General features: G+C 40.5%; 1 protein-coding gene across 1 annotated transcript; it reads right to left on the bottom strand.

The window, feature by feature from the left end:
- Positions 1 to 227: 227 nt before the first annotated feature.
- Positions 228 to 86,815, bottom strand: AATF (apoptosis antagonizing transcription factor). Its single transcript, XM_072137151.1, has 12 exons — positions 86,635 to 86,815; positions 77,634 to 77,825; positions 76,601 to 76,864; positions 73,049 to 73,186; positions 41,304 to 41,418; positions 38,172 to 38,373; positions 37,915 to 38,082; positions 37,735 to 37,818; positions 26,111 to 26,178; positions 22,894 to 22,974; positions 19,397 to 19,468; positions 228 to 429 (listed from the first exon to the last, which is right to left on the bottom strand). Exons 1-12 carry the CDS (start codon positions 86,717 to 86,719, stop codon positions 357 to 359), a joined length of 1,542 nt encoding a protein of 513 aa, XP_071993252.1. The 5' UTR covers positions 86,720 to 86,815; the 3' UTR covers positions 228 to 356.
- Between the last annotated feature and the right edge of the window lie 35,081 nt (positions 86,816 to 121,896).

Below are 121,896 nucleotides of genomic sequence, written 5' to 3'. Positions count from 1 at the left end.
AAACAATGTGCCCAACAGCTTCTGCCTCCATTCAAGCAGATTCAAAACATAATGAGCTGTATGGGTGGCCAGGGGCCACACCCAACAGCTTGCGGTCCCCCATACCACCCATATTATAATCCGCCATTGGATAGCATATAGAGAAAAACAGCATATGATTGCATGAAGCCTTAAAAAAAAAAAGATCACAGAGTTTGCAAACTGTGGAGAAACCGTGTGAGACAAGATCCTGTTATATCAATTTACTTTTCACAGTCAAATTATTATTTTACAGCAATGCTTGGGGAAGGGATTATTATAAAACAGTCTGTTGTGGCATGTGTCCTTTTAGGTTGCAATACTCCAATGATTATCTTCTATACATGTTCCGAATTCTCATAGTTTTCAGAGGGCTTTATTTGTCCAAATAACGACTGGTACAGTTCAGTCCTGTAAAAAGCAAAACAAATACATTTTTAAAAAATCATAGTTTGAAGGTAGAGAAAGTTGAATAAAGATGCAGCTCCAAATCTAAATAATAATCTTTTAGGTGTGATGCACTAGGTAATACTGTGTGTGTGGTGTGTGTGTGTGGTGTGTGTGTGGTGTGTGTGTGGTGTGTGTGTGTGGTGTGTGTGTGTGTGTGGTGTGTGTGTGTGTTGTGTGTGTGTATGTCCGATTTATGTTCTGCTTAGAAAACAAGATACATTAGCTATCAGATAATAAATCCACTAATAAGTATAATAGTTGTACTATTCGCCCTCGATTCAGTATTATAAATTATAGTCATAAATTGGTTTTAAATGCCCAGTTAATAAGACTGACATGGAAAAGGATGGTAGTAACACGTGAGGCAGAGATCATGGAATGCCTGCGATTGGATTCCTTTGCTCAGGATTTCTGCGGCAAAGCTAAAACCAGGCGTGGATTGAAAAACTATACACTTGTATGATCCATACACTGCTTTTGATGTGTATTTTATTTTGCTTCATTGTGCTTGGTGAGAACTGTGTGGCTTAAACTGCAACTGTAAAGTTACTAAACAAAAAATTGTTTTAGCACAGCTGGAGGTAGCCTTTAACCACATTTCCAACAATACCTTTAGCATGCTTCTAGCAAGTGCCGGCACATATATATATATATATATATATAGCCAGTGCCTGCACTCCCCCATATATAGGGGGAATAAAGGTGATTTGAGTGCCTTTGAACGTGGCATGGTTGTTGGTGCCAGAAGGGCTGGTCTGAGTATTTCAGAAACTGCTGATCTACTGGGATTTTCACGCACAACCATCTCTAGGGTTTACAGAGAATGGTCCGAAAAAGAAAAAACATCCAGTGAGCGGCAGTTCTGTGGGCAGAAATGCCTTGTTGATGCCAGAGGTCAGAGGAGAATGGGCAGACTGGTTTGAGCTGATAGAAAGGCAACAGTGACTCAAATCGCCACCCGTTACAACCAAGGTAGGCAGAAGAGCATCTCTGAACGCACAGTAGGTCAAACTTTGAGGCAGATGGGCTACAGCAGCAGAAGACCACACCGGTGCCACTCCTTTCAGCTAAGAACAGGAAACTGAGGCTGCAATTTACACAAGCTCATCGAAATTGGACAGTAGAAGATTGGAAAAACGTTGCCTGGTCTGATGAGTCTCGATTTCTGCTGCAACATTCGGATGGTAGGGTCAGAATTTGGCGACATCAACATGAAAGCATGGATCCATCCTGCCTTGTATCAATGGTTCAGGCTCGTGGTGGGGGTGTCATGGTGTGGGGAATATTTTCTTGGCACTCTTTGGGCCCCTTGGTACCAATTAAGCATCGTTACAACGCCACAGCCTACGTGAGTATTGTTGCTGACCATGTCCATCCCTTTATGACCACAATGTACCCAACATCTGATGGCTACTTTCAGCAGGATAATGCGCCATGTCATAAAGCTGGAATCATCTCAGACTGGTTTCTTGAACATGAAAATGAGTTCACTGTACTCAAATGGCCTCCACAGTCACCAGATCTCAATCCAATAGAGCTTCTTTGGGATGTGGTGGAACGGGAGATTCGCATCATGGATGTGCAGCCGACAAATCTGCGGCAACTGTGTGATGCCATCATGTCAATATGGACCAAAATCTCTGAGGAATGCTTCCAGCACCATGTTGAATCTATGCCACGAAGAATTGAGGCAGTTCTGAAGGCAAAAGGGGGTCCAACCCGTTACTAGAATGGTGTACCTAATAAAGTGGCCGGTGCAGGCACTGGATATATATATATATATATAGCCAGTGCCTGCACTCCCCCCTGTATATATATATAGCCAGTGCCTGCACTCCCCCCTGTATATATATATATAGCCAGTGCCTGCACTCCCCCCTGTATATATATAGCCAGTGCCTGCACTCCCCCCTGTATATATATATATAGCCAGTGCCTGCACTCCCCCCTGTATATATATATAGCCAGTGCCTGCACTCCCCCCTGTATATATATAGCCAGTGCCTGCACTCCCCCCTGTATATATATAGCCAGTGCCTGCACTCCCCCCTGTATATATATAGCCAGTGCCTGCACTCCCCCCTGTATATATATATATAGCCAGTGCCTGCACTCCCCCCTGTATATATATATATAGCCAGTGCCTGCACTCCCCCCTGTATATATATATATATAGCCAGTGCCTGCACTCCCCCCTGTATATATATAGCCAGTGCCTGCACTCCCCCCTGTATATATATAGCCAGTGCCTGCACTCCCCCCCTGTATATATATAGCCAGTGCCTGCACTCCCCCCCTGTATATATATAGCCAGTGCCTGCACTCCCCCCTGTATATATATATAGCCAGTGCCTGCACTCCCCCCTGTATATATATATATAGCCAGTGCCTGCACTCCCCCTGTATATATATAGCCAGTGCCTGCACTCCCCCCTGTATATATATAGCCAGTGCCTGCACTCCCCCCTGTATATATATAGCCAGTGCCTGCACTCCCCCCTGTATATATATATATAGCCAGTGCCTGCACTCCCCCCTGTATATATATATATAGCCAGTGCCTGCACTCCCCCCTTTATATATAGCCAGTGCCTGCACTCCCCACTGTATAAAGCCAGTGCCTGCACTCCCCACTGTATATAGCCAGTGCCTGCACTCCCCACTGTATATAGCCAGTGCCTGCACTCCCCACTGTATATAGCCAGTGCCTGCACTCCCCACTGTATATAGCCAGTGCCTGCACTCCCCACTGTATATAGCCAGTGCCTGCACTCCCCACTGTATATAGCCAGTGCCTGCACTCCCCACTGTATATAGCCAGTGCCTGCACTCCCCACTGTATATAGCCAGTGCCTGCACTCCCCACTGTATATAGCCAGTGCCTGCACTCCCCACTGTATATAGCCAGTGCCTGCACTCCCCACTGTATATAGCCAGTGCCTGCACCCCCGTATATATAGACAGTGCCTCCCCCGCCGTATATATAGACAGTGCCTGCACCCCCCGTATATATAGACAGTGCCTGCACCCCCCGTATATTTAGACAGTGCCTGCACCCCCCGTATATAGCCAGTGTGTTCCCTTCGACCCCGTATATAGCCAGCAGCCTCCCCAGCCTGAAAAAAACCCCAAAAAACTCTGTACTTTTCCGACGCCCCGCATGTCCTCTAGTCTTCCGCTCTGGCTCTGTGTATGGCTCCCTGCGTGATCCCGTCACATACAACAAGACGTCAGCCGCTTGCAGACACCATAGTGTGTGCTCTGCCATCGTCACACACTATGATGTCGGCAAGCGGCTGAAGACGAAGACGGAGCCAGACGGAGCACCTTTTTTTATGCTGAAACACTTGTCTCATACTTGAGTATATATGGTAGTTAATTTATACAGTCAATGCCTTAAAATTGTGTGTGTGCGTGCGCAACTATATATTTAATCTTCCAATACAGTTTATGCTTTTTAAGGAAACATGTCCTTCACTACAGTCCTGGCTCTCATTCCACTATTCTATAGTCTTTTCCACCATCTCCCACTCATGTCCAATATGGATTAAACAGTCATAAGAGGAACAATTAGAGGTTGGGGAATATGTCCTTTCACAGCCCTTAGGACCCTCTACTTCTGGTCTGTGAATCTTACTTTCAGGCAAAAGTTCGCCTTGCAATGCAATGCCAAGTGTAATTCCTAGGCTGCAAGTACCACTTACTGTTCCCAGCAGGGTTCACATGTCAGCAACAGCTGCTGAAACCAGTCTTTTCATAGAGCATCATTTCACACACAGGTGGGTAAGGCTGATGAACATGCAGTTTCTCTCATGTCAAGCCACACTGGGAGGCTGACTACATTCCAGCCCATAGAACTGCACTGGTGAGTGTGAATACAGTATCATGAAAGGCAAAACGATTTGGTTTATACATTATGAGGAATATAAAAGATGCTCACACAACAATGCAAAACTCACTACACTTATATAATAGGAATAATAATTAGCAATTATTAAATGTAAATTATTTTTAAAAACAAACAAAAAGTAAACCATAACATCTGTGCCCTGTTCTAAATTCTCAATTCATGGTGGCAATGACCCCAGCCTCATCACTCACCATAAGTGCAATCATTATTGATCATTTTAGAGCTAAGTCAATAAAAATCTCAGATCCCATGCAAGACTAACTCGGATAAAGTTGCTACAGTAACGATAAATATTTACCAGTGTAATGCTATGTCCTAGTATTTCTTTTTCTCTTTTACAACAGATTCTGGATGTTCCTCTAGACGCCACAGGAGAAAAGTCACTTCAGCCAGACATTCCTAACCATAAAATGGCTGCAGATGGAGGGTCATGTGATCTCTATCTGTCCATGAACAATCGCCAGGACCTTGATCTTATATCCATGAATTCCATCATAAGGTGCCAAGAAGGCGATAGCAGTTTATGCTTCCTATCCACACCCCTTTATAGCTATACCCCTGCCATGTGTTTAGTTTATAGCTGACAGTTTCCATTTCATTATTTATCCAAAGTGCTGGAACCAGATATAGCTGTAGTGGTTATGACCAGTTTTCTCCTGGTCTTCAAGTCAGGGATTAAAATAAGAGCATATAAATGCCAATGACATATGAAAAAAGTAAAACCTTTCTAATACGAAAAAAATATAAACAGCCATAATTGAGGCGCTAATACTACAGAGAAAAGATACAATGTTATGTAAAGTCTCCCTTCTGTATTTTGGACCCAACAATTATAATGGTTTGTTAAGCAGTAAGAACACAACACAAATTAGCTACATCTCAGTTCGGTTCTAGAGTAACACACTAAAAACAGATTTAATTTTTGCAAGGTAGTCACAAGGTGGCACTGCAACATTCATTTCCAGAAGGGTTAGAAAACTATGTTTGCAACTTAAGGCCATAAATTACACAGTAAGCCAGCCATCATCATCACCATCATCCAAGCGCTTGGATAAGATTCAGAAAGGTCTGCTTCAATTCCCTCTCTTTTGGTCAGGTCAGGATTGGGTACTTTAAGCCTGTGCAAATGCTTTTAGCCCTGCGGCTTTAAATTACAAAAGATGACATGTGACCTGTGCCTTGCCTCTCATGAGATCAGCTGGAAGATTTATAAATATTTAAGGAGGTCAGAAATGGCCTAAACAACAGGACACACTGAAAGAATGATGGCCGGTAAAAGAGAAGCTAAAACTCTAGCTTTAAGACTCAAGAAAACCCAAAACATTAATAAGAACAGCAAGGTGACCCCCGCCCCAATAACAAGTAGTAAAATACTAAACTTTTTTTTTTTTTTAAGGTAACGCTGAATCTTAAGAAATCTGTTCACTGGGGAAATACATATGAAATAGGTCCAATGTTAACTGTACCCTAGTATTCTCACAAAACATTAAACCGGCAAAATAAAATATGTTAATTTACTAGCCAAATACAGGAGTGGATACAGGAGGAAACATCCCTTGAGTTGGATAAAAACAGTTTTGGCTAAAAGTTGGCTGAAAGATAGATAGGCATTCCAACCACCACACAAGTAAATATGTTTAAGACTAAGTTAACCTTTTATTAGAAGGTTTCCACGTCAATGCTCAGGCTCTAGGTTGTACTACCACCTTTTCCTTTTATAATATTTTTCTTTCCTGTCTAGCAATGAACGCTGTAATTTAACATATTTTTCCATTTTTTCCACTTTTTCGGTTTTGGGTCTTCATTCTTCACTCCCCACCTTTAAAATTTTTTTTTTTTTTCAATGTAAAGAGCTGCGTGAGGGCTTGTTTTCTGTGTAATAAATTGCAATTCATAGTTATGGTACTTAAAGGGAAACTACCACCACGATTCTACCTATAAAGGTAGATTGGGTGGTAGGTGGATGAATGGGCTAATCCTCACGTCCCGGCAATCTTTTAGTAAACTTTAATCTGCAGATATGTAAATTTTCTTAAGCGGCTAGTGGGGTGTGGATTAGCCGGACATGAAGCTACACATCGAGGCTACTCCACGCCCCAGTAGCCTCTTTTCTCCGCCTACCATTTCATCTTCCGTGCGCGTCCAAGTCCCCGGCATGACGCCGCAGATGCCGAGGACTTGGACGAGGCCTCGTAGCTGCGCGCCAAAGAGATGAAATGGTAGGCGGAGAAAAGAGGCTACTGGGGCGTGGAGTAGCCGCGATGTGTAGCTTCATGTCCGGCTAATCCACGCCCCAGTAGCCTCTTTAAAAAAATTACATATCCGCGGATTAAAGTTTACCAAAGGGGCTAATCCTCATGTTCCATTCATCCACCTACCACCTGATCTACTTTTATAGGTAGAATCGTGGTGGTAGGTTCCCTTTAATATTTCATGCTGTGTACTGGGAAAAAAAAATTCAGAATGCGGTGAAATTGTTGAAAAAACACATTTGCATTGTTTTCATGTGGGTTTGGATTTTACAGTTTAAACTGTGCGCCCCAAATGACATGTCTACTTTATTTTTTAGGTCAGTGTGATCACGGGGAAACCGAATTTATATAGGTTTTATAATGTTTTCATACATTTACAAAAATGAAAACCTCCTGTCCAAAAAAAAAAATTCTTAATTTTGCCATCTTCTATCGCTAATAATTTTTTCATACTTCAGTGTACGGAGCTGTGGGTGGTGTAATTTTTTGCGACTTTTGATGACGTTTTCAAAACTAGCAGTTTAAGGACTATATGCCCTTTTGATCACTTTTTATTGATTGAATTTTTTAAAATAGCAAAAATGTGGTATTTTTCGACTTTGGGCGCAATTTTCCGATACAGTGTTAAATGTGTAGAATAACCACTATAATATTTTGATAGATTGGACATTCTGGAAAGCGGCTATACCGATATACTTGTTTATGATTTTTACTTTATATTTATATCAATTCTAGGGAAATTAAAATTGATTAAAATTTTTAGTTTTTTTTTAAATTTTATTTAATTTTAAAACTTCAATTATTTTCTTTACTATTTTTCAGACCACCTAGAGTACAGGTAGTCCCCGGGTTATGTACAAGATAGGTTTCATAGGTTTGTTCTTAAGTTGAATTTGTATGGAAGTCGAAAATGTATATTTTATAATTGTAGATCCAGACCAAATTTTTTTTCCCCAGTGACAATTGTAGTAAAAACTATTTTTTTCTGTAATTGGACCAAGGATTATCAATAAAGCTTCATTACAGACACTTTACAGCCGGCCATTGCAGTCTGGAACTATAGTAAAGCATCCAGAGATATTCACCAGAGGTCACAGTAGGCTGAGGGGTCCGTCTGTAACTGTGGGTTGTCTGTAAGTAGGGTGTCCTTAAGTAGGTGACTGCCTGTACTTTAACCCTAAGTTGTCTCATTGATCCTACCATATACTACCATGCTACAGTATGGCGTTATATGCAGATTTACCACATGATTTACTACAATGTGCAAATCGTACATTGTAAGAAATGTGTTAAATCAAGGCAGGCTCGGTTCATGGCAACAGATCACTGCTCCCCAATGACATTACTGGAATCGATGATCCAAGCCAATATGGTGACGCCCATGCGCCATTGGCTTTGCCAGCCAACGAGGGGTTAACACACACGATTGGTGGCCCACAGCAACTATTAGGTCGGCAAGGGGTTAAAAGCTTTGCGAAAAGTTGTACTTCTCGTTGGTATTCATTTGGTGACTGAATGAGAGAGAAATATATATACATATATCAGCCATATATAAAAGTACAATTTTACTTTTTAACTTTTAAGGTCTATGCCTTATGGTTTTATCTGCTTTTATTATATAATATAAAAGCAGATAAAACCATAAGATATAGACCTTAAAAGTTAAAAAGTAAAATTTTTGCCACTGAAATAAGGGTACAGTATAAACAACAGTTATTGGGGATGTGGGTTATAACAAGCTCCGAACCTGTGTAAAATCAGCATGAATCGGTTTCTATCAACAGGAGGTAAACAATGAAGATTCCTGTTTAACAACAGCAAGCAGAGATCTAGAAAACTGAGGAATTGATACAGAAAGTATCTGGGAAGATTCTATAACTTCTTTTAGCAAACAATTAATATTGTTTGTGTAATAACTAAATAACATTACTAATTTTCTGAGGATATAATTAAAGTGGGGGGGAATCACAGTCCCCTTAAAGGGGTATTCCCACAAAAATAAAAAAAATAAGATTCTTAAATATAATCAGGATAATAAAATAACACATTATCTTACTCACTGTTATTAACAAAAATACAACATTTCACAGATATAATTCCAACCGGTCTCTATCAGTCCTGGCATATACAATTTCAGTTGCCCTGGGATCCGACCGGAAATATTCTGACTATGGTCAGGCACCGCAGATTCTTCTCATGAATAGCTACTCCTGTCTGCACGATGCAGTGTTCTCTGCCTCCTGCTCCTTCTCCCTCCATTAAAAGACAAGTTTGTACGCTGCTTGCTGGCAGGGTGTAGAGTTTACTCTAAAAGCTACAGATAAGATTTTTATTCAGGGAAGAGAGGCACTCAGTGTTGTAACTGAGATGTAGCAGGGCTGAAGTGTGTCATTATGGGTTATATCCATCTCATGTATCTCTCATCTCTCTTTTTCTGTGTGTGAGATACTAGTAGAATCCTCAGAAGCTAAATGAAAGCTTAGATAAACCTTGGACCCAGATAATCTAAACACATTGACAGCACATAGCATCTCATAGCACTAGAGGGAACATAAATTATTGTTGCCATGACAGCATCGGTTATTTGTCAAGCCAGTGGCTCATTGTAATGAATAATATGTAAAAACACCATGGTAGGAACAATTAGACCATCCATGGTTACAGTATCGTAGAGAAGTGGTTACAAACCTATGGCATGGGTGCCAGAGGTGGCACCCAGAGCGCTCTCTATGGGCATGTCTCAAGTCAAGATTTACCAATCTCCGTGCCATTTTAACTTTTTAATCACCAAGGACGCATCTCATATGTCCTCACTGGGTGGCCCCACATTGGCCAAGCATGCATGAGATTCGTCCTGGATTATAGGAGCCTTAACTTTGGATCCCTGGCACCTAGAATGTTTTGGCTGAGTGGGGGAGAAGGAAAAGTCTGAAGGCGTGGAGAGGACCGGATTATCTTTGAAGGTCCTCTGCTGCCCCCACAACTCTTCCTGTACAGTGGGACCCTCGAGAGAAGCTACAGTGAGTCCGAATTTGCCCTCCTGCTTTCAATTGTATAGGTGTCTTCAGGAGGGAGGCATGATTAAATGTTATGGGAGAACAAATACTGTATATACTGGCGTATAAGACTACTTTTTAACCCCTTAAAATAATGGCTACAGTGGGGGGTCGTCTTATACGCCGGATATACGGGGGCCGCACTGTGTGAGGTGTTTTTTTTCCCCGGCAGCGCGCAGAGAGCCTCTTCCTGGGACCGCCGCGCATGCGCGGCAGTCCGCCTCTCACAGTCATTAGAAGAGGCTTAGTACGCGCTGACGGGGCGGCGCGCTGTATGCTAATGCAGCCGCCCTGTCACAGCGGTCGGCGTCACAGAGCTGGGGGTCACAGGCGGCACTTACAGAAGCATGTCGGATCTTCATTAATATCGCAGCTTACAGTTATGATCACCAGGCACTTGCTCTCTTGTTTGTTTTGCAAAGTTTTAAGCAGACTTTTTTTCATTTGGGAGAGGGGTAGTCTTATACAGTGAGTATATACCAAATTCTATATTTTTAGGGCAGAAGTTGGGGGTCGTCTTATACGCCCAGTCGTCTTATACGCCGGCATATACGGTAAATAAATTACTGCTTATATTACTGCCTAGAGTGTCTAAGAAATAGTGAAATAAAAATGAAATCACCCTTCTTTCCCTAGAACTGATATAAAATTAAATAAACAGTAAACATCATAAAACATGTTAGGTATCGCCACATCCAAAAAAAAAAGGCCCGATCAAAATATAAAACCGGTTTTTACCAGCGGTGAACCACATCATGGAAAATAGCGCCTTAATCTCTGAAACACGACTTTTACACTGATTAACATAACATAAAAATGATCAAAAAGGTTGCACAGTCCTCAAAAAAGTAGCAATGAAAACATCAGCTCATCTCGCACAAATTGACATCGTTTTAATTTGTGAAAATATATTAAGACACAATAAAATCTATATAAATTTTGTATCACGTGATCGTACGAACCAAAGAATAAAATGATCATTTGGAGCGCACAGTGAAAGTCGTAAAAACTAAGCCTACAAGAACGTGATGCAAATGCATGCTTTCACCAATTTCACCATATTTGGAATTTTCCTTGTATACGGCATAGACTAAATGTCACGGATGTGAAATTACGCAGAAAATAAGCCCTCACATAACTCTCTACACAAAAAAAAGGAAATGAAAAAAAAGTTATAGATTTTTGAAGGTGGGGAGCGAAAAATTAGCAAAAAAACCCTTAAGGAAGCTGCAGAACTAAGAGTGGAAAGAAGGGACCCCCTTATTGTAATGGCCAATAATTTTTATACAGAACGGGGCTCATGGCCGTCTTAATCCAACCCTGGTTAGCAATGCATCAGACCCATCTCCGGTGCTCTCCACACCTACACAGTAACTGATTGAAGCAGGAGTAGTACACCCTAGCTTCATTGCGGAAGTACTGTACTCACGGGACATGCGCTGTGAAGTGTAGTACATCTTGTAACCGTGCAGGCATCAGAAGCTGCAGACAAAGGTTTTTCCATGGCAAAGGAAAAAACTAAAAGGACAATTTGGGATCATCAGAGGATCAAAATTCACAGTCATATTCTGCATAAAAGTAGCTGAAGTATTTTAAAATAAAGGCAAGGCCGATAAGATCACCACAATATAAGAAGATTTAACTGGAATATCTCAGATCAACCAACATGTAGATTCCCAGTGAGTTCAGCATTCAACATGGACATTTACAGTGAAAACTGTAAAACATGATGCCCTGGATGGGACTGGATACATTTTTCATTTATTGTTAAAGAAGTGAACTCCCTCAATAATCCAAGTAGAAGGAAGCTCTCCTGCCAGAGTTTTGCATAACATCTTTAATGATGATATATGGCGGTCCTTTTCTACAGCTTAACTGAAAGGAGGTGTAGGGGGTCAAACATGTGACAGTGCTAGGCTGGGTATCAACAATCGAATTATAAACTGTGTCAATCTGAGTTAATGCAAAGCTGTAATCCTCTTTAACAAGAGATCAAATCAGTGCCATGAGTTATGTTCAGTCTGTAATCAGATAAGAAACAGAGCAAGGCTCTAATAAAAGAGTAATGAGAGGCCTTAATGATGCTGTTAAAAGGTATCCCAAGCTAAAATATTGCTCTTGTTCTAACCGATTAAATCAGTGTTGAATATTTGCAGTCGTGTCTTACCCGTCAGACAAACCTGTGACTTTAGAAGATAACACTCCTTGATGCTTCTACAAACTTAACCAGTTCATCCCAGAAAAGGTGAATGTTGAAAAGAATGCACGTTGACCTATTTAGTTTCACATTGTAAATCTGTACAGCAGGGTTAGCATGGAGCACATTATAAGTAAGGGCATTATTTATATTTGTGAGTGGCAAGTTCTCCATAAAACACAGGACCAATATGGTGCAAGCAGGGCGATGGCAGATTTTAAGACCAAAGTAAAATGCTCCAGAAACCATTCGGAACTGCTCTTTTGTGAGAAGTAGTGACTCTATGCATCACATGTTGTCGCTTCTTGAGTTACATTCACTAGCTCATCCTCTGCATTTTGATGGGCCCATAAAATACGGTCAGCGCATGGTCTGCGATTCACGGACCGTCTGCAGTCACGTGCCTCTTACCTTAGTGGAGGCTGTGGACAGTCAGAATCCCATCTGCTACCATGGTGGAGATTCACCACTGTGTCTACGCCAGTTTTCTGGCATACAGGCATTGAAATTATTATAAATTATTGTGCAGTATGAGAGTTTGTGACTAATTGTACGCCACCCCCACGCCAGGAGCGGAATGGCTGGTGGAGGGGCAATCCCACCCTGTGCCTGCGTTCTTTTGAAAACCCTACCAACTTTCATTTGCTGTTTTTTACGAAAATTTTTGCCAGAAACAACCCAGCGTAGTTTAGCCCGGCGTCCGTCTGCCAGATACATCGAGAGGATTTAACTGGCTGGAAGTGGAAGGGGGTCGTGGAGTGCCAGCTTATGATACATATCCCCTATGTATTTATACTTGTGCAGAGTTTTGCACAGACTTGCATGAACAGGAGTGGAATATTCACTATGAAAATAGATATCAGTGTTCAAACCACACAAACTGACTCTCTCAAAACTAAATGGCAAGCTCATTGGAGAATCTCCCACAGTGCAAAAAAGAAGGGAAAACTCCTAAGACACAATACAGCTGCAGGTGCAGAAACTGTATGCTTCAGTCACGGCCGATATGGAAGTTAGAGGGATGGGGTGATAGGCTCATCATGCCCATATAGGTTTGTATTACAGAAGGGCGTGATTAATCCCAAATGTGTAGAATATATGTATTTAACACAATGTACCATGCACTCATGAGATGCTGTTTAATTAGAAGCCTTAAAATCTTTATAAAGTGGACAAATATGTTATTGAAATTATTTGCGGATTATCTTTAATTAACCACTGACAAAAAGTAGTATTATGAACCAAAAAGTAACATTCTGTACTAAATGTAATCTGCAAACATGTCCTAGTAATCCAATATGAATACTTCCACAAGTGTTGAAATTTACACATGACTGCCTGCCCACTGTAAATTACTTGAACACTGGGTTAAAGTGCCGTATTTCATAAAAACTTCCTGTTCCCCTAGGTTTTGATCTTGGTCCAAAAATACAACTTGGGATATTTCCAGATACATTACAACAAAGGAAAGGGAGAGAAATTAACTTGGATAATGCTGACAGCTGCAATAAGCATTTGTACTGGGCTCTGGAAATTGGAATCATTTAGGGATGTAGAAGCTTGATGGAAGGAGCTAAGGACGTACGGCAGTATAATAGAGTTATGTCTTGATAAGGGGAACAAAAAAGTACTCGGACAACTGATCTAAAGTTTTCTTTTTGTTCCTCAACACATATGCAATACAATTAATGTTTAGTGACCAAGAATTTGAAGAGAATAGCATATATGATAGATGAAAAATAGCATATATGGCAGATAAAATTCTACCAGTATTTATTAGTTTGAGAGTCATTGGCTAATATTATAATTGTACTAATTGTACTGCAAAGACTGAATAGTTTGTTTTATGAAGTTTTTTTTTGTACAGAACATTTATTTATATAAATTGTATAAAGAAAACATATCTTAATTACGTTGTCCACAGTACATGTCCACAAGTCCTTGTTCCACTATTTTCTTGATAAACGTGGTTTATCAAGAAAAAGAAAGCTTTTTAATTTATCAGTTGCATGAGGGCTTAAAGGGGTTTTCCCATGAAAGAAAGTTCTCAAATCTCAACCCACTAGTGAAGTTAACACAATAAAGATAATTTTTAACCCTTTGCTTCACAATTTTACTCAGTGTTATTGCTGTTTTAGCTCCTATCATTCAGTAATGGTCAGTGTAAGAATTCAGAGTGTGAATTCTCTCTAAGCAGGCACATTATGATCCATCTAGTTCTGTGAGCTGACAATGTGGTTCAATTATCAGGGTCCAGCTTTATGTACACTTTCATTTACCTTCTTAACATTCACTAGTATCTGAAGCATAGCGAGAGAGATGAGACCGATCAGAGATTATGAGATCCATGAAATGCGTATTACACAAAATGACAGTGTCAGCTCTCCTCCATTCTGCACAACACAGTAGATCTGCTATATCTCCCTAGATAAAGAGCTTATATGTCTGTAACTTGTAGTTCTCCTCCTTCTGCGGGCAGGATGTCAGTGTCTGTGTATCAGTGTGAGCTTCGTCTGCTTGGACTGCAGGAGAACGCGGCTAGAGTGCAGGGAGCAGAGAGAAAGAACTCAGCACCATGGCTGTCTCAAAGAAATCCAAGATGGCTTCCCCGACTCCAAGTCAGAAGTTACAGGGTCGTGTTTGGGGGCAACTGAAATTGTGTACACCAGGACTGATAGAGACAGGCTGGAATTAGATCTCTGAAATTCTGAATTTTTGTTAATAACAGTGAATTAGAGAATATGCTATTTTGTTATCCTTGGAACATTTAAGAAACTTGTCTTCGTGGGAATACCCCATAAAGGGGGAGTAGAAGAGTATAAATAAAGTGAATAAAAGTGAAACAATGGAGGTGCTACTGCTAAAAAATGAAACTATTAGTACTCAGTATGAAACATGCATTACATGTTACATTCCACCACTCCAATAATAAAAATGATGTTTATAATTGATATGAACGATTTATTGCATGCCTTCCTCATGATGTTGGTGAATGACCAGCACTCTGCTGTCTACAATAGGTGGTGTGGGTGTGTAGAAACTGGGAATTATGATCAGTGGACAAACTCCACAATCATACAGATAGACAGGCATAAAGATGTAAGGCAAGCACAAAACAAGAATCAAGTGCAACGGTAAAACAGGTGATCCCAAGTCCTATAGAGTGACTCTCACCTTATGATAGAAGCATGAGCATATCGTACTATAATTTTGTCCTGAGTGAAGAACACCGATACTGCTGGCCATGAGACGACAGCCCGCTGGCCCAGAATGGCGGACTTCCGAGGATATGTGTCACACGTGTAGAATTCTCATGTTTCGGCGCTGCGTCTGACAAAAGTAGTTAAGCGTGTTCGTCCGGTAAATGAATAATTTATTGGGTACACAAAAGGCCTAAACTTCTGTCCTCTTACAGCAGCTGCTTTGATAAGCTCAGCGTGTTAGGCGGGGCTTCCCCCTTCGTTCTGATGCTGGTACAGTGCAGGATGAAGAGAGGGGTGGCTGCACTGTACCAGCATAAGAACGGTGGGGGAAGCCCTGCCTCACACGCTGAGCTTATCAAAGCAGCTGCTGTAAAAGGACAGAAGTTTAGGCCTTTTGTGTAAATTATTCATTCACCGGACGAACGCAATTGACTACTTTGTCAGATACAGTGCCGAAACATGTGTTGACACAAACAATTGGTGGTGGTTAGAATGATGTGAATCAATCCTGTATCTGGAAACTTAAATTAAAAAGCTTAAAGGGGTATTCCGGGAATATGAACGTCTGACACAAAAATCCATGATGATATAACTAAATGAATATAACAATACTCAATGTCATTAGTCACAAAACGGAGCTTAAATAGTTTGATTTTATGATTTACAAAGTTTATGGCCTATCTAAAGTAGGTGGAGTTATCACTAAGATGGCCGCCACTGGAAACTACAAGTTCCATGATCCTTTAGTTCTCAGTAACTCATCCTACCACTTAAGCTCTGCTAACAGTGATGATATAACAGACTGTGCTGCTCTGTTACCATAGTAATGATGTGTAACTGCCATCACCACAACACTGTCCATACTGGATGCACTGCAACCAACCGACTACAGCCAAACATAGTGCTGATCACATGACCTGCCCAGGCAGCTACAGGACATGTGATGTGGACATGTGACCAGCAGCCATCTTCTGTCCTGCAACGGACCGCACAGAGGAAATTGACGGACTGATTAAAGGGCCAGTAGCATTTTAATTCTTCATTACAGTCTATGTCAGCAGCATTTTCTGCTATGGGGAGCAAAATTTTAAACAACTAATTACATATTAGCTTATATTTTGAGTGTACATTTGTATATGAATTATGCTGATTCCTCGAATACCCCTTTAATAATGAGTCAATGTATTCTATATACAAGTTTGACTAAAGGAAAAAGAAACACACACAGTCTCAATGAACTGATAGGTGCATCTATTTAGTTTATGCAATGATGAGGTAAAATGTATTAGAAAAACACTTGCTTTCGGTATAGATGATCTTATTACTATGTGTCCATAAGTTCCTATAATAGGGACAGGACTGTAGAAGTGTTTGCCCAGGTAATGTACATTTGCACGTCTTATCTTTACTTTCTCATTTCCATCTCCAATACCTTGGTGAGAGCTGTCACATAAGAGACAGCGGTGTCTCCCTGACTGTATAATGATTGTAGCTCCCGGGTGAGTGAGAAGGCTGAACGCAGCTATAAAGAACGGAGATCATTAGCACCTCTGTTACTCTCCATACTGTAGAGAAATGCTGACAACATGGGAAAAAGCATTGGCCCATTTGTGGTAAATTACTAAAATCATTCAAAGAAGGAGCTGCTCTAACAAAGCAAGAGAAAATATTTTGCATGAACTGTGCGGTAGAAAAACATATGGTTTCACATACAATAGGTAGAGATATCTGCTCTATATTTATGTTTACACATAAGTGAGCAAATGCTTATAGTACAACATTGATTTCTACAGAAAGGAGGTTGTGGGCATCAGCCAACAAACTAACACATTAAATTAATGATGGAGAAGGTAAAAGCATCAACTGGTTCACAGGAACGTAGAGTGGATAAGGTTGAAAACAAACAGGTTTTTTAAGTCCCACCTACACACACAACAGTGTTGATCCAGAGAAAGGGTATTGTTAAAATAAATAAAAATAATAATATGCATCAACATCCCATTAATAAAACTTCGATCCCTTAACTAAATATATAAATTTGCTTTCATGAAAAGCATTCAGGCTCTAAACAGTTACAATGTATTAGTCATCACAACATTGAAACAAGTTTCAGTGACATTTTTCACTGTCTGGGCTAGACAACACGGGTCTAGACAGCGAACCAGCCGCTGCATCTACAGTGGTGGCCGAATGTATTGGCATCCCTGCAATTCTGTCAGATAATACTTGTTTTCTTCCAGAAAACGATTGCAATCACAAATTCTTTGGTATTAATATCTTCATTTATTGTGCTGGCAATGAAAAAAATACAAAATAGAATGAAAAAAAAAAGTCAAATCATTGATCATTTTACAAAAAACTCCAAAAACAGGCCGGATAAAAGTGTTGGCACCCTCAGCCTAATACTCGGTAGCACAACCTTTAGACAAAATAACTACGAACAACCGCTTCCGGTAAGCATCAATGAATTTCTTACAATGCTCTGCTGGAATATTAGACCATTCTTCTTTGGTAAACTGCTCCAGGTCCATGAGATTTGAAGGTGCCTTCTCCAAACTGCCATTGTGAGATCTCTCCACAGCTGTTCTATGGGATTCAGGTCTGGACTCATTGCTGACCACTTTAGAAGTCTCCAGTGCTTTCTCTCAAACCATTTTCTAATGCTGTTTGAAGTGTGTTTTGGTTCATTGTCCTGCTGGAAGACCCATGACCTCCCCCATGAGGGGGACCCAGCTTTCTCACACTGGGCCCTACATTATGCAGCAAACATTTGTTGGTGGTCTTCAGACTTCATAATGCCATGCACACGGTCCAGTGCCAGAGGCAGCAGAGCAACCCCAAAACATCAGGGAACCTCTGCCATGTTTGACTGTAGGGACCGTGTTCTTTTCTTTGAAGGCCTCCCCCCCCCCCCTGTAAACGCTATGTTGATTCCTTTTCCCAAAAAGCTCTACTTTTGTCTCACATGGTCAGAGAACATTCTCCCAAAACATTTTAGGCTTTCTCAGGTAAGTTTTGGCAAACTCCAGCCTGGCTTTTTTATGTTTCTGTGTAAGAAGTGGGGTCTTCCTGGGTATCATACCATACAGTTCCTTTTCATTCAGACGCCAACGGATAGTACGGGTTGACACCCTCGAACTGCAGGGCAGCTTGAAATTGTTTGGATTTCGAGGTTCTTTATCCACCCTCTGCACAATCTTGCGTTGAAATCCCTCGTCAATTTCTCTTTTCCATCCACATCTAGGGAGGTCAGCCACAGAACCATGGGCTTTAAACTTCTTGATGACACTGCGCACGGTAGACACAGGAACATTCAGGTCTTTGGAGATATACTTGTAGCCTTGAGATTGCTCATGCTTCCTCACAATTTTGATTCTCAAGTCCTCGGACAGGTCTTTGGTCTGTCACACACAAGGACACAGGACAGAGGTTGAGTCAACTTTAAATCACACTTGCAGCCATTTTAAATGGATAAGTTATTGCCACCACCTGTTAGGTGCCACAGGTAAGTTACAGGTGCTGTTAATTACACAAATTACAAAAGTATCACATGATTTTTCAAACCGTGCCAATACTTTTGTCCACTCCCTTTTTTATGTTTGGTGTGGAATTATATCCAATTTGGCTTTTTGACAATTCTTTTTGTGTTTTTCCATTGAAGACAATAATTTTTTTGAAAAAACGTAGTATTATCTCACAGAATTGCAGGGGAACCAATACTATTGGCCACCACTGTACTCTTAAATCAAGAAAAAAAAAAAAAGACAAAAGCGGTAAGTGACAATTTTATCGCCTCCCTAAGGATTCCACTGCAGCCGGGGGACACAACATTCAGATGCCTGAATGCATCCATGGAAGTACAACATGGGTGACAATATTTTGAGATTGCAATTATCAAAGTTTAAGCATAGGTCTTCAGTAACCTAGTTGTGGAAGATGCAGTGTAGCCAAGATCAAAAACAACCGAATGGAGCAAATTTCGCCAACATAGATCAGAATATGTAATTCTATCTTGTTGCATAGACACATTAGAACGAAAAACAGATTATGAAAATTAGTTGTCAGCTTTTTTTTATGGTTTTAGGTTAAATGTAAACTTGTGAAGATGTTGCAGGTTTGAGGCAGTACATTTTATTATGAGAATATTAACTGGACAAGCAGACCACGGCTGGTGTACAGACAATGTCTTGCTATGACAGTTGTGACAAATGTTGAACCGATAAGAAAAAAACAGGAGAGCAGAATGAAGAACAAGTCAATGTCACGCTGTCATGGAGCCATTTGATAAACATTATTAGTCTATTACTCACCTGGCCTCATCATTCATTGTGCTGTGGCCAATAGGAGCCATGAAACTCACCAACTTGCTATGTACGTGATACCTGCAAAGTGGGATGAAAACAAAATCCAAATATATTACAATATTACAATGTGCAATATGATATATCTCTAATAATATATTTTAAGAGTGTTACCTAAACCCAACAATGCGAAAACTTTTAATAAATCCAACTCCAGAAGAACCTTCAGGAGTTGGAAATCAGTTTCCGGAGGGATCTGTTTCTGAGCAACACACTTGGCGTTGCAACTTGGAAGACTCTGTTGTAATTGAAGCCAGTGAAATTCTCTACCCTCTTGATTTTCTACTCTGAATTATCATATATAATTGTGAAGCTACTTTGGGCTCCCTTACCATAATGTATTGTTTATATAACTGGTGCATATGGGGAATAGAGGCCTTAAGCAAATAATTGATATTGTTTGTGTAAGGAAAAAGTTATACAATATATTTACTCCAATATACTTGCTGTATCAATTCCTCACCGTTTTCTATATCTCTGCTTGCTTTGCTTCTATAGAAAGCTTCTAATTTTACATCCAGTGGATATAATCTGTCCATGTTTCCTTCTGTCCAAGCTTTCAATAGAAGTACAGCAAGCAGAGTTCTAGGAAGTGATACTGAAAGTATATTGAAAATTTGTATAACTTTTCATTCAAAAAAACCATATCAATTATTTACTGAAATTGGCCAACCCCTTTAACTTAAAGAACACCTGTTATCAGGTCTCTAATTCTGTCAAAACTAACTGTCTGAGCATCTCACAGCCCTTATACAGTTAATTCATACAATAATTATTCTAAAATCATTTTTATTATGTAAATGGTCTGGGCACACGTAGAAATAAAGTGATGTCACTCCGGTTACCCCTCCCCTTCCCATGCCTGTGTGTGATGTATAGTAAAACATTGCTAGTGCTTGTATAAGAGACACAGACATCAGCTACACTAGTAGTGTATAAAAGTAACAGCATGTCAAGCTAACTGCTGCAGTCTGTCAGTCATGTGTATAGGAATATCTCATACACACACTGGCTGCAGGAACCAGAAGCACACAGAGGCAGCCAGCACCAGGAGTGTCACATTATTATACGGGCAGTCAGTCAAGTACTGGATGGAATAGCTGTGACTCACACTCAGCTGGACAGCTGAATATGATAATAACTCATTGTACTCATCAGGTCTTCGCATACTGCTTTTGGAGCTGATAGTTTGAGTTTACAAGCATGTAGAGGGACAATGTAGGGATAGGGGCAATGCTTTCTAATGGCAGTTTATGAAAATATATTTAGTTTTGGGGGTTTCATTTGCCTGACGGGTTCTCTTTAAGGGACCTTAACGGGGTATTCTCATTTGGGTATTCCCAATTAAATTAAATTTATCAGATATATATTTTATATATATACATGTATGGTGGCCATACATGCGCTACTGAAGCTTCTGGACCAACTCGCTTGAGCACTTATTACCACAGGACAGCTGTGTGACATGTAGTAACTCCTAGATATTTTATATGCAAAAACTATTAGTTTCTTTGTGCAATCACTCCAGAAGAGATGGTCGCACCCAAGGACAGCGGTCTTTATTTTCTAAGGTACCACATGACTATGTTTAAAGGAAATTATCTTCACATAGGTGCTTTTTTTTTTTTAATAACATCCAATTTCAGAAATGTATATATGGCAGATTAATTAAATGTGAATGCTGAGATGGGAAACCCCATTTGAGGTCAATGCCAATCTACCATGCTCAGTTGAATACCAGACCAATTACAGTTGGGTGCTTTCTTCCAACAGAAAGCATGAATTCCTTAAATCATACTCATCAATACAAAGAGAAAATTGTTGCATGTCATTCCTAGACAGGTCTCACCCATTGTCCATTCAAATGTGTAGCTCCATGTACAAGACACACAATGGCTATAACATCAGGTTCCCTATTTCCCTTTTGCTTTTTTCCACAATGCTAATCATTCCAGCAACCACTTCAGTTGCAGTTCTGCCTCCATATGTCACAGCCAATAATCAAGACTGGAATTTACCACTGAGGTCTGCTAGTTGCGAAACAATAAAAACATTTGTTTTGCGGTTTTAGATATCCCACTGCTTGTACACTAAAATTTTTCACAGAAAGAAATTTTATGTATATAGGCCACAGGATGAGATCTGTAAATCCATGACATTCTCTCTGCAAATCCTTTATTTGCATTTTTCTGGCTATAAAGTAAAACATGCTTAAACTTTTCACAGAGGAAGGATGTTTCGCTCAAATTGTAATTGAACATTTTGTTCACCTCTCTGCTACTGATGATCTGGCCCAGACTGTTCAATTGTTATCTGGAGCTGGGTAATAAGATTGCCATGGTAGGGCCTTGATCTCATGGTGAATGAGTACAGTCCATGTCGCACACACTGAAATGGTCTGCATTATTTCAAAGGCTTTGAGAGTGTGACTCAGTTGTGTGATGTTGTCAGCGGCTTTTGACTGAATCATGAATACATCCAATTATGTGTGATGCTGACAGAAAAGAATATTGATAGCCAATAATTACAGGCTTCTCAGGCCAACAAAGCAGCTCTTTCCTCTTTTAATAAATTATCCAAGAACATCAATCTTAAAAATTACTATGCCACAACTGACCCAGACTGACTTGCATGACTTTCTATCTGATGTGTTTGCAACCAAGGATGATCATAGACATATTCAAGCTTTTTTTATTATGGCTTCTATAGGAAAGAGCCTATAAATAGTGTTCAATGCAAATTCAACTCTCACAATACAGTATAGAATACACTCTGTTGATTTATTCACTGAATTTCTATTTGGCCACTAAGCGTTGACACTGTGTTATAGTTCCATACAGTAACATTAAGAGGCAGGACTACACAGAGTTCAAGAGAAGTGCGGCAGCGTCTAGGAAAATTTATTAGTAAAACTGGCTGCCGACACATCAGAGAAAACTGCCCTCATGCAGACCAAAATCTAAGGAAAGGGCTATGCTAAAAAGCCTCAGTCTGAATGAGCTGTAGAGACTTTGACATTGCCTGTCATCATTTTTATCAGAAAGACACATTTCCATGATTAGTGTTACTTGAAGGCTGTCTGGACACTGCACAAGACGTGTTCAGATATTTCAGTTGCACATTAATTATCACTTCTGTTCCCAAATTAAGAAATACAAAAATGTATATATTATAATATATATTATATATGTGTGTATATATTACATATATAATGGCTCTACCTTACGCCGACTATGGCAACTTCACAGTGTAAAGTATTTGGTTGTAATTAAGAATTACCTATTCCATATTATATATTGTCAGATATCTGAACATTGAAACCCTGAATCAACAACCCAACACCACACTTTCAGCATAATGCTCAGCCATCGGTGTTTGGCAAGATACCCTGCTAAGTACTTGAATTATTTGCAGAAAACTTCTCAGCACCGTCAGGTTAGGCTTACCTCACTTTCCTGCCTTTGCTTGCTCTGGTGTCCACTTTCCTCTTAATCTTGCTTCTCAACTTCTGAATGGCAAGCCACTGCCTAGAAGACCATGGAGGAGATGTAATCTTAACAAATACTGGAAAGCTTTTGTCTAGTTAGAGAATTTCAATATTGCATCAAAAACTACGGTCCAAATACACATTTGCTCACTTTCTACATGCTATGTAATACTACAAGAACAAAACATTTTTAGAAAAAGGCTATGCAAAATGACTGCAATATAAACACAATTATACTGTATTATGAATCAGTCTACTAACATGACCGTGTCAAATGTTAGAACCAAATACTGAAATTTCATGGAACTGAAATTACTATTGGAAATCCATGTATTTCTAAATATTTTGAACCCCATTGTGCCAAGTAGAGTAAATTAGAGGTTTCTTTTTTGCAGAAATGTAAAATTGAAGTCACCCTAAACAAGTGGTCTTTATATCAGCAAAAGTCAAATGTCATCCAAGCTGTGCTATTGAAACTAGGGAGTTAAATAATTATGGAGATGATCAATGGTTAATCAATAAAGGGTATAGCTACCTGCCCTGATAAAGAGCAAGAGGTTCTAAATGCTACTCCAACATCTGAACCAAACACTATTATGAATAGATATTTTAACTGAGGTAGTAGAGTAGATTAAAATAGAAAAAAACAAGTATTGAAAATCGATTTTCCACAATTCAGTCAATTCTAGCTTTTGCTACAAAGTTCATGTATCAACATTTTTTAAGATATTATTAAAACATAATGACTTCAGCTCACAACATACAGGAAATATACAGGAGTCTAAATATCTAAGCATCGATAAATAGTTCACACAGAATATTTTTGGTAGATTGTGCACCTTTTCTTATAGGACACATTCCCTACATACTTTGGGTCACGACTACAGAGATAATGGATCTAAAAAACATTGTAATATTTGTATAAAAAGTAATTCTGTCTTATAGCTATATTCTGATGCCTTATAGTTTAGGAGAGGATCTGACGTTTTTATTGATACCAATTAGGTATCAATCACTGTACAACCTTTTGATCACTTTTTGTTAAATTATGTGTAACATTTTATTAATAATTTTACTTAAAGGAAACCTACCACTTTCCAATAGTAATTCTGATCAGCAAATACCGTGCACCAAAGTACTATTGGAAAGTGGTAGGTTTCCTTTAAAGGAAACCTACCACTTGTAGTGGCAGGTTTCCGATGGCAATATCGGGCACCAGCTCAGGGTGAGCTGGTGCCGGAGCTTATTTTAGTTAGTGTTTTAAACCGCGGTATCGTGGTTTCAAACACTTTTTAAACGTTGTAGCCGGCGCAGGCAGGTACGCGCTCGGCGCTTACCGTGCACGCGGCTCTCATTCACTTCCTATGTAGCCGCGTGCACGGTAAGCGCCGAGCGCGTACCTGCCTGCGCCGGCTACAACGTTTAAAAAGTGTTTTAAACCGCGATACCGCGGTTTAAAACACTAACTAAAATAAGCTCCGGCACCAGCTCACCCTGAGCTGGTGCCCGATATTGCCATCGGAAACCTGCCACTACAAGTGGTAGGTTTCCTTTAAAAGTAGAGATTCTAACATTCAGACATTTATATCCCTTATGGTACTCACTGCATGGCATAATAATTTTAATATTTTGCTCGATCAGGAATTTGGTACAAGGGGATACACGTTTATGATGTTTGTTTATATTTCTGTTCTAGGGAAATTAAAATGAAACATGACTTATAATGTTTGCAGATTGAATACTGACCTATTGATTCCTATTGGTCTGTTCACACATCTGGGTTTTTTACATGAACGTGAGAAAATAAATTGCAGCATGCACTATTTGTCTCTCACATGCGGACTACATACCTCCACAGTAAAAGAATAAGAAGTAAGATAAAACGGACGGCACACAGATGACATCTGTCTGTATGCAGTCTGTTTTTTTTCTCAAATGTTGCTAGGTAACAAACTAAGCAGGGCGAATAGTAGCTTAGAAGGCCATCTGTTTTTGTTTTTTTTGTGGATGTGAAAAAAGTGGATGGAATACGAACTTGAAAGAAAAGCATGCGGATACAATACGGACAAAAAATTTATGCATATTCAAAGGATGCACAACGGTGCTCGTCTGAATGAGCCCTAAGGTTCATTTTGGGGGCAAATGTATTATTTTAAAGGAAGCAGTTTGCATTTCAGACATTATTTAAACTTAGGAGCTTTGTTATCAGAGCATGACAGGTCACAAGCTCACCTGGTAATAGAGTAGAAAACTAGATATGACTAAAAGCCCCATACAAAATGCATATATACTGGTATATGAAGATACATCAACATACCTCCATATATCAGTATTTTGTGCCTGTAATGAAGATTGTTATTGAGGTTCCACAGGCTGAACACTATCTAAATAGTTTCCATTGAAGACGACTTCTTATATCTCCCTTCATACTGTTGTGAATGCAAATTAATTAATAAATTTAATACGTTTATGTGAACACAATTATTGCCTTGTGAAGGCTGTCTTAGGTCATTGACCTCTGACAAGAATAGACAACTTTGTAAATGACATCTATAGCTGGACTCTGCAAGGACACTGCTACCTCACTAAAGACTATTTATATTTCGTTGCACATTTGAGCTTTATCATCAGCTTTATGTAAAGGACATATATGGCATCATGCGTTCTCTTATGTCATCAGTCACATGTTTATGTAGATTGTGAGGGGCAGTCCCAGGATTTCACTATAAATAATAAAGCTTATTTGAATGCTCTGGGGGGGGGGGGGGGGGGTGGATGGAGCACTAAGCAACAACGTGTCACCTGTGTCTCTGTCCCTACTCCCTACCCCCACCATCTCCCATGGGGGGATGACTCTGTTCTCTCTGTATGTCTGTCAGTCTGTCTGTCTCACTCTCACACCCATAGATGACTTGCTGTAAGCCGTTGCAATGACACTGTATATCAGCACTACATAACTGCAAGGTGGGAAGAGGGGCAAAGCAATTATTGCGCACTAAACACGGGGCTGAATTCTGTGATATTATTGGAAAATTCTTCTTGTCAAGAAGAAAGGTTGTATGTAGTCTTTACGGCTCATAATATTGTGCTCGACCTTAGAGCTTTCCTGCCTTGTTTCTGTTTAAAAGACAGCTCTTATGGAAACATCTAATAGATTGTTAATTTCTTGCACTTACCTGCCCATGGCCACTTGATCATTGGGATCCAGAGAAGTTGTCTTACGCTCTATCAATTCCCGCAGTAGCTGAAAAGATTGAAATACTAAATAATAAATCACAAATAAATACACTTTTCACTCATAAAATCTAAAAGTTTAGAAAATCCACAGCATACCAACGCCCCAAAAAACACCAAGCATCCATTACTATAAACATGACAATCACCCAACTAAAAAAAAAAAAGCAGGAAAATAACTTCCTCTCTGATATTGTTTTACTTTCAACAAGTTTTCTTTATAAAAATTATAAAGAAACCACTTATTATTCACAAATCACATTAACGCCTCTACAAGCGTCTGACATTTGCAGAGGAAGCGTTACTCCTCCTAAAAAGTTATCCAGTTATGCTCCCAACAGAAAGTCATGTGACCTGAGCGCAGCTACTTACTGGAGGCTGCCGAGGCTCCGGACATGTGTGTGCTAGAGGTCACTCCTATTTACCAGTGCAGGAGCTTTGTTTACATTTCTATACAGAGTGCACAGAGAGTCTGCACACAGCAATAAATCAATCATCAGGGATGATGAGGGAATGAAATGGTGAGCATTCAGAGATTATTATTATTAAGGCAGTAAAGGCAACTTATTTTCAAGAGTGGCCATCCCTTTAACCCCTTAACAACCAGGTATTTTTCAGTTTTCATTTTTCACTCCTAACCCTTCAAAAATCAGTAACTTTTATTTCTCCATGTATTGCCACGTGTGAGGGCTTGTTTTCTGCGTCACAAAATGCATAGTGACGGTATTTAATATTTCATGCAGTGTACAGGGAAGCGGGAGAAAAAATGTAAATATAGTGAAATTAGCAAAAAAAAAAATGCATTTACGCCATTTTCTGGGCTTGGTTTTTACTATGCACTCCAAATTACATGTCTCCTTCATTCTTTGGGCAATGTGATCACAGGTATACTAAATCTATTTGGGTTTTATTGTGTCTTCATGCATTTACAAAAATTAATACCTCCTGAACAAAAAAAAAAAAAAAATCTTCATTTTGTCATCATTAGGTGCTAATAACTTTTTCAGTGTACGGGGCTGTCATTTTTTGTGAAATGAGCTGACATTTTTAATGCTTCCATTTTGAGGACTATACGGCCATTTGTTCTCTTTTTATAACTTTTTTTTTTATATGTTGCAAAATGGCAAAAACTGGCATTTTTGGCTTTGGGCACTGTTTACTGCTACGGGGTTAAACATGCAGAATAACCGTTATTATATTTTATATATCTAACACATTTATGATTTTCACAGTTTTTTATGTTTATTAGTTCTAGGGAAAGAGATGCGATTTGAATTTGTTGATTTTTTTTTTACCGTTTTTCAGGTGTCCTAGCATACTTTAACCCTAGGTTGTCTTATTAATCCTACGATATACTCCCACACTACAGTGTGACAGTATATGGGGATTTTGCACATCATCTATTACAATGTGCAAATCCCACTTTGTAATACATAGGCTAAAACTTTTATGACTTAAGGCTGTCATGGTTACAGATCGCCGCTCCAAAATGTCGTCACAGGGGCTATCTAAGCCAACAGGGAGGACATGTGCCGCCGGCTTTCTACCACCACCAGCTGTGATTGGAGCACTGATCGTGGGTGTTTGCTGGAATATGCAACACCCACCATGTATGAAGAGGCCTCAGCCAGTGAGCTAGTTATTTGTATGACTGAAAATTTTATACAACTCCTTGGCTAAATATACTCCTCAAAAATGGTAAAAGGAGTACTATTACCCTTCTAGAAAAAATGTTTCAAAAAAACTTGTTATTACAAAGAAATTTAAAACTTTTATAACCCTTTTGCAGCAAGGGGGTTTGGGACATTAAGGATTGCCAGGGTGATTTTTCCCATTTTTGAACTGCAGATATAAAATTAAAACAGACAATATAAGATATCATACCCATACTACCAAATACTTATTGAAAGCAGACAATGTTCACCTTCTCAAAACTCCACTCCACACCTCTTTCTAAGGCTACTTTTACATCGCATTTAGTTCATGCGCTCTGTGTATATAGAAGGAAAACTCACAGTGTATATGCTGAATATATCTATAAACATGTGGATATAGATATACAGGCGGTCCCCTACTTAAGAACACCTGACTTACATACGACCCCTACTTACAAACAGACCTCTGGATTTTGGTCCCCCTGACCGCGGCATTTAACGGGTTAAGCACCCGCGATCAGAGCCCGCTCCGATCGCGGGTGTTACACTGGGGTGCCGGCCATCAGTCACAGCCGGCACTTTGTGTTTCCCGATGCCGGTTCGACTCAGATATATCGGACGCTGAGCGTTAAGGGGTTGAGAAAAAGGGACTCTTGTCTTGCAGCTGCGTGAGCGGTGATTCCGCGACATTCGAAGAGCCCCCACCAACCCACTACGGTGGAGTGAATAGAAGAGCTCTGACTTATACAAAGAATGGCGGAGCTGGTGGCAGATGATTCCCCAGATCTGAGTAAAACAAAAACAAACCAGGTTTGGGCCCCTTGGGGGCAGTACCAGTTGACTCCTTCCTTTCAGGATATCTTCCTCTAGAGCCCCTTTTGTCTGTTCTTTGACCGATAATCTGAGCACCAGAACGCGCAGCAGTCTAACTAAGGTCATGTTCTACTAAGTATTCTTTTGAGCATCAAAATGTTGCATCTATGTCCATCCTATGGGCATCCTTGGGCATTCTAGGTTTGTATGTTGGATTATTTTAATTCCTTTAATAAACTTGGATTAAAACATAAAAAAAGTCACAAATCCACTAATACCACATTTGTCACATATATCAAGGTGTCTAAGTAAGATACCTACGCAATGATAACTCTGCCCTAATAACGGTGGTATTGGGCATTACTATGGGCCACTGTGGCTATAGACTACTACGGGGAAATTGACTGGACTACTAGGGGATGATGAGTACTACAGGCATTGTGCCAATGGGCTTCTATTGGGCACCGTACTATGGGTTACTAAAGGGCACTGTGATGGTGTACCTACCAGCGTAGCTGCTATGGGGCCCAGCTGTCCAGCACACAAGGTCATACAGGAGGTTGTATGCTGCTGGGGGAAGGGCTATTGAAAAGCTCCAATAATTTCTCCACTCTGTTTTGGAGAAGATATAATTATTGTGTCCAGTAGGTGACAGCATTGCTCAGTGCACCGCTTGGACAGGATTGCACCACCCAGGGGTGTAATTACCACCATAACAGCTACAGCAACTGCTATGGGGCCAACGATGTTGGGGGTCGCAGTTGCCAAATACACACAAAAACAAGGAAATTATGCAATACATCATTCACTTTTCTCTTCTGTCCGACTGCTTCATTGCTGGGTCACAGATATTTAAGACTGCACTGCTCACAAAGGGACAAAGCTCCTTGTGTACTCTTCTGCTTTGTCCTTATTCTTCTCTACCAGTTTTCTACAGCTATGCAGACAAATCACAAATCAGACAAACAAGAGATGCTGCCTGCTTTACTTAGAATTTAAGAAAGTTAGGAAAAAAAATCTAGATACGCAACATCCACAATTTTAAGATTATGTACAGTGACATACTACAGGACAGCATGTCTACCAAAGCCCGTAAATATTTTTCCAACAACCAAAATTAAACTCACAGGTCTGTAGTTTCTAGGGTCTATTTTTAATCCTTTTGTAAATATTGGCACTACATTTGCTATGCGTCAGTCAGGGGCCCTAAAAATCCTAGTGGCAGCCCTGATTTTAGTACAAAGTCTAAACTCACTATATTTGCATGGGAAATGGTTATAAAATAATATACTTCCACCACCCACATTTTTCCTATCCAGCAATATTAGAAATCGCTGGATCTTACAATCACATTCAAGACAAGTGTATGCAAAGAAAGGAACTAAAAGAGGCTTGAACTGGATTTTAGTAGAACCTCTAGCAAAGGGTAAAATCCCACCCTCCTCCTTACCTAGACGTTCCATTCATCATCCTGGTTTATGCTTTGAATTTATTAGTCAAAACAGAAATATCTCTAGTCAAAACTCAATATATTCTTTTGATAGTGATATATGATGTCTCCCTATGTCTAATAATTAACTAGGAAGTGTGAGTAAATCATGCTGAGCATTAAGCTCTGATGTGTGAACAGGGAACAGAGACATTTTTAACTCTTAAAAGGCCAGTACCAACTGCAAAATTTCCCCTAAAGACTATTAAGATACTAAACCCAGAGCTCAAAATATTCTTAATAGACAATTTGGGTTTTGTATTGTTTTCAATCCATATAAATCAAATAAATTCATGTAACTATATAACAATGTATGGCTAGGAACCATAAGCATAGAAAATTAATGACAGTTTGCTTCCCTACAAACCGGAATGAAAATGTTTTAAATGCCAGATACCTAACATACTCACACGATAGGGTCTGTATGCCATCTCCCTAAACAAAGCTTTGTGTCTGGGGAGCATTGTACATTATGTAAATGTAACACTCATCAAAGCCGACTGTCCTGACATAAGGGAAGCACAATCAGTTTCATGTAGGTGGTGACAGAAAACATAAAGCAATTTTCTTTATCCTTATTGTTGAATTGGCATCAACTTGAATCTCTGCCTAATCCCACTCAGCAGAAGAAATTAACCGGGTCAGCTGAACAGGTGCTATACTGTGTCTGTCAGGCCCAGTTCCCTATAATTACCAGCACATATCTAAGTGGTAATCTTCACAGATCATCTTTCCCAAGAAATACTTTTGTCAGGGAATGAAACAGAAGGAGGAGCTGGTCAAAGGGGAAAGTCAAGGTGGTGGTGGGGTGTGTGTGTGTGCAGAATGATGGTGGGGGCGGCTGCAGAAGAAAGGGGGTTGGGAGACAAGAAAAGAAAATGAATGTGTAGCCGCCTTACGGCTCAGCAGATGTCCACATGTGATGAACGAGGCTGGAATATGCTGTTGCCTGCTGCCAAAGAGCGGTAAGTGATTAAAGCCTCCACAGCTTCAAGCACCATACTTAGAGTCTGCAGGGTTCCCCAGCCTTGCACCCATTCCTTGCTGTGCTGCCAGATGTTGACTACTGCTCCTGTGCTTATTCACTCTATACGGATGGCAGCAGTTGGCACGGAAGTTCTGCAATCTGGAACATTTGTGGAGACGCTGTGTGCTGACAAGTGTCGCCCATTATTCACCTTTACAGAACGCCAGAGCGACTTTAATTCTCTGCCAATCGCCTCCTGGGAGCCAGCCAAGATAAAGTTGCGGCTGGCAGCCTCATTTGTTTTACTCAGGTGTTTCTGTTGCCTTACTGACCTCTATTAGTTTAAGTTTTAATTTAGATTAACCCCGCCACCCCAATTAACCAGTCACTGAGAAAAGAGATAAGATGTGACTACTCATAACTCTGAATCTGGAATTTATCAGAGTTAAAATTATGAAGCACCATAAGAGACTGGTCACCCAGTGCTATCTGTCTCTGAACTCATCACTTCAGGGTGAATTAAAAATAAAAAATTCTCTACTTATATGCAAGCTTAAAAATTACACCCAAACCTGTGAAGAGATGGAAAGCTGAACAACATGTGCCAGAACCCTAGATACTATTCAGATTACACATTCATGAAATCTTTATGAATTTTGTATTAATATGATCCAATTAATAAATGCAAGCTGTATGAATATTAACCCCTTTACAACTTCCATGCTGATATATAAAAGTCGTATTTGCACATGCCCTGTGCAATGTCTCCTGAACTCTAGCACCAAGAAACACAATTCTGGTGTCCTATTAATGAGAATCTCCCTTTTAATAGAATACCAGGGAAACCAAAAGACTATAATAGAATGACTCTGTTCTATGCAGCGGTTCAGAAGATATCATCATTTAATGAAGAGCAAAACAGAACTGCAAAAATTGACATGGAGATTCAGGCACCAATGACCCTTGGTCACAAAGGGGTTAAGGGATCAGTTTAGCCAATTATTCTCAAACATGTAAAAACTGGAACGCTGCATGCAAGCGTTTTGGAAGAATTGCATTTTGAAACAATTGAATTGGAGCAGGGAGGGGCTCTGATTGAATTGCGTTTCATGCATGCACATGCAAAACAGGTGGCGTTGCTACCTATTCCATGCATTTGTGTAAACGCAAATGAGATGAGGAAAAGCCCCTCCCCATATTACCAAATCGCAATTCATCAATAAATTCATCGCAATTCATCCACAATGTACACACACCGGCCACCTTATTAGGTACACCATGCTAGTAACGGGTTGGGCCCCCTTTTGCCTTCAGAACTGCCTCAATTCTTCGTGGCATAGATTCAACAAGGTGCTGGAAGCATTCCTCAGAGATTTTGGTCCATATTGACATGATGGCATCACACAGTTGCCGCAGATTTGTCGGCTGCACATCCATGATGCCAATCTCCCATTCCACCACATCCCAAAGATGCTCTATTGGATTGAGATCTGGTGACTGTGGTGGCCATTTGAGTACAGTGACCTCATTGTCATGTTCAAGAAACCAGTCTGAGATGATTCCAGCTTTATGACATGGCGCATTATGCTGCTGAAAGTAGCCATCAGATGTTGGGTACATTGTGGTCATAAAGGGATGGACATGGTCAGCAACAATACTCAGGTAGGCTGTGGCGTTGCAACGATGCTCAATTGGTACATCCATGCTTTCATGTTGTTGACGCCAAATTCTGACCCTACCATCGGAATGGCGCAGCAGAAATCGAGACTCATCAGCCCAGGCAACGTTTTTCCAATCTTCTACTGTCCAATTTCGATGAGCTTGTGCAAATTGTAGCCTCAGTTTCCTGTTTTTAGCTGAAAGAAGTGGCACCCGGTGTGGTCTTCTGCTGCTGTAGCCCATCTGCTTCAAAGTTCGATGGACTGTGCGTTCAGAGATGCTCTTCTGCCTACCTTGGTTGTAACAGGTGGCTATTTGAGTCACTGTTGCCTTTCTATCAGCTCGAACCAGTCTGCCCATTCTCCTCTGACCTCTGGCATCAACAAGGCATTTCCGCCCACAGAACTGCCGCTCACTGGATGGTTTTTCTTTTTCGGACCATTCTCTGTAAACCCTAGAGATGGTTGTGCGTGAAAATCCCAGTAGATCAGCAGTTTCTGAAATACTCAGACCAGCCCTTCTGGCACCAACAACCATGCCACGTTCAAAGGCACTCAAATCACCTTTCTTCCCCATACTGGTTTGAACTGCAGGAGATTGTCTTGACCATGTCTACATGCCTAAATGCACTGAGTTGCCGCCATGTGATTGGCTGATTAGAAATTAAGTGTTAACGAGCAGTTGGACAGGTGTACCTAAATAAAGCGGCCGGTGAGTGTTTGAAGCAAACTGAAGGAAACAGAAAATATCCTGCAGAATGTTGGAAATTAGAATTTCTTATACAGGCAGTCCCCGGGTTACATACAAGATAGGGTCTGTAGGTTTGTTCTTAAGTTGAATTTGTATGTAAGTCGGAACTGTATATTTTATAATTGTAATCCCAGCCAGAACTTTTTTGGTCTCTGTGACAATTGGATTTTAAAAATGTTGGGTTGTCATTGGAACCAGGATTAACACTAAAGCTTCATTGCAGACATCTGTGATAACTGTTATAGCTGTTTATTGTAGCCAAGGACTAAAGTACATCAAATTACCAACATCCAGAGGTTCTGTTTGTAACTATGGGTCGTATGTAAGTCAAGTGTTTTTAAGTAGGGGACCGCCTGTAAACCAAATTGAGGAACTAAAATTCACATAATAGCCTTGGTGTATTTATTTTAAAATTTACCCTTTAAATTTATTTTATAAAAAGAAAACAGTACAAAGCATGACATCTACATGCACACAGTAACTGTTTAATAACCACAGCAGGACTCTCTGCCAGGTCCAATTTAAGTAGGTTGGGAAACAAACTATCTGTATTGCATGTAAACAATTCATAACATGAAGCGCTTGTTGCCGTTTCAATGAAAATGCATCTGTGATAGGGCCAGGCCCCTCCCCACAAATTTTAAATTGCATTTTTAAAAACAGGTTCAATTCCTGCGTGTGAAAGAGTGGCTTGGCAGTCTTTACAGCTGTTATTGGATGCGCTGTTTGCAGAGTGTGGTGGGATTCTGACAATCTAAACAATAGTGAAGATATTTTCCATGCAGTAGTGAAGCTATCCGTTCAATCAAATGCACTTAATCATAAAATATGAGGAAGTACTGCTAGATAATATTCAGAAGCAAGCAACAGACTCAGAATAATTTAACTTTACATAATATCAACACAGAAATTAATGGGGTATTCCAGGAATATGCATAATTCATATACTAATGGGTCCTTAAAATATAAGCTAATATGTGATATTAGTTGTGATTTAAAATTTTGCTCCCCTCTGCTAATAATATTCTATCTCCTATTTTGTTTACTATAGTTACCAAACTACAAACTCCACTTTGCTAAGCTATAATGGAAACTCAAAATGTGGGGAGAAATTACATAAACCGTGAATTACATTTTATACTTCACCGCCTAGGGCAGTGGTGGCTAACCTATGGCATGGCTGCCATAGATGGCACTCGGAGCAATCTCTGTGGGGCACCCAGGCCATCACCCCTGCACAGAGTTTCCAGACAGGGCCTCAAAGCCTCCTCCTGCAGTCCCTGGCCATCACAGAATGAGCTGTGATCAGGGCTATTTTAAAACTACACATAGTTAGCTGCCCAGGACTACAGGATTAGTAAGGAGGTGCAGACAAGGCTGCGTTATTTTTGGAGCTCCTGCTATGGGCACCGCAATTCTTTTTCTTCAGGGTACCATGGAAGGAAACTACAATGATAATCCGAAATTCTCCTCTTTCTTTTAACTACATTGGTGTCCTTTAGGAAGCCAATACAATTAAAAACGTAACAAAACAGGTAGTAACATGTTACTGCTTAATTTGCCACGTTGGCACTTTCTATTTGAATAAGTGGGTTTGGTTGTAGTTTTGAGGGGTGCAGTTCTTACCCTGAGGCTATATTCACATGACAGTGTGGGGACGTATATAAGTCCCCCACAGACGGCAACCGGTGTACGACGACGCGCGGTGCAGCGCACGTGCGGCACTGTACCGTTCCATAGCCTCGAGAAAGTTAGGACCTATCCTTTCTTCTTTTGGAATACGACGCCGTGTGCTCACCCCCTCCTCCTCTCCCAGGTACCGACATGTGCCCGCAGTTCTACTAGCCCGCTACTTAAATGAACTGGTCGCTAAAATAACAGATTCTGAAATGTCCTTTTAAGTTGTCTATTGACAGATGAGTGCAAAAGGCAAAAATGAGCGGTCCCCCTAATAGGTAAACAAAAGGAATCCAACAGCTACCAACTGACTTCACTAGTAAAGCAAGAATTGTGTAAGGCACTTTCCTGATCTCTGTTTCCCAGCAACCAAACAATTAAAAAAAAAAAAGTCTGTTTTAACATTTTTATGCAAATTAGCTCCATGTCTGATGCCATGGTGTTGGTACACCTAATTTCTTCTTCATACACATTATTTTAGCATGCAATGTCAATTATGTACCATATTTTTCGGACTATAAGGCGCACCATCAATAAATGTCTGCTAAAACGTCTAGGTTCATATATAAGACCTGTGCACAGTTCAAGGCGACCGTTGTCTGTAAGTACGGTTCATATATAAGGCGCACTGGTCTGTAGGGGGCACCTTTGATTTCTGAGAGAATCAAAGGATTTTTTCTGTGCGTCTGAAAAATACAGTAATAGGGCAGTGCTAGATGCTGCTGAGAAACACAGAACGAAGAAGAGCAGTCGCACTTACAGACATGATTCCATTTCTGGGGATCCAAGATGTAAAGATTTCATAAATACAAAAGCTACATTTTCACTAAAAAGATCAGTGAGAAGTAAGAAAAGTATGCCTAGAAAGCAGATTTAGTGTCCGGGACATTGTTACTTGTGGGGCAATATAGGAACTTGTAGTTTTCCATTAAATGTCTGATTTGTCACACCAGAATTGTTCCAACTAACCTCCCAGCCACAGCCAGTCAATGGAGAGGAAGCCACCGATATGCATGACTTTTACATTCACTTATATGATGGGAGTTCCAACTGAGTACAGGCAGTCCCCGGGTTACATACAAGATAGGTTCTTTAGGTTTGTCTTTAAGTTGAATTTGTATGCAAGTCGGAACCATATATTTTATAATTGTAACCCCAGCAAGATTTATTTTGGTCTCTGTGACATTTGGATTTTAAAAATCTTGGTTTGTCATAAGAACCAGGATTAACAATAAAGCTTAATTGCATACACCTTTGATAACTGTTATAGCTGTTTATTGTAGCCTAAGGCAAAAGTACAGCAAATTACCAATTACCAGAGGTCCGTTTGTAACTAGGGGTTGTATGTAAGTCGGGTGTTCTTAAGTAGGGGATCGCCTGTATATTTATTAATACTATGGGTTCAGGTTCAGTCAGTATAATTGTCTCATCAATGTAATTTACTCCTGAAAGGAAGAGACTTTAAAGGGAACCTGTCATCAGGTTTTCACTCGTAAACCTAATGACCAGTTTCCCACAGAAGTCTTTGTATTGTTACCCATTTAGGTTTTTATTATAAAATCTATGGGCCATATCTTTTAAATAAATTTTTAAAAAGTAGCTGGCACCTTGCCAGGAGACTCATCGAGGGATGCATTTTTTCATCTTCCTCAGGAATATGGGGGAAATGAGGGAGTTGATGTAGATGTTGGCCAAGTCCCACAGTAACTCGCTGAAGCGAAATTCCAGAGGGGAATGTGAAAGCCGTTGGGGAATAGAAAACAGACCCTTTGCGACTGCTGAGACTGCTGGCAAGGTGTCATCTACATATAATTTTTTAAACTAATTTAATGAAATTAGCTACCGTATTTATTTTTATAATAAAAAAACTCGATAAGAAACAGCGAGAAGCTGTCTGAAGGGAACCCTATTACTGCCAAGGACGTATGTCATACATCCTCACTGGGTGGCTTCTGTATGGCCAAGAATGTATGTGATACATTCTCTGTTCAGAGGGCTATAAAGTTGGTTAACATCTTGACATTTTTTTTTTTTACATGTGAAAGAGGAGAATTTCTTCTTTCATATGAACTGTGTTTATAGGTACCAGAGAACCTGAGACTTTCACATTTAAAGTAAGAATTTTGGTGCAATTCTTATACATAAAAAACTCTTCTGACAGTACTTTAACAGTTAATATCTCTCGTTCCCTGGCACCTAAAAACACAAATATAAATTTATATGAAAGAGGAGATTCTAGGTGCCTCAAAACAGCTCTCTGAAGTGTGTTAGTACAATTCTTCATGTTGTAATTTCAGTTTTATTTGTACATGTCAAAATTGTAAAAAGTGTTAAGGCCAATAATGCAACAACAATCCCAGAAAAGCCTGGCGGGGAAAGGGCTAATTGGGATAATCTAATGAGGGTTTCCCCTTAAGTAAATAGGAATTAATTCGTACAATTAGGACTCCTAAATTATATTAGAATAATATTGGCCACATTGTGATGTGGACTGCAGTCTGCTCAAGCATGATCAACAATGCTTAATTACTTACAGGTCACAAGATGTATTCTTACCTGGTGATAGAAATCATCATCATCAAAAATCTCCTCATCAAGTTCTTTAAGCTTAGAGTTCGACTTCCCTTCTGTCTGGGCATCCTGTAGAAAACAAATAAAATATCCACTATGAATTCACTTACAAAAATAAACATGTTACAATACATACTTTTATTTCTGAAATTATAAATTTGATACCAATGTTTCATCAGGAACCTGCTCCGGCTCAGGTGCTAAATCCTGTTGAGACTTTCCTAGAATCCTATATAGTGAGCGTTTAGTCTGTGTGCGCCTCAGTAATCTTGCCTTGTCCATCAAAATCTGCTCCACTTGCATTAATATAGACCGGTCAGAACTGGAAAACCCCTTGAAAAAAAAAATACACATTAAAATGTTGGTTTGAAATAAAATGTTCAAAGAGGTTGTGATTCAAACCAATATAGAAGAACCCCTACCTTTCCCATTTTACCAGTAAGCTTTGTCTTGTCATGCCATTTTTGTAAAGTGTTATTTCTGAAGGTTTGAAAATCTGCAAATCGTTTATCCATGAATCCAGGATAATCCTTAACTTCCAACTTTCGCTTAGGAGGGCGTCTATTTTTTTCCATAATCATGTCTTCATTTTCCATCTCCTCATCACTTGGGATTTCCTCATCACTAGAGAGAAAAGATAGTACACATCAGAATAAAGCCTATTTGCATAAACACTATAATTATAGACTGTAGGATCCATGAGGCAAAAATGTGCACCCTCTAAAATATACTTTGGCTTTATTTGCGGCAATTAACAAAGAGGCAACCATGAGAACTAATGACTTTGCCCCCATTTCACAAACCAGATTACCACATATTTCCTACCTCGTTAAAAATGTATATGGATATTCCTTACACAAGAAACCCCATTAAATGAGCTCTAAACACTAGCTAGCCTAGGGAACTCAAGCTAATTTTAGAAGATTTTTGTTATGCTTCAGGCTTCTGGTTCATCCACCCCACCTGATATTACAGTGTACAGTCTTAAAGTCTTTCATGATAGTAAGCTACTGGCAACATGAAATACATACTAAGGCTACATTCACACACATGCATGGGGGAACGTATATATGGCCGCTATACGTCCCCCATACACTTCTATGGGCTCACGGCATCATACGGGAGCAGTACGGTGCAGCACACGTGCGGACATGTCCTATCTTTCTACGTGATACAGCGCTGTGTGTTGTATATTCCTATGGAGAGGGACGGGGTGAGCAGCGTACTGCAGTACGGCGGGGCATACATCGTCTGAATGTAGTTTAAAAAGAAATTAACAGATACAATACATCTGGAAAGTTTTCAGAGCCTTCATTTTTTCACAATCTGGTATGTTGTGGCCTTGTGCCAAAATGAAAAGAAATATATGTACAGGCAGTCCCCGAGTTATAAATGCCCTACTATAGTTACCTACATACTATCTGGCTTTGGCTAAGTTCATACCAAAAGTATTCTGCTTTTAGGAATAGAATAATGGTAAACTAAAACTTATCGTAATCAAAGCATTTAAAATGGAAAAATAGTGTCAAAACCAGTAGCGGTTGAACAAAGGACAAGTGAAAACCTAATGCCATAAAAAGCCAATGCTATAAAAAGCCAATGCCATAAAAAGCCAATGCAATAACTGACGTTTGAATTGAAAACTCTATGATCAAAATCAAGCATGATAAACCAGGGGCACCTTCTCATAGATCCAGACACCATGAGTGATGCAATCTTCTTGTATTTGTAATGCATGGTCTCGTTTCTTCTAAAGAAAATGTTTGAAATTATGCTAATAAACGAGAATGCTACAGGCATGTCACCAGAGTCTCTACGTGCTGAAGCTTCACAGGCTGTTGCAGGTGGGAAGGAGAGACCATCAGGCTCTTTAGCATAAGTTGGTAGTGGATTTAAAAAGAAAGGAGGCCATGGATAACAATTCTAAGAAGATTACCAGTGTCACAATGCCTGGATTTATGAGTAAGTGCCCGTGGTTTATAAATGCCTGATTTTGGTGGTAAAATTCCTTTAACTATAGCAAGATCAGTAGGTACTAAGTACAAAATTTACTTTGTTAGACAGCAATGATGGTGGACACCTGAAACAGTTTCTCGATAATAAAGTTTTTCAAACCAGAGGTTTATAAAACGTTTACTTGCCTTCATGCTGTAGATTGAAACGCTGCACCTAGCATGACCCTTCATACACGGCAAGTGCATAAGAATTTGTAAACTCACACTGCTGCTTAATTTCTTAAGCATCACTATCTCATTGCTGTTCCATGACGTATGTCAAGGACCCAATGCCCGTTCAGCTCTTCACCGGAGCTGTACTGTCACTGGAAAATACAGGGTATCAAAAGCAATGTACAACAGATATCCTCGCATAACATCAGAGGTTGTAGCAATTTAAATGCCTGCAGGGAGATTCACTGCTTGATCAGCACCCCACCTTCCAGGGGAAGATTGAGGGGGGCTTCAATCGGCGCTATGGTATCCTTGGGTTCTGATCCCATAGTAAATGACCAAGGTACTGCCTGCCTTACATCCACATGTGGGGTGTCTTTATTTGGGACAAATATTACATACTAGCTGTATCCCGGGATAGTAAATAAGTGTTAGCTATAACAAAAAAATACCTATCTATGCATTTCTCTCTCCCGTTCCGCCTCTCACTCACTGGCCGTCTCGGTCACTCACTCACAATCCCTGCATGTCTCTGTCACCAACTCTCCCAGGGTGTCTTTCTGTCTCCATCCATCTTACCAAACAAGTGTACATACATACACTCAGCTTCATATATTCAATTTCAAATCTAATAAAAATTTTTAATGATCCCCAAATTCAAATTTGAAATCTCTTTGAAAAGTACAGAAAACCAGTGTGCGATTTGTAGGACGTGTGACAAAAAGTGAAGCAGCAGTGCAAATAGCCTTAAAGGGGTATTATTCCCATATTATTAACCAATTTAATTCCAAACTGGATCTATCCGTCCTGGTGTGTACAATTTTGGTTGCCCTGGGATACAACTGTAAATCTTCCATCTTCTACGGCCAGGCAGGGCAGATTCATCTCATTGTATAGCTTCTCCTCACACACAGACACTCACAGGCATTTCCAGCCGGCAAGCAGCAGCGTGCACAAACTTACTCAGTGGAAGGATGTATATTGCAGAGCTGTACGCTATAGCTCAAATATAGTATAGCTGACAGTGTGGGTTATAGGTGAGTTAGCAGAGTGTCATTGAGGGTTTTGTCATAGATCTCATCATCTCACATCACTTTTTTTTTTAAGGAATATTCAGAAGCTAAATGAAAAGTGTATATAAACCGTGACCCTGATAATCGAACCACATTGTCAGAACACAAGAAGAAGATGACAATGCTTCAAGTTTGTTTTTGCTTTTTATGGAGTTGCATAGCTCTCCATAAATGAAGAAGGGTTTATTTTTAATCAAAATAGTTTAATTTTTTAGTTTGTACTATATATACACAGAGATAGATTATATACACATATACACACACAAAATAAATGTGAAAACATGCTTTACACCACGAAAACCATTTAACTCACCTATCTGCTTTGCATTCTTTTCCATCTATTAAATAGCGCGTTTCTGGAAACTGGAAGAGCAGTTCATCTTGCAACTCAACCAAAGACCTCATCAATTCTTTAAGAGCTTTGTAGCCTAAAAAACAAAACAATTCACAAACAAACTTAAATACAAAACACATATGAACGGTCATATATTTTAGAGCCACATCAAAGAATAATTAGAACAGATTTATGGCCTTCACATTGTACAACAGGAAAACCAGTAACATGTAATCACACACATCCATAGTGGGTCCTGGCTCTGCCACCTACTCCAAGAATTTTTTTTTTTAAAAAAGGAGACGGAAATCTGATTTTTAGGAAGGCCTGGAACTGTAGTTTGTAAAGATTACTTTAAAAAAAAACTAATTACACAACTATTAAGTTGGTTCCATTTTCCACCTATGTACAGCCCTATTAAAAAAAAGCAAAAGAAAATATTTTAAAAACTTTATTTTCCTATAACTTGGCTTGTATCGAGCAGCATGTAGTGAGTATAGGCGATTGGAACCTGTCACCAGCTAGAAATGGGTCAGACGGTAGGTGTTCTCCTTAAGGAGACATTGCCAATTAAGGCCACCTTAAAGGCGTGTGGAGACTTAAAGCCATAGATGCTCGACTAGGGAATTCTGGGAAGAATGCAAATAAGTTTTCCAAGGTGTTAAATGGAAAAATATTCCTCCTTTTGCTACCTTGAAAGGCAGCCCCCTTAACATCAAGTATGACCTACAAGAAGTCTATAAACATGATGTGGGATTAAGCCAAACCAGTAAATGGAATAGATATACTGGTTTGGCTTAATCCCACATCATGTTTATAGACTTCTTGTAAGTCATGCTTGAAGTTAAGGGGGCTGCCTTTAAAAGGTAGCAAAAGGAGGTATTGTTTTCCATTTAACACCTTGGAAAACTTATTTGCTTTCTTACCAGCTAGAAATGGTGACAGGTTCACTTTAAAAGCACGTGTGAACAATGTGTTAACATTTGGGGAGCAATTTTTCTACAATTCTGTAAATAAAACCAAAATTACATCTTAAAGAATTATACTAAACCCCAATAAAACATATATTTTCTAAAAGCCAACACTAGTCCCATTTTCAAACATTGCATTAAGGATTTTATAGACAAAAGGCTTCATTTACTTTGATGGCAAAAAATGTGCCCCAGACAAAATAATTTGATTCACAACTCCTAAATGTAATAGATGAACATGTGTGGAATTCAGGAGGAGGTCGGCAGGGTGATGGTAAAATTTTAATGCAGTTGCAATATACAGAAATTACACAGATTAAAAAGTAATAACACCTAAATATTTTGTTATAGCAGACGACCTGGTAATGCCATTTGCTTTGTGGCAAACAACATTTAAAAAAAAAAAAAAAAAACTTGTAATAAATTTTTACATAAAAAAATTATATCAAAAGAGGAGGGTACAACACAAAATTGGATGAGCAGAATTATTTATACCACTACACATATCAACATGAATTTACACTCCCCAAAATGCTAAAAGCCATAGAATGTTGCTTGAAAAAAAAAAAGTGAAGTATCCCAGCATGGTCCATTTACGGCTATGGAATCCCCCACATCTGTTTATTAACAAATATTTGAAAATTTTGAACCGATAGCAAAATTTTGAAGTCTCCTTGCTTTTGCTATGGGTTGTACCTTTGCTTCTACTAGCTGTTGATCAAGACCGCCAGCTGCAGCAACATAGACAAGTGCCAAAAACACTTCTGTTAGTTTAAGGGGTTGTCCCAAAAAAAAAAAACCCACCTCCTCCATTGCACCTCGTGTCTCACACTACGGTCCGTCTGATCCGTGCCCATTTGTTTACAGGGGCATGGAAGCTGTGGCCGGCCACTCCCACCTGTCCCTATCTCTCAGCACTATACAGGTGCTGGGATATTGTGATGGGTGGGCGTGGCCAAGCACAGCTTCCTTGCTCTGTGTTCTGAAGCTAGATCGGGGCCCCTTTATAGACTGCCTGAATTTAATAGCAGATGTGCAGAACACCTACCAATCAATGACTCCAGACATCAACTTACTTCTTCATAGAGAGTTGATAAATGCTTTATTGCAATTTTTACCAGAGCCTAATAAAGAGGTTTTTCTAGGAATAGCATTTTTTAATCATGCATAGGCCGTTTGTCTAACTGCACATTCCATGTCTATTTCTTACCTCTGGAACAATAATCATCTGACTCCACAAAGACTAGCGATTGCACTGGTCATCCCCAGCAATTAATCCCCAAGAAACACATCTGATTAAATCTGTTCAGGCAAATCCTTTGCTTTGCTTTTGTTGGCTCACTTCTTGTCAACATCCATTAAAATATGCCTTTAATTCTCCCACAATCTTAAAAAACACAGATTCCACCGTCTTCAACTTTAATCAACTCTAGGGCCGGCATTTTTCATTTCATAATAATGTGCTGCTTGGAATTCAAGAGGCAGGGCTGACATCAATCATTCGGTAAGAATTTTTCCACTGCAATAAATATGCAAATGAGGAAAACCAGTCAGTCGTATTTCAGATCCGACTTTGCTATTTTTTTTTTTTAAAGACACAAATTTATTAATTGCCAGTGGCCAGAGGAATCCTATTACTGTGGGCATTGATTACAAAGCTATGAGAGTGATTATTGTGCAAGCTGCGGCCAATCCGAGCATAAGAAAAAAATTATTAAAGCACGACAGATTATAAACTCTGAATAACAATAAGCTTTTAACATTTAGGCCTTTATAGTTTTTAAAATGGTGGGGGTGCTGCATGCGACATGAAAGCTTTAATGAATTAAACTGAAGCAAAAAAAAAAGGTATATATTCAAAAGCACAAAATAAAAATGCTAATGAGATAAATGAAAAAGAACACTGCTCAAAATTAGAGAACACTTTCAGATACCTGCAAGTTAATAGTGTTGATCTGTCATAAACCTGCCCCTTCACACCTCCTTTAGCACTGCCACCTGTACATATCACTGTGCTCAGGTTTGAAAACTCTGCATGCCTGTTATAGAGGTGCTGCATGGCTTGTCCCCAGAGCTGCACCGTACATCCATGAGTACTGCACGTGGTACCATGAGGGTGTGTGAGCCGGCCAGGGGCGAGCAGTACAGTGCCTCAATTACAGACGCACTTTGCATACGCAGAGTTTTTAAACTTGAGCACAGTGACTGAGGGACCTGTGAAGGACACAGTGACTGTGAGGGAGTGGGAGGGACCAGAGAAATTAGAACGAACCGTTTGGGGTTTATAATTTGACAAACCCCATTTAACTGGGAGCCTAACTTTCCAGTTTTCGATGGAGTTGCAAAAATGATGTGCCGTCCCAAAGTGACAAAACCCTCCAGCAGCAAGGCCAAAGGGCTGACCTATCAGCCACAGCAGAAGAGAAGTTGGACATTCCAAGACTGTGATTTAAAGAGTTTCTCTTTAAAGAGAAAATGTAAATTATAAAACTTTTTGCATAATATTAGCTATCTGCAGCAGTTTGCCCACATCAGGGGCTTTACCTTACTGTATCTGTGCGATGGAGATGAGTGGAAGGTGGGTGGATCTTGTTAGGAGTACTAGGGGAGGTGGGCAGTCCCGATCAGTAGCTGCTAGGTGCAGGATAATATCAGTCCTGACTATTGCCGGCAGGAAGAAAAAAACTTCAGGACCTTGAGTGATGTCACAAGCATATGACTGATCACATGCTTCAGGTCATCCAATTACAAACATGCTGCTGTCTGGATGAAAGTCTCTTCATACTATCCCAGGACAAGGTATGTAGCAGGGCTGGTTGTGTTGCAGGCCGTTTAAGAATATTGCATCTTTACAATTTCACAAACTCATTCAAGTCCCAAGAAGCCCTTGAAAGTAATGAAGGACATAACAATAAAGAGAGAATCTCCATGGGTATTTGAAGAAGGAATCAAAAGGCTACTCTTGCTTAGGAGCATGTGTGCACAGATAAGGAGTCCACGGTTCATTTTAGTGAGGAAAGCAAATTTAATTTATTTGGCTCTGATCAGAAACATTATATTTCTTGATAAAATGGGGAAAGAGTGAAGCCAAAGTGTTTAACCCCTTCACGACATTTGACGTAATAGTACTGCATCGCGGGAGGTGCGTTCCCGCAAAATGCAGTACTATTACGTCATGCTTCTGGCCCCGGCTCCTGCCTCTAACACCCGCGATCAGAGATTTCTCCAATCGCGGATGTTAACCCCTAACACGCTGCGGTCGCGCTGACCGCGGCGTGTTAGGGGGAATTTAAAGTGAATCGGACCCCGCCACGGCGCTTACCGGGGGGAGAGGTTGTCCGCTGTTCCGATCGCAACCCCGGGTCTGCCAGTGCCCGGGGATGTGCGATCTCCTTCCTGTAGCCGGGTCCGTGCCTTCTGACAGGACCCGGCTGTAACACACTGAGCATGCGCAGCATGCTCAGTGTGTTACATTACACAGTGTAATACATCTGTATTACACTGTGTAATGTGAAGAATAGCTTGAACAAGCGATCAGTGGATCGCTTCTTCAAGCTTACCTGTAAAAGTAAATAAAAAAAGTTAAAAACATTGAATAAAAACATTTTTGAATAAAAAGAATTAGTTAAATAAAGTTACAGTCCCCTAAACACAAATATTCCCTATACAATAAAGTGAGAAAAACACAAAATCGCCAAAAACCCCCACATATTTGGTATCGTCGCATCCGTAACAATCCGTACAATAACTCAGAAACATTATTGGACCCGCTCGGTGAACGCTGTAAAAAAAAAAAAAAAACGAAAAACACGCCAAAAATGTACATTTTTCATAAAATCTCTGCACAAAAATGTTCTAAAAAGTGATCAAAAAAAGTTATGTGCGCCAAAATGGTACCATTGAAAAGAACAACTCAACACGTAAAAAATAAGCCCTAAACTAGCTCTGTCAACCAAAAAATATTAAAGTTACGTCTCCGAAAAGATGGCGATGCAAGAACAAATGAGATTTCCTCTATATTAGTTTTTATCCAGTAAAATTGTAAAAATAAATGAAAAACTATATAAATGAGGTATCACTGTAATCGTAGTGATCTGTAGAATAAAGATAATATAGTATTTTTAATGTACGGTGTAAGACCCCCAAAAGATACAAAAAGAAAAAACAAAATTGACAATTTTCTTTTCACCCATACATTCAAGAGTTAATAAAATCTCATCAATAAGCTAATGACCCACTAAAATGAAGTATTTGTAAAGTGCATCTCATGTCGCAAAAAATAAGCCTTTATATGTCCAAATTGCCCCCAAAAAAAAGATTGTATAGCCAATAAAAAGTGACAATGCATAATCTGCTCTGAATGGCGCAGCTTCCCTTCGATGCCCTGGCGTGTGCCCATACAGCAGGTTACCACCACATATGGGGTATTGTTATACGAGGGAGGGATTGGGTATCAAATTTTGTGGAGCGTTTTGGTATTTTATCCACCGAAAATTTGTACATTTTTTGAAAAACACATTAATTTAGCCCAAAAAATGTCCTTTTCAAAATTGCATCCGATTTTGTTTTAACCCCTGTAAAACAATTAAAGGGTTAACAAACTTCATAAAAGTTGTTTTACGTACGTTTAGGGGTATAGTTTCTATAATGGGGTAATTTATGGGGTTTTACTTTTATTTAGTTCTCTCAAAGTGACTTGAAACCTGAGCAGGTCCCTCAATAGCAGGATTTTGCGTTTTTTAATGAAAATGTGAAAAATCGCACCTAACGTTCAAATCCCCATAACATCCTACAAAAATAAGACTATGCATAAAAAACCATGTCCACATAAAGAAGACATTCGGTGAATGTTAGTTATTAAGTATTTTTGCGGTTATGACTCATGTGTGGAAAAAGTAGAACATTTTGAAGTTCGAAAATCAAGAATTTTCCCAAATTTTCACCAAATATCTTATTTTCTCATAAATAAATGCAAAACATACCACCAAAATTTTTCAACTAACATGAAGTATAATGTGTCACAAGAAAACAATTTTAAAATCACTTGGATATGTTAAAGCGTTCCGAGGTTATAACCACTTATAGTGACACAGGGCAGATTTGAAAAAATGGGCCGTGTCAGGAAGGTGAAAAGTGGCTTCAGCGTTAAGGGGTTAAAGAAGTCAGTGAAAGGTGGTGGAGAAAGTGTCATGAAACAGAAAACACAAACATTGAAATGGCCAGCCCAGAGTCCCAGAAAAATTGTGGCGTCAAACTTATGACCAAGAAACCCACAACAGTTACAGAAACATAGAAGAGACTGGAAGTGCAGACAAAACCTCCCCAAAGCAGTGTGAGACTAGTGATGCCCTGTGGCCACAGATTATCAATTATGATCATATTATCAACACATTCTTAAAAAGGGAAAAAAAATTGGTTTTTACTTTGCTAATTTTGTGAAACACATTTCTAGTAGCATGGTTCAGCCTTTGCAAAAGTATTTGTACCACTACCTTTTTCTCATTTTAAACATCATAGCCACAAACTAAAACACACTCAAATACCCCTGAATATAATCTAGTGTGTTCAATTGCCTTTGGAAGTCACCTTGTTAGTTTATAATGTTAGGTCTATTCTCAATATAACTATAGAGGTTTCATGAAGACCTCAGAGATTTGTAAAAGAACATTAGTGAACAAACAGTATAATGAGTGTGGCGCAACCAATACATGGCCACCCATCTAAGATGAAGCCCAGGCAAAGGGAACAATAATTAGAGAAACAGATAGAGTTCTGGGGTAACTCGGGAGGATATGCAGAGGTCCACAGCTTGGTGGGATATTTTTATCCAGAGGATAACTATTAGTCACTTGAAGTATGACAAGAAGAAAACTGCATTTGGCATTTAAGCCAATAGTTTTGAATGTGTGGAGGAATGCAAACTGCATATCCCATCCTCAGAGTGAAGCAGGTACTGGAAAGGTTGTGCAGAGTTAAAAGGAAGATATATGGTGCTAAATACAGGGCAATGCTGGTGCAAAACCTTCTATATAGGCTGCAAATGACGCAAGAACTTTCAGCAGGACAACAACCCTAAATATACAGCCAAAGCTTTGATACAATGGTTTCCATTAAACCGTATTCACGTGTTAAAAGGGACAATTCAAAATCCAGAACCAAGTCCCATTGAGAATCTGTGGCTTGACTTGAAAATTACTGTTAAACATTCTACAATAAGATTGAGCTCTTTTCTAGAGAAGAATGATGTTAAAAGCTGGTGGAGACAGCAACAGACCTGCAGCTAAAGTAGGTCCTATCAACTGACAATTGTAGCAAGCTACATGTCTGTTTTTTAGTATGTAAGAGCAGGGGCGTAACTTGAGGGGGTGCAGAGGTTGCGGTCGCACCAGGGCCCAAGAGTTTTAGGGGACCCTTATGGTGTCACTTTCCCATTTGAGAAGAATATTAATATAAACCAAATATTATAGATGAGGGCCCGGCACAGACTTTGCACTGGGGCCCATCAGTTTCTAGTTATGCCACTGTGTAAGAGCACATTTTTTACACAAATAGTTGATATTTAATGTGATAAAGCAAAACAAAGTATCAAAATATACATTTAAATTCGTGGCTGGGGTTGTCGGAGACCAAGTAAAAAATGGAGGCCAGGATTGGGCTGCATTAAAAAATACAAACAAATAAACTAGTACTTGGTCTGTCTCTCCGCTGTTGTGGCATGAGCTTCCGTGACCCTGTAAACACACATGGGGCAAGGCACAGAGACAAGTAATAGTATTTTTGCGTTTGTTTTTTTTTTAACTTATTTTCAAGCAAGAGTTATCAAAAAATATGCCAGGCAGATATCATCCATGTCTGCAGTGTTCAAATGAATGGGGCATCTCTAGTGCAGGGAGAAGGTGGGATGAGAAGCACCGATCTCAAATGTATCCTTTGACAGCTTCTAGCCACCAAAAAGCATTTTCAGGTCATCCAATTACAAACAAGCTGTCCTGCATCATTTTAAAGTTCTTAATGTGATGGCAAATAACCTTCAGTGATGTCACAAGCATGTGACTCATCACATGCTTCAGATCGGTCAATTACAAACTTGTTGTCCTGGTTTGGCTTCATTGCCCTGAGCGGATGTCACAACGTGGAGGGATTTCATGAATCTAATGTTAAACATACCAGATATATCTCAGGCTAGGCAAAAGCCAGCAGCATGATACAGGTATCATTGGAATTGTTATAAAAGGTTCTCTCCCGCAGTGCCAAAACTAATTTTTTTGTCAGTAACTTTACAGTTATGCTCTAATGAAAGCAAACCTGTTAGCACAACAGCAAATATTGAATATGAAAATGTGCTAGTTATACAGGGCATTCCGTGGTCAGCAGTCAACTATGCCAGGAGCCTACATTTCTATTAAATGGCGCTAAAAGAGAACCTACATGTAAGGAACCAAAAGTGTAAAGAGACATATCAGTATGTGTACAAAGATAACTTCAGTCATGCATGCAGTGAAGGGCATCTAAACTATAATCCATCATGTCCACATCCTTCAATTTTGACAGAAATCTTTCTCATAAAGAAGAGAGAATGTAAAATATAAAAACAGTTATTAACACTAAAGCTGCACACAAGCAATGCAGCAAAAATATTAAAATAAATAACTGCAGTATAAAAGTAGTCTTTTTAACATCCGCATGGCAGAATAAAGTAAAAAAAATGCCTTCTGTAATTAAAAGGATTATCCCAGCAGGAGAAAAGGAAAAAGCTTGAAAATGTCCCTTGCGCCACAAAACTTGACATGAGTTGTTTTTGCAAATAGGTAACAAACACGTAGACTTCAGAAGGGTGCAGACTGCAACTCATGGCTGAAAGGTTGCAGAACCCTGATCCTGCTTTTAGTGGAGATGAATGTGAACTGCACTTTATCTACATGCTCAAGAGTGAAGCTCCTCTGCTATAGACTATAGGCCAACGAACTACAGCCAAACATATGACCTACCCAGGTAGGTGCAGGACGTGTGACCAGCGGCCATCTTCTGTCCTGTGTCTGCTCCGCACTGAGAAAATTACTTCGACAGATTAAAGTAGCATTTTAATTCTCCATCATAGTGTATGTCAACAACATTTTTCTGCTAAGGGGAGCAAAATTTTGAATAACTAATTACATATTAGCTTATATTTTAATGACCATTTTGTATATGAATTCCTGGAATAGCCCTTTACGGTTTGGTGTTTGAAGAATTAAGTTTCTGATCCCACAGAATTCCAGGTGCCTCCAACGCTTACGTCACTTATTAAGCATGAACAGGTCTGTCTATAGCATTTGTGCAAAACTAACATTAACAGGTAATGATAAACCTTCTCATGGCAGTGCAGTACAGACACAACCCATTGCCATGATACTGAGCAAGCAGAAACTTATGTACAAAGTACCACTTGCAGAATTTCCAAATCACAACACCTTATCACAGCAAAATGTAACCACTAAAGTTTAAAGGGGCTGATTGGTCTCAACTTACAGATTTCCGAACAAACAGATCACAGAAATTCCTGTCATTAGCGAATATTGCCTGAGGAGTGCTCCTCTTTGCAGGGAATATGCAGCAGATTAGTTCAATAGTATCTTAACCCCTTAACGCTGAAGCCACTTTTCACCTTCCTGACACGGCCCATTTTTTTTTTTTTTTTATAAATCTGCCCTGTGTCACTATAAGTGGTTATAACTTCGGAACGCTTTAACATATCCAAGTGATTTTAAAATTGTTTTCTCGTGACACATCGTACTTTATGTTAGCTGAAAAATTTTGGTGGTATGTTTTGCATTTATTTATGAGAAAATTAGTTATTTGGTGAAAATTTGGAAAAATTCTCGATTTTCGAACTTCAAAATGTTCTACTTTTTCCACACATAGTCATAACCACAAAAATACTTAATAACTAACATTCACCAAATGTCTACTTTATGTGGACATAGTTTTTTATGCATACTCTTATTTCTTTAGGATGTTATGGGCCTTTGAACGTTAGGTGCAATTTTTCACATTTTCATAAAAAACCTAAATCCTGCTATTGAGGGACCTGCTCAGGTTTCAAGTGACTTGAAAGGCCTAATTAAAAGTAAAACCCCATAAATTACCCCATTATAGAAATTATATGGAAAACAACTTTTATGAAGTTTGTTAACCCTTTAATTGTTTTACAGGGGTTAAAACAAAATCATATACAATTTTGAAAATAAATTTTTTTGTGCTAAATTAATATGTTTTTCAAAAAATTTACAAATTCTCAGTGGATAAAATACCAAAACGCTCCACAAAATTTGATATCCAATCCCTCCCGTGTATAACAATACCCCATATGTGGTGATAACCTGCTGTACGAGCGCACACCAGGGCATGGAGGGGAAGCTGCACCATAAAGATTTGCATTGTCACTTTTTATTAGCTATACAATCTATTTTTTTTGGCAATTCGGACATATCAGGGCTTATTTTTTGCGACATGAGGTGCACTTTACAAATACTTCATTTTAGTGGGTCATTAGCTTATTGATGAGATTTTATTAACTCTTGAATGTATGGGTGAAAAGAAAATTGTCAATTTTGTTTTTTCTTTTTGTATCTTTTGGGGGTCTTACACCGTACATTAAAAATACTATATTATCTTTATTCTACAGATCACTACAATTACGGTGATACCTCATTTATATAGTTTTTCATTTATTTTTACAATTTTACTGGAAAAAAACTAATATAGAGGAAATCTCATTTGTTTTTGCATCGCCATCTTTACGGAGATATAACGCTAATATTTTTCGGTTGAAAGAGCTGGTTTAGGGCTTATTTTTTGCGTGTTGAGTTGTTCTTTTCAGAGATACCATTTTGGCGCACATAACTTTTTTTTATCACTTTTTAGAACATTTTTGTGAAGAGATTTTATAAAAAAATGGACATTTTTGACAAGTTTTTCGTGTTTTGTTTTTACGGCATTCACCGAGCGGGTCCAGTAATGTTACCGAGTTATTGTACAGATTGTTACGGAAGCGGCGATACCAAATATGTGGGGTTTTTCTGGTGATTTTGTGTTTTATTACTTTTAGATATGTATAGGGAATGTTTGTGTTTAGGGGACTTTAACTTTATTTAATTAATTCTTTTTATTAATAAATGTATATATGAAGTGTTTTTAACATTTTTTTTTTACTTTAACAGGTTGGCTTGATGATCGCTTGTTCAAGCTCTTCTTCACATAATACAGTGTAATACAGGGGTCCGATTTGGCGCTTGGGACCCTTGCACGCCGCGATCACACGAGACCGCGGTGTGAAATGGGTTAATGCCCGCGATCGGAGGAAACTCCGATCGCTGGTACTTGAGACGGGTGCCAGCTGTAATATACAGCTGGCATCCCATGCTTCTGGTACCGGCTCCGTTCAGGAGCCGGTACCAGAAGCATGACGTAATAATACTGCAAATTGCAGGAACGCACCTCCCGCCATGCAGTATTATTACGTCAAATGTCGGGAAGGGGTTAAAGGACATCTACCACCAGGATCAAGGATTGTAAACCAAGCATACTTACTTAAGGGCTTTATTTGACAGGATTCACTTTTCTTTCTTAAAACCTTGTTTTTAAGAATAAAATGCTTTCAAAATTATGCAAATGAGCCTAAGGGGCTCCTAGCTCCATTAAAACCTATAGAGCTAAAGAAGAGCAGATCCTGCCAGAGGGGACACACGCACCATTATGTCAGTGTGCTAGGTTAATATCCCTTTATCCTGGTAGTAGAGGCCCTTCAATGTGCTATTTGTACATTGTAATAGATGATGTGTAAAATATCCATATACTACCATACTGTAGTATGGCAGTATGTAGTAGTATCAATCAGACAACCTAGGGTTAAAGTACCCAAGGGGGGTTAATTCTAAATCACCCACCCTTTCCCTAGAACTGATAAAAACAGTAAAAAAAAACAAAAAACACACATATGTTCGGTATCGCTGCAACTTAAAATGTAGAATAAAAATATGTTTTTTCCTAGCATTTAACCCTGTAATGGAAAATAGTGCCCTAAGTCGAAAATGCCATTTTAAATAAAAAATTTTAAAAATTCTATAAAAAGTGATCAAAAGGCCGTGATCAAAAGTTGCAAAAATGACATCACACACAGCTCCATATACCTAAGTAGAAACAAGTTACTAGCGCCAGAAGATGGCAAAAATGAAGAATTTTTTTGTAAAGGAGGTTTTCATTTTTGTAAATGTATAAAAACATTAGAAAACCTTAATAAAAATTTGGTATCCCCATGATCCTACCAACCCAAAGAATAAAGTAGACATGTTATTTGGTGCACACAGTGAAAGTCGTAGAATCAAAGCCCACAAGAAAATGGCGCATTTGCATTTTTTCACCAATTTCATTACTTTTAGAATTTGTTTCCCGCTTAAGAGGGAGTAGGAGTTGCTGAGAACTAAAGGAACATGGGACTTGTAGTTTACAGTGGTGGCCATCTTGGTGATAACTCCGCCTACTTTAGAAAGCCCATAACATTTAGTAAATCATAATATCAAACTATTTAAGCTCCACTTTGTGACTAATGGCATTGAGTTTTGTTATATTAATTTATTTATAGCATAATGGGTTTTGTTTCACACGTTTATATTCCTGGAATACCCCTTTAATGGAATTGTGATGCCCAATTAGGTAATTATTCCTCTGTAAAAATCTCCATTTAAAACATGTAGCAGTCTAGAAGCATATTGCATACAGGGGGCTCTTTTGTGTGGGTGCTTTGACTTCACAGACCTTTTAATTTTACATTTTACCAGTCTTGTATAAAAGTGTATGTCCACTTGCATATACAGACACAAAATTTTACAAAGTAGAGGAAGAAAATCTTAATAACCGGTATAGGATGTGAAAGGAAAAGGTTTCAACAAAGAAAGACAGTCTTTTAATAGATATTTTTCCTATATAAATTATTGCCATACAGTTTTCCTGCCGAGAACCTAATTAATTCTTGTTCCATACACAAAGGGAAATGCTGGGTGACAAATGGGTGCAAGGCTTGAAAGCTGCCAGGTCTGCAAAACATTTTCTACTTCAATTTAGAAGCAATTTTGCAGTAAATCATCAAGCTACACTTGTGATCTCAGATTTCATAGGACAGCTAAACCTTGTAAAGTCATGACTGGCAAAAATCTATTAATAATGGTAAGAAAATCTATTCGTATATTAGGATGTCCTGCAGATTGAGTTTTACATTTGATTAAAATAAGGCGTTAACATATATTGGGGCTTCATTAGCAAGATCATCATTAAGAGGCACTTGTACTCAAAAACATACAGTAGGTGTGGCAGTGTAGATTACCAGTCCCATGTTTGCATTCCCATCCATTTCCGTCTTGAATACCTGGCCAGACAAAAGGACCTATTCTACACTATCATTTTACTTTCACATCATTGAGTTTAACCTTAAAGGGGTATTCCAGGAATAAGCATAATTCATATACAAATGGGTACTCAAAATATAAGCTAATGTGTAATTAGTTATTTAAAATTTTGCTCCCCTTAGCAGAAAATTGGAATTAGCAGAAGAATTAAAATGCTATTGGCCCTTTAATCAGTCCGTTAATTTCCTCCGCGCGGTCCGTTGTGGATGAGGCACAGAACAGAAGATGGCCGCTGGTCACATGTCCACATCACGTCCTGCACCTGCCTGGGCAGGTCATGTGATCACCACTACGTTTGGCTGTGGTCGATTGGTTGCAGTGCATCCAGTATGGCCGGTGTTGTGATGATGGCAGTTACACATCATTACTATGGTAACAGTGCAAGAAAACCTGTTACATCATCACCGGGAGCAGGAGTTACTGAGAACTAAAGGATCATGGAACTTGTAATTTCCAGTGGCGGCCATCTAAGTGATAATTCCGCCTACTTTAGAGAGGCCATAAATTTTGTAAATCATAAAAGCAAACTAGTCACAAAATGGAGCTTAAATAATGACATTGAGTATTGTTGTACTCATTTATTTATATCATCATGGGTTTTTGTGTCAGACGTTCATATTCCCGGTATACCCCTTTAAAGTAATGGACAGATGGATCTATTCACAATATTAAAAGGAAACCTACCATGAGGAATCTATAATCAGAAATAGATCGGATGTAGATTCCTCCTGCCTGCCTACACCTTAATCTGATATTTAATAATCCTGGAACCTAATCGAAGTATCTGAAAATTTTAGTAAAATGTAAATTAACTGCAGAGGCTAGCCCGGCTTGGCATTGGGAGCTAATGCTAGAAAACGCCCAAGTAGCCAAGTAGTTACGTTTCAGGATTATTAAATTACAAATTAGGGCAGAGGCAGGCAGGTCTACGTCTGATAATAAGATTCCTCATGAGCAGTCAATACAAAAGTTATATTTATAACATACACATATAACCGAAGCAGTTTTATATGACCTTGCCAAATGTGTACTGTTCATTGTTCGGTTTTTTTGTTTTTTTTAGAAAAAAGAAAATATTAACCCAGTTAAGCCTTTTAGGCATACTAAAACCTTAATGAATGCCAAAATTGAATCTATGGGACTAATGTACAGCCAGATTTAACCCAATTGCATGGCATATTAAACCCAAAGGCAAAATCAGATTTCTGTTTATACAGATCCCAGTATTTTGTCAAAATTTAAAGTTTCAGCCCCAGCCGATTTTGGGGATCAATGGTGTCCGACTGCTGGGTTGTCGTATAGGAAACTTAACAAAAGGTACTATTAATAGGTCTTTACATCAACCATGGCCATGTAGCTTGTTAAACCATTAAATGTCAACTATTGTTTTAGTAAATATCTACAGTCATACCTCAGTTGTTACCCATAAATTCAAGTGTACTTTATGCCACTTGCAGCATATCCTATTAAACACATTAATAGCCTGCACTGAAAATAAAGGTCACCTTATTAAGAGCGGTTTCAGGGTCTGTTAATCATTTTGAGAAAGGCAATCTGCCATCAGATAGAATAGTTTAATGAAATGGTTAAAAGAAAATCAATATACATTACACACATATACCACACACAGCATATAAGGAAGCAGCTATGGTATTAATACTGTACAATTGTGAATATTCTTATATGTACCTGCCATCAAGGTATGATCAGTTCATGCCAACTTTTTAGAAAAGCTGAAAATAGATAAATGTCCACCAAGTCCAAGCTATATTTCTTACCACTGTGTTTATCCAAAAGCAGGCAAAAAAAAAAAACCCTAATTAAACTGTAATAGAGTAAAGATTCCTTCCCAAACCCAAATCTTTGTACTGACTGTAGATTTATTTGTACATGTAGATCAGATCATCTTTTTTCAAGTTCAATAATCCCAATTTGCGCCAGACCCCTCTTCTACACAGCTTCATGACATGCTCCATTCCATAAAACCACAAAGAGGACATATTACCTTCATGTTTGTGAACAAAATGTTTGGAGGCTCCAGACAACCCCTGATCCAGAGACTTGCTACAATCATGTATGTGTTCTGCAATTAGTTTTTTACATTTTCAGACCGTGCAACCAGCATACTGAAACAAACACATAGTACATTCAATTATATACAGTTAGGGCCAGAAATATTTGGACAGTGACACAATTTTGGCGAGTTGGGCTCTGCATGCCACCACATTGGATTTGAAATGAAACCTCTACAACAGAATTCAAGTGCAGATTGTAACGTTTAATTTGAAGGGTTGAACAAAAATATCTGATAGAAAATGTAGGAATTGTACACATTTCTTTACAAACACTCCACATTAGGAGCTCAAAAGTAATTAGACAAATAAACATAACCCAAACAAAATATTTTTATTTTCAATATTTTGTTGCAAATCCTTTGGAGGCAATCACTGTCTTAAGTCTGGAACCCATGGACATCACCAAACGCTGGGTTTGCCAGGCCTTTACAGTCGCAGCCTTCAGGTCTTGCTTGTTTGTGGGTCTTTCCGTCTTAAGTCTGGATTTGAGCAAGTGAAATGCATGCTCAATTGGGTTAAGATCTGGTGATTGACTTGGCCATTGCAGAATGTTCCACTTTTTTGCACTCATGAACTCCTGGGTAGCTTTGGCTGTATGCTTGGGGTCATTGTCCATCTGTACTATGAAGCGCCGTCCGATCAACTTTGCAGCATTTGGCTGAATCTGGGCTGAAAGTATATCCCGGTACACTTCAGAATTCATCCGGCTACTCTTGTCTGCTGTTATGTCATCAATAAACACAAGTGACCCAGTGCCATTGAAAGCCATGCATGCCCATGCCATCACGTTGCCTCCACCATGTTTTACAGAGGATGTGGTGTGCCTTGGATCATGTGCCGTTCCCTTTCTTCTCCAAACTTTTTCCTTCCCATCATTCTGGTACAGGTTGATCTTTGTCTCATCTATCCATAGAATACTTTTCCAGAACTGAGCTGGCTTCTTGAGGTGTTTTTCAGCAAATTTAACTCTGGCCTGTCTATTTTTGGAATTGATGAATGGTTTGCATCTAGATGTGAACCCTTTGTATTTACTTTCATGGAATCTTCTCTTTACTGTTGACTTAGGGACAGATTCATCTACTGTTGTCTGGTCACAGCAACAGCTTCCAAATGCAAAACCACACACCTGGAATCAACCCCAGACCTTTTAACTACTTCATTGATTACAGGTTAACGAGGGAGACGCCTTCAGAGTTAATTGCAGCCCTTAGAGTCCATTGTCCAATTACTTTTGGTCCCTTGAAAAAGAGGAGGCTATGCATTACAGAGCTATGATTCCTAAACCCTTTCTCCGATTTGGATGTGGAAACTCTCATATTGCAGCTGGGAGTGTGCACTTTCAGCCCATATTATATATATAATTTCTGAACATGTTTTTGTAAACAGCTAAAATAACAAAACTTGTGTCACTGTCCAAATATTTCTGGCCCTAACTGTATACATGTGATTTTTTTTTAGAGCTGTACATTAAAGAAGTGATTTTATGGAAGTGCCTTGATTTTCGTTCCTTCTATCACATCTTCACGCCGGGATTGATAGCCACTGCACATTTGCATACAAATCCATACGGAGGTTGAGCTGCTCTTCAATTATTTTGTTTATGTATACACCAAGATACAGAGTTTTTCTGTCTGCTCCAACTCTGCTCAGAAAAGGGGCGTGGCTTTGGTGGAGTGGATACGCCAAAACAATTAATATGTGTCGCAGCCATTTTTGGGCGGTGTAACGTGACAGAAAGTAGACTAAAAGAAATTTGGTCTAGCAGGGACACAAAACGGTGTTACTGCACTCAGTTTACATTAGCGTACCCGGAAAAACACTCCCCACATAAGGACGTCGGCTGCCTGTCCTTCTGGCGTCCAATTCAGACTGGATGAGCAGTCGCACGAGGTCAGCCATTGAAGCATTGCCGCAGCACCTATTGCTCCACTCCAGGGCAGTGCTCAGCCTGTTCTCTGACTGCGAGACATTTATGGAGCTCAGGACAGATTTTGGTCCCAGGGACAGAAAATGGTCTCAGCACCAGAAATGTATCTGCACACCTCCACAATACTAAATGTGTTTCTTCTTTCTAAGAGCAAGTCGCTAACCCAGCCGATGCAGACACCAACACTTGTAAATGTATGTAAATGTCCCCAATAGGATTTTTACAAGGAGTGAAACTGTCTGCGCAAGCGTCTGATTCTTGTACAGGTGTTAAGGTGACCTCTGGTTACAGAAAAACAGGTGTGACCTGGGCCTTATATCAGATTTTGTGTTTGATGATAGTAAGTTTGTCACAGATTTAAAACTGTCTAGTCTTAACACATTCTAATAGTTGACAAAATTTAGGCTCATAGGCACATTTTTAATCTCCCACATCATGGAATACACACCTGTAAAGCCACACTACTTTCCCTACAAGTGCTAAGCAGGTCTCAGAACCATCAAACTCTTGCCAAATGCACTGAATAACATTTTTAGTTTTAAGTGGATACCACTGCATCAGAATTCTGGCACACATTCCCAAGTAAATCTTACCAATAGTGTCTATTATACAAATAAATGAAGCCCCCCCCCCCCCCCCACAGGATGTCATATTCTTTTCTCTTACCTTGATGAGGTTAGTTTTGAATGAGTTAGAATGGTTTTATCTCTGGTTGGCGCAGTGAATCAACTACAAAGTCAATTTGGCCAAGAAGATACTGTAGAGTGTGATGTACAGTGAGGTGGAGGGGTGCCGGGTTGTAAAGATATATTTCATGGGCTAACCGTCTATAGTAAATGGAGGAAGCTTGATGTCTGCCAATTGTGGAAAGCCGTTAACAGTTGTTGAGGACTGTTCTCTCCTCAAAAAATAAGTTACATTAAGAAGTATGCCAATGGCTTATGTTCTCACTATTTATACAAACTTGCATATTCAGGCATTATGAGATTGCATGTTTATAGGGAACCAGGATAAGAAGGACTAAAGCAATAAGAATGTCCACTATGACTAGAACTTTTGTAATAGTACAGCGAGCGTAGGGTGCGGTTACATGGAGAGGGCTTACGGGCCGATGGCGGGTGTTATCCCGACGATCGGGCACCGCCATCTTGGTGACGATTGTCGCTGCCTGTGACTTACTCGGGAAGCGGCGATATTCGCCATGACATCCTCTGATCTTCCGAAGACCTGAGGGGGTCTCGTTTTAACCCATTCATTGTGCACCTTATAATCCGATGTAACTTATAGCCCAAAAAATATGGTACCCAGGGGTTGTGAAACAGTGAAAGTTAAAATTTAAAAAAAAAGTTAAGAAAATTATAAAAATTCAAAATCACTCTCCCCCTTTCCCTAGAAATGATAGAAATATAAATAAACAAAGTCAAAAATTTTATAAACCATAAAAAATTTGATAAAAATTGATCAAAACGTCGCACAGTCCTAAAAATGGTATCATTGAAAACATCATCAAAAGTCACACAAAATGACACTACCCACAGCTCCATACACCAAAGTATGAATAAGTTATTAGTGCCAGAAGATGGTAAAAAAATAAAAAAATTTGTACAGGAGGCTTTCATTTTTGTAAATGTATGAAAACATTATTAAACCTATACAAATTTGGCATCCCTGTGATCATACCGACCCAAAGAATAAAGTAGACATGTCATTTGGGGCGCACAATGAAAGCCATAAAGTCCAAGCCCAAAAGAAAGTTGCGCAAATGCGTTTTTCACCATTTTCACCGCATTTGGAATTGGAATTTTTCCTGCTTCCCAGTACATGGAATATTTAATATGAAGTGAAATTTGTTACGCAGAAAAAAAAAGCATACAACTGCAATGATCTTAACCAGTGTCCTATGCACTAAAAAGTCACTTGACTTCCCATAAAGTTACACTGTCACACAAGCTTAGTGCACTGATATATAGAGATGTATCTTCTCAGAGATCTCTCTACATATTACTACATTATCCTTTTTTCAAAGCATAAAATTAATAAAATTAGATTGAATAGAAAAATGTATAAGACACAAAATAAATTATTTTATATTAACATGACAACCTTCCGAATACATATAAAAGCTAAAGCTCTACTCACAAAATGCCTCATGAATGTCCCATGTGACCACACCCTAAAAATCTTGAATTCAGATACTTGTTTCTTTTCATGAAAATATTGTATTGCTATTGAGTATCATGATACTGCACCAGATGGCCCCGTGTCTAGGGCTGCAGCTGGGCATTTCATTTGGTAAAAATAGGAGCATCCATTTATATTAGAGTAAGCTTAGTAATCGGGAATACAGTTGTGAAAAAAAAAGTATTCAGTCAGCCACAAATTGCGCAAGATCTCCCACTTAAAAAGATGAGAGACCTGTTATTGACATCATAGGTAAACCTCAATTATGAGAGACAAAATGTGAAGACAAATCCAAAAAATTACATTGTCTAACGTTTAATCCCTATGTGCTCTGTGTCTGATATATCGGACGCTGAAATCAGTGACTTAGCGCTCAGTTTCCGATACATCGGACGCCTAGCTGATGCCTGTTCAGATGAAGATATGAGCCGAACCGGCATCAGGATTCACAGGGTGCTGGCTGTAACTAATAGCCAACACCCCAGTGTAACACCCTCGGTCGGAATGGGCTCCGATCGCGGGTGCTTAACCCCATAAATGCCGCAGTCAGCGCGACCGCAGCATTTAACCTGCCTTTGGGGGTCTTCACCCACAATCGCCCCCCCCACCCCCACCCCGGGCCTTTTTCGTGAGGCGCGGATCGTTGCTATGGTAGCCCTGGGGTCCGATCAGGGATCAGGCCCCCTGAGGAAGCGGTGGCACGCGAAACGCGCGTCGGGGTTTTCCACTCTACATACCATATATACCATGGGTAAGTGAACCTATATCTGATCCTTTTTTGACATATACTTGTTGTAACTTTGCACTTCTATCATACCCATTGGTATATATAGATCCTTTTCTTTATGCATTGGCACTTCGTGACTTGGGTTGAGCAATAATTTATGCTGGCACTTTTGCACTTTAAACAATATTGGCAGTTATTGCATTATACATATAAGTATGTGCCTCATTTAATTATTTAAAAGAAATTTGGTACTGTAGTGGACTTTTTTGGACCTTCAGGAACGATCCAAACTAATAACTTGTAGATATTCACAAATGTTGTAAATTGTTCGTTCTTTTTAAATATTCATTTTCAATAAAAAATTTAACTTTTTAAGAAATTTTCTTGTGAGATTCGATCTGTAAAAATGCGGGTTAATAGCAGCTCTCCATTTGCCATATGCAAAATTGCCAAAGATAGCTAGACAATCAGTAGTTTTAAGAGACACTATAGCAACATGGAAGGCATTGCGGAAACAATTTGGGCTGGCGTTTCAACTCTCTAAACACCTCACCCTATGGGACAACCCAGACTTTGAAGCAGGGAGGACAAGTAGACTGTTTGTACCATGGAAACTTGAGGGGATCACGCAGATGCGACACTTGATACATCAAATTGAACCTAGACTCAAAATCATTGAGAGAGCTTACAGAAGAATACTCACTACCAGATAGGCAAGAATTCCCATATGCCCAGATGGCGGCATTCTGTACTTCCAGAGTCAGTAATCTGGCGGGGGAAATGACCACCAACACTTTTGACGAGCTACTGGGAGGCCCAGGGGGGACGATAGCGATACTGTATACCATACTAGGTAGGAAAGAGGAACCATAGAGCAACCACTCAACTTCCCGTATTGGGAGAAACGGCTACACGCCACTCAGGTATCATCCCGCATATTACATAGCTGGGCCAAGATACGCAGGTACATTTTAAGCGAAAGATGGCGAGAGACCTTCTACAAACTGATGCATGCAGCCATATATGCCTTTAACCTACCGGCGTCAGAATCCCGTCCTGATAGGATAACTAAATGCCCGAAATGTGAAGCACCACTGATGGACCTCTACCACGCTATATGGACCTGTCCCAACTTACAGGCATTCTGGAAAGAAATCTGGGACCAAATAGACAGAGCATACTCAGTTATACTCCCATTAAACGCGTTAAGTATCCTATTCCATTCGGTCATTCCCGAAGGGGAAGAGGGAGACAAAGGGGATCCGCTACCACCACTGGTACACATCACGCTGCTGGTAGCAAAAAGATGCCTGCTGAATCACTGGCTGGAAAGTTCGATACGGGACTGGGCGGAAGTGTTGGCCCAAATGCAAACATACATAGAGGTAGACAGAATAGAAACAGAGCGGTTGGGGAACAAACGCACCAAATCATTCTTTCGAAAGTGGCGAACATTCATTGTGACATATCTTTCGACTGACGAAATTAGGAAATTAATGACCAAGTTATGTCAAACTGAATGGTACCACACGGAAAACCTCAAAGGGACCCTGGGGCGCTTGCAAGTGACACTGGACATACACTAACTTAACAGAAAAGGGAAATACAGGAAAGGATATGACTACACTCGTTACAAGCGCTGATAGATACGTAACCCAAATCCCTGAAAGGTCGGGATGTCTTCTGATGTTAATTGTTTATGTATTTTATGCTTTTTCTGAGGTAAACATATCATACTTTGAACTGCTTATATGCAAGTTAGTAAACACGCTGGTACATAAATGTGGAACCTGAAAATGTAATGTGAAATGTACATATAAACTGTCATCACATTTTGACCAAATAAAGCTTTAAAAAAAAAAAAAAAAAAATTTGACTTAAATTTCACTTCCATTTTGATTTGATTACTATGAAGATCTGAAGGGGTTAACAATCTTCCTAAAAGCGGTTTCTGATAGTTTGAGGGGTGCAGATTTGAAAATGGGTTGATTATATAGGGGGTTTAATGTTAAATATGTAAAATTTTATTCAAAACTGTATTTATCCCCAAAATAGTTTACGGTCAGACGTGACAGTGCCGCCTGAAGTTTGCTATAGAGTAGTTGGATGTTCCAGGGAAGTATTTTGGAGAATGTCATATGGTCAAATGAAACTAAAGTAGTTTTGGTCTACTGTTGCAAAGAACACATAATTCACAGTAGTTGCTGAGAGTGAAAACATCATGCTGTTTCTCTATGGTGGAATGGGCCAACATACCCGCAACATTGTGTACCAACCTTGTGAAAGACTTACAGAAAATGTTTGCCCTCTTTCATTGCCAACTAAGGATATATAACAAAGTATTGAGATGAGCTTTTGTTATTGACTAAATATTTAATTTCCAGTATAATTTGCAAATAAATTCTTTAAAAATCAGACCATGTGATTTTCTGGATTTGTTTTCACATTTTGTCTTTCATAGCTGAGGTCTACTTATGATGTCAATTACAGGGCTCTCATTTTTTTTAAGTGGGAGAACTTGCACAAATGACCAAATACTTTTTCTCCCCACATCATATGGTACATAGACTTTATTGCATTATAAAGAATGTGAAGTAAATTCCGGTTATAAAGTGTCCTTTTTCATAAACAGAAGAGTTGTATGTGTGACAATAACATGAGACTATCCAGCACCATAGCATCATCAGAACTTTTATGGTGGACTTGGTGATATTACTTCAGACGGGTAATATGGCATATGGTAAGATATGAATAATAAGTCCTTACACTGTGAAACCAGATAAAGCTATAGCTAGTAAACTTCAGGTCAATGACAGAACATGATCAAGTAGCCATGAATTTTGAGAGTGTATCTGCAGTCCCTATCACAGTCAGTTACCCCACCTCTATATAAAGCCATGCTACCACTGACTTGTAATAATTAGTGGATACACATTTTCATTACTCAGCACAGCATGGACACAGCAAGCAATTTCTCTCTCATATCTCCATCACAAATTGAGGTTAATCTGCAGTGTCCTATCCTAGTTATCTATAATTAGAACTCATCACTGTAGTAGTGGTGATGTGACAACACCACAATCTATATCACACCTCTTTATGAGCAATTACAGTCTAGACCACATCATCTGCCTCTTAATGAATGGAAATTACCTATTCAAACACTCTTACACTATGACAAACCAATTCTAATGGCAAAAAAATCAGAGCATTCCCATCACTAAAACTCTAGAGTTACTAATATTTATAAAGAGGACTTGTTATTTATGTAAACAGAGGCAAGTACAGTACAGGCAGTCCCTGGGTTACATACATGTAATACATGTAATAGATACGGGGTCCATAGGTCTGTGCTTAAGTTGAATTCATATGCAAGTCTAACCTGTATATTTTATAACTGTAGCTCCAGACAAAAAAAATTTTTTCCCCAGTGACAATTGGAATTTAAAAATATTTTGCCGGGGTGGGGGGGTGCTTCTGCTGAAGAAGAGGTGCCTGGGGGAGGGGGGTCTTCTGCAGAAGAAGAGGTGCCTGGGGGAGGGGGGCGCTTCTGGAGAGGAAGAGGTGCCTGGACCTTCTGAACCCTACATGGGTGACCCCAAATAAACTACACCCCTCCGTCCCCCCGATTTTACGGCCAGTCCTAGGATACCCAGACACGACAGGACTCAGACCAGTGGACTTTTGTAAGGACCTAATTGTATCCTAGAGCCATTTCAACGCTGCACAACATATTGCCCAAAACCTCATTTCTTTTTGCGCATAATCCAATGGGTGGACCTCTGTCTCTGTAGAGATTGAGAAATATTGGGGCATAGCACTTCTTATGGGACTGGTAAAAAAAAAAAAAAATCAAAGACTACTGGAGCACAGACAATGTACCACACCCCAATGTTCTGCATGGCGATGCGAAGGATGTATTTGAAAGCCATCCATAAGTTTAAGCATTAAGCAGACAATGCTCAGTGCCCACCCAGAGATGACCCCAGTTATGATCGCTTATATAAGGTCAGGCAACTATCTATCGACGAGTCCATGGTAGATTTCAAAGGAAGACTTAATTTCCGCCAGTAATAACTTGTGTTGGAGGAAGCTGTGTGAGTACATCAGGGTACACATACAAGGTCAGAGTGTATGAAGGGAAGGACTCAAGAACAGTTCCCCCAGAATGACCCCGCCCCCTCCTTCCTGGGGATTTATGGAAAAGGAGTGTGAGATTTGGTGCACCCACTACTGGACAAGGGCTACCACCCTTGAGCCTAGCTTCCAGAAATACTGGAATCAGAGAGGTCTCCTGAAGTCACTTTTAGGAGAAAAACTTAGAAGGCACGAGAGCCAGGCACAATTCACAAACTCTGTATTGTGTGTCAAGTACAGGGACACAACAGCCCCCCTGCTTCTGTACAAGGTACCAGTACAGAACGCCCCAAACCTGACTGCATTTTGGATTAAAATAGGTACATGGGAGGGGTTAACTTGTCGGATCAGGTGCTTCAGCCATATAACACCATGCAGAAGTCGAGGGTATGGTACAAGAATCTGGCCGTGCGCATCATGCAGATGGCACTATATACAGGTAGTCCTCGGGTTACGACGGTCTCGGGTTACGTCGTTTCGTGGTTAGTCAAACTGTACGTGCGCCGGAAGTCATAGAGTACTACACACTGTACCCGATTACTGTACATGAGAAAAACGAGTCTCCTGCATGCCATAACACCCTTCATTATGGCTCCCAAACGAAAGGTAGACTCATCTGATACCAGTGCATCAAAGAAAAGGAAGGCCATCACCATGGAGGTGAAAGTAGATATCATAAGGCAATCAGAGAAGGGGGAAACAGCAACAGAAGGTCATTAGGACTTAGTCGTTCGACTGTTGCTACGATTATCAAGTATAAAGATCGTATCCTTGAACATGTGAAAGGATCTGCTCCAATGAAAGCAACAGTGATAACAAAGCAGCGTAGTGGGCTTATTATTGAGATGGAAAGATTATTGGTGCTTTGGCTGGAAGACCAAAATCAACGCCGTATCCCTGTGAGTTTTATGGTTATTCAGGAGAAGGCTAGGAGACTGTTTGAGGCCTTGAAAAGAGAAAAGGGGGAAGGAAGTCAAAGTGAAGAATTTGTGGTGAGTAGGGGTTGGTTTATGAGGTTTAAGGATCGTGCCAATTTCCATAACATTAAAGTGCAAGGTGAAGCTGCTAGTGCTGATGAGAAAGCAGCAACTGAGTTTCCAAAAGAATTGGCTTAGATAATTGAGGAGGGTGGTTACTGTGCTCAACAAGTGTTCAACGTGGATGAGACAGGCTTGTTCTGGAAACGTTTGCCTAACCGTATGTACATCGCCAAGGAGGAGAAGACAGCACCAGGTCATAAAGTCGGCAAGGAAAGACTGACTTTGCTTCTTGGGGGCAATACTGCTGGCGAATACAAACTGAAGCCCGTGCTGGTATATCAGGCTGAGAATCCAAGGGCGCTCAAGGGTATTTCAAAAGGTCATCTACCAGTCATCTGGAAGTCTAATAGGAAGGCATGGGTGACACTTGCAGTGTTTCATGACTGGTTCACCAACCATTTTGTGCCAGATGTGAAGCGGTATTGTACCTCCAAGGATATCCCCTTTAAGGGTTGCTAATTCTGGACAATGCCCCTGGACACCCTGCCCATCTGGATGACTTTAACCCTACTGTCAAGGTGGTTTACCTTCCACCTAATACCACTGCCCTAATACAGCCTATGGACCAAGGAGTCATTGCTACATTCAAGGCCTACTACCTACAAAGGGTCATTGGTAATGCTTTAGCAGCAACTGAAAAGGATAAGAACTTGACTCTCAAGGACTTTTGGAAAACATACAACATCCTTGATGCTGTGAATAACATTGCTGATTCCTGGGATGAGGTTAAGCAGACCAGTATGAATGGTGTGTGGAAAAAACTGTGTCACCAGTTTGTGAATGATGTCACAGAGGTCCAAGAGTCAGTGACTAGCATCATAAAGAACGTTGTTGATATGAGTAAGACAATGAATCTGGAGGTGGAGGAGGAGGATGTCACAGAGCTATTGGCATCTCATGGAGAGGAGTTATCTGCTGAGGACCTTATTCAACTGGAGAAGCAGATGATAGAGGAAGAGGATGACAAACCAACCCCAGAACATAAGAGATTTACAAGGCAGGGCTTGGCAGCAGGTTTAGCCCTGATACAGGAAGGGTTGTCAAAGTTTGAGGCTGAGGATCCCAACATGGAAAGGTAACACTAGGGTTGCCAGAGGAGTCATGGATTCCCTTAGTTGTTACAAGGAGATCTTGGAGGAGAAGAAGATGGTCTCCTTCCAAACTAACTTGCAGCAGTACTTCAAGAAGGTAGAGAGGCCTGCAACAGATCCTGTACCCTCTACCTCAGCTGCCCCTCTTGACTCAGCTGCCCCAGTATCTCCAGCACCTTCTGCAGCTTCCGCCTGTTCTCTCTTTGGAATTGTTACAGTATCTTTGTTTATTACAGTACACTGTTTCTTACTGTTACAGCACTTACAGTACAGTATTTCATTATTAAACGTACTATACTGCACAATATTTTACTGTACCTATGTTTATTGATAATTATGTAGGGTACTGTGTTAGGATAGGTGTTTGGATAGGTGTTCGCAGTACACTACTGTTATTATGGTACAGTACTGTATGAACGTATGATCCGACATACGTAGAAATTCGGTTTACGACGCCACGCAAGAACGGATCAACGTAGTAAGTCGAGGACTACCTGTAATGCTTACGTGTTGCATTGATGTGCAGGCCAAAGGGGAGCTCTCCTGGCAGTGAAGCAGTTGATTTTTGGAGATCAGGAAGGGGGGAGTGCTTATACGTCTGGAAGTGAGTCCACAACAAGGATTGTACCAGGGCAGCACTTTCTAGAAGTTCCCCAAAGAGCCAGAAGTGAAGGACACTAAAAAGGTGCAATTTGTATATAAAGAGGCAACCATTTACCATCGTGACACGTTCCTCAATAAACCTGGATTGTGTATGAAGGTTTGCTTTAGGATTTAGCACATCACCCTGGATATAGAATTTATTCATTTCCCTGATGTACTCTCCACAGCTTCTACATCATGCTGCACCTTCCCTTCTGAGCCCTTGCATGTGCCCAGCAAGGGAGAACCTCCATCATGATTATGGGGTATTTGTCTCCAGTGGCAGGGCTACATTTGTCACTACAATGGCATCATTGAGAAATTGTAATACAAAGTGAATAATGAAGAGTAAAATTTGCATTACATTTGAGCCAGCATCTTAGGGGTTAAAATGCTCATACAACCCTAGATACATTCTTTGAGGGGCGCCATTTCCTAAAATGTGGTCACTTCTCTTGGGTTTCTATTGTACTGGTACCTCAGGGGCACAACAACACCAATCTAGTGATAATGGAGCTCCAAAAGTTAAAATTTAACTGGTTCCCTACTGAGCCCTACCGTGTGCCCATCCTGTAGATTATTGCCATATATGGGCTATTGCCATAACCGGGATAACCCGCATAATGATTTTTGAAGTGTTTGTCCCCAGTGGCATGAGTTGGGCAAAATACATTGGCACAAACATGGCATATTAGAGAAACAAAATAATAATTTTTTACTCACTTTGTATTACATCTTAGCCAGCATCCCAGAGGTTAAAATGCTCACTACAACCCTAGATAAATTGGTGTTACTTCTCAGACCTTAAAAATTGATATATTTTATTGTATGCATATTCAATAAAACAGCTTAAAAAAAACAATCACCGCATGTAAGCGAGATATCATCATTTACAGGGTACTGGATTACAGATAATTTTAATGACAATGTACACGGGTCATTCATGTAAGATAAAAGGATTGATGCATGCAAGTGTAATCGCATAGCACAAACGGAAAACAATTTGAAACATGTATCCAACAACTCAATAGAGTACACAAAGTTAACTACTGATGTTATAAGCAAGATACCACCATCTGCCGGTACCTAAATAGAGGTTGTGGAGACTAGGTGAGGTGACAGGGATATGTCAGGAGCCTGGCTCATCCAAGGTCAGCTACCACAGGGGAACACTGCAGGGATCATCTACCCATACCAGCCACAATTTCATCTGGAGTATATGAGGTAAGTGGGGAGTCACCATCTCTTCCATACCATATCAAATTGTTCAGCAAATTTTAGATCACTTTTCATAGGTTATAGTCTGATTACTAGTCTGTGCCATTGTGAGAGGGAAGGCAGAGAGAGTTGTCCATCCAGCGTAGGGCAACAGCTTTCCTGACTAAAAACAATGTCTTGCGCAGAAGCATTTTCATGATGGGTGCAGCTTACCAGAGTACCTGAACACTTCTATACGAACAAGCCCAATACGTATGGCAAAAATCTGTCGAAGTGCATGCACAATGTTAACGTTGGAGCAATGACAGCCTACCTATTTTATGGAGACGCAACAATGTGAGGATAGCTCTGGTGAATATATACCGGTGTCATTTTATTATTGACAGCAGTTAAGACAAAGGTGTAACTCCAGAATCTCCTCAATTGTAGGAGCTGAGTGCCAGGCTGTCCTAGCCACTTTATGATAGATAGCTGCCGCCTTCCGCTGTTCTTCCCCATTAGAAGTGACAATAAGCTTGTGAGGCCCAGACATTCTGCCAGTCATCCTCTGGGTACTAGAGGGGATCATATGATAACCAAGAGCTTAAAGATCTTAATTGACCCGCAAAGTAATAAAGAAAAATGTCAGGATGGACCATTCCTGCTCGACTCTTTGGTCTTTGCAGTTTATCTAGCTGCAATTTCGATCTGGAGGAACCCCAAATAAAGATAATAAAAGTGTCCAAATTTTTGAAAAAGTATTTAGGGACCAGATTAAAAAAAATTGTTGGAGTATATATAGACGCTTTGGCAGAACTACCAACTTTAACATGCTTGCCACCAACAGAGGTAAGGAGGCCCAGGTCAAGATTACCCTTGAGTACTTGAATTTTTCCACAACTATCAAATCAGATAGAGTAAAAGAAATCCCCAGCAGTTCTATCTGGCAAACAGTAGACACAATTTTCCACAATTTATGCAGAGGTCTGAGAAGGAGTCAAAACGCATTTATCAAAATAATACAAAAACTATGAACACTTCCACTCTAAAAGGTGTGTGCACCAAGATAGACAATAAGGCTGCAATCATCAAGAACCAATCAGGTACAAAAACATTTCATGTGGTATATTAATACATAACTTTTATTAAAGGTCACCATAAAAAAAAAAGACTAGCAACTAGAAAAATACTTGCAACACCACACAAGTCTTAAAATAGCTGAGAAAAAAAACCCCAGAAAATGGTTAGGTCTTACCAGCTATGTAGCTACACGGAGTAGAATGGCAGGTGGGGCTCCCAAAGGTATACAGGTAGAGAGGATGTACGGGAAGCCAGACCTATTGCACCCCAATGCTCCATTTGACACCTGCCCTGACAAGGACAGTCCCAGTACTATTTCTTTGTCGGTATGTGTAAGAGGAACATTATGTGTGTCTATGCATATGATAAACCCATAAACCCAACGCGTTTCTGGAGGCATCAGTGTTGTCTCCGTCATCAGGGGATAAGAACGGCCGTGAATCGACTGCCTATTAATATGAGGTAGACAATGGTCTCCAGTGGTATCCAGGGTAGCAAGTGCAAGGCAGTGAAATCTAAAGATGGTGGCTGAGTAAAATAGCACACCAAAAATCACACCTAAAGCCTTAAGCCTCATAACAAAAAAAAAAAAAAAAAAACCACAAGAATTTTGCCAAATTTTCGTCAAATATCAGGCTTTTTTTTCATTAAACATTGCAAAACATATTATCCAATTTTTTCAGCTAACATGAAGTACTTTGTGTCACGATAAAAGAATCTCAAAATCCCCTGAATATGTCAAAGCATTCCAAAGTCATAACCACTTGTTGAGTCAGATTTGAAAAAAATGGCCACTTCAGGAAGGTGCAAAATGGTCAGATTAACCCCATACGGCTATATACGTCCTGTTTGCAAATGCCCCGTGCAGAAATGACGTCTATAAACATCTTAACAGTGACCAACTCCAAATGGCTAGATGTAGTGAACCCTGGCACAGACACACAATTAATATTTCTTTTAAAACAGAAGAATCTCCCCTTTAATATGAGGTATGGCTTGTGTATTCTTGATTGTAACTTTAAGAGTGAATATCCCCGGTACTCTTAAGCATCCATGCACAATCACATATATCAAGAGTAGACTTTCACTTTTCAGAACTACATGCACCCTCAGCATCTGTAGCTCAATCTGGGAAAGGGTGATAGAATGCTGTACATATTTATACAATATTTTGGTAAAAGTTACTACTTTTTAAAAAAAAACTAATTGGAAGAATGACAAAAAAAAAGCTTATTTTTTCACATTTGTAGTCAATTATTGGCAAATTTTATAAAGAAAAAAAATATGTAATTAATAAAACTATTCTATCAAGTTAAAGTCTCACATGTCATTAAAAAACAAAGTAAAAATTGTTATGATATAAAAGCTTTACCAGAGATATTGTCATTTAAAGAAGCGCATAGCAGAACATCAAAAATTGACCTGGCCATTCAGGTACCAATAACCATCGGTCAAGAAGGGGTTAAGCAACTTCTCCCATTCTATAAGTCCATATCCGGTTTCTACTCATTTCTCCTAATAAAGGGGTATTCCCATCCCAGCATTTACATGGGATGGATCTGCCATATATAAACATTTCTTCAATTCCATGTTATCAAAATATAAATGTTCCTGTGTGAAGATAATTTCCCATAAATGTAGTTTTCACTTAGTAGCAAGAAAGCTGTCCTTGGATACGACCACCCCGCACGCTGGCTGCTGTGGCCAGACATATGCTATTGCGGCACCCGACAAACTGGATTTAACATTTATTACCGCAGAATGGCTATAGGACGTTTAGTAACTCCTGGGCATTTATTTTACAAAAACTGTTTCTTTGTGCAATCACTTCAGCAGAGGTGACCGTACCCAAGGAAACATATCTTATTTCAAAGGTGTAACATAGCGACATTTATAGGTAATTATCTTCAAGCAGGTACATTTTTTTTTTTACTTCGAATTGAAAATAGGAATGTTTAGAGCATATGGATGACATTAAATGTGAATGCCCAGAAGAGATTACCCCTTTAAAGGGGTTTTCCAGTGACAAAGATTGAGCTTACTATAGCTTATCGCCCCACACTTATCACTTCACTAATTCAATGTCATTAAAGGGGTCTGAAGGAATTTAACAACCACAATTCTAAATTCTAGAAGACTAAACTGTGGCTTGAAGTTGGTCTTTGAAAAACGTGGTGAATTTTAATGGGATTTATGAGGAATGCACAGGAACCTACTGTTTGTTAGTGGTGCCAAAAGCTCAGCTCCGCCTCTTTCCTTAAATGATGCGAACATATTGTGTTGTGGAAGCTGATTGGTGGACAGCAGGACTTTCTGTAGTTTTATTCGTCCTTCTAGAAGTTGATCCCAAATGGCTGAAAAAAAAAAATATATATACACCAAATATGCATTAACAAAGAAGCATTTCTTTTTTACTTTTTGTAAAGATATTATCTACTTATCCACATTAGCAATTTTTTTTACAGTTTACCACTAAAACTGGGGATTCTATAAAAAGCTCAAAAGAGAAAAACACTGACTTGTGGAGCTGTACAGGATCTGCTAAAATGAAGGACCTTTGCTGCATTAAGAAGCGCCAGGGTTAGCACTTGGTGCTATTTAGCTGATATGGGGAAACCACTCCAGTCTTCTCCCCTATGTTTCAGGAGCGGTTAAGTTACTACAGTAACACACAAGATGTCACTTCAGATTAAGAACCTGCTCTGAATACAGACAAAAGTCAGTGCCCGGTTTTATTAGGCTACAAAAGAAACTTTAGGTGTTTCTATGGCAAGCTCTATATCAAGTACCTAATAAAAGACACCAATCTGGCCAGGAAGCAATACACAGAAAAATTGCCATTCTGAAATCAAATATCTTTGGATATATTTCTCTAGCAGCAATGAAAAAAGGGTCTGATAATTTGGCTTCAGACACATTCATACAGATTCATGCATTTAATGCTTACCTATATTTAAAGTTGTCATTGAGAGACAAGTTCCAGGCAAAAAATCCCATTAACCCTTTCCTTTTCCATATGTTTTTATTTTTACTACCCTCTTTCCACAAGCCATAAGTTAATGACAGCTGGGAGCCTGTTAAAAGCTTCCAGAGCAGTGGTCGTCACTCTCCGATTAGGTCATTCGGGAGGAGGTGGTGCACCAACCGGTATGTAAAGATGGCGGGGCCCAGGTAAAGTACTGTTAGGTGCAGCGCCTGAGTCTTCTCCGTACATGTGGTTAAATAATCTTATTCTCAAGCCTATGTATAATCACTGTAGTCACTATAAGCTTACAATAACAGCAAATTCACTGGCATACTCACAGCAAAGTTTATGTATCTTCATGATACAACCATATGTAACACATCTATTTATTTCAAGAATTAAGATGACATCCATATTTAATATAGGAAGGGTATGGTGGTTGTGGATTCATGTGATCTCCTACAGCTTCAAAAGACAGTCACATCTGGGCACTAGCCAAAATTAGAATTGACATAATTAAAGTGAGTGCCTCTGAACCATGGGGCGGTGCATTATGTATGGTGAGCCAGCAGGATTACTTGTCAAACTTGCCGGGATGTGTTGGCTGCAGAAAATTAATGATTTCATTCTTTAAAACAATTACCTTCCAAAGACACCTTCAAACGAACTAATAGAAAGGATTACCTTTTGAGTAACTCACATTTTCATCTATTATCTTGATCCTTAACAAAACCTTTAACTTGCACAATATAATGTAGTAGAATTTAATACAGCCTAGCCAATGCACGTTCATCACATGCAGCTGGTGCTTTAGGAGAAAAATAAATCTGATACTTTGAACATGACAAAGTAAGGAGACATTTTACTGTATTTGAAGGAAAAAGCAACACAAACTTGTTGAGACATGTGGCAAGAAGCCCCGTTCCTATACTTCATCTATTCTACGCAAAGTCGAAGAAACCAGTGGTTGCAACAAGCTAAAAACTCAAAATCCATTTAAAAAAGATGCAGCCTGAGTGTTTCAAAAACTACCACCAATAAATGTTTTAGGGGGATGCATCATACCATAAGAAAATAACCTACTGTTCAGCATCATCAAAAGACTATGGAAGGAGCATGGCATACTAGCTCCCCTTTAAAGACACAGCTGTCCATCCTAACAAGCAGCCCAGACACGTAGAAGACCAGGAGAAGCAGCCAAGAGGCCCAGGATCACCCCAGAGGATTTGTAGAGATCCATAGCTTATCTATCCACAGGACAACTATTAATCGCATATACCACAAACCTATTTTATGGAAAATGTGCTTTGGTCAGATGAGATAGAAATTTAACTTTTTGTCCTTTAAGTGCAACTCCGAAAATACCTGGCTAAGATGGTTTCCTATAATGATGAGCTCTCCCCACATGCACGAGAAGCCCAGCCAATAAGGACACAGCACCTCAATCTGAAGCCTCCTCTCAGCATTGCCGCTTGTAGAAATATCTAGTGCCGAGCAAGGCAGGGAAGGCATACAGTAATTCACTAAATAAAGCCTACAGTGAGGCTGGCACAGTATTAGGACTTTACTTTTAGTAACTTTCATTTGAGTTCAAGCAGGTTTTAACCCCTTAAAGGGAACCTGTCCACTGTCATTTTTCATTATCTGCCAGCAGCATGTGGAGAGTCCCGAGGGAGGGGCAGCTGCAGCTTGTGTACAATCTCCCTCTCTCCCCCGCCTGCTAAATGCACATAACAAAGCCTGGAAGTGGGGAGGGAGGGGGGGGGGGGGGGGGGGGAACTGCAGGAGTATGGAGAAGATGAAACACAGGCACACACAGTCCTGCCCCTCCCCCAGGAGTTACCACATGCTACTGGCAGGGAGCCAGATAATGTAAAATAAACTATTATAAACTACTGAAATGATCCAGAATGCTGACAATTTTTCTTTTTAAATCGGCATAGCATATACTATTGGAACCAGCCACCAGCTAAAAATAACATTCACAGTGACAGGTCCGCTTTAAGGACACGTCCCTATTTTGGTTATGTATCTCCTTTGCAGGCGTTAACCCCGGTCGCAGGCTGCAGTCAAAAGCAGACACTATATTGGCTGAGATCGCCACTGCCCAAAAAAAAAAGTTAGTATAGAATTTTTAGGTTTTTTTAAAATTTTAATCACCCCCATTTTACTAAAACAAATATAAAAATAAACTGTAAAAGTCATAAACCCGTGCCATAGGTTCGCCACCACTGCCCTAGGAGTCTCACATAGATTCTCGGCAGTCAAAGCAACAGCCTCTAGTCCCACTGTGACATCACAGGATACAACGATCCAGCCAAAGACCAGCCAATGGTCCAGAGACCATACGTTGCAGACATTTAAATGCCCTTTGCTGCTGCCAATTTCCTGATAACATAAAAAGCCCTTAAATTTACCATCCAAATCAAGCATGATAAACCAGGGACACTTATAACATTACCACAGTCACAGTGCCTGGGTCTTTGAATATGTGCTACCCATGGCCTCCTTCCTTCTAAAATAAACTTTTTAAATTATGCTAATTTTGCTGAATGACTCTTTTCATAGCCCTTCCCAGGCTGTGCATGAGAACTTTCCCCTTTCACTGTGTGAGATTACATCAGGCAGGATGGGGTTGTAGTGCTGAGGGGGAAGGAATCATTAGCATAATTTTAAAAGTTGATTTTAGAAGTAAGGTGGCCATGGATAACACATATAAGAATATTACAACAATTATGGTACCTGGGTCTATGAGTAAGTGGTTTACCATGCTTGATAAGCAATGCAAAAAATGATAGCATACCTATCTGGTTCTTAATGCCTTGTCCTTTTGCAACATCTGCTGACACCTTCTCTTTAGAGAATGTCTGTAGAGCATCATCTTGAATTTCAGATCCTCTCTGTTGCGCACTGTAAATGCCACCATCATCCTCCTCTTCATTATCCTCCTCTTCATCATCATCATTGACGTCCTCCTCATCCTCATCATCATCTTCTTCTTCTGTCTCGTTATCTTCATTACTTAATATTTTTTCATCAATATCATCACCCTCTGATAAATCCTCATCTGATCAACACAAGAATAAAAGTGACACTTATTAACATTGATCATTAGCCTATAAATCCTTTAATGTTTTTTCTCCAGAAACACAGACAATTAGAAGTCATGGTTATATGGCAGGGACTTCTGTCAGGCTACTCAAAGAGCACAAATAATGTGCATTTCAGTTAGGTGACAGCTTGTTTATCCGACAGCTATTTATCGGGCGGTGGGAGGTGAGATCTGGACCACAATTCTATCTGTGTCCAGGGGCCACCCAGATCACTATTGAACCTCCGTGCTTATTTTGCTCAGCAGTTCCCTGTAAGCGTGATGGGGTGGCATTACCCTGTCTGTCAACTTTAGAGCTGGGTAGAGCAGTAAAAGACGAGAAAGAAAACTGCTGCAGGGGAACTGGGACAGGTTCTGTTTTTCATTATACAGTAGAAGGTAAGGGGGTTCAGAGAGGAGGACGAATTATACATTGTAAGGGGGTCATTAAGGTGGGTATTGTACTGTGAGGGAATATCAGAGGAAAGCATAAGTGGTGGGGCAAAGACCGTGGCATAGGGGCCTTTCAACCTTTCAACCACGCACATAAGCATGAGACATCTTCCTCTTCTTGCCATTACAAAAGTCGCATCTTAGGACAACTTAAACAAACAATTATGGTGTGTCATTTTGTCAGATGAAGGAGATCTGCTTTAAACACCGTTTTGTCTTTTATCCGAATTAGGCATTCCTAAAAGAGCACTTCACCAATGTGAGCATATGCCAACCAAATTCCAGAACTTACCTGAATTTTCTGAGAAAGAGTCCCCTCCTAACTCTGCTTTTAACTGTTTCCGGGATGTAGCTTTCCCCAAGTACTTTTTATCTGTATCAGATAGGTAGGTTACTGCATTTTTCTTTATGTTTCCCAATTTTACTGCATCGTCGTCGTCAGATCCACCTTCATCATATTTGTCAACAACCTTAGCAGCAGTAACTGCAAAAATGGGAAAAAAAAGCTTTATTTAATTAGAGAAAATATATATTTTGTCAGAAAATACTTGCAAAACTGACAAGCACATTGTTACCCTCAACATTCTTGGACACAGCCTTGTTTAATTCACAATGGGGTAATAATCTGTTTAATTTGTTTTAACAATAAATTTTCTTTACGGAGATATAAAATAGTAAAACAGTAGTACAAGCGAGCATATAACGGAACAACAATTTAGTACAGGACAATATTACAAATAGTATAGTTATGAGAAGAAATGTTCTGCAGGGGAAAAGCAGTGGTCTTCTGGGGCCAATAGGTCCTAATAACAATCAAAAGTACCATATAATCTGCGTGGAAATAAACCTCGTTGAGATAATAAATATTAGGGTAAGAATACCACCAGAGAGAAGGATCTGCCCCACAGGGCCAGAAAACCTGTGATACCAACACCACACAAAAAAAAGGACAACCAGTAGGGAATATACCAGGTGCCGATTTGAGGAATCATCATCACCGGTAAGAGGAATTTATTGTTTTTCCACTTAAAAAAATTAGCTTTAGGGAAGTACAAAAGGGAAATACCAAAACGCTCCACAAACTTTGAAACCCAATTTCTCATGAGTACGCCAATACCCCATATTTGGTCGTAACCCGCTGTATAGGTGCATAAGGGCTTATTTTCTGCAACATTAGATGCACTTTACAAATACTTCATTTTAGTTGGGCATTAGCTTATAGATTTTATTAACACTTAAATGTATGTATGTATGTTTCCTTTCTTCTTGTATTCTTTGGGGGCCGTACACCATACCATAAAAATAACATATAATCTTTTTTCTATGGATCACTACGATTACGGTGATACCTCATTTATATAGATTTTTTTATATATTTTTACAATTATACTGAAGAAAACCTATTATAGAGAAAATCTCATTTATTTTCGTATCGCCATGTTTTCAGAGACATAACTTATATTTTTTGGTTAACACAGCTGGTTTAGGGTTTATTTTTTTTACATATTGGGTTGTCCTTTTCAGTGGTAACATTTTGGCATACAACTTTTTTTGATCACTTTTTGGAACATTTTTGAGAATGGATTTTATGAAAGGAGGCAGGATCAGATCCTGCAGAAGGATGGCGCAGCCTGGGGCACTGGCAGACCCCGGAGCGGCCATCAGAACCACGCACCCAATCTAGAACAGAAGGCCCTTGCAAGCCGCGTTCAGCGTGAGGAAACTCCAATCGCGGGTGTTAGCTGTTTGGCAGCCGATGCAAGAAGCTGGACGAAGTACAACGTCACGATGCAGCAAGTCCAGTTAAGGGCGTAAAGGAAATTTACCAACAGGAAGGAGGATTGCAAACCAAGCAGGAATTTAGGTATATTACCAATATACCGTATATACGCCGAGATTTTCAGCTCAATTTTTGAGCTGAAAAATCCCGACTCGGCTTATACACGAGTCAGTCTTCATATGGGAAGCTGTTTTTGCCGCCCAAACACCCTTATTACACTCGCAAAGATCAGACAGGGGCTGCCGGTGGTATGTGTGTGCGGCAGCCCCTGTCAGACACGCGGCACCCGGCACCACCCTGCACACAATGTAAGCACTGCGCGGCGCATCTAAACTCTTACCCGGGGGTCCTGTGTGTGCAGCAGCCCCTGTTAAGACGCGGGACCCGGCACCACCCTGCACACAATGTAAGCGCTGCGCAGCTAAAGTCTTACCCGGGGGTCCTGTGTGTGCTGGAGCAGAATGGAGGGAGTGTTCTGCAGCTGCATACTATAGGGACAAAGTATGCAGCCGCGGCTCCTGTGTGGGAGAGAGGTACGGGTTCAAGGGGCTGTCAGTCCCGCGGCTGTATACTGTAGGGATGCACTGTGGGCTGGGAGGAGGTGGATGGGGCTTAACAAGGCTGCATACTGTATAGGTAAATTATGCACCGTGCAGGAGGGGGGCTGGCAGTGTGACCAGGGAAAATAACTCATAGGCTGTCACAGTATATATATACATATATATACCAGTGTGTGGTGGAGGTGTTTAATGTCCTGCTTCTGCATCACTCTGCATAATAAATATAATCCAATTCTCATGTATTAGATCAGCTTCCTTAGACTGTCACAGACATATATATATATGCGTGTTCTGTCTGTGACAGTCTAAGAAAGCTGATCTAATACATGAGAAAGGAGATTATATTTATAAGGCAGAAGAAGGACATTGGACCACTGCTGTTGCCATAAAACACCTCCACCAGACATCAGTAGCTGCAGCATTTCCCACCCTCGGCTTATACTCGAGTCAATACGTTTTCCCAGTTTTTCGTGGTAAAAGTGGGTACCTCGGCTTATATTCGGGTCGGCTTATACTCGAGTATATACGGTATATCTATTGTCCTGAAATTTTCAGCCAGTTTGTGGACTGGATTGTCTGGCTGATGAGAAAAAAAAGATAGGAGGCTTCACTTTACATTTCAAAATTTTATTTTTTTTCAATGAGAGGTTTATGGAAGGTTCTAATACAGACCTTTCAAAACTGCTATAAAAATAGTTGTCCTGAAATAATTGAAACTGTAATTTTCTTGAGCATTTAAAAAGTAGCTGTTTCATTTGTAAGCCGCTCTGTTTCCTAACAGCTGTAATGAGCTGGTGACTTTAAAAGTTTTATTTCCCTGGCATGTGAAATACTAATAAAGGACATCTACCACCACATTAATGATGGCAGACTGTCCTCACAGGCACCCCTTTAGGGGTGGATAGCACTGGTGACGACAGCCAGCCACACTAGTAACCTGCCGGCTCTGCAAGGAAAGACCTCACAGGCATGCGCGAGTTTCCCATACAGCCGGCTGATGTCATCAGCTGTCTGGGCTAATTGGGAGGGAATGTGGGGTAAATATGGAGTTTGTGAGCACATGCATAATTTAGTAGAAGGTGGAGCCATGAGGTGATGTCAGCCAGATTGCCTTAGGCTCATTTCTTCATTTCTTGGAATACTGATGTCCTGGAATTAAGGAAAAATGGTGCCATCTACCCCTAAAGGTAACAAGCATGTCTGCGAGGACTGTCCATCAGTAATCTGGTAGATGTCCTTTAAAGGGGTTTTCCCACGGAAGAAAATTCTAGCATCTCAATCCCTAGTGATGTTAACACAATAAAGATTATTTTAAGCCCGTACTTTAAAATCTTACTTTGGTTTTATTGCTGTTTTAGCTCCTATCACTCAGCAATGATCAGTGTAAGATTTCAGGGTGTGGACGGGGTCCCTAAGCAGACACATTATTATCCATCTAGCTCTGTGGGGTGACAATGTGGTTACATTATCAGGGTACAGGTGTATATACACTTTCATATGGCTTCTGTACCAACACACTGACACACAGAGAGATGAGAGACAGATTAGAGATGTATGATGCCTATAACACATAGGCTGACAGACTTTTACACTGTGAGCTCTGCTACATCTCACAGATATGTGCCTGCCTCCCTCTTCCCCCCGGATCACTTATCTCCTTGTAGTTTGCAGCCTCTCTCTGCTCACAATGTCCTGGCAGGATGTGATCAGTCATGGTCTTTGAGCTCAATGCAGGGGCTGCGGCTACAGACACACAGTAGAGAGAGACATCTCATCTGCATGCTGCAAATACAAAAAGGTTGTGTCTAGATGCAACTGAAATTGTGTACACAGAGACAGGTTGCACTTATATCTGTGAAATGCTGTATTTTTGTTAATAAAAGTGAATTAGAGAATGTGTTATATGTACTCAGGATAACAAAATAAGAAACTTGACTTCATAGGAATACCCCTTTAAGCTGTTATCATGAACAATATCCATTGCACAAGTCACATTTGTCTATGCTCACAGACGTGATAACTATGCTTGTTGTTTGCCCGCTAATCCAGCAATATTTCCAGGTCGAGCAGCCATACAGGAATGGCAAGTCCACTCATTTCTGCATGTTGTGTTTCCAAGCATCCCCAAGTATGTCCCTTATCACCCTCTTTTCCTACAACACATACAAAAATAAAAAAATATCAAACATTCCTGTCCATAAAATGACTGCAGATGGAAGGTCATGTTATCTCTTTCTGTTTTTTATATTTTTTTTTTTTTTAAAGAGATAAAAATATATAAATATATATCTATATTCATCTTAAGAACAAACATATGGAATCTATTTTGTACGTAACCCGGGGACTGCCTAATATATATTATATATAAGCAGTCCTTGGGTTATGTACAAGAAAGGTTCCATGGGTTTGTTCTTAAGTTGAATCTGTATGCAAGTCCAAACTATATATTTTATAATTGTAGATCCAGACAAAAAAAAATAAAAATTGCCCCAGTGAGCTCCACCAGAGTTTACTAGGGATCATATGTTAGTCGGGTGTTCTTGAGTGTGAGGGAGTGTGTGTATACATATACAGGCAGTCCCCGGGTTACGTACAAGATAGGGTCTGGAGGTTTGTTCTTAAGTTGAATTTGTATGTAAGTCGAAACTGTATATTTTATAATTGTAGTTCCAGACAATTTTTTTTTTTTGCCCCAGTGACAATTGGAGTTTCAAAATTTTTTGCTGTAATGGGACCAAGTATTATCAATAAAGCTTCATTACAGACACCTCACAGCTGATCATTGCAGACTGGGACTATAATAAAGCATCCAGAGAGCTTCACCAGAGGTCACAGTGGGCAGAGGGGTCCGTCTGTAACTATGGGTCGTCTGTAAGTCGGGTGTCCTTAAGTAGGGGACCGCCTGTACTGTACACACATGCAGGATAAGGGGAGAACAAAATCTCCACATTTGTTGTATAGTTTCTCCCGAGTACAGAAACACCCCACTATCAAATTGTGACCTTTAAAGGGAACCGGTCAGAAATTGGCCTTATAAACCACAACATCTTCAAGATCACCTTAATAACAATAAGAAATCAAACTATTTACAATTATTTGAAGAAAACAAATAAAAACCTGCTCAGTACAACTTATTTATAGGATTAAGTGCGCAACTTAGAAATTTCTACGCAACATAAAGAAACACAAAATAATGTGTGCATACCAAAATATATATTGTTTTTAAAAAAGTGACACAGATTCTCTGTTATACTGCCTTCTGTCTTCACGGAGGTTACAAATCTCAGCAACGTGGACGCATCTGTCATGTTCCACTGTCTAAGACTGTGATGCACGATATTTAGGTCATCATGCTGTCTCCCCAACAAATCACACTGTCTGGAAATACCAGACCTCCATTTTACAAAAAAAAAAAAAATTAAATAAAATGACAGAGTAAAAGATTTGCCAATTGTCTCTTGCAACAGAAATTCTTTTGCAACTTCTAAAATAGTGGCACTCTGAATTAGGTCTCAAGCCCACAGTTTTTTTTTATTGGTAGGCAAATATGAGGCTATTTGGAACACAAAAAAGGTATTATGGAAATATTTTTACATTTTCGTTTTGGATCAGATGCAGAATATTAAGCAGACTCAGAACAATAAGTAAGTCTACATGCACAGAACCATGTGCTTGTATCAAGGAAGTTTCAGCCAGCCCTGCTCACCACCACCCCATCAATAGGAAGTGTGCATCCATACCACAAATCAGGAAAAAATTACTACTTGCTCTATAACATGCTTAGTGGAAGCTAGGCTAGGTCATGATGCGGTGAAACACAGCATGAAGTGCATAATAGAAAGTGGACTATATGGGAGTGGACTATACTAGTGAGTTTTGTATACAGGGCTGGATTTCAATTAAACTAGAGGGGGGATACGTATATGGGATACTATCTATTACTCTATGGAGAGGGGCGAGGGTGAGCGGCGCTCACCCCCTCCTCCACTCCCGGCGCCTACATGTAGCACGGCGGGCACACGTTCGTCTGAATTTAGCCTAAGCTGGGAGGGCTGTATATGGGATACAGTATTTCACTGGGAGGGATGTATATGTGGGGCAATATTTTATTTAAGCTGGAGGGGATCTGTATATGGGAGCTGTATATAATTTAATCGGGGTGTGAATAACGAGGCCTTTAAATAAATGAGAGCAAGGCTTTATAAAAAATTATATATGTATATATTTTATACACATACACACAGTATATATTTATTAGGGGTGCTATATATTTAGATAGGTCAGGGTAGCACTGTATATAAAATCATATGTAACAAAATAGGGTGGGATATATTAGTTATATGGACACAATAGATTACTTTGCATCATATAAACCAAATGTTGGGGGTCTGTATTAATAAACTAAGGGTGGTGTATATTGATTGGTGTGCTGTGCATGCTATAATTCCAGTATATATATATATTATATATAATGAAGTGATGTTTTATATGTGTGAAGAGTGAGGTCAGTTTTGTTGTGAGGGGTATATATTATTTAGGAGCCCAGTGTTGTTATCCAGGAGGCTTTATACTGTAAGTGATTGTGATATTTTTAGGGACGCCAGGTGGAGATGCTGCACAGAGCTGAGGCCATCTGGCCATGAGTTCGGCAGTGATACGTCATGGATTGGAGAACCAGGAATAAAGTCTTCCTGATAGAAGAGATTGTCATGTATAAGGTACTGGATGCCACTAATGACTCTCAGAACCTGAAGTCAGTCACACAGTGTCAGTGAGCTGCCTGTGGGGATGTTAATTGTTAGTAAAAATGTATAAAAATGTATTTACTGAACAGGGAGCGGCCAATGGAACAGGAGTGGCTACTGAAAGGGGAAGGCAGCATTTTAATATTCGCCCCAGGCAGCAAATCAGCCCTGCAATTAATTGCCTGTGCAGCCAGAGCCTGGACGGCCTCTAGCAATGCCCACTGAGAATTTGCAGCTCATTAGCATATTACTAAAACATCCTTTTTAGGAAAAGGAGACCATTATAAAAAACTGTTACAAGGCCAGATCCTACATCAATGTGCAAAGTGGATTCTGTCTGTCTGTCTGATACAATAAAACTCATCGCCGTCAATCCCAAAACGGAGTTTAAAAAGTTTGTGATTCTGATTGGTTTTCTAAAGTAGGTAGAGTTATCTCCAAGATGGCCGCCGTCTACAACTACAACTCTCATTATCCCTCAGTTCTCAGTAACAGCTCCTCCCTCGCTCTGCTTCTGGGAATTATCCTAACAGATTGTCCTGCTATGTTACCATAGTAATGATGCCTGTTACTGCTATCACTGACCATTGCCCCACCAAGACGACATCTCACTAAAACACTGGCTATACTGGATGTAGATCCAACCAAATACAACTAATCAGTGATGATCACATGACCTGTCCAGGCTGGTGCAGAACATTTTATGTGACCAGCGGCCATCTCCTCCACAGGGACACAATCAATGGACTGATTAAAGGGCCAGTAACATTTTAATTCTTCGTTGTGGTTTATGTCAACAACACATTTCTGCTAAGGGGAGCTAAATTTCAGATACATTTTTAAATTAACAAATTACATGTTAGTTTATAATTTAACTGGTTCGCAACCACCCGCCATGTATTCACAGCGCCTGTCGGGTCGCGCTGCTTGGAGAGGGCTCACGGGCTGAGCTCTCTCCATAGCCGGTAAGTCTTTGCTGCATATTGCATATCCCTTACACACAGCATTACAAACAGTACAAAGCACGGCATTTAAACTTCACAGGATTGTGACAAGAGGCTGCATTCCCGTGTTCAGTTTTTCACTTGCAGTTTTTGAAGTGACTAGTAGGTGTGGATTATAATGAATCTGTGCTGTGATCTGGCCGCACAATGGGGGAGATTTATCATCAGGTTTCTGAGGTAAAACTGTTCTAGTTGCCCTTGGAAACCAATCAGAGATCAGCTTTCATTTTATAAATGGTTGTGAGAGAATGAAGGCTGAGCTCTGATTGGTAGCCATGGGCAACTCGAACAGTTCTGCTCTAAGAGACTTATGATAAATCGTCCCCAATGTGCATTATAGTCAATGAAGGCCAGATACCATGCTGAGCGCACAGTGGGGGAGATTTAACAAAAGTGTCTGAGGACAGGACTGTTCTAGTTGCCCATGGCAACCAATCAGAGCTCATCTTTCATTTTCAAACAGCTGCTCATAAAACTAAAGCTGAGCTCCGATTGGTTTCCATGGACAGCTAGAACAGTGTTACATCAGACCCCCCCTGATAATTCTCCCCCATTGTGTCTCACGGCACTGTGTCCCAGTCAGGGAGCAAAATGCAGCATAAGACCTATGCCGTTTTGCAGCGCAGCCACTCAGCTTCTTTCGGAGAGGGGATGGGTGAGCTGTATTCACCCTTCCCCTCCTGGCTTGCGGCTCACTGCAGCTGCTACTGTGCAGAAAGCATTAAAGGGGTTGTCCAGTGCACGCCCCGCTACAAAGGTAGTTCAGGCAGTAGTAAGTCTTATAAGTTAAGGAAAAACATTTTGATGTACTATGGACCATGACATTCTTGGCCAAGTACCATATATGTACAGCATCTATGTCTTGTTATAAGCCAGAGCGGGAGAATGACTTTATGAATGGATTTTTACATAGGACTGATCCACAACGCACGTGTGCCACGCCAGGTGCTGTGAACGTTACCCTAATATTCTTGTGTGCCCAAGGAGAGGAGCACAGGGGCGATAGTGGGTGAAGTGTGACCAGAAAGGTCTACTACTAAATCAGCACCGAGCTTCTGGGTAGAAAGAATCCAAGCTGATGAAAGAGGCTTATTAGTAGTTAGGACAGAGCGGAACGCACGTGTGGGTCCGACCCTGCCTGCCATCTGTATCCCTGCGCTTCTACTATCACATTTATACTTCTTGTAGGTGCGGCACTTCGTACCTTCATCAGGATCATCTTCAGGGTCCCAAAACTGGGGCTGTGGATTCAGGAAACTCTCGAGCTCTTTGGATAAGGGCGCCGCCATCTTGTTGAACCACGCTTCCGAACACCACGCCCCTAGGAGATGACGTCACTAGTCTATGAGGCAGGGCGGAGCGTGCCTGGGTGGGAGGTCAGAAATTACAGATGTGAACATTCTTGTCGCCGATGTAGTGACAAGAGGTGTGACGTAACGGTGCACAGGCTGAAACTAGATGCGATTGTAATGTTTGTTACATGGGGCTGCAGCTTTCATTAACCCCTTCAGGAGACAGCCAGTTTATAACTCAGCCCCATTTTTTTGGATTCAGAAATGCGTCGTGGTTTTCTGTATTTTCAGAATTGATTATTTTGGGGATAATTACTGTTTTTAATTAAAAAAATTAAACATATAACATTAAAAACCTCCTCTATATCAACCCGTTTTCAAATCTGCACTCTTCAGAAACTGTTGTTAGGAAGATTGGTAACCCCTTGAGATCTTCATAGTTACCGTATATACTCGAGTATAAGCCGAGTTTTTTAGCACAAAAAATGCCAAGAAAAAAAACAAAACATGTTATCACCTTTCTGACGTGTCCCTTACAGGTCCTCTTCCATTAATTGCGGCTCCAGCATTGGCTCCGTGTCCCCGTGTGGTCCGTCGCAGGCATCATGATGCCAGCCACTCGCTGACATTCTAATGTATGCGCCGCCATTGCCATACACTATGATGTCAATGTGTGGCTTAGGTCATGATGCCTGCAACGGACCACACAGGGACACGGAGCCAATGCTGGGGCCATAATGGATAGAAGAGGACATGCCAGGGGCGTGTCGAAAGCTAAGTACATTTTTTGTTGTTTTCCTACAGGCATGATATTTGGAGCAGGGACTGGCAGGCTATACACTAGAGGGGACTAGCAGGCTATACACTAGAGGGGCTGGCAGGCTATAAACTAGAGGGTCTGGTAGGCTATATACTACAGGGGGCTGGCAGGCTATATAATACAGGGGCTGGCATGCAAAAATACTGCTGAGGCTGGCAGGCTATATACTGCAGAGGCTGGCAGGCTATATACTACAGGGGCTGGCAGGCTATATATTGGGGGGATCTGGCAGGATATATACAACACGGGCTGGCAGGTTATATACTACAGGGGCTGGCTGGCTATATACTACATAGGCTGGCAGGTTATATACTACAGCGGCTGGAAGGCTATATACTACAGGGGCTGGCAGGCTATATACTGCAGGGGCTGGCAGGCTATGTACTACAGTGGCTGGCAGGCTATATATTGGGGGGATCTGGTAGGCTACATACTGCAGGGGCTGCCAGGCCCAATGCATTTCGCACCCTCGGCTTATATTCGAGTATGCACGGTAAATCAAAATGGAAGTGAAATTTAGAATGGTCAAATTTTGTCGGTAATACGTTCATTTTGCCCTAAAATGTACACAATTCCAAAAGATAAACAGAGAAAACCCATCTTACAATTTCTTATGCAATTCCTCCCGAGTACAGAAACCCCCCACATGTGGCCGTTACTTTTTTTATGGCCACAGCGAGGTGCAGAATGGAAGGAGCACCCTGCAGCTGCCAGGATTTTAGTTTCCTCAATGGCCCCTTTTGTAGGCTATAAAATTTTACCTTTTTCGTTACTGGGGCCATATGGTGGCTTTTTTTTTTTGCGGGATGAGATGCTGTTTCCAGTGTTACCATTTTGGGGTTGGTATCCCACATTGTTGAAAATTTATGAACTTTTTTTGAGGGCAGAAGTAGAAAAGCATCAATTCTGTACTGGATTCGTTATTTTTCTGTGTTTTATGCCTTTTTATATGTTTACGGGGCTTATGGGCATTTTTGGTTATTTATTAACTTATTTGTATTTAAGAACTTTTTTTTATAAACTTTTTTATTATTTCCACCATGGGACATGAACAAACAATCATCTGATTGCTTATTCATGATAATACTTTGCAATACTCATGTATTGCAGGATATTAGCTGTGTCAGCTTATGCAAATGCATAGCCTGACACTGTGCTTTGAAGATGCCATGACAGCTATCGGCGCCCCCAAAGATGGCGCAGGGGAGCCAATCGTGGGGGAGAGACCCCTGACATGCATGTTGAATTCAGCAGTCAGCTCCTGTGATCGGAGCCCATTTCGACTGCAGCGTTACACTGGAATATCAGCTGTTATTTACAGCTGGCACGCATTGTATTGCGATGCTGGGACAGCTCCAATCTCAAGCCGGGCCAGCATCAGCAGAGCGTTAAGGGGTTAACATTATAATGCAGAAGCCATCTTCTGTTGTAGCTTTTCCAGTTTTCTTTACTCATCTCCTTCCAAAATGTATAACTTATTCATTTGTAAATTTAAAGAACTGTGTGAGGGCTTATATGTACATATATCCAAGGAAGAGACAAAGTAGAGGCACTCACCCGTAAAATCAACTCTTTATTTCAAAAATAGCATGGGTGCGGGGGGATACCAGGCATGGCACCAGGTGGGGGCTGAACACCAGGTACTGTGGTCCACGGGATCTCCCTTTCACAGATTTTCATCCTTGTTTGGGTCTGATATTTTTTCAAATAACTGCATGTTTATTTGTAGTATTTATCTGCTTAACTTCTTTGTCTGGGCATGAGTTTTTGCTATGTGGTGCAGTATACACTACTGCCGTTAGGAGCAGCGCTCCCTTTGCACTACTCTATATACAGCTGTGTACCCTTACCTGGGTTGTTCATTTTTGTCTCTACTGGAATTTTTTAGTACATTTTAAAAAATTTATTTGCTATCAATAAAGTTTCTCTATTTTACAAGTTCATTTTTGGCATGGATTTCCCTCTTTTCGTCTAGTTTTTGGTATTTATGGCAAGGTTAAAGTCCATTTCGAGCTTTGGAGCGGTTTCTCAAACCACTGACGTCATGTGGCTGTGAGGTAAAAATACCATGCTATAGAAAGTGTAAGGTACGGCGAGCATACATCGTGTACATGTAGCCTAAAGGAAATGAGGAGCTTAGTGGCAATAAGTTCTCCCAATTGTACATCCTCCTGTAATATTCTCCAATACATACGTATGATTTTTTCATAAGGGCTAAATGCAAAGAAAAAAGCAAATCTCTTATTTTTCCTCACTGATGCAGCATTTTTTCTTGAACCACTGGCGGGGACTTCCAAAGCCTTTCTGTAGGCCGTTTCTATGACTCTCGAAGGCTAATCAAATTCCCATAATCTACTTTTAAAGGACACTCAAAAGTCACCTTGCCATTGTCAAGTTTCTTAGGGCGTAGAAATTGGTTGAAAGGAAGTCCCTCCTTTTTATGTGATGGGTGGAAACTGTTGAAATGTAACAGTGAATTAGTGGGGGTAGGCTTTCTAAAAGCTGACGTTTTTAGGGGACCACCGAATATTGATGTGAAGGATATGTTGATTGTGTTCACACTATTCAAATGGTTTCCAAAGTCCCTGAATTTAGTTTCAGTACTTGACCAGACAAAAAAAATATTGTCCGCATAGCAAAAATATGTCCTAATATACCTAGTGTAGGGATTATTCAGAGAGTAGATGTAACCGTATTCAAAGTGTGCCAAAAATATATTTACCAAGGTGCATGCAGTAGGGTACTCATGGCAGTACCAACTCTGGACAAACCACTTTCTGTCAAAAGTAAATGCATTACTGTAAATGCATTACTGTAAACCATCACCCCTAGTTCCTGCAGTATCCTAGTATAAAGACTCTCAACACTAGGTATATTAGTAAAGGATGTAATAACCAAACGAGATACTAGGACAGGGGTTCGGTCACCGATCCTATCCCAGCCACAATTGGGCGACCCGGAGGGGTGAATAGTGACTTGTGCACTTTGGGGAGAAAATCCCAACTTGGGTACTTTGGATGTGAAGGTAATAGTCTGACAGCTGTTTTTCAGATAATATCCCCTTTTCCACCTGTTGGCTGGGAAAAGATTGTAAGCGTACAAAATTTAGCTGTTGGATTTTCTATGAGGGGAAGGTATGTGATCCTATCACCCAACTGGCGATCAAGACCACGTTGCCCCCCCTGTCGGCCAGTTTCACCACTATTTCTCTTTCTTTTTAGAGCCAATCTAAGGCTTGTTTTTCACCAGTGCTAATGTTGGAGGATACCTGTGGACAGGGCAGATTCTAGCATTTTTGCTGCCGGAGGTGAAAATTGAAAATGCTGCCCTGCCCCTGGGACCCAATGATGCTACCTCACACACTAGTAGTCAATCATTAGACACAGACATTAGTGACATCTAGTACCTTACAGGTGATGATCTGCTCCATCAGACTTCTTTAGTATAGTATAGTATCTTCTGTATAGTATCTATAGCTCCCACAATTTGTTATATATACCACAATCCCTGAAATACAGAACTCTGCTAATTTATATACACGCCCAATGTGTAAAATATATACAGAATCCCCCATGGACAGTATATAGAGCTACGCCAACCCCAGTACCATACAGCCCCACAGTATACACAGCCTCCCCCAGTACACAAAGCCTGCCCCCCTCAGTATACACAGCCTGCCTCTCCACGAGTATACACAGTCTGCCTCCCCACGAGTATACACAGTCTGCCTCCTTCCCAGTAGTACACAGCCTGCCCCCAGTAGTATTATATACAGCCTGCTTCCAGTAGTATTATATACAGCCTGCCCCCAGTAGTTTTATATACAACTGACACCTATTAAAAAAAAACTTGCACTAACCTCCAGCCCCGGTGCTCCCCTGCAGATCCTCTCCCGGCAGCAACATCTGTATAGTGACACAGGCTGCCGTGCATGACGACGTCCCGCCAGCCTGTGATCTGCAGAACGGTGCGCACTGGTGCGATGTGCTGCACCACTCTGCCTATCAATTATATCACATAATTGATTTTTCAGGTAGTACGGACTTGCCAGCGTTTGGCCAGTCTGTACTACCAGCGGCGAAATGCCGCCTCTTAAAGGGTTCGCAATCTGCCACCTGAGATGAGGCCTTCATCCCACTTCATGGCAGATGCGGCCTGCCTTTGGATAAACCAGTGCCTTGACCTCCTCAAGTGTACAATGCTGAAATCTGTCAATAGCGCTACCTGCCAACATGGGGGGACAAAACGCAGATGGTACTCCTCCCCTGAAATCCTCAACCTCAAGGATGGTATCCGAGTCAGAGAATTCCATTTGTGTAAGAGGATGTTCTGTATCGACAGTTCAACATCAGAGATAGAAACTGGTATGGGAATAGTAGGAGGGAGAAAGTCTAGTGGTCCTACACTGCAAGTTACCTCTCCTTCCTTTTAGATGGATTTTTTTGTAGGTTGGCCTTGAAACATCTTATGTAGATTGAGCTTACGTATAGCTTTTAATAAATCTATCGCTAATTTTACCTTCATTGTATCCATTTACACATATCCAAATGTATTTTTTAAATGTATTGTCTTGATTACACATGATTATGTCTGCACGAAATTGTTCTTTGCAGGCGGACACCGGCATAGTGTAAACAAAGTTCATTACCATGACGATACTCTCCACAGGGGTTATTTCTACATCACGGCACATGGAGTTGACGTCAATGGTTTGGGAAAGTGTTCCATAGCACAAAACGGGCCATAACCTTGCCGTGACTGGCGTCCTCCCGCACCCATGCTGTTTTTGAAATAAAGAGATGATTTTACGGGTGAGTGACGCTACTTTGTCTCTTCCTTGGATATATTGTCTCTCTATCTCCTGCCGGGCACCCTCGGATCAGCTAATCCATTGCTGCCGCATAAGATGTGTACACACCTGTATAACTGTTCACACTCAGGATGTCAGATTAAGATTGTGGGTAGTGCCTGTCTATACAACTTTCTCACTTTAAGGCTTATTTGTATATAATTTCAATATTTTTGTGTCTTTATTATGTTTATTCTTCAATAGACTGTGCATATTTGAACTACTGTGTTTATGATTTTATTTATTTAATTTTTAACCCCTTAAACGGGTTTTCTCATGAAAGAAATCTCCTACTTTTGTTTACACAATAAAGATAATTTTCAACCACTTACAGTTTTATTCAGTTTTATTACTGTTTTAGCTCCTAATATTCAGTGATGGTCAGTGTAAAGGGTATGGACGGGACTCTGTAAGCAGACACTTCATGATTCCTTTAGTTCTGTGTGCTGACAATGTTCTTAGATTATCAGGGAGTATCAACAGGTTTATAAACACTTTCATTTAGCCTTTGAACATACAGTAATATCTGACACATACAAAGAGAGATGAGACAGATCAGAGATTATGAGATTGGTGAGATACATATTACACATGACATTCACAGCTCTGCCATAACACACATAGCAGCTCTGCTATATGCCCCATTTCCTGGACAAAGACCTGCCTGCAGCTTGTAGATTTACCCTCTGTGAGTGTGAACTTGTCCTGGAATACAAGGGTGGGGGCAGGAGTACAGAGAGGAGCTCAGTGCAGCGTCAGACAGGAGAACAATATGTCCTCCCTGACCCTAGACTTCTGCTTCAGGATCGGATCCAGGGTATTCTGAGTATATTTAAGAATCTTGTCTTTGTGGGAATACTCATTTAAAGGGAACTTGCCAGGCACGCCCAGTCCTCCAAACTGGAGGTCCTACTTTAGTGTGCTGGAAGAGAGTGTGAGGGACAGAGGAGAGGATGATGCTGGGAGTAGTAGCAAAGTCTGTAGGTGTTTAGGTCTTTCTCCACTGTGTGTATAGTGCTGAGCTCTCAGTTGAGGGGATAAAACGGGCTGCAGGGTGATTGTGGTCCTGTTACCTGTGGGAAGCAGTGTAATAATAACTCTTTTACTGATAACTTACAAGCACTTGTACAGTGCAGTAACATATAGTTCCTAATAGGGTTGAAGGATGTATCAAAATCTCAATACATGTGGGATACTTTCATACTCAGAATGGTTCAATACCGGTATTCTGTCTGGGGCCTTGAATGAGTTACTGTGCTTGTGGGCGGACAGCTTTCCTAAACCCTAGTTTCACAACGAGTGGGAGGCTGGTGGGCCCCGTAATCCTAGCTTTTCCAATGCTGCTTTAGTCCTTTTCTTTCATATAAACTAGGGAGATTTCTGCTTAAAAACTTAACTGGTGGGATGGGGGTCTGTGAAAAGAAATAAACCTATACTTACATCCCTTAGTGCTCCCAGTGTCCTGCACTGTCCGTCATTGCTGTAAACAAATGGGGCTACAGCCCTTCCTCTCCACCAACTTTCGGCGGCTTAGCAGACCCGCCCTTCTCCTATCCCTGCACCTGCTGCAGCACTGGAACAGGGGTGCCCAGTTGCCATGGCCATGTAAACAAATAGGGCACGGCAGCGACAGACAGTGGTGCAGGACACCGGGAGTGCACAGAGAGATAAGTATAGGTTTATTTTTCAACACTCAGTGGGGGCCTCCCCTTTTGCATACCTCTGAGTGCGCTGTATTGTTGACCGATGCACAGTGAACCATCTGCAGCAAGATGATGCTGCAGGTCTTTGGACGTGGTCTGTGGATTGTCCTTGACTGTTCTCACCATTCTTCTTCTCTGCCTTTCTGATATTTTTAGTGGCCTGCCACTTCTGGGCTTAACAAGAACTATCTCTGTGGTCTTCCATTTCCTTACTATGTTCCTCACAGTGAAAACTGACAGGTTAAATCTCTGAGACAACTTTTTGTATCCTTCCCCTGAACAACTATGTTGAACAATCTTTGTTTGCAGATCATTAGAGGAGCCCATGATGCCTCCTCAGAGGAGATTCAAATAGGAGAACAACTTGCAAGTGGCCACCTTAAAGGAAACCTACCACTTGAAGTGGCAGGTATAAGAAGGAACTACCGAGCACCAGCTCAAGGTGAGCTGGTGCCGGAGCTTATTTTTGTTAGTGTTTTAAACCGCTGTATCGCGGTTTAAAACACTTTTTAAACTTTATGGCCGAAGCTCCGGTAGTTCCTTGTTCCTTCTTATACCTGCCACTTTAAGTGGTAGGTTTCCTTTAAATCCCTTTTCTCATGATTGGATACACCTGGCTATGAAGTTCAAAGCTCAATGAGGTTACCAAACCAATTTAGTGCTTCAGCAAGTCAGTAAAAAGTAGTTTGCACCTGTCAAATTTTGTTTTAATGCATATTGCACATTTTCTGTTAGTACAATAAACCTAATTTCAATCCTGAAGTATTATATCAGTTATTAGATATATCAAACTGAAATTGTTGCAAAACCCCAAATTTTGATAGCTAAAAATGATTAAGATTAATAGGGGTGCCCAAACTTTTTCATATGACTGTAGTAGATGATAAAGATAGGAATGATATATTTACAAAAAAGAATAGATAAAGCAGACCTGATAAGAATGAGCAAAATGGTGGTGGTCAATCCATTATCCGTAGTAAAAAATATCAAGTCATGTAAACATACCAAATGAGTCAATACATATAGATAGGGGCTGTGCTGAGCACATAATTATAAAGTCTATCCAAGTAGTACCACAAGTGTCAAGGAAAAATACCTGTGCCTCAAGTAGATGTTAGAATACATGTTAGAATACATGTTAGAATACATGCAGGGAATACATGCAGGGAATACATGCAGGGAACAGCAGAATCATCCCATCCAATGTATATGGAGGACCACTTTGATTATGTATATAATTACGTGATTGGTGTGGACAAATGGCTGGTTAAACATATATAAAGGGCATGTACTATTGATTATTTATTAATTACTCATGTGCATATCAAAAGTGAAAAGTGAAGTGATAAAAAGACACACAAAAGACAAAAATTGTACAAAAACTGTGTAAATGTGCCCTGATTTGAAACTACTCTATTGTCGTGAAAGGAATATGTAATTAAAGCAATGGGAAGAAGATGAAATTTGCTTGGACACAGATCATTCGGACATTGTTCTGCCTGTCTGCATATTATAAAGACAAAAACTTTTCAGGATTCAAAAGGCCAACGCAATTTTAACATTGTGCATTTCGTGAATTGCAGTACCACTGGTGTAGTCTACGTGATTTGTTGCCCTTGCAGGCTCAAATACGTAGGCATGACAAAACGTGAATTGAAAATCCATCTCCAAGAGCACATCAAGGATATCAGGACAGCAAGTAAACTTCACTTTTCACTTTTGATATGCACATGAGTAATTAATAAATAATCAATAGTACATGCCCTTTATATATGTTTAACCAGCCATTTGTCCACATAAATCACGTAATTATATACATAATCAAAGTGGTCCTCCATATACATTGGATGTGATGATTCTGCTGTTCCCTGCATGTATTCTAACATCTTCTTGTTTTTTACGGCATACTTACCTCTAATCCTTATGGTGTGTTCTGTTGCCCACACTCTTTGCCAGCACCTGCCAGCGATGCGCCATTAACAGACACCTGCCTATTTAATATATCTTAGGTAAGACACATTCTCATTGGCTTACAATGGTCAGCTGGTCATATGTGTGAGGGTAGATATATCCTCTCCCCGCCATGCCGCAGCACCCCCTTGAGGAAGCGACGGCGAAACGCGCGTCGGGGTGCTGTGGTGGTGGTCTGGGGCTTATTCACTTGAGGCACAGGTATTTTTCCTTGACACTTGTGGTACTACATGGATAGACTTTATAATTGTGTGCTCAGCACAGCCCCTATCTAAGTATTGACTCATTTGGTATGTTTACATGACTTGATATTTTGTACTAAGCAGGCTCTGACTGGCCTGCCGGGATACCTGTCAAATCCCTGGTGGGCCCTTATCATAAGTCACCATCTCCTGCCTGTGTCTGTGCAGGCACATTCAGCTGAGGCTGGAGGAGGGGCGCAGCAGGGGGGACTATGACGTTCTGCAGGAGGGAGAGACAGGTTCTCTGCTCTTCCCACAGCACCGCTGGGGCAGGGAGTAAGACATTTCCTCCTCACTGCACTGAGCACATCAGCCCCTGAGTCATTGCAGGAGAACATGGCCCCTAATTCACTGGAGGAGCAGACAGTGAGCTGTCACTAATTACAGACCAGAGGACGTGGGCCCCCTAGTTGTCACAGTGGGCCCCCTTCCTCCTGGTCATGCTGGAGTGTCCTCCCCCTGGCACAGCACAGGCTGCCCTCATGTGCAGGAGCTCAGGATGGATGAGGAGCTGCTGATGGCTTCCAGCACAAGAAAAAAGTAGAAAATAAAAGTGCATCACATGTACACACACAGTGCACCACATGACATCCCTGCAATGTGTATATACATATAGAATAACAGTGGACTCAAGAACTACAACTCCCAGCAGAATGAGATGAATGAGATGCTGAAAGTTGTAGTACTTTGACTGTATTAAGTATTGATGTAGAATAAGCAGTGATGTCACACGTAACGCGCGGACTCTGTTTAAAAATTGAATCAAAGCACATGGGGGGGGGGGAGAAGCGTTTCAGTATTATCAGCATACCCTGCGTTACGTGTGACCGCAGCCTCCGTATTACCAGCATACCCTGCGTTACGTGTGACCGGAGCCTCGGTATTACCAGTATACCCCGCGTTACATGTGACCGCAGCCTCAGTATTACCATAATACCCTGCGTTACATGTGACCGCATCCTTGGTATTACCAGCATACACCGCGTTACATGTGACCGCAGCCTCAGTATTACCAGAATACCCCGCGTTACATGTGACCGCAGCCTCAGTATTACCAGAATAACCCACGTTACATGTGACCGCATCCTTGGTATTACCAGTATACCCCGCGTTACGTGAGATCGCAGCCTCAGTATTACCAGCATACCCTACGTTACATGTGACCGCAGCCTCAATATTACCAGAATACCCCGCGTTACATGTGACCGCATCCTTGGTATTACCAGCATACACCGCGTTACATGTGACCGCAGCCTCAGTATTACCAGAATACCCCGCGTTACATGTGACCGCATCCTTGGTATTACCAGTATACCCCGCGTTACGTCTGACCGCAGCCTCAGGCTCCATGGGAGCCTTCTTAAAAAGAAGGGCACAACAACCTTAAAGGGAACCTACCACCACAAATCTACCTATAAAGGTAGATTGGGTGGTAGGTGGATCATTGGGACGTGAGGATAGCCCTTTTAAGGGCTAATCCTCACGTCCCCACACTTTTTTGATAACTTTTATTAGATATATATTCAAATTTACTTATGCGGCTACTGGGGCGTGGAGTAGCCGCATCTGAGGTTACACGAGGTGGCTACTCCACGCCCCGGTAGCCACTTTACCCCTCCTACTCACCCATCTTCTCGTCCGGCGATCCTGCCGTCTGCGCATGCGCAGAAGAGCAGGCCCGCGCCTGCGCGGTCACTGCTCCGAAACAGGCGCGGGTCTGCTCTTCTGCGCATGACAGAGCAGGTCCTAACCATATTTGCGGTTCAGGTTATGTACAACATTTCATGGGACCATTGTTTGCATCCCAAGAACTGCACAAGTATAGTGTGCAGAAAGTCTGAGGCTGCGTTCACACATTCCGTTTTTTTTGTGGCAGAAACGTAAAGTTTGTCTGCTGAATGGCAAAACGACCTGCATTCAAATGAAAGAGGAACAGATTGTCTTTCCTAAGCTTTGAAAATGCAACAAAAAACGCAATGTGTGAACATGGCCACAGGCTGCATTCACACCTTGCATTTGCAGCACGTTCAGAAACGCAGTGAAAATATACATGGGGGTGGCTCTCACGTATCCATGAAACATCTGGTGGGCCCCCAGAATTAATTTCACTGGTGGGCCCTTGGCACCCCAGTCCGACCCTGGTACTACGGATAATGGATTGACCACCACCATGTTGTTTGTTTGTGTGGATTTTAACGTGTGTGTTTTTAATGTCCAATTTTTGATTTTCTATATGTATTAATAAAGATTTATATTTTGAAATACTTTATGGTACTTGGAGTATGAACTTTGGTCTTGTATGCTTTTTGTTGGTATTTATCGTTTAAACAGCATAGGGATCTGTTACAAAAGAGGTGGGTACGGCTATTGGTATTTACTGATAAGAATGAGACACCTTTCCTGGTTTTGGATTACAGTAACCAGTTTTCCGAAGTTAGGAAAATAATTCAAACATACCTACCAATGCTACATGAAAAGTTCTCAAAATGCATGTCAGATAGTATCTAGGCCTAAGCCAGATACTAATTTAATTGGGAATCTAATTTAATTGGGAATCTAATTTAATTGCTATCCCTTCACTAGAAGCCTGGTGCCACACGTAGCGCTTTGTCTGCGTTTGAAAACACAAACGCAGACAAAGCCGTGCCAACCGGGCCTCGGCCCGATCGCATCGACGTTTCTATGGAAATGTTTGCGATTGAGAACGAGCCGCCGGTGTTTTGCATTAATTTAACGCAAAACACTGGCGGCTTGTTCCCAATTGCAGGCGTTTCCATAGAAACACCGATGCGATCGGGCCGAGGCCCGGCCCGGTGGGCGTGGCTTTGTCTGTGTTTGCGTTTTCAAACGCAGACAAATCGCTACGTGTGGCACCAGCCGAAGAATGGCATGAAAGGTGTAGTTGAAAGTTGGAGGGTGACTTTAATACAAACCAAAATCAATCAAATCAAGCATGAAAAATCAAGTGTATTTACTCATAGATCCAGGCACCGTACTGGTAATCTTCTTATATTTAATAATAATAATTCTTTATTTATAAAGCACACACATATTACGCAGCGCTGCACAAAGCATGTCAAATTGGTCCCTGTCCCCTTGGGACTCACAATCTATACAACCTAAGGCCCCTTCCACACTAGCGAGTGTGATGCGATGAACTCGCATCACACTCGCAACGCAAGCTGCCGGGAACGCACGGCCCGAACGCTGCACCGCGGGAGTGAACTGACATGCTGAGTTCACTCCCTGGCAGCTTGCGTTGCGAGTGTGATGCGAGTTCATCGCATCACACTCGCTAGTGTGGAAGGGGCCTAACAGTATGTTTTGGAGTGTGGGAAGAAACCAGAGAACCTGGAGGAAACCCACGCAAACAAACTCTTTGCAGATGTTGACTTGGGTGGGATTCAAAGCCAGGATCCCAGAGCTGCAAGGCAGAAGTACTTATATTTGTTATCCATGGCCTACTACCTTCTAAAATAAACTTTTAAAATTATGCTAGAGAGCAGTGATGGCGAACCTATGGCACGGGTGCCAGAGGTGGCACTCGGAGCCCTTTCAGACCATTGTCCAAGGACACAGAGTTCACCAAACACTGAATCTTCAACTTAAGAGATGCTGCTCTCAGCGCTATTTTAAAGTGACACTTTATTGGGTCTTTGGAACAGCAGGGAAAGTAAGAAGGTGTTGACAGAACTGCATTATCTTTGGAGGTCATCGTGCTGGATCCACCATTTCTTACTGTTCAGAGAGACCCTGGAAACAAACTATGAGTTTGATTTTGCCTTCCTTCTGTCAACTATATTGGTGGCCTCAGGCAGCCAATACAATTGAAAGATGTGGAAGAACAGGTAGCAGTAAGTTAAGGTATAAAATTCCATGCTGGCACTTCACGGTAAATAAGTGGATTTTGGATGTATTTTGGGCACTCGGTCTGTAAAAGGTTCGCCATCACTGCTATAGAGCCTGAGGAGCTCTGGTGGGTGTTTCTAGAGTCCCTCAGTGATGTATTTTCACTTGTTGCAATGAGCAGAGCAGCCCCTTTCCTTCTTCTGCTGATATTTTACACAGGCAAGGGGAGGAGGGAGAGAGCAGGGGGAAGGTAAGACTTGTTATCCTCATAGTAACACCCTGTGACACTGCAGCACTGAGGGGCTCTGAAAACACCCACCCTTTAACCTTACCCTTACACCTCACCCTTTAACCTTTCCATGCCCTGATTGTGTGTGTATCCAGATATATACAGACATATTTCTTTCGACTCTCTATATACTACATGGGCTGGCTGGCGATATACTACAGGGGGGCTGCCTATATAATACAGGGGGGCTGCCTTTATACTACAGGGGGGCTGCCTATATACTACAGGTGGGGTGGGGCAGGGCAGGCTAACTATATACTACAGAGGGGACAGGCTCTATACTACAGTGGGGCAGGCTGGCTATATACTATAAAGGGGACTGGCTATATACTACAATGGGGGCAGGCTATATACTACAGGGGGCAGGCTATATACTATGGGGGAAGACTGGCTAGATACTACAGAGGGGGCAGACTATATATTACAGGGGGCAGCCTATATACTACAGTGGGTGCAGGCTATATACTACAGGGGACTGGCTATATACTACAGGGGGAAGGCTGGCTATATAGTACAGAGGGGGCAGCCTATATACTACAGGGGGCAGCCTATATACAACAGGTGGGCAGGCTGGCTATATACTACAGAGGGAGCAGACTATATGCTATAGGGAGTTGAATATATACTACAGGGGGGTAGGCTGGCTATATACTACAGGTGCTGGCTACCTATAAACTACAGGGGGCTGGCTGGCTATATTCTACTAGTCACGGCATGGAGAAGTTGCCATGATGTTCTCTACCTGATGGAGAAGGATTAACAACAATGAGGAGAAAACAAGGAAGGAGCAGGATGGACCAGGCCAATACAAATATAACACTAAGTGATGTCTGTGCCTGAGCGCAGCCCAGATGTGCAATATATTTAATGCGGGAAATAGCGCCCAAAGTCAAAAATAGCACTTTTTTGCCATCTTGAAAAACATATAAAATCCAATAAAAAGTGATCAAAAGGTCGTACAGTCCTAAAAATGGTAGCATTGAAAACGTCATCAAAAGTTGCAAAAAATGAAACTACCTACAGCTCTGTACAACATCAGAGATTTTAATTTTTGTAAATGTATGAAAACATCATAAAACCTATACAACTTTGTTATCCTCGTGATCGCACCAACCCAAAGAATAAAGAAGACATGGCTTTTGGGGCGCACAGTGAAAGCCGTAAAATACAAGCCCACAAGAAAACGGTGCAAATGCATTTTTCACCATTTTCTCTGCATTTGGAATTTTTTTCCACAACATGGAAAATTAAATACCATCACTATGAAGTGCAATTTGTTATGCAGAAAACAAGCCGTCACACAGCTCTTTATGTGTAAAAATAAAAATTTATAGATTTTTGAAGGTGGGAAGTGAAAAATGGGAAACAGTGGGAAACAAAAAAGGGCCAGGTCGTTAAGGGGTTAACATGCACTTTAAACAGACAGGATGCACTGGAGCAGATTTATCAATGTGTTTAAGTCAGAATTTCTGCCAAAAACAGTTTTAAATGCCTTGTACCAGTTTTTTTTTGGGACAAAAAGTATAAACTAAACTAGCCAACTGTGCAGAAGTCAGAATAGACATTATTAAAATATGCAGATTTATCATTCAGTATTAGATATGTTGATACATCTAGTGCAGTGTAGGGTTGTATGTATTGTCTCTGAACTTTTGTCTTACTTCTATAAAAGTGCCGGCGGCACTGAAAGCACGGCGGCGCATGGGCCCCTCCATCTTACATCCGATCGTCGCTCGGGTCTTTGTTTGACCCGGGGCTGAATGGCTTCTGCCTATTCATTACAATGAGCCAGTGGCTCATTGCAATGAATGACATGCAAAAAACTCCATATAATTGCAATACAGTAGTATTGCAGTATATGGTAGGAACGATCTGACCATCTAGGGTTAATGTACCCTAAATGGTCTAAGAAATGGTGAAAAAAAAAGAAAAAAAAAAAGTAAAACAAATTTAAAAAAATTTATAAAATATTAAAAGTTCAAATCACCCCTCCTTTCCCTGGAACTGATATAAAATATAATAAACAGTAAAAATCACAGACACATTAGGTATTGCCGCGTCCCAAAATGTCCGATCTATCAAAATATAAAAACGGTTATAACCGCCGGTGAGCTCCGAGACGGGAAATGGCGCCCAAATGTCTGAAATGCGACTTTTACACCTTTTTACATGACATAAAATATGTAATGAAAAGTGATCAAAATGTTGCACAGACCGCAAAATGGTAGCAATGAAAACATCGGCTCATTCCGCAAAAAATGACACCTCACAAAGCTCTGTGCGCCAAAGTATGAAAAAGTTATTAGCGTCAGAAGATGGCGACATTTTATTCCTTTTTCGTACACATTCGTTTAATTTTTGAAAATGTATTAAAACGCAATAAAACCTGTATCGTACTGAACCAAAGAATAAAGTAGAGGTGTTATTTGGAGCACAGAGTGAAAGTTGCAAAAACTGAGCACACAAGAGCGTGATGTACAAGCAGGTTTTTTTACATTTTTCCACATTTGGAATTTTTTTCCTGCTTCCCAGTATAAGGCATAAGGTTATAATAAATAACATCGCGGGAAGTAAAAATTTGTTATGCACAAAATAAGCCCTCAAACAGTTCGGTACACAGAGAAATGAGAAAAAACCCTTCGTCCTTAAGGAGTTTATAAAGTATAGCAGTAGCCAAATTGAGGGACGTATTCACCATTGTATGTGCATGCTCACACATATTTGTCTATGTATCATTAGATTGTTCTGTTTTCATTGGATTCTGTCAGGTTCACTTGGAAATTTCCATGAGTGCATCTGATGGGGCATTACAGTTCCATTGATTTCAGTTGCAGTGCTGTCAGCTTTACTCGGAGATGTAAGAATCTTGGAAGCTGAAGAGGCATGGCAATAATCAAAGCCCCTTCTTTCTACTCAACAGTACACCAGTTGCAGATCAGCAATACCATTCTTGAAGATGCAGGTAGCAGGAAATGGTTGGTTGTAGTACTAAGGTGGATACTAGGTATGAGTTGCCCACTTATAGTAAAAGGATGGAGGACTGGCATCAAACTTTTAGTGGGTTTATGGCCATTGATGGCTCACTGGTCCATAGTGACTCCACTTCTCACTTTGCAGTGAAGGAATAAAGCAGGGGTCCACAACCTTTATCGGTCAGAGGGCTGCATTTTTATACCACACTCAATGACTAATGGAGACCTCAGAGTAGACTACAAACCAGACAATAATAATACTGGAGACCCTGTCTAGAGCAGACAGGGTCTCCGTAATACAGTAGACCCTCAAAGCATACATAAAATAGTGGAGACCCCCTAATATGGCCAGCTTCAGGTTTCAATAAACCCCTTTGCCTCCTCTTGGATTACTTTATATAAATCCCCCACATAGGCAGCTGGGGACTGAGATTGGCCCTGACACTCGCCCACAGGACCACCACAAGGAAGTTTGAGGCCCCAGACTGGCAAATTTTGTGAGCCCCCAACAGAATGATCATCCACCCCTGTGTGCACCTGGAAAAGGAGGAGGGTTTTCTATGACTTAGGGCCCCTTCTTGTCCTTGGGGCCCCCCGTACAGTCACACTAAACCCCCCTGATGGCAGCCTGCTTACCCAGGTATGCCGGGTGCTGTCGCGACCCTGCCCCCACAGCAGACATTTAATTCAGGATAGCCCCAGAACACACTTATAATACAGGAGACCCCCAAGAGCAGACATATAAAACTGGAGACTCCCAGAGCAGACCTATAATACAGGATATCCGCAGAGTAGAAGTATAATACTGGAGATCCCCATAGCAGACACTAATGCGGGAGACGCCCCTAGAGCAGACCTATAAAACTGGAGAGCCCCCCCTCCACAGCAGACGTATAATACTGGAAACTATAATACACTTCTCCTTCCTGTTGCTCTGCCCTGGCTTGACTCTGGCTGTATGTGCTAGCATTAGGACCCAGGACAGGGCAGTGGCCAGAGCAGGGGATGAGCCGAACAGTGAGTACACATGTCCTCACCGCTCAGGTCCCCATCCACTACAAGCGCTGCACGGCCCTGTGTCTTAATAGCGGCACATACAGCCAGCATCAGAAGCCATGACAGAACAGGAGACACCAGGAGTGGTAAGCAGATGTCTTACATTCTCACCGCTGCCTAGCCTCCTAGACCAATGAACATTGAAAGTCTCTGAGGGAAGCATAGTGCGGGAAGAAAACCGAGGCTGTGTCCCATGGGCCCTGGGCTGTTCACAAGGCTAGGGCCCCCAGCATCCAAACCAAGGTGTGCCCGGATGTTAGGATTTTTTTTTTTTTAACAAGAAAATTTTTTTTATTGTCTTCAATACAAACACAATTACACCACAGACATGCATTTCCTTTACATTAGAACAATCCTGTGTACATAGCGCATTTTGTATTAGGTTTCAAACCTCCAATCTTGCATTGTACCCAGTCTTATGTACATGTAAATAATTATTCCCACCCTCTGAACACCCACCCTCACGCACCGATGGAGAGGAAAAAAAAAACACAACCAAACCAAACCGGGGGGGGGGGGGGGTGGAAGAGGAAAAAAGAGGGGGGGAGAAGGAGAAACGCGAGGGAGAATTTCCCTTTACAAAATTTAAATTTATCTCCATATCTCCCAAATGTCACTCCACTTCTCCCTTCCCCTCTTGCCCCGTTTGCCAAACCAGACCTGCTCATATTGTTTAATTTTATCTACTAAACTGATCCAATGCTCTCTTGTTGGAGTCTCTGCAGTTCCCCATTTCTTGGCAATACAAACTCGACCCAGATGTAACACCCTCTGGACCAATTGTTGCTTTGTTTGGTCGACTCCTGTCCCTTCCAAATCCCCCAAGATAGAACTTTTCAGTGTGAATGACAAATCCATCCCCAATATTGTTGTTAAATAGGTAAAAATATCATTCCAAAAAACTTGGATTTTAGGGCAGGTCCATATGACATGAAGGAAATTTGCTTCCCCATTTTCGCATCTCAAACACTTATTATCTCCTTTAAGTTTCATTCTCCGTAGATCTGTTGGTGAATAATAAATCATGTGGATAATGCTGTACTGTATAAGTCTATGATTCCATCCTATTGAACAATATCTCAAATTCCCATATACACACTCCCAATTCACAGATGAGTCACACTCAATCTCTCTTTCCCTCTTTGTGCGTGATGTATGTCTTACGTTAATTGAGACCCCTTTCACTATGTGTTTATATATCTTTGAAACTATATTTCTAATATTACCATTGTTATTCAGTACCATATCTATACATTCATGTGATTCAATCCTTAAACCTATCCCCTTCTTTTTTTTAAATACTGTGAGTGCATGTGCAACTTGCCCATACCTCAAAAAATCACCCTTCTTCAGATATTTTTGCCTCTTCAAAATATGAGAAAGACCTAACCTTCCCATCTATCAAAAACTGTGATACAAATGTAACCCCCAATCTTTTCCAAAACCCAGAATCTGGAATGCTCAAAACCTCTTTCATGTGATAATTCTCCCATAACGGAGTTTTCTCCAAAAACCCATGAATATTCAACATTTTCTTTATCTCTCTCCAACATTTAAATAACAATTTAGACAACTCCCAACTCTTGAACCTTTCGGTGTCAAAAATACCACTCTCTAATACCTCCATAAGTGATTTATGTCGGATCCTTAATGAATTGTAGCAACCTAGTAATTGCCGAGTTGCTTTCCCAATTTGCTAACCTACTAAACTGTGCAGCTATGAAATATCCCTTAAAAAAAGGAATCCCCAAACCTCCTTCCTCCAAAGGGCGATATAGGTAGCTCATCTTCATGTGAACTTTTTCCGCCCCCATATGAGGTAGTTGAGCATCGCCTCGATCACCCTAAACCAGCGATGGCGAACCTATGGCACGCGTGCCAGAGAGGGCACGCAGCGCCCTCACTGCTGGCACGGGGGTCCTTTGAATTTAACTCAGCCTTAAGCAGTATCGGAGCCGCGCTCTGATACTGCTAAAAGCCATGACAGAGCAGGGTGCTGACGCTGCCTGCTCTGTCTGATTACTACAGCGCACAGGGCAGTAAGCGTCCCAGTGCTGGCAGCGTAATGTCATTACGCTGCCAGCGCTGGGCACCTTACTCTGTGTGCAGAACAGAAGAAGCCGGAGGAACGCGGAGTCTGAGGTAAGTTTATTTTTTTTATTCGGGGCATAATATACCAGCAGGAGGGATGATTTCCTACCCCTCCGCCCCTCCCCTAAACTCCGCCCGCAAGCCGCAAAACTACCAGCACAAACTGCGCCTGCAACCACAAGCCCTCCCCCCGCCCGGACCCCAGCCCGCTAGCTGTCTCCTTTATTTTTTGGTTCGATGCAATCACAGTGATACCAGTTTTGTAGGTTTTATTGTGTTTTAAAACTTTATCAATAATTAAAACAGTGTACGAAAAAGAAAATGGTTTCGCCATCTTGTGACGCTAATAACTTTAGTGCACAGAGCTGGGGAGGTGTGATTTTTTGCTTAATGAGCCGTTGTTTTCATTGCTACCATTTTGAGGACTGTGCGACCTTTTGATAGCTTTTTAGCCCACCAAGCAATGGTCTATTCTAGATAAAGTGTTAGGGGTTTTATTGTGGCAAGAAAACGCTTTCCTTGCTCCGTACTTGGACCGCCAAACCTCCAGCAAACCAAATTCCTCACAGAAGAGAGCCAGTTTAGAAGCAACTGTTCTTGAAGGGTTGTTCTCCTTACTTCCTAAATTAATCCGGTCCAAGCCAGGATCAAACACTGCGTTTAAATCCCCCAGAACTATCAGAGTGAGGTTTTCTTTCCTCTCCCTAAACTTAAGAAGCTCTCCAAACACCTCTAACGAGAAAGGGGGAGGGATGTAAACACAAGCTAACAAAATTTTTTGACCATGCAGGGAACCATTCAAAAAAACATATCTCCCCTCCTTATCCAGCTTTTTTACCCAGAACTTGGTAATCAATTTTAGAATGAAAAAGTATTGAAACCTCTCTTGAGTAAATATTCCCATACGAATGGAATTCTTTCCCTACCCATTTTTTTCCAACCCTATTCCGCAGCTCTGGGGTCAAATGGGTCTCTGTAAGGCATACAATTGGTGGTAGGTGTCTTTGTATCAGATCAAATGTTGCACACCTCTTTAGTCGGTCACTTAAACCCCTTATATTCCATGTTAATATCTTAATACTAGGGTACATCGTTCCATTCTAAAAGAAAAAAAAAAAACCCTCCATCGGTGCTTCCCTCCCCTTTCCCTTCCCCTCCTCCCCATGACCTACAGACTACATCCTCCATAGATCTCTCAAACCCTCCTACGCCATCCTTCCCTCCTCCTCCTCCCCCTCCCAGACGAAAAAATTCTATGGTATATCATAAATAGAACTTCAGACCCCCTGTCTCTCCAACCATTCAGAGGCTTCTCCTGATTTCTCAAAAAACAAGGTTCTGTCTTGAAAGATTACCTGTAATTTAGAGGGGAAAAGCAGTGAATATTGTATTTTTGGTTCCATTAAACGTTTTTTCACTCCCAAGAAGCTAGCTCTCGCCTTTTGCGTTTCCCTAGAAAAATCGGGAAATAAAAAAATCTTTTGGCCATTCATCAGAATTGGATCACTTTGTCTACTCAAACGCAAGATGCGGTCCCTGTCTTGGGAGTTAAACAATCTAATGAGAACAGCTCTAGGTCTTGCTCCTTGCGCTGGTTTCTTAAAGGGTACGAAAAGCCTTCTGCACCAAATGTTTCTATCAACTATTTCTGTATTTCGCTGCCCAACTCTCTCTCTTCCCCCCTTTCTGGGTATCCTACAATTCTAATATTATTTCTTCTGGACCTGTTTTCTAAATCGTTCAACTTGTCTTTCATAGATTTATTGTCAGTTGTCAGCTCAAATATATCTTGCTTAATTTTTATCACATCCAACACTACCTCTGTCAAAATACTCTCCATCTCCTTACTTTTGGTCCCTAGTTTGTTCAACTCTTCTTTAATCGATTGAATATCTGTTCTCACTCCTCCCATCTGAGTGTTTAATGCCTCCATTGCAGATTTGGTTTCTTTTACAGCCTCCAAAATTTCTGTTAAAATGGGGCTATTCCCTTGTACAGTGTCTTCATTTTGAAGTGCTGAAAACCTGGCGCCATTCTGAGCTATATCCCCCCCTGCTTCATCTCTGTCCTTCCAGGTCTGGCATGGGTGTCTGGGTGGAGATTTCCATATTTTATCTAAACCTTTATCTAAACCTGTAGATTTCCTAGCCGCATTTTTAGGCGACTGCAGGGTATAAAATCCAAAACTTACTTAACGCTGCTCCCCTCAATCTCACCCTATTACACAAAGAACAGTTTGTATTATAGGTTATTTCTGCTCTAAAACAAGGTTCAGATACAGTTATTGCTTCAAGTTCCCCTAGATTTGCAAGCTGTTACATACAAAAGCAGATCACATTCTTAATTCTTCAGACACTTCAACCAAACAATTTTTCCTGAAAAACAAAAGCCACAATAGCCACGATAGCCCGATGTCCACCTGTATTCTTATCGTAGCGATAGCCCCTATGAATCATAGACAAAGCAGAGACATAACACAATTCAGTGTACAAGCTGTCATATGGGCTTAGTTCCTGTTATAGGTACATCGAGCAGTCTATATAACACAGTCCTTATGACTCCTGCATTCAACGGTCCTTTTTTATCCCAGTGAGGGGAACTGGGCAAAAGCATAAATCAACACAGTACTCAGATTCTCGTATCCAAACAGATAAATAGCAGAAGCCAAACAAGCTGCTTTAAAAAGTCTCACCACCCTTGGACTTCACTGATACGCTCAAAATCCGCTGGGTTATTCGACTGGTCAATAGGCAGTAGTTAGAAAGATGCGATTACTACATTCCAACAGCTCACCATAATCTGTGCCTTCCTCTATCGCCCGCTGTTAATCTTCAGGTCCCGCAAGCTCTCAAGCCATGCCACCTGCTCACCGTTCCCACCGTGAGCAGGACCGCCAGTCCAAAAGAAAACGCGGGTGTCCTGTTGACTTTTCCGGGGCAAGTGTCGGCACTCCCCACCTTCAAAAATCTGTAACTTTTTTATTTTTACATGTAAAGAGCTGTAAAGAGGGCTTGTTTTCTGCGTCACAAATTGCATTTCATAGTGATGGTATTTAATTTTCCATGTCATGTACTGGGAAGCGGGAAAAAATTCCTAATGCAGTGAAAATGGTGAAAAAACGCATTTGCAACGTTTTCATGGGAGCTTGGATTTTACAGCTTTCACTGTGTGCCACAAATTACATGTCTACTTTATTCTTTGGGTCGGTGCAATCACAGGGATACCAAATTTGTATAGGTTTTATAATGTTTTCATACATTTACAAAAATGAAAACCTCCTGTACAAAAAATAATTTTTTTTATTTTGCAATCTTCTGGCACTAATAAGTTTTGTAGTTTTGTACGGAGATGTGGGTGCTGTAATTTTTTGCGACTTTGATGACGTTTTCAATGCTACCATTTTAGGACTATATGACCTTTTATTCATTTTTTATAGAATTTTTTATATTTTTTAAAATGGCAATAAAAGTGGCATTTTTGACTTTGGGCGCTATTTTCCGTTACAGGATTAATAGATCGGGCCTTTTCAGATGCGGCGATACCTAATGTGTTTATAATTTTTACTGTTTATTAATATTTATATCAGTTCTAGGGAAAGGGGGGTGAATAGAATTTTTAGGTTTTTTATTATAATTATTTTTATTTTTACTATTTTTCAGACCCCCTAGGGTACTTAACCCTAGGTTGTCTGATCAATCCTATCATATACTGCCATACTACTGTATGGCAGTATATGGGGATTTTCCTCTTCATTCATTACAATGTGCTGATAGCACATTGTAATTAAAGGGTTAAAACCTGAGGCTGTCATGGGGACGCCAATGACGTCACAGGGAGCGACGATCCAGCTTTGTCGGCGTCGTTCCGCCACCCTCTAGCACCGATCGCGGGTGTTACCGGTAAGTCTTTGTTGCAATATGCCTGAGATGAGTTAAAATTGCTGCAGAGGGAAGGTAAATTGAGATGCATCTATCTTTAGTTCTATAATACCTACATGCCTTTGGTGTCATTTTAAACACAAGAATCAGATCATGGATTGTGGTTCTGTGAGCTACAGAACCGGAGATACAGACAGTAAAAGTCCAAATCATTCCTTTATTTCATCATAAAACAAAGTCATACCAGGAAAGAAGCGGAGCAGGCAAACAGTGCAAAAAACCTATGTGTTTCAGACTAAAGCTTATCCTTATTCATGGCTGCCGACATCTGATGTGTGCAGCACTACTAACACAGTTAAACAGGTAACATGACCATGAATAACCAATAGCCTCCATTCAGGACTTGTCTTTATAACACAAATCACTTGTCTTTGTCTGTGTTTTTAAATGTTCCATACTTCAGACCTGAATGGCTGATATTGGTTGTTTATGGTGCCTAAAGACTATCCAATACCTATAATAAATGTGGCAAAAGGCACAAATTATTCTTTTTCTGGATAGACCATTTGATAAATCTCATTAATTTTTTTATTTTCTTAGCCATAGGTCTGCAAACGGTCTGCATGTCATCCCTATCTTATCCGTTGTTGGAGATCTGAAAAAGAAATGGAAGGCAAATGATATCAGTAGGTTGTCCTAACCCCTTAAAGTGGCACACGATTATGCTATCTAGCAACTGATCCACAAATACTAACGGCACATGAATGACACCTTTGTGGTATTTGTATTTTTCACATTCCCATTTCATCTATGGAATAACAGAGGTCACTTAAGACCTAATCATAAAGGTAACTCTACTATGCCAGAGTGGTCAGAGGTGGCCCTCACAATTATTGAATAAATACCAAACAAATAGACAAAAAAGGGAAATCCATGCCAACCGCGGGTGTTAGCGATGGGTCTTTGCTGCGATATGCAGCAAAGCCCATCTCTGTATGAAGGGGGCTCAGCCCGTGAGACCCCTGAGGAAGCCTTTTGAGGGCGGAACGCGTGGGCCGACAGGGTTCTTGGCGCCTACCTCGTCTGGAACTGGTGATATGCATATTGTTTATTTTTACTGTGGGCATTGTGTCAGGGATTATTTGTTGCTGGCGCTGTAAGACCATACACTCTTACACTGTTTGGTCTGGATAGACCATTAAGCTTTTTCATCTGCACTTTTTCACTTCTTTACTCCAGCAGACACATGCACTTTACATATTGTCCCATTTCACCAGGGTCCATTGACTTATTTGGTGGTAGGCAGTCCTCATGCATTAATTCTGATCCCTAATTTCATGCATTGTTTTTTGCACATATGGGATGTGCTTTTAAATGGTTTTAAATGTATGTTTTTTTTCTGTGATATTTGTCTTTATTAAATAAAACATATTTTTTGGTACATTTGGATCTGTACTTATAGCCGTAGATATACCATTCCCCACTTTTTTCTTGATTTTTACCTCTTCATATACCCTTCATAGCTCCGTGGCGGATTTATCCGCCTTGGAGCGTGAAGGGGTTAATAACTCGATTTTTCAAATCTGAAATGTCAATTGGTTATAACTTTGAAATGCTTAAACATATCCAGGTGATTTTGAGATTGTTTTTCGAGACACATTGTGGGTCATTTGCTAAGGGCCCGATTCGCGTTTTCCCGACGTGTTACCCGAATATTTACGATTTGCGCCGATTGTACCTGAATTGCCCCGGGATTTTGGCACACGCGATCGGATTGTGCGCATCGGCGCCGGCATGCGCGCGACGGAAATAGGGGGGCGTGGCCAAACAAAAACCCAACATATTCGGAAAAAACGCCGCATTTAAGAACGGAAAATGTGTCGCTCGGGACGCGCTTACCTTCACTCAGCCCGAGCCGGTGAGCTCCAGCGCGTTCAGATGCTTTTCAGCGTAGCAGCGCCACCTGCTGGACGGCGGAGGAACTACCTTATTAAATCCCGGCCGGACCCGAATCCAGCGCAGAGAACGCGCCGCTGGATTGCGAATGGACTGGGTAAGTAAATCTGCCCCATTGTACTTCATGTTATTTGTAAAATTTAAGTGATAAATATTGGGTTTCATTCAGAAAAACATGAAAATTTAGCAAAATTCTGGAAAAATTCTTCATTTTCAAAGTTTTAAATGTTCTCCTTTGCAGGCAGATAGTTAAAATTCCCAAAGAGCAAAATAACAAACATTTATGGAATGTCTGCCTTATGTTGGAATGATATTTTATGCATCCTCTCATTTTTCTAGGATGTTATAAGTCTTAAAACTTTAGGTGCGATTTTTTTAAATGAAATTCGTCAAATCTCGCATTTTGAGGGCCAACTCCGCTTTCGTATGACTTTGAAAGGCCTAAATAATAGTAAAACCCCATAAATTACCCCACTATAGAAACTACACCCCTCAACATAAGTAAAACAACTTATATTAAGTCTATTAACCCTTTAAGTGTTTCACAGGGGTTAAAAGAAAATAGAAGTGCGATTTAGAAACTTTTGCATTTTTGGGGGTAAAATACATTCATTTAGGACAAAAATGACACTTTCATAATAAATAAAAAGATGAAATGCTCTACAAGTTTGATGCCAAATTCCTCCCGAGTGTACTGATACCCCATATGTGGCGATAAACTGCTGTATGGGTGTAGAATGGAAGGAGCGCCATTCAGAGCAGATTTGTATTGTCACATTGTACTATATTTGAGGCTATAACATTTTTAATTTTTGGCAATGCGAACATATTAGGGCTTCTTATTTGCAGGGTGAGATACAATGTATAGATAATTCATTTGGGGGGTTTATAACTTATCAATGAGTTTCAAGGGGGGTACAAACAAAATTATCAATTTTTATTTTGAATTTTTAGCACTCTCCTCCCCCTCGCCATAACATAAAAATTATATTTTATCTTTATTCTCTGGTTCACTACGATTGTGATGATACCTAATTCATATAGTTTTTCTGAGCAAAACCAATTTTGGAAAAAAATCACATTTTTTTTTACTATCAGCTAATCCCCGCCTGCCACTGCCGCGGTCAGTGCTGGCACCGATCGCGGCAGTTAACCTGTTAAATGCTGCGGTTGAACCTGACCGCGGCACCTAACTTACCATTATATGGGCGCCGCCATCTTGGATGGCCGATCGCCGCCTCCTGGAACGTCATCGAAGATCGGTTGCTATGGCAGCCTAGAGTCTCATTGAGACTCGTAGGCTTGCCATGTGCAATGATTTATAATAGCCAGCAGAGGGCAGGCTTTTAAAAAACATTGTAAAATCATTGTAGCTATATACTGCAATACAGTAGCATTAGGAATCGGACCCTGCAGGGTTAAATTACCCTGGAGGATCTAAAATAATGGTAAAAAAAAATATGAAAAAATAGTATAAATCACCCCCCTTTAGGTATCATCACGTCCCAAAATGTCCGATCTATCAAAATATATTAACTAATTTTTCTGGCGTTTAACCCGTAATGGAAATTGGCGGCCAAAGTCAAAAATGCCACTTTTTTGCCATTTTGAAAAATATAAATAATTCTTTAAAAAGTGACCAAAAGCCCATACAGTCCTCAAAATGATAGCATTAAAAACGTCATCAAAAGTCACAAATGACACCACCCACAGCTCCATGCACTGAAGTATGAAAAAGTTAGTGCCAGAACACGGCAAAATAAAGAATTTTTTTTTTTGTACAGAAGGTTTTAATTTTTTTAAATGTATGAAAACATTATAAAACCTGTACAAATTTGGTATCCTCGTGATCATACCAAACCAAAGAATAAAATAGACATGTGATTTGGGGCGCTCAGTGAAAGCTGTAAAATCCAAGCCCACAAGAAAATGGCGCAAATGCGGTTTTTCATCATTTTCACTGCATTCTGAATTTTTTTACCACTTCCCAGTACACAGCATGGAATGATAAATACCATCACTATGAGTTGCAATTTGTTACACCGAAAACAAGCCTAAACAGAGCTCTGTACATGGAAAATTCAAAAAGTTACAGATTTTTGAAGGTGGGGAGTGAAAAATAAAATTGCTAAAACTAAAAAGGGCCACGTCCCTAAGGGGTTAATTGCACAGATTAATACGGATGCAGTAATACCAAATATGTTAATATAGTTTTTTTGTGTTTTATATACTTTATTTGGATTTATATGTAATTGGGCTGATTAGGGGACTTTTATTTTATTTATTTAATTATTCTTATAAAATGATTACCTTATATACTCGAGTATAAGCCTAGTTTTTCAGCACAAAAATGTGCTGAAAAACCCAAACTCGGCTTATACGCGAGTCAAAAAAATAAATAAATCAAAACTCGCCTTTCTGGCGGCACCCGTAGATCTTCTGTGTGATCCATCTGGTATTGTTGTGCTGCACGAGGGGGGGCTATATACACTGGGGCAGGGGCTGGCAGGCTATATACACTGGGGCAGGGGCTGGCTGGCTATATACACTTGGGCAGGGGCTGGCTGGCTACATACTGGAGAGGCTGTGACCAATGCATTTCCCACCCTCGGCTTATACTTGAGTCAATAGGTTTTCTCAGTTTTTTGGTAAAATTAGGGGCCTCGGCTTATACTCGGGTCGGCTTATACTCGAGTATATACTGTATTACTTTTTGTTTTACATTTTTTTAATTTTTCCAGATCATCCGATTGCTTGATGCAGTGTACAGTGTACGTAACTGACCATGTTGAGCATGCTCAGTTAGTTACAAGCGGGTCCTGCCAGGAGACGCAACCCAGTGTGAAGAGGACCCGGCCGCAGGAAGGATCGGATCCTCCAGTAAGCTCAGTTAAAAATCTGATTGACATCAATGTAAATTGATAAATTGTTATTTGTTATGATCAGTTTTCATGGATATCTATTATCCATTCCATTTTTTTAAACTACTACTTTTTTTAAATTACTAGAGACTCCGTCATTTTTTCCATCCATTTAGACATGTATCCATGAACCACGCTTTTTTTGGGCAGAAAACATGGCGGATGCTCACGACTGAAGCTTTGTACACAGAAAAATTTAAAAAAATGATGGATTTTAAAAGGAGAGGAGGAAAAAACTAAAATGCAAAACGGTAAAGGAACATAGGCGGCAAGGGATTAAACAAGTGTATTCATTAAAAATATAAAATATAAAAGAACAATCACTGCATGCATATCTAAAGTTATCAAGAACTCTTACATACCTAAAAATAGTACCAAAACTACAGCTTTCCCCCCCAGGAAAAAGTCTGTCAGCATTTAAAAGTAAAATATGGCTCAGTACAGTAATATTTTACATATATATATATATATTTATATAAATATATCTATATATATATATATATATATATATATATATATATATATATATATAGGCAGCACAAAATCATGTGAACTGGAATAAAAGCTCCTTTATTTCCCTTGATACTGGAGTGCTGCCTACCTTTGTACTTTTTTGTAGAATGTGGAGTTCTTGCCACACTCTAGTTACATTTTATGTACCCATATCATGTATTATAATTATTAAATAATTATGAAATCACTTTTTGTTTATATGTATATTAAAGGAGTGTGTTCCGATTCATGTGACCAATTACTACCCTTTATATACTCACCTGCCATTAACAAAATGTCACAGTTCATGGAATAAATACACCCACCTTATTTTTACTTATTTACCTTGGTGTGCTGCTTATATTTTTCTATTTTGTATCATGTGAGCATGCACTCGTATGTTTATGTTTTGATTGACCTTGCTGTGCTGCTTTAACTCTTCAGGTTCCAAGTCTGCAGCAATGGCTTTAGATGTTGCTGCAGTTTTCTACTGCTCCCACGCTAGGCGCGGGAACAGGACCCAGTCGCCGGGTGTCAGAGATACCCTAGGGAGAAGGGGGATGCGGTTCGTTACCGCTTCTTCCTTCTCTCCTTAACCCCTTAAGGACGCAGCCATTTTGTAGCTTAAGGCTCAGCCCGATTTTTTGGATTCTGACTTGCGTCTCTTTATACGGTTATAACTTTTGAACACTGTTACTTATCAAAGCGATTCTGAGATTGTTTTTTCCCCACATGTTGTACTTCATTTTAGTGGTAAATTTTGGCTGATAAGTTTTGCATTTATTTACAAAAAAAAAGAAAATATGATAAATTTTTGGAAAAATTTGCCATTTTCGAAATTCAAAATCATTGCGTTTTCAGGCAGATAGATTTACCACCTAAATAAGTTGCTGAATAACATTTCCCATTTGTCTACTTTACATTTTCATAATTTCTGAAATGTCTGGATAATTTATTTTGATGTCACGCGGCTTGCAAATAGAATATCGCTTTTCCGGATTTTCAGAATTGACTATTTTGGGGATAAATACAGTTTGGAATGAAATTTTACATATTTAGCATCAAAACCCCCTATATAACCAACCCATTTTCAAATCTGCACCCCTCAAGCTATCAGAAACAGCTTTTACGAAGATTGTTAACCCCTTGAGATCTTCATAGTAATTGAATCAAAATGGAGGTGAAATTTAGAATGGTCATATTGTTCCCTTATACGTTCATTTAGCCCTAAAATTTACACATTTCCAAAAGATAAAAAGAGAAAACCCACCATACAATTTGTTCTGCAATTTCTCCTGAGTACAAAGACCCCCCACATGTGGCTGTGACTTGTGTTATGGGGGCACAGCGAGGTGCAGAAGGGAAGGAGGGCGCTGCAGCTGCCAGGATTTTAGTTTCCTCATTGGCCCCTTTTGAAGGCTATAAAATTTTCGCTTTTTCGTTATTGGGGCCATGTGATGCCATTTTTTTTGCGGGATGAGATGCTTTTTCCAATGTTACCATTTTGGGGTTTGTATCACCTATTGTTGAAAATTTAGGAACGTTTTTTGAGGACAGGAGTAGAAAAGCATCAATTCTGTACTGGATTTTTTACTTCTTTTTTTTTTGGTGTTCACCGTATAGACTAATAATCATGTTATCTTTATTCTATGGGTTGATACGATTACGGGGATACCAAACATGAATATATTTTCTTACGTTTTACTAAATTTGTCAAACAAAACCCTAATGTGGGGAAAAATCTATCATTTATGTATTGCCGTCTTCCAAGTGGCATAACTTTGTTACTTTTTTGGCTACGGAGCTGGTTGATGGCTTGTTTTTTGCGGGACATGTTGTACATTGCACCAGTATCATGTCGCAGTACATATGGTTTTTTGATCACATTTTATAGCATTTTTTGTGGGATTGAAAAGGTAAAAATCATAATTTTTGGAGGGTTTATAACAGTTTTTTTTTACGGCGTTTATCGTGCGGGTTCAATAATGATTTACTTTTATTCTACGGGTTGTTACGGACGCGGTGATACTATATATGTGGGGTTTGTGTTATGATTTAGACTTTTTTTTTAGTTATATGTCTCTTTATATGTTTTGGGAGTTTGGGGCATTTTTAGTGATTTATGACTTTATTTTTTTATTGAATAACTTTTTTTTTTACTTTTTCACTTTTATACCATGGGACATGAAGAAGCAATCATCTGATTGCTTCTTCATGATAATATTCTGCAATACTCATGTATTGCAGAGTATTATCAGTGTCAGCCTATGCACTTGCATAGGCTGGCACTGTGCCAGTAAGATGACGTCACAGACGCCATCTTACTGGCAATTCTTGCAGGTAACTCTGGGGTCCAGATCGGACCCCAGAGTTACTATAGCAACGATCGGCGCACCCCGAAAACGGTTCGGGGGGGCCGATCGTGGGGGAAAGATCCCCCAGATACATGTTAGATGCCGCGGTCGCGCTGACCGCGGCATTTAACGGGTTAAGCACCCGCGATTGGAGACAACTCCGATCGCGGGTGTTACACTGGGGTGCCGGCTATCAGTCACAGCCGGCACCCCGTCTTTCCCGATGCCGGTTCGGCTCAGATCTTGAGCTGAACCGGCATCAGCTCAGCGTCCGATATATCGGACGCTGAGCGCTAAGTCACTGCGCTCAGCGTCCGATATATCGGACGCTGAGCGTTAAGAGGTTAAAGCATTGCTATGAATGAGCGCAATGCAGGGAGGAGCAGAGTCGGCACTGTTGTCGGCTCTATAGGCTCAGTGGTCACTTGACCGCTGGGTCTAAAGTGGTTTAACAGAGCTGCTGGGTCTAATTAGTCCCAGTACAGCACTGATCAGAATCCCCAGTCACAGGTGGTCGTTCCCTCTGTAACTGAGAAGAAAACTTAAAAAAGAAAGTGAAAATGTTCCCCAGGGGTCATTTATGACAACAAGGGGGCGAAATATAAAGTAAAAAAAACATTTAAAAAAATATTAATAAATATTCATAAAAATACACTGACATTTCCCCATATAATTAAAAAAAAAATCCCCCGCTACACTACAAAAAGCATTGCCATAGTCGCCCCATTTCCCCGAGACTATATATATTATATATGAAAACGTCCAAAACAAAATAGGGAATTCATTAATAATGTTCAATCTGAGTTAATTTGAAAATGTAAAAAAAAGTACTATCAATTACAAAAAAAAGCCTTTTTTTCCACTTTTAACCCCAAGTAAAAATGGAAAAAAAATGTTTAAACTTTTATTACCTTTTTAACTAGCTCTATGTGTCCACAAATTCGATTAAACTGTCCGGTCACTAGAGCCTTTTCAGGGCGCGTCACTAAGGAGTTAAAACTTTCCCTTTGTATGTTTATAATATGGTTGTTAACTCACCCCTCTCCCATGCCTGCCCACAGAGTCCCTGATTTAGTAAGCTCTTATAAGATTAGGGTGTCATCAAGTCATCAAGTGTGGTGTGTGGGGCGGAGAAGCCGAAAAATATTTCTGCTGCAGATTTTTGATCTGCAGAAAATAAATGCCCTTTCAATGTTTGCTGCGGATCATGGTGCAGAAATCAACCACTAAAATGCCAAAGTTGATCTCCCCCATAAAAGTCAGAGGGTGACGCATCAGAAACTGAATGTATTTGTAATGACTGAGCGTATTCAGGTACACGTATATGGCTATGACAAACTAACAATACAGCGATGTATGAGCAGGAAAACATGTAGAAAATAAAACTTGGTAACCTGAATGCACAAATGACTATGGTAAATATGGTATAGGAAAGATAATAATTTATTAACTGGCGTTTTTCTTTTCTCCCCTCTTGCGCCTCAATTTATCATATTGCTGTTTTCTGACACTGTCGACTTGTTCTATTTTGAGGTGCAAAATTATTGTGGCGCTCGGAATCCAACAGTTTTCTGGCACTTCTATTTTTCTAGTTTTTTGCCGCGATTTGTGAGCTAAAAGCAAATCTATGGAGTTCTAAACCTTTTAGTCCAATTCATTAATTCCTTGCACCACAAACTTATATCCCACTAAAAAGTATAGCACATTTTCAGCGCCAAATGAATAAATGCCCCCAACATGTTTTCACTTTTCACCTTTTTTGTTTTTATGTTTCACTTTTTTTGTGAATGCTCTTCTGTCTGTTCTGTCTGTTCTGTCTGTATTGCTGTTACACGGCTGGTTTCCTCTCTGAACCCTCACCTTATGTGTATTATGGTGGTCACACACCCAGTCCCAGGGTTCGCTATTACTGAAGCAGCAGAGAGATTCCAAGGTAAGAATAAAGATTGCATTGCAGACTCGTTCTTATGGACAAAGCAGGTGGACATTGCAAGAGAGACTCAAAAAGACACCAGAGGGCAGCATAACACTTGATACAACATTATCTAGGCACACAGGGGGAGTTAATGAAGTGATCTGACTATATTCATATTTAATCATGTAATATCCCCAATAAATAATCATAATGGTACCCCATATATGTGCAAAATAGCATCTCTTAAAAATAAACTACTAATGAACATGAAAAACTGAGCAGGGTTTCTATAAATGTCAGTGTAAAGCACACAACCATAGAAATCAACGTGAAGTTGTCTGGTTCAGACAGAGCAGGCACCCACAGCACTGAGCAGGGTTAACAGCAGCCCCCCGCCCTTGTGTGCTATGCCCTCGTCTTGCTGTCGGATTTACTTTTCTTTTACATCAAGAAATCGTCTGGAAAGAAATTGAGAAATGTAATTTGCTCACCGGCAAGAAGACAGGAGTGCGGCTGCTGGAGCCGGCTCACTGCTGCCTATTGTCCTACAGAGGGCAGAGGTGCAGCATTAATTACTGCAGACAGCAGAGACGGCAATATCCGCGTGTACCGCCGGGGGGCGCTGTGTAATGCTGCTATTACCGCTCAGGGCCTTGTACGGATGCAGATTACAAATGTTATCAGCAAAGTGCAAATTGAAGAGCATTTCCACCTTCTGCTGCCCTATTCCTACATGCAGATTAGAGATTCGCCAGCCACTCTGTATGTTGCACTTATCTCCTGGGCATTGTCCTATTACCTGTACTGTATTGTGTGGAGAATAATTTGCAAGGTTGCTGATGGTGTTAGAAGTGGATGTGTGTGGGGGGCTGCATGCACATATATCTGGAGTGATAGATGGAAACACGTAAACGGTTAAGCTATGTGAGAGCGGAAGTATTGTAGAAATCAGAAATACATGAATGCGGGGTGTATATTCCTCTAGACAGGAGTGCCAATGACGGTGGCACCTGTGCCCACATATCTAGTACACAATGCATAGCTACATATACTGGGAAAGTATTATAACCGTGCCCTGTACTGCTGGGAAGGGGGGGGGGGTAGCAGCTCACTCTGTCCCCTTGTATGTGTCCATATTGGGACACGGGGGAAGGTGTCACCTTATCAGATGGCAGACTATCGCCAGGTACCAAACAACAATGAAACACAGGGGAATGTGGGCAGCCATGGAACTAGTGACTACAACGGTAAATTATACAGTATAGAAAACCAGTGCGACAAATCATCTTCAGTCTAGTTCATAAAACCACATTCCTTGCCAGGACCCCGACACCGACACCGATCTTCTCGTGTAGATAGATATACAACTGATATCTGTGCCGACAAAGATCCATAGTCTACTAACATCACCAGAAAAAGCAAATACTGCAAAGTATTTTATCAAGAGGCCATATCAGATTATCGCACGGAAATTGGATAACGATCAGACAGATAAGTGTCAAATAATAAGTGGAAATAAGCAGACACATACCATAGAAATATGTTTTAGTTTTTTGGCCAGCCAATACACTCAATGAAATACAAATTATCTAAACATGAGATTTTCTATTTTTATTAAAAATCCACAAATTCTCCACGTTTCCTTTCATACAGTGAATGGTCTAATATGCACTGGAGGTCACACAAGCTTCGGCTTAGAATAATAACAATAAAAGACGTATGAGAAATTTAATATATAAAGAAGAAGCAGCTCGGAACTGCATATTTGACCATAAAATTTAAATATTTTGGACTTTCTTTTAAGGACACAAAAATA

This window comes from Engystomops pustulosus, chromosome 2 (genome assembly GCF_040894005.1).
Source record: "Engystomops pustulosus chromosome 2, aEngPut4.maternal, whole genome shotgun sequence".
Classification (NCBI taxonomy): domain Eukaryota; kingdom Metazoa; phylum Chordata; class Amphibia; order Anura; family Leptodactylidae; genus Engystomops; species Engystomops pustulosus.
The sequence above is the reverse complement of the archived record's forward strand: the minus strand, read 5'-3'. Positions and strand labels throughout refer to the sequence as shown.

Excerpts from the sequence above, each read along its gene's own strand:
- AATF (XM_072137151.1), bottom strand. The coding sequence starts at position 86,719 with ATGGCGGCGCCCTTATCCAAAGAGCTCGAGAGTTTCCTGAATCCACAG. Across the intron at positions 22,975-26,110 it reads GATCAAGTGGCCATGGGCAG|GCAGTGGCTTGCCATTCAGA; the intron begins GTAAGTGCAAGA and ends ATGGTCTTCTAG. Across the intron at positions 19,469-22,893 it reads AGCAAAGGCAGGAAAGTGAG|GTATCACGTACATAGCAAGT; the intron begins GTAAGCCTAACC and ends CCCACTTTGCAG.